The sequence below is a fragment of the Hirundo rustica genome, chromosome 3, assembly GCF_015227805.2.
Source record: "Hirundo rustica isolate bHirRus1 chromosome 3, bHirRus1.pri.v3, whole genome shotgun sequence".
In the NCBI taxonomy this organism is placed as follows: Eukaryota; Metazoa; Chordata; class Aves; order Passeriformes; family Hirundinidae; genus Hirundo; species Hirundo rustica.
Window position 1 is genome coordinate 107,182,598 of NC_053452.1, and position 121,120 is coordinate 107,303,717.

The following is a 121,120-nucleotide window of genomic DNA, read 5'->3' on the forward strand; positions in this document are numbered from 1 at the left end:
TGTTGAAAGACATGCAAAAAAAAGGATTTTAAAACCTAGAAATGTTACTTTACATGTGATATGGACGTGAGAGACAAAAGTATTGCAGGTTTTATTAATAAACCTCAATCTCATACAGAAAATATTATTTTTAGCTTTTCACTTCCCTGTTATAAAAAAATACATTTTTTACTGTTTTTAGTTTAATTTAAATAACTTGATCATTAGAGTGAACCCCATTTTCTTTTGTTTGTAGTTAAAAGTATTTAGGTGCTCTAGTAACTTTTAGCAGCATGTTCCAATACTGTTTTACCTTCTCAATTACTATACAGCCATTTATAGAAGAAAAAGAAGTAATGATAATTGGCTATAACTTTTAGTATTCATGTTCTGAAAAATTATTAGAAGCCTTGAAAAATGTTGACATACCTCACTGTTCTGTTTTGCTCTGGTTTAAATATCAGTGTATTTATTAAAGCTGGTTGGAAAATTTAATCACATATATTTTCTTTTTCATCAGATGTGAATTCTTTCCAGGTTTTTCAAGACTCTCATTTTTCTACACATCTCAGAAAAATCTGTATTAAATGAGGTAGGATTTATTCCAAGTTATCCAGTGCATATCTTCAAAGAAGTAAGTTATGCATATATCTTTTAAAATAACTCATTATGTAAATAGTCATTAATACAGAATAGTTGGGGAAAGATTATTTCACAAAATGTTGGTCTTTTAAAATGCTCTGTGAGAGAGATTTAACAAACATAATGAATATCCTGAGTTATAGTTCTGTAGTTATAGTTTGTGCAGTGTTTTATATTCATCAGATTTAACTCTTGAGGTTATTTTCTACAGGTTTTTTGTCATGGATATATGTTACCTGTTGTTTTCCTTAGCCAGAAACTAATTCCTGAGGGCAAAATTCTTGGTTTTTTGAACTTGCTGCATGATACATGATTCTCCACTGCAAACAACTCGTACGTGTAGTGGAGAACCCTCCATGTGTGGATGCTCAGACTCTGATCTCACAGCTCTGGGCACAGAGGACAGACGGCTGCAGCCACCCCCAGCTCCCTCACCTTCCACAGCCTGCTCAAGGTCGGGGGGAGTTTTGGGAACAAGGACTAGACAAACAACCTCACAGGTGGTTCTTGGACATTAAGAGCTGAGGGTACCCCCTCCTTCCCCCAGCTTTAGGGATCTAACTGAAGCTAGTTTGGAGTCCAGTCACAGTAAATTCCCAGTATGGTCCAGGGTTCCTCTCCACTTCCAGAGCAGAGCTAAGACTGGACACGATGTCTGGAGAAGCTGACCTCTGTCTATTGACTGCTGTGTTAGTGTGACCTGAGGAGATGCTTACTCAGGCACTTCAAGAAATATCCTACAGCTCGGCAAAAAGGATCCAGGAATAGAAGTACTGCAAGAAAAGTGGCACAGCTGGGTCATGGATTTTGCCAAAGATGCTTATTATAGGAGTGTTTATATAATATAAGCCTGGAATGAAATCCTGCTAGACATACACTCCGCTATTTTTTTACCCTCTGAGCAGATTTCCCATCAATCTCTGTCATGGTAACCCAAGGTAAAAACCTCGGTTTGTAAAAACACACAGAAGTTGAAGTACACGAGAAGTCCTTCTGAAGTCAATGGACTTGGCTTTTTAAAGTGGCATTACTTGGCACAAGTGTAACGAGCAGAACTTCAAATTGGTGATGCCCAAGAAAAGGCCAAAGGCTTTGAAAACATGGAGGCAGAAGGCAGTAGCAGTTCAGTTCCTCTAGATGAGAGGAGAGATGAATTAATGTAATTGCTTCTTGAAACTACTGTTCTTGCTACCCAGGAAGCTGCTAACTGCCTGACATTGCCTGAAACTATCCAAATTCAAGGAATTCAACATGGCCAGTCATTATAGTGGTTTCTCCCTTGCCAAGGGAACTGAACTGCTACAGCTTCATGTGGGCTCACACCAGAAGAGACAATATTCTCAAAATCCTCAAAAAATTGCTCTGAAATTTTGGGTTATGCTGGGTTTTGTTGGGCTTTGTTTTGTTTCAAATTTTTCAAATGTAAAGGAAAACAACCTCAAACAACAAAAGGTGAACTCCAGAAGTGTAGAGCAGAAAACAAGAGTCTCAAGTTCTCAGTCTGGCCAACACAGCTGAAACAGTTTTGATGCAGATCTTAGATTCAGTGTGATAGAGTCCAAGTGAGGACTTATCAAGTGTTAATTCCAGCTTTAGGCATGGCTGCTTCCACACGTTTTTCCCACATTTTGCTGCATCACTGATTTCTAGGGCTCATCCCAGTAAAGCCTGCACCCTTTTTTCCAAGTGTTTACCACTTAGATTACAGAGTACTGAATAGTCCCCTTAACCTCGCTTTATCGAGATGTTTTATTCTTCATATATGTCACTTTTGGCCTTTCAGTATCACAGCTGTCTGGGCCACAACAGCAAAATGAAGAACACTGCTGGTAAATTCCTGTTTTCATCTGAGCTTTAACATCAGTGCCACACAGGCTCTGAACTGTTCCATACAGCTCAGGAGCCCAATCCCTCTTCCCTCAGCAGGTATACTCCTTGCTCGAGGCAATATGAGAACACAATTCAGCACACCAAGAGTTGGCTTAACGACACCCCAAAGTGTTTCCCTGATTTTCAGCCCAAGGAAAACACCTTTACTGTTACAACATGGATCTGCCCACTAGTGTGGTCAGTCTGAAGTCAGTGGTAAAAATGAAGGCAAAATGAGGTCAGGAATCAGAAGAGCAAAGTAAGATCAGGACTGGAAAATACAGGGAAAGCTCATAAGTCAAGGAGATGATTTAACCATATTCAAAAGACAGGATGGGGAAATGCCAGGGATGAGGGGGAGTGGGATAAATGCAGAATATACTGGGCAGGAACACGCTGTGGAAGGGGAGCAGGCAAGGGTGAAACAAGCTGGTGAGAAGGTGCAGGTCAAGGAAGATGTGACCAAGGCTAAAAAGGAGGTCAAAGGCCCAGGGATGAGTAGCACTAGGAGCCAAGCACAGAAATACATTTACACCTGTAAACTTATACTTGCTCTGGTTATATTAATCTCATCAAACACTCTTGTCTCTGGCTGCAGATCTCTTGCCTGCCTGTGCTAACTCTCAGACTGTACTGTAAAAGTTTGCCCATGGCAGAAGCGTGCAAGTGACCTGTACCCATGCCCTAGATATCCAGATGGTTTAAGATATTAACACAAATGTGCCCAAAGACTCTTCACCCAGTTCACTAACCATTTGCTGTGTTACCTGACTGATTGAGCCTAGAGTCCATTTCTCATGGACGCAGGACCCCAAGTCCTCATTCATAATAATGAGAGGATGGAGTTACTGTTACATCAATGGGAGATTTGCTTTACACTTTTCATTACTGTTACATCAATTAAGTTTCACTTAATATTCTTCAAGTACAAAATACCATATAGAAATTATATCACCAATGCACTTTTCTGGCAACATGAAGATATGTTTGTCACTTCATTGCGTCTCCTTCATTAAATATGACTGGGGCCACGGCAGAGGAAGCCCATGAAGGGACAGATCCTATCTCAAGGCTACCATTATCTTTTTGCAGCAGTAAGAGCTTTCTAAACCCACCTTCCTCTAGCCTGAGGAACGAAACTCAGCTTGACAAGTATGTTCTTCATCAGGCCACTGAGGTGTTAAGTGACAAAACCAAACAATAGTGTTTCACAAGAGCTGTGCTGAAAAGCGACTGGGCCCAAGCCTCTCTGTCATGTCTGTTTTCTCTGTGTGACCATTGCAGGGGAGGGAGGGCAGTCAAAATGATTCAGCTCTTGGAGCCTCATCCAAGACTCTGCACAGCTTGGATCACTATCATGTTGGGAGGCAGGAGGATGACAGGACAATCTGCTAGCAGAATGCCTCAGATTGTTTGTCCTTGCACTTAATCCACTTTATACTTCCTCGCATGCCAACACTAGCAGCAACCAGCAGCTTTGAGACACTGGAGGTTTTGTGTAGCTCTTGAACATTGTTTTGCTTCAATTTTTCCTCTCAGTGTTGGACTTCTTTTTTCTCTTTTGTGATATATGTGGTGATTATGAAAGGTGTGCCTGTGAAAACAATACTGACAAAGCATCCTATTCAGTTCAACCAGGAATACAACAGGACTTGTGCGAAGGATATCCAGCTATTGTAAATTCATGGAATAAATTAGGTTGGAAGAGACCTCTGGAAGACTTCTGGTCAAAACTTGTACTTCAAAATTAGATCAGATTGCTCTGGGCTTTGTTCAGTCATGTTATGAAAATCTTCAGGGGTGGAGATTGCAGAGCCTCTCTGGACAATAATGCTGGCAGTTAACCACTGATTCTGAATGTTTTTTCCTTATATTCACTCAGGGTTTCCCTTGCTGCAGATTGTGACTCTTGCCTTCTGGTTTTTTGCTATGAATATCTGAGAAGAATTCAGTTCTCTGCAACCCTCCTTTAAGCAGCTGGACACAACAGTGAGTAGATGCTCCTCATACTGAGAGAACTCAGATCTCAGCCTCTCCTCCTATTTTATCACGTTTTGCAGCCCCCAGCCAGCTCAGTGGCCTTGGCTGAACTCATTTGAAGATGTCCATGTCATTTTTGTACCAAGCGGACAAACTGAGAGCAATATCCCAGCACACAACAGTCCGGAAGGAATCACCATTTTCCTCAGCCTGCAGGTTATGCTTTGGCTGATACAGCCTAGGGAACAGCAGCCTCACTGGCACAAGGGCCCCATTGGGGACTTCTGTCCCATTTGGTGTCCTCCAGGACCCCTACCTACATCCTTTGTTGCAAAGCTCCTTGCCAGCACTCAATCACTCCCCCGCCAGCACCGGTGCATGAGTTTGCCCCATCTGAGGTTCAGGACCTCACATTCCTTTTTGTTGAGCTTTCTGAGGTTCCTGTAGACCTGTTTCCCCAGCTTGTCAAATCTCTCTGGCCAGCAGTCAAATCTCCAGCATATTCAGTGCTCCCATCTGTTGGCATTATCCACAGAGGTGTCTGCCAGACCGTCATCCGGGGCAGTGGTGAAGGTGTTTGACACTATCCATCCCAGTAACACAGCTGAGAGCTGCCACTCATTACCCACCACCAGCCAGACCCCAGCTCATTAACCACTCACCTCCAGGCCCAGTCAGATTTTCAGCCATCTTGTGTTCCACATCTCCCAAGTCTGGCTACAGCACCTCTCTTGCCTGTGGACATTAGCGCTGTTCTGTGGTTGAGGAAGCATTGCAAAAATTCAAGTGCAGAGATCAGAGGCAGGAGAGCTGGGTTGTTTCCCAGTCTCTGCTGTGTGACCTTCAGTAAGTGGCCCAAGCCACAGAGACCAGATGCTACATGTTGTTTAAATAAGTCAGCCTATGCCACAAATTGTAGATGCAGCTGCATCTGGGGCAAAACTCTCTTTGTGAGACAGCTGAACTAACATCACTACCAACAGGAGCTCATGCCCAGAATTAATAAATAAATTAAAACCAAAATAAAATCTAAAAAATACTTCTGTAAAGATATTCCACTTCAGCATTTAAATCTTAATATTTTAGGCTGAAACTTAAGTCCTCCTCTCTACAAAATAGTGACAAAAAACCCTAAACTCATATGCTGCAGGAGTGCCAGTGATGGCACTTCAGTGCTCCATGTGAATAAAGAATAAAATATGCAATCAGCTATAAAACTTTTAGTGCCACACAAATCCCTTTGTAAGGTGATTTCAGATGAGGAGTAAGCCACGGCAGTGACTGGATGGTCTCTGTGAAGGCTGCAGCCTGCAGGGTGCTGTATTGCTGTTGCCTTCACAGCCTGCTGGATTTTGAGTACCAAATAACATTGGATCAGCAGAAATTCATGTCTAGTGTCAAGATGCACAAAATTTGAATAATTTTAGACAGCTCCATGGGATGTCACAAGTACTACACAAACTGATTAGGGTAGATGTAGGATCAGAAATCATCTGCAGAAAGAGAGGCAAAAGCCCCCCAGCCATCCCATTGCCAAAAAGGGCCTTTTTCTCTACCACAAAAAGTCTCTGGAACATGGTACCTTTGACTGGACAACAATCTCTCACAGCCTCCCTCTACCTTACTGGCCTGCTTTCCTGACACCAGGAAATCTGAGTTCAGCCTGAAACTCCATGTAGGTGTGTTGAATGGAGCTGCAAAGTAAGTTGTATGGACACAACATAGAGACAGCTGTGTATCAGTGGGGGCTCTGGTGGACGAAAGCTGGACACGACACAAGAGTGCCCTTGCAGCCCGGGAAGCCAATCATGTCCTGGGTACATCCAAAGCACTGGGGGCTCCAAGCCTAGGCAGGAAATTCTGCCCCATGATTCTGCTCTCATGAGACCTCACCTGCAGTGCTTCATCCAGCTCTGGGATCCCCAGCACAAGAAGGATATGGGTGTATTAGAGAGGGACCAGAGGGGGCCACATAGGTGATGAGAGAGCTAGAGCACCTCTCCTGTGTAGACAGGCTGAGAGACTCGGAGCAGGGAAGGCTTGGGTGAGATCTCTAAGCACAAAGATCTCCAGAGATGTCCTTGTAGCCTTCCAGTACTTAAAGGAGAAACTTAACTATTTAAACTACTAGGGGGAAAACAAAATTTACACTGGCAGATAGTAATAGTGGAAGGGAGGATGTTTTTAAACTAAAAGAGGAGAGTCTTAGATTAGATACTAGGAAGAAATACTTTACTTTGAGAGTGGCAAGGCACTGCAACAAGTTGCCCAGAGAAGCTGTGGACCCTTCCCCAGAGGTGTTTAAGGTTTTACAGGGCTTTGAGCAACCTGGTCTAGTGGAAGGTGTCCCAGCTCATGGCTGGGGGTGGAACATGATGATCTTTAAGGCCCTTCTAACCCAAACCATTCTGTGACACTCAGCGCTGTTTGTCCCTGCCTGCTGACACTCCTATCCCGAGCACGGATGCTGTCTGCCCCGAACAGACATGGACCAAGGAGCCCCAAGGCGCCCCAAGGATCACTGTGCGGCCCCTGAGAGGCTGGAAAAGGGTGCACACTGCCCTGACAGCGGTGCCGGCAGCAGGATCCGGCTCCCTTCCCTTGCCAAGGAGATTTCCTGAGCAAAAATCCCGTCACAACATCCATCAAAGCGCCCTGAGGCAGAAGCTGACGGCGGGACGATGGCTGGGGCTGCGGCGGGCACGGACCGCGCTCTCCCCGCGGAGGGGAAGGGAGACACGGAATGGGAACGGCGCTAAAAACCGGGGACAGCGGGGGCAGGCGGTGGGGGAACTACCACTCTGAACACTGCTTTAGGGAAGGCATCCACCCGGCTAGGCTGTTCTCCCACCCCCACACCAAAACCAAAAATAATCATGCCTGCAGGTGACAGCAGCATCGTGCACTAGATCAGCCTGGATACCTGGGGATAGTCGGCAGCAAAATCGTCTCCCTCAGGAGAACAAAAGGACACTGCACATTGCGCTCCCCTTCCCTGTGGGCCCTGAGCACCGGCTCCTGCTGAGGTGGGGGAGTCTGACAGGTCCCATGGAATACGAAGGCTCAATTCCTGTAGTGCGGCACTAATTTAATTCACCGATTTCTGACGGGAGAAAGAGCACATAAGGTAGCAGTGATATGAGGCAGCGACCCCATAGATCATCTTCCCAAACAGACCTCCACTCACAGGGAGGCTGAGCCTGGTGAGTTATAGATATTCTCGAGCTGCCCCACAAACATTCCCTACTAATTCCTTGCAAGACTCCCTGGGAGCAAGTACTGTTCCCATTTTACAGGCTTTACATCCCCAAGGGGATGAGAGGGGCTGCAGCTCATCAGACTGATGGAAACAGCATTCATGCCCCTGACAGCAACATGATGAGAAGAATTAGCCTGTGAGGCCAGGCAGTAGATCACCTCCACAGCCACACAAGCAAGCGTGGAGAGCTCACAGAGAAGAGAGCAGACATGCAAGGCACCGAGTGAAATCAGGGAAACCTCACAGATCACTGTTAATGACAGCTGCTCAGCAAGGAACAAAGTGCTTCACAGTGGTCATGGGCCGAAGCCCATGGTTGTCCACTCTGGCCATCATCTCAGACAGATGTACAGATTAGCTTGCCAGGGATTTTAAGCTTTTGTAGTCCTAACCCGTGTTGCGGTAACCCGAGATAGGAAATAAAAGCGAATCCTTGCCAGCATTCCTGGATGCGCTTCAGGGTGAAAGCTGTCTGCTCCTCTCTGGCCAAGCTGTGCCTATAACTGTGTGACTCTGGGGAAGCACATGAGTGTTTTTTCGTATTGAAAATGCGACTCAGCAAGTTCTGTGCTCAGCTGGATCCTGGAGGAAGCCATGGGTGTCTGAGATGGAGGTGAAATAACACCAACAGGCTGATGACAGCTCCTTGAGAGACGGCAGCCCACTGGTGCAGGAACCTGTGGGGAGCAGGACGGGGGATGCCACAGTGCATGGCAGAGACAGCAGAGATGCTGTAGAAAGACACGAAGATTAATAATATAGGTATTAGGGGTAGTCAGGGAAAAGGGTAAGAGAAAGAAAGGAGCACAGGGCTCCTCTACAAGAGAACAGGAGAGGGGAAGGATGTACTAACACATGTCCCCTAAGACGGAGCCAGGAAATTTTGCTGATAATAGGTCAATGCCTATTGTGGAACTGACTGCAATAAGCATATCAACAAAATATCTAATTCTTTACCACAGTCAAGCTATTTTCTTGGTTCCTGCCAGTGAAAGGCATGTCATCCTTAGCACAGGACACCAGATGTAGCAGTGAGGCGAGACACAGGTCTGAGCCTGGCATGCCCAGGGTCTGGGCAGGGTTTACTTGCATTTAAATCTTACAGAAGTAAAAGATATTTAAGCAACAGCTTAACTACTGCACTCAACAGAGATGTTTTCTTGAACTGGGCCCTTCTTCAAGAAATGCTAATTAGATGTATTTCCTTCTGAAGACATCTGCCTGTGAGGATTATTTCATCCTCTCCGAGATGGTCAAATACAATAGTAACAAGGCTCCACAGTCACCTGGGCAGTGAGAGTGCTGAACGTCTCAGATCCCAGTTATGCTACTGCAGATCATGACAAATAGTGTTGAGGTTTTTTTCTCTGAAATAACCTCCTAAATAGCTAGTTCCGTCCTGCTAAATGCAGGACTACTCCTCATGATTAAGATGACAGTCCAGTCTTGGGATTCCAACTCCTTCATACCAGAACTTAAGAGACAGCTCTGAAGACCACCACTGCGCTGGCGTCACAGGCACGACAGAAACATGCAGTGCATGGTCCACCTCCTCCACCTGTGCATAAAAAAATCATGTGCCTTCAGCAGAAAATAAACCCATGCAGTCAAATACCAGAGTGAAGTGGGGGAAAAGTCAGACAAATTAAATAGATGGGTCAGATTCCAGCATGCCCCAAAGGTCACTCCATACAGGGTCTGCAGGAGGGGAGGTGGGAGCAGCGTCGCTCGTCCAGGGAGGGTGCCAAGCTACCAGTCTCTTGATGATTAATCCTGGAGAGCAGGAGGCAGTGGAGAACACCCTGCCAATTGCAAATGTGGTGATGGGGCACTGGGGGCATATATATGCATCATTAGTCATCTGCAAGAATTTTGTTTTTGTAACCTCTGCATTTTTATCTGTCACTTCGAGCAATAAATATGCACTCCCGCCAGTGATTTGACATTACACTTGCTTTGGATGGTTGCCTTTCCCAAATATTAATAGTAACTCATTGTGGACACAGCATTGGTATTTAGTTAGATCAGACCAGTTTCTTTTAAAAAACAACTTTTCGTATAAAGAGAACAGATGTTTTTAATTTACACAAAGAACAAAAACAAAGTTCTATTGTTCAGCTATAGTGAACACAAACATTACAGACACAGAGAAATTAACACCAATTGCATGTTTAAAAAAAAAATTTAAAAGCCCATAAAGATACAGGTCTGCTTATTTGTGCTTTTTCCACCACTTTAATGATTTAGTGGCATGCAATGATAGCAACTGTTGCTTTTTGGAATTCATATGCATTCAAATATGGTATGTTTTAAAGATAAAAATGGCACAAACAGAAGGACAATTTCTAAACACACATTATACAGACAATAATAATAATTATAATACTTTAATAATAACAGATGAGGAATGTAAACTCCTACAGTCCAGAGCGTAAGGCAACTACTTGCTTATGGGGATAGGAAGAAATTGCCTCTTTGTGCTGGTTTTTCTATAGCTGTTACTTACATGTTTATTACCCTTGCACCGTCTGCACAGAGCAGTAAGGCCTCAACCCTCTGAAACATGACATGTGCATATGAGGACAGACAGAGCAGTGACATCAATGAGGTTATCTTGTGCCATGGTATGGAGTTCAACCAGAACATAAATTCAACCAGATCTCTGACACCTTTCTGTGCTCTTTTGCCCTGGGAATTCAATAATCTTTTGAATGTATTTACAAGCTCCTGGTGCATGTGGGTGGGAGCAGAGCTCAGGCTCACATTCCTGCCAAGGTGACCAACCTCACTCCAGAACAGTGTTACCCTGCAGGTGGAGCCCACTTGCACCTCTCTGTCTCACAGACGCCCTGAGAAAATATTTCTCAGAGATAAAGCTTTACACCATACCCATTTCTCACCTTCTGAACTGAGAACACGGTCATCTAATTCTCATCTTACTCCAAGGCATGTCTTTTCACATGGAGAAGCATCCCTTCTAGCGTCTCCTTGAAGATATATAAGTATAAGCAAATATTCTATTTAAGCAAAGACTGTTGCTCAGAGAAGTTGTGGATGCTCCATCCCTGGAATTGTTCAAGGCCAAGCTGGATGGAGCCCTGAGAAATCTGATCCAGGGGAAGGTGTCCCTGTCCATGGCAGAGGCATTGGAATTGGATGAACTTTAAGGCTCTTTCGAACCCAAATCATTCTGTGATTTTATGATTTTATTATTCTATGAATCTGCTTTCTATACATTAAAACAAGACTTTGCCCCATTCCTTCTCCCACTGCTGGCTATTTATTTTTTGTCCAATAATGGGTGCCCTTTTGCTAAATCCCAGACTCCGACTAAGTATCAAGCTATGAGGCTTACTCCAGATCAAGCCACAGGACTTAGTGGGGAAAAAAAAAATAACCAAACCAAACCAAACCAAACCAACCAAACAAAAAACATAAAACAAAAACCAAAAACCAAAAACAAATAAAAACAACAACAACAAAAAAACCCCAACACCCAAAACCACAACCTCCTTGCATTTTAACCAATTGTAGAAATAAAGTTACCATTATAAGACCTGCAACAGAAAAAATTAAAAATATTTTTCTGTAGTATTTATGTAACCTGAGGATTTCAGTGCCACAGAACAGACACAAACACCATGACTCAAAGGGCTGGAGCCTTTTTCCACCACTGAAAGCAAGCCTCACTGGGAGAGGTGCTGCTCCAAGTGGCTGGTTTCAAATCTTCAAACACATTATATAATGCAAAGCCCAGGTCCAGACCCCTGCAGGAAAAAAAGAGAAACCAAAACATTACATTTAAAAGGTACCTTTCAGCTCTAAAGAACCCAAGCCATGAATCATTTTATCCACCGCAGAATGCCATCACCTCTAAGCTGAAATGCAGCAGCTGTTTATTACCCTGCAAGAACACTAAGATGGGTGCTCTTTTGTAGCCAAAACAGCGAGGAAAACCAAGAAGACAAATATTGTAACCTGGAACACACAGGCTTATCCTCCCTACCTTTATAATGAGTACCAGAGGAACTTTAGGGACCACAAGCAGCTGTTGCTTCCAGACACCCAGTGCTAACAATGCTTTCCACAGCACTCAAGCGATCCTTGGAAGCCAAAAGCATTTGACCTGGACACGCTTTGCTTTCCTTGGTTGACAGTGAGGCCAAGAGCTGGCTATCACACACTGACCACAGTTTCTATGTCACATCCAAAGTCACTTCTGTCACACTAAGGTCTGCAATTAATACCAGAAACACAGTAATCACAATGGTCTGAGTTGTCCAAAGATGCAGAAATTTGTCTCATTGCTTGTGGCAGCTAATTGTAGTTGTGTACCTGCCCTGACAATTGGCTGTTAATTAATAAATTGCAATCACGCTCTCTCAAACACGGCTCCCTCAGACCCTGACTCACAGTATCTCGGGGAGATGCTCCATGTCTCTTGGAAGTGGCTTATCAAAGTTGGAACTGATTGTTATCCAAATATACTGAAGTTTTCACTCAAAATTCAAAATCTCGTTGTTACACCACACTCATCACTGTGGTATCTGACTACGGCCATTTCCAGCAGAATTCCAGCCCCAGCTGGATTCAATGAAGAGTCACTCGGACACAGAGGTAACAGGGGCCAGGATCATGCAGCGAGGATCATGGGCTCATGTGAAGTCGTGGCAGAAGCTGGACTTCAGCTCCCACTGAATGAGAAAGGGTCTTGTGGCCAAAGGACGTTAATTAGGAGATTGCTAAAGCACCGGGGCTCCGCTCCAGAGCACTCACACGAGATGTGTGCCACTGTTCCCTGCTGTGCAAAGTCAGCGTGTCTGGCAGGGCAGTGGTGGGGGCTCAGGTCCTCTGAAACATGAAGAAATCACACTGATTGCACTATGTCCTGGGAGGGGATGTGCCCACTGGCCTTTGTTTAGCCCACAGTGGTGTGAAGTGCACTGCAAAAACAATCTGTTCTACAGCAGAGGTCCGCTCATGCCTGTGAACCACAGTAAGGTAAGAACGCTTGGTCAATGGCCCAAAATGGGGACTAAAAGGAAACTGAGCTCTGGGTTGAAATGGCCAAAATGTTATCCTAACTCTCCTGTACTCCTCACCCTACCGTGGCTCGTCCATTCCACACAAGCTGTACTTTTAGCTCTCCAAGACTCTCAGTCCTTCTTTCCTGGGTCACTTGCAATCCCAGAGAAACAACTCCCATTATGAGCAAAGACTTTCCCAGGCAATATGCTTGGCCAATTACAGACCTGCCCATGGTCTGATTGATACAGAGATATTGCAGCACTTCTGAAAACAAGATGTTTTCACCAAAACACTCTCTGATAATCAAACAAATCAAAGGGCAACCTAACTGGATCCACAAAAGCAAAACGTGCAGCTGCCAAAGTACTGCTGTTATCTCTGGCACGGCTGGGTCACTGGGACATTTCACAGAAACAAAAATATATTTCCTGTGTACACCCAATTAAAATACCTCTCGGGAAATGTTTCATGTCTTCTGAAGCTCGAGCTACCCAGCTGGCTTGTAAGGAATGAGAATACTTCCCAGGGGTTGATGGAAAGCACCAAGCACACTCTGCTGAACTCCTTACAATTAAGCTCAGCAGCAGCCTCTGACCTTGCAAATGTCTGGCAGCAGGGTGCTGTGCCCTCCCAGACAGAGGGAGCTGCCTCCCCCTGCCGGGAGTGAGCTCTGATAACGTTGGAGAGCACTGCAGGATTCCACCCAGGTGTCCTTCCACAACAGACGCCACTGGCCTCTCCTGTTCTACACACAAGGTTTGGAGAAGGCTGCACAATCTGTGAGAGGTAACCTGTACCCCTCCTCCTGGGTCTGACCAAGTTCCATCTGCACACCCGGGTCTGCTTTACTTCACAGGGACGAGGACTTTGCTGCCCATGCGCAGGTCTCTGGGGACAGATGGAGGCTGTGGGTCACTTACTACAGAGGTAACAAGACTTTGGTTTCCACCTACCTAATTTTCCATTTTGATGATTTATTTTTTTTCTCTCTGTTCTCCCTATTATTAGTTCATGTGCTTATATTGCAGGATCTGGCTGTTTTTCTTACTGTTCTGGCTGGGACAAGGGAGGCGGATGGCTCCCCCAGGTTGGTGAAACATGATAAATGCAGAGTTGGGAGAGAGGCAAGGATGAGAACTCAATTATTTTGCTCGTAACACGATGTGCCTCTTCTCTGCCCTCCAGTCCCACTGACTTATCAGCTCTATATGTGTTCCCACTAGGTTTTGTAGAGAGCAGTTGCCGCTCCAGAATTTTTTGGATGAAACTGAATAAACTCTTGCTCCAGGGAAAGTTCTTCCAGCTGGAGATCTATGGTGAGTTACAAGTGGCAGCCCCAAATAACATGAAGGCTGGGGAATGACCTAAGTGATCACAGAGTCTGTGATCTGGATGCTGCTGCCATCTATTGATAATTGATAACTCACCCCAAGGAACCTGCAGCACATCCTTTTCACCCTGAGCCAGCCTCTCCCACCTCAATTAACTAACCACTAACCCTACAGAGGAGTAAAGCTGGTAACTACAGCCCCCTCTGCCCTTTGCAACCGTGGTGCTGGGAAAGGAGAAAGGATGGTCTGAGAAGGAAGTACTGACATTTGGCTTTCATTCTTTCCTCTGCTGAGCCCTTACACATGTCTAGCAAGGAAAACAAAGGTGACATTGGAGATTGGATATGTCCTGAACAGCATAATGACAACAGCAGTGTATGCTGGATAATACCCAGAAAACACACTATCAGTGAGGGCTGAGTGAGTGTGCAGCAATTAAAGGACTTTGGAGGGTATTTTTATTTTCTTTTTATTTAACACTGCAATGTCATTTAAATACCCTAATTCCAGTTGGACTAAGGGGTTCCATTTTCTGCAGAAAACAAAAATCTTTGGAACTAAAATGAAAACCAGAAAATGTTCACATCAGATTGTAAAAAGTATGTGATTTCACCCCAAATCTAATTAATTTTTCTTGAGATCAGTGCACTTTTTTTTTGGGGTTATGGTTTGTTTTTTTTATTTGATTTGGAGGCAGAACTGAAAAAATCAAGTACGGAAAGGGTGTGGGCAGAAGGGAGAGCATTTATGAGAGTAACTGATACTGCTGGAAAAAACAGACCAGCCTTCAGGCACAAAATGCTGTTTGTTTCTTCCAGCTCTATCAGCTGGTCTCATAAAAGCTATTCCTTCTTCTTCCAAAATTATTCCCACTTATCTCCTGAGTCTAACCCAGCTGCAGGCATACATTTACTAAAACAGCCGTTCTAGAACTGTCCAACATATAGGCATGACAGACAAATCTAGAAATTGCAGTGGCAGCTAGTTAAACCCTGTCTATTTGTACAGATTCTTGCGTCTAATCCAAGACTAAAATAGTTCCTTAATCAGAGGGCAGAAATTAACAAAATGTAATGTTATTAATTTTACCATCATCAGGAGCTGAGCACAGCCAGTCTCTGTCATGTCTCTTACTTGGCTCTCCCACAGCACGCAGAGAGCAGCAGTAAACCTGATCCATATGTACAAGTGCCCACCCAAAACAGGTCTTTGACCACATCCTTTGAGCAGAGTGAGGAGCAGATCATCCCAACCTGATGATTTTTAGAAAAGAATTTAATAATAAATGGGTTTAATAGCCCATAATTCTTTTCTAGAGAATGAAATTGGGGAGGGAGAAGTGAAGATGACGCTTCAGAAAAACTCTCCATAATAGCACTTCAAAGTGGCTATGGCAGAAGCTTCTGGATGGGAGGAAACAGGCATTGAAGTGCACATTATGTGTGTGAGCTTGAGTCATGCCAAAGTGTCTCATGCACTCCTACACATGCCAGCACAGTGTCACCAGCTCCTTAACAGCACACGTCACTGGAGAGCACCCAGCCCACATGGAGGGCCTCAGCACCACTCTGCCCCAGGACTTGCCTTAAGCTTTAAATCCCACATATCTTTCCCTTTTTCTGTAGATCCTTATTCTGGCCCAGTTCTGCTGGATGAGAAATTAGCATCTCGCTGTGGCTATGTCCTGTCAGAAGACGTGTGGGGCAATCCCGTCCTCCGCGCGTCGGTGCTCGGCTGTCATGTGGCCAATGAGGTAAGGCCCAGACACGGCTTGGAAGCAGCTCAGGCAGTACATCTTCTCCAAAAATTCAAGACTGAGATAGTATATGGCATTCTAATGGCGTGTTTTGAGAGTACTGAACTCAAGGAACTAGTGTTGGGAGTGTAGTGTAGAAATGAATAGGCAATGGCTCTCTGCTGTGAGGTTTGTTCAGTGTGACTGACATGGGATTTCCTCTCTCCATGGAATGACACTTATCCTAATGCTGCTGAGTAGCTGCCAGTTCTCAAGCATATCCTTGTAGCTGCTGATTTGCCAGAGAGTTTCTTGAAAGCCTCTCTGGAAAGAAGTAGGCATCTGCTTGAAAAAGCAATGTTTGCAGTGTGATTCTGGCAGATCATTTCCTGGCTTAATTTGTGTAGTAATGTGCCTGTTAACACATGCCTAGAAACGTAGATCACACACGTCTATTAGACCCAGATTTGCCTCACGTAACTTTAGCCATCTAAAAGATAATGTCTAGTCTAAACTAGTCGTTTACTCTTCCACAATAGTCAATGGAGAGAAGCAGGCATCTCCAGGAGGTGATTCACCCCTTCCAAAAATATGTGCAAAAGTGTAGCCTGGATTTCTAATTTCTAAATGGTAGTTGAGATGAAATGTACCCAAAACCAGAACAAATCAGAGTAGAAACTTCATTGCTTGTCCATGTTTAGTCTGGTTGGTCCTGGAAGCCCCACAGAAAAAATATGGTAAAACTTTATAGGCAGAAGTTAGCTAACAAGAACGGGAGTGTACAGTGTGCTGTGCAATGACCTGGATTTCCAGGCTGGAAATTTCTCTGTAAAGGTTTTGCCATCTTCCATAGAAAAATATACTTCTATGTCAGATAGGACAGTCCATGGCTTTGTGTGTGGCTCCTGGGTAGCTCAAGAGCCACAAGAACTTTTTAATTGGACTTAGTCTAGTGTTAAACACTAAACAGCATTTGTAGATTAGATCTGAACTACTTAAATCAAAATAAAAGTTCCAGTACTTTCTCCCCATGTGGAGACACACAGAGTCACAAAGAGGAGAAACATGAACCTCACAGTAAGGCAGGTCAGATCTGCCCTTGACCAGCTGCTCTTCCATAGTGTGGCAAGAACAGTGCTGAGATGGGGTCTGAGGCAAAGGCTGTGAGTGCTGAGGCAATGTCCCTGGCTCAGTTAGACCCTGCATACAAACCATTTCAGACAGGGTGGTATGCTTTAGGAGCTGTCATTGCAGTTCTCCCCCTGTCCTCATCATCATAAAACACTGTTGTCAGAAACAGAACACTGGGCTGCATGGTCCCATGCAGCCACTCCTGGAACCTTCCACACCATCTGCTGAACTGCCCGTTTTTCCTCCCAGGCAGATGAGCTGTTTTCACTGACGGTGAACATCAAGGTCTCCTCATTCTCAAGCATGAGGGCAGCTGTCACCTACGCCTACCCTATGTATTGCTCCCATGCATCCTGGGCTTCAAGAGAAATTGTGTGTGAAGAAAACTACATGGAGGTAAAAACCTTCCCACTGAAGGCAAGGTTACATCCAAGCTCCCTGCCAGGCACAGCAACCTCCACAAATTCCTGTCAGAAGCTGATAGTACCCCATGTACCAGGCATTATAGCAACCTGCTGATACTGAGCAGAGTGTGTGACTGTAGATCTGATTAATAATACGTTCATATGCCATAGATATTTTGTATGCAGCAAAACTCAGTTAACTGTACAGATGAAGTAAGGCAAGCCTCTGCAAGCAAATAAACAAAGAGGCTTAAGGCCAAGCTCTTAAGTCCATAAGAGTCCCTTTTGGTCATAAAGTGCTGGAGCATCTGTGAGAATGTCATCCTCATATCTGAAAAAATAAAACCTAGAGTTTACAGAGCTGCATCTCTGCTGCATCCCACAACTCACAGGACATGACTGTGAGACAGGAGCTGCCTCCTGCCAAGTGGTGCGATTGGGCTGCTCGGCTTGCTGCCATCACCTATACACCAGTGTAGAAATGAGGCAGCAAACAAACCAAATGTCATTGCTTTCTGTGCATGCCTGCAACAGGCAGGAAAAAGAAAGCACCCTTCTCCTCTTAGAACTCAAGGCTGTGCAGTCACGTCTGGGTGTTGCAAAAAAATTAAACCGTGATGCAACTGTCTTCAGACTGTTTTCTTTCCTTGCCTCACTGTGCAGCACATGTGGGTAAGATTTACACCACAGCGCCTATCTTAGGTACTGGGGATCGTGCATTTTTAGGTGTTCAGTCTGCATGGGAAGAGAGAACCCGTCCTGTTAATGCCAATAACCTGCTTTCCTACACCTCCAGTGGAGGTCTCTGAAGGTCTCCAGAGCTGAATCTAGTTTATAGTTTACCACAAGCTTAATCCAGTTTACAGCTTACTACAGATGATGCAGGGCTTTAGGTTTACCTGGTTATACACAAAGTATTCCCACCAATATAAATGCCATGGTTTTAACTTTCATTTCGTGGCCACAAAAATTACCATCAAGAACCTCCATGGAAACACTTTAATTACTCCAGTGAATGCAAACTGCTAAACTCTGATAGACACTGCTCCCCATGCCTGTAATAATACTGAAGATCTGTTCACCCCCATTGCTCCCAAAAATTCTCCTGTGTCCCCAGGTGTCAGTGAAGACTGATGTCCCAGCAGTTTCAAACGACTACACCGTAGCATGGATGTCAGCACTGCCAGAGGTATGAAGGGGAGTCTGTCCTAACAGTTCCTAGCCTGCTTCTTCTCTTTACTCTTATGAGTCATTCTTGGGGCATAGCTCCATCTCTGACAAAAAAAGGGAGATGACAAATCTGCCATCAAGTACTGAAAACCTCTCAAGTATTTTTAGACCGCTAGACTGCAAAAAGACGTTTAGGTGGGAGGACAGAGTCATATGCTTGTTCCATTAGTGGAAACTGAGTTCAAGACAAAAAAAGGTAGGTAGTTCTTCACACAATGGGTAGTGAAACTGTCAAACTCATCACCAAAAGATGTTGTGGCTGATAAAACCTTACTTGATCCCAAGGAGTCTGGAAAAGTTGACTGAAGAGAAATCCAATAAGACATACAAAATACAAAGAAGGTACAGATAGCTCAGGAGTCACTGAGATGAAAAATATTTGAGTCTGGAAAGAATGAGGGGGAAATGATGACAGGAGCATGTCTCTTATGAGGAAAAACTGAGGGAATTGGGCCTGTTTAGTCTGGGGAGGACTGGGAGAGTATTTAACCAGTGTACAAATATCTGAAGGAAGGGTGTCAAGAGGATGAAGCCAGGTTCTCCTCAGTGGTGCCCAACAGTAGGACAAGAGAGCAGACAGAAACTGATCCACTGGAATTTCCACCTGAACATGAGGAAAAATGGAACAGATTGTCCAGAGAAGATGTGGAGTCTCATCTGGAGAAATTCAAAAGCTGTGTGGACACAATCCCAAGTACCACACTCATGGGGACCCTGCTCAAGCAGGGAGGTTGGACTAGATGGCCTCCAGTGATTTCTTCCAGCCTTAGCTATTCTGTGATTCTGTCAAATGCATATGCTTGTCCCATGTTTCTCATGTCTTACTTGCTCCTGATGCCCATTTTCCTTTTGACTGTGCTCCCATATGGCCATCACTGCAGGGGACTCTGTTCTAGGCCACTACAGGCATTGCTCTCTTTGACACAGTATGGCTACGCACTATAAAATATAGTCTGGACTGCTCCAGCAATCAACAGATATGGAGATAATCAGTTTTTTTAACAGCATAGATATTTTATCCCCAGTGGATTTGTTCAAGGCCACCTGTCTACATTTCTTCCAGGGCTGCTAGAAGGCTGTCTCTAAAGATTCCTTAAAGAGCTCTAGTCTCAAGGGTATTTCTTGCCTAGGCTGAGCTAGTAGTATCATTCCTGTTACTCCCACTTCTAGCAGGAAAATAGGAACTACAATATCATAGCTTTTTAAGAGACTTTGGTAGACGGAGAACTGATATAGCTCATGTCTCTCTTGCAGACTCAAAATGTTGCATACCAGCAATGGCAACTGATGTTTGTTTCTCCATCAGGGAGAAAGAGAATAACAGTAAGTGATGCAGTAAAACTGGGCTACAGCTTCAATAACACCCTGTCCCGAGTGTACCTGCGAGCGCCCTACCACAGCAACGAGTCTGATGTCAGCCTGGTGAGTTGTTGATCCCAGGCAGACACAAAGCTCTGCTGTTCCCACTGCCTCTCCAGAACATCAGCTCTCTTTTTCTGCCTGGGTTCAAACAGGTCAGTGGTGTAAATATGAACATGATCACTTCCACTTCCATGTACAGGCAGCGGTGGCTGCTTTTGCTGATTGACACAACTGTCTCCTGCCCTGTTGGTAAGGATCTCTTCCTTCTTCACTAAAAATAACCACCAAAGGAGGTAGTAGAAAACACAGTCTCCCCATTCTCACTAAGAGAAGAGTTTTACAAGCTTCCCTCAGAGCAACATGAGCTAAGAGTCTGTGGTTTTAGTCCTGGACAAACATGGTCCCTGCTGTGACACTACATTACTTGTGTTCCCAGTGCAGTGTCATGCCTTGTCTCTGGTTTCTCAAATCCCCACATTAGATGCAGGGAACTGGAAACAAGCAAAATGGCTATAGAAGATCCAGGCAGCCTCCCCTGGACTAATCCCACAGCCTTGGCTCTTCTTTTTCATACAATTCCATGCAAGGCTTGCAATTCTGCACCCTTGAAACTCACATAATCCTTTTCTCTGGATAGGCAGGACTAGCCTGGCTTTTTGCAAAGAAGTGGTGTCTACACCTGGCTCTCACAGAAGAGTATTAATGTGAACAAGTGATGAGGAAGCACAAGGTTTTAAGTTGTCGAAACCTCAAAGCCAATATTTCAAGAAGGTCCAAACAGGTTCCTCTGCACCTTCTTCCTTCTGCCAGCAAGCCCTAGGACAACAGAGCAGTAGCTGGAAGCGCAGCTGCCAGTTCTTCTGAATAAATTAATGATTCACCTGAGACTGGTGATTCAGGTCTGCTTTGAGTGCCAGGGTCTCTGTGACAAAATAGACATCATTTGGCCAAAACCCTACAAGGTGTTGCATCAGTGAAAGCTGTAGAGATATCCTGGTGAAATGGAACCAGGGAATGGCAGAGACCGGACTGAGTGGTAACTCCAATTGCCCCTTCTCTGGAACTGTCTATCTAACTCCACAGATGGCATCAGCTTCACCGATACTACGCTGACATGGACTGTGCCAAGAGTTATCCCCACACTAGTGGTCCAGGAATCCACCTTTCTGTCTAAAAGCATTGTAATGGGAGTGGATGATCAAATCATAGTGAATCCAGAGGAGATGAACTACTTACTGGAGCACAATGAGACACACATCAGAATAACCATCCCTATTGGAGCAGAAGGAGGCAAGCTAGAGGTTAGTACAAATACATTCAAGGGCCTATACTACAGATGTTTCCAAATCATGATAATTCCAAATACTGATTGATTGCTGCTTAAAATTTGTAGATATGATAAATATTTGAAAAACAAGATGCTTCTTCTCTGTGTTTTGAAAGCACTAACTCAGAAACTAGGAATTTATAATGACAAAACATGGTAGAAGCAAGAGGCTACCTTTTGTTAATAATCTATAAGGCATATTGATAAATAAAGAGTGAAGGGATTTCTGGACACTGAAATTTAATTGTCTGTGTTGTTCAACAATGAAACTAGGCCTGGTAAACTTCTGGCCTGCCTCAATGAGTAATTTCCCTGCCAATTTCCAAGACTGCATGATTTAGCATGGACAGGTTCTTTGCATGTTGTTGGGGTGCAGCCACCTGTTTCGAACACAGTTTATTCCTCATCAATATATAATTTACTGATACAGAGGCAATGTCAAAAGGAATGCTCAGCAGAACAGAAGAGAACAGTTTGGGCTGGAAGGTACCTTTAAAGACAATATACTCCAGACTCCTCTACCATGGGCAGAAACGTCTTTCACTAGATCAGGTTGTTCAAAACTCCATCCAACTTGAACACCTAGAAAGGAGCTGGCAATATTCCTACAAAATGATATTGGTGTGATTTTGACTTATCCCCTTCAGGAGCTCCCTATTTGTGTAACAGACAGAGCAAGAGACATGACTGATAATCCAGGGATGGTAAAGCAAACAAACAAACAAACCAACCCAAAACCACCCAAACAAAAAAAACCCACCAAAGGTGGTGACATGCTAAACTTAATGAAGACACCCCTGAAAACCTGATATTTCCTTATTAAGGATCTCAGCAGTATCTGACCCACACATGGACCAGACAAATGGGCCAAGCTACCAAACAAACAAGCAGAATACCCTAGAAAATCCATCCCAAGCTGTATTAGAATGGCATTTGCTGTTCCCAGTGTAAGAATTTTTACCATATTCAGTCATCTCTTTATTAAGCTACTGAGAATTAATCACACATTTTACCTCCTAGAGCTCCATATCTGGTGGTGTATATGGAGTAATTTACTGTATTGACCTGTTCCTGGAGCACACGTGGACAGATGCAGGTGGGCAAACCACGAAGTATACAGTCATCAAATCCATCACCACACCTTTCATGCCACAAATACCAACAGTTATCAACAGTAAGTCATTCCTCTCATTGACTCTTACCAATCTTTTGCTGTGCTATACATTGCTCCACACATCTACATTCACCAGAATGTTCTCAACTCCCACTTAAAATTTTCTAGGCAAAGTCAAGATCCAAGTATTATATTAAAACAAACAAACAAACAAACAAACAAACAACAACAACAACAATAATAATAATTTTTAAACCCTTTAGCCTTAACTTATAAGTTGCTGATAAACTGGTAAACATTCTTTTCATGTTAATACCTAAATTTTTCCAGTAAGCTCTGGAATAAAGATGTTGTGAAGTGCAGCTGTCGCACTGGGAACAAGATCTGTCTGAGGACAGCATTCATTGATGGTATTTTCCCCCCCAGACTGCCTGCATTTGATACCTTAGGAACACACTGCAGTCATTGTGCCACCCAGTGTTGCAGTCATAGTTTTTAGATTTTATTTCCCCATTCATTAAGGCACTAACCATACTTGGAGTTGTCTAGATAAGTGATATAGAAAGAAAAAGAAGCCTCTTACCATACATTATGATAATTTTTTTCAAATTTTATGTGGCTGAACTAGATTCTAGATTTTGTTAAAGGTATTGCATGTCATAGTGCACCTCTAGAAAGTCACTGAACCCACTTTCTATAAAGCTCTATGTATTTGTTGCTAATCCCCTGCAGCTTGAAGCAATTCTCATGTACTCAGAGTATTTCAGATCTGACTAGAACACAAACACTCATTAATCAGAGCCATTAAAGAGATGGCTGTTGGCTAAGTTTCCTGGAATTTGAATGGGAGGCCACCCCAACTGTCTTCGTTATTTGATCCACATCAGCAGTAATTCGATGTTCTCTCCCTGCAGATACTGTGCCAGAGGAACGGCTATTTAATGTTGTGTTTGGACACTTTCTTCCCGATGTCTCTCTGGTGGCAATCACAGTAGGAAATATGCCATTTTCCCTGAGGGAAGCACAGCACCACAGCTTCAAGATTTATGAAACTCCCTTTTCTAATGGAACAAAAGCATTTTTCCTGGAAGTCTCTTTTGATGATCCATATGTTCTGAAAGAGGTAGGATACAGCAGCAGAGTGCAGGAGGTGGGGCAGTCCCGTTGTAGAACATGGTCCAGCTTTTATTAACCAACAATATTTCCTTGATCATAAAGGTGTCAATGAGTCTGAGATAATCTGAGTTAAGATTAGAGGCTTTTATGTCCCCACCTTGCTCTCCATAGACCTCTAGGACATCAGTATCAAGTGTAATTAGATGGGATGAAATATTACTTCCTTTAGTGCCTGTCAGCATGGCTAATGTCCGAGTGCACATCCAACAGGAAGAGGTTTGTCAAGCCTGTGTTAGATGCTGCCCTTTGAAACAGGCGTGTCTTGGAAAAATAAATCAATTATTGCAATGCTGGCAAACAGCAGTTTCAAAAATCCAGTTAACTCCTGAACCCACTGTTTGACTGGTGGCACAGGCCATGCCCTGTGCAAGCACACCAGGGGCAGGCTCAGGGTACTCTAAATGTAATTTTTTTAAGCTTCAGACTGTTTGTAATCTAAATATTTGTAAAAGGTATATACTCACAGAAGAATTTCAACCTCTCATTTCAGTGGGAGGATGCATAACTGCAAATCCTCTACCACTCTTTAAACAAACCACACAGCGCTATGATGCTGTTACAAGGAACAACATTGCAAATGCACAGATTTTGTGCAAATAGTTTTCAGGCTGCAGTCAAACCACAGTCAAATTGCATTAACGATCAAACCAAGAAAAAGAAATCCAGCATTTACTTCAGGTTGAACACCAGGTTTTACTTTGGGAGCACTTTCAATGAAGAAAAGGAGAATTTTGAGAGGGATGTCTCACAGCATCTCCTCACACCTTCTGTTCAACAAATTACTTACTCCCCTGGGTTCAGCCCACATTCCCAAGAAAGAAGAATAAGGATTTGGACCTGGATCTCCCTCTATGAGCTCTTTCACTTTCACTGGTGGGCTACAGAGGAACCACTACTGCATTCACTTCTGTTTTCATTTTCTGAAAAGGCACAACATTCTCCACATTTCTGTTTGTTTGGCTGAAAGAGCTGCTGAATCCAGGCCAGATTTATGAATAGCTTTAGGCCAGCTGAAGCAATGCTTTTGGAGCCTGAGCTATTTTCAGGGGAGAGGAGGGTATTGGAATAATTATTTAGTGTTGCTCAGAATATACATGCCTGCCTATTCTGAAAGCTGCTGCAGCCTTACCCTTCTCTCTCTTTCAGTATGTGAATAGAAATGAAACAAAATACACCCTCCTGGTCAACTACACCCTTAGCGTGGGTCTGGAGATGACACTCTACTACCACTCAGCAGAGGTGGAGTGTGTGATTGCTGATATTGGTAAGCTTTCCCCTGACATTAACTGGTTTGCATCAACAGCATGGCTGTCACTGAATTCAGCGAGAGCATCACAGCGAGGGTGAGAGCTTTGGGGAAAACCCCACCCCCCATAGCTCATTGTTGGTAGCAGCCAAGCTGCTGCTCCACTGATGGCAGCTCTTCTGCATACTGGCAGGACAGCCTGCCCTCGAGACACTGAGAGAAACAAAACAAGTGTGTAGAAGAAGATGGCTTGCAAACTCAGTGAACAAGATGCCTCAGAACATGAACATACATCTACTGGCAAAACTTTCAGACATTGCTACAAGTTTCAGTTTGTCCTCACAGTTCTGCCTCCTCATCTAGGGCAGAACATAACTGACTCAAAAAAATTGCTCCAATCTCCAAAGACAGCATTTCTGTAAGGAGAAATCATCCATTAAGAGCTGTTCATGGCAGTTTACTGAAACAGTCAGGAGGTCTGTTTGTGGCATGCAAAAATCTAATAAATTTGAGAAAATACCAAATATGTCAGTCCCCTCACTCTCCTATTTTATCTTTGAAATAGCTTTTGTTCAGCTCAAAGAAGGCTGGTCAAAAACTGTGTTGACATACATAGCGCAGCTTGCCTTACAGAAACAGGGAACAGTCCTAGAAGCAAGCTGGCCACTGCTGAAGCAGGACTCCCCATCCCACCAGGTGTGAGCTGCTACAAGCCCTGCAGACAATGCCAGCACACACATAACAGGCTGCTGGGGTTTCTTACCTGGGACAGAAATTCCTGTCTGGACCAAACCTCACCACTCAAACCTTCCTCCATTGCTAACTCTTCATCCCAACTTCTTCCCACAGAAGTACCAGAAGCAGTTGGCTCCTGTGATGAAGAAAACCTGTATCTAACCCTGCCCACTTTTGGCTTGCACCAGTACTGGGACCTGTATCTTGGTAACAAGCTCCTGACCCGGCACATTGCCCTCACCAATGGTTACCTTGCTGCTACCAACTCCACACACCTGATCTTGCAAATTCCTCTCTTTGCGGGGGGACTCATCTATGAGGTACAGGAGCTGTTCAGCAATGCCTTTTTAAAAGCCCATAGGACTGTTGACTCTCTCAGATTCCTGCAGTCACAGTCTGTAGTGCTGTGGTATTACCTATATTGGGAAAATTCCAGAGGGAAGGACTCTGAGCCAGAGCAAGTAGGATAAGAGGCATCAGACATGGACCCTTCTGACAATGCCATGTGTTATGCAATCTGAGGTCCCCACTTGTCTCTAAAAGATATGCACCAAGTCTTCAAAAACAAACTCCTCAGTGTTTTTAGTAAGATGAGGCAAAATGTCCCACCTGCACTGAGCCAGAAACAATATTTCAATATAGCTTTTATGAAAGAAGCACTTTTAAAGGAATTTTTTGTAGAAATGTTAAGACATGGCAGGGGAAAATTGATGCTGTAATAATTCGAACTATTCCACAATAATCAGCCCAGATTTCCATGACAGTGACTGATAAATGCATACAAGAAAACTTGTCCTTCTGCCCCCATGTTGCTTCAGGCTTGAGTCTTCACATTGACTTAACTCCTGTGGCTTGTTAGTATTCAAATGGTACAAGCTAAGGAGCAGAACTTTGTACGTGTGATGATGGACTATAACAGGAGACCTCTTACCTCTCCTCCTTCACAGGAAGTGTCCTTTCAGAAAATTAAAGCAAGGTTTGATGTTGCCCTAAGGAAAGTGAGAACTATGGAGACCTTACAGATGTTCTCTATTAGCTGCAGGTTTAATTCTTCAGCATTTATAAGTAAGTTATGCAACTGATCAATTAATAAAAAGATGTGTGATTCTTTCTTGAGCTCATAACCAACTCTGACTTTCTCAGTATGCCATCCAGATGGTACCATAATGGTATCTGCCCAAATGAAGACAGTTCCTGCCATTGACATGAGTAAAACCAAGCTAAGGCACAGCTCCTGCAAGCCTAGAGAGTATAATGAAGCCCATGCCTTCTTCAAGTTCCATGTCACTACCTGTGGCACTTCAGTAAGGGTAAGTCCAGCAGATATACCGGCTGGAAGTCTCTGCCTCTCCTGCATTTTCTCTTTCGCCCCCCTGCTCCAGCTCCTGAGAAGAGGCAATTTATCATGAGTTTCTATATGCACAGTTTGAAGGTGACCACATTATTTATGAGAATGAAATCTCTTATGAGAAAGAGACTCTTCCAGGACAGAGCACACCAATAATCACAAGAGATCCAGACTACAGGTAGGAGCTGCTGATCACTGACACTGCTCACTTTTGTACAACTGCTGGCAAATAGATGTGAACACAAAAATTGCTGTTTCTTCTATTCTAGACTAACAGTCTTGTGCTACTACCAAGCAAAAGAGACCCTGGTGCTCGGTGCCTTCTCCAGTGACCCAGCCACATCCCCTGCCTTTGGCTCTGGGACAATGTTTCCACGTTCAAATACTGCAGGTGGGTAATTCTCTTCCTCCATTTTTAAATCTCTCAGACTCTTTCAGTCTTAAGTTCCCTTGTTAAGACTTGCCTTACTTTCAGCTAAAGAACCTCACTAACATTTCTTTCTCTGCAGCTTACAGAAGGGTAAGACAAGCACTGAATGTAGTTTCAAGAGTGTCCAAAGGTAAATCTCCTCCTATGGAAATCAGAGAATTTCCAAGTATGTTTTAGTTTAAGTAATATTAAACAACAACAAAATCCCCTGACATTTTCTTGAGATGAATCCTTCACGGAGTTCTATGGGTCCAGCATGACAATACTCAAACAACCCACGGAGCCTGTGTTTCTTGAGGTGGAGCTGAAAGACGAGAGCCCCAACATCGAGTTATACCTGGAAAACTGCTGGGTAGCCAGATCTCCAGAATTCAACAACACCCCAAGATGGAACATCACTGTAGATGGGCAAGTAGTATTAAATGTCCAATGAACCAATCAGCAAAGCCCTAATTTCTACTTAGATCTGTTGATCTTTCCTCTCAAATAGGTGTGAGATTAATGGCAGTGAGTTTGCTGCAGAGTTCTGCCCGGTACCTGTTAGCCCCAGGGTGAGACACCCTTCTCACTTTAAAAGGCTGGCAATAAGGACCCTGGCACAGCAACTGGAACAGGTAGGATTGAGTGGAAGGCTCACTTCCCACTCATGGACCCTATCCTGGAAGTCTGGATGATGCTCTTAAGTCATGTGGTTTAGCTGTAAGTAGTCCTGCAAGGAGCAGGAAGCTGGACTTGTTGATCCATATGGGTCCCTTCTAACCTGAGACTTCATGCTTTGAGAAATAGATTTAGACACCTCATAGATTTAAATCCTAGCCAGCATTTAACTCAACTACCCTGACTGGTGTGCAGCTTCAATTCAGTTCTCTTCTTAAATCTCCTCTGCCACCTAGCTGACTTGAGATTGGACTGGCTGGAGTAAACAAAATAATATAGTATGTAAATATGATTTTTGTATGATGGTTCTGCCTTTGTATAGGATCAGATTCATATCACATCAGCTCAAAATGTCTAGAGCAGAAAAATCAACTTATATGTCCCAATATCCACACAAAGTTCAGCTCTGTTGTCTCCCCTCTGTCATAGACAGTCATCCATCTCATCAGGTGTCAGCCCAATGGGCAGAGCAGCAGAGGGTTTGGTCCTAAAGTTTGAGATCCCATTCTCCTCTAAGGACTAAGGAGAGCGAATAAAAACCCAGGACAGTCACCTGAGGGTGCTTTGCTCCTTGTGCACGCAGCTGAGTGAACTGCCTCTCCTGACATGTGCTGATACCAGCCATGGTGTGCTTACCCTGCCTGGGCAGCTCAAGTAACTGCATCATTATTTACTCAGTCTTTCATAGGCACCTCAACTCTTGAACTTGCTAGAAATGAACATGATACAATTCTGGCTTGTGCTGCTTCCTAAGTGTGCAGCTGCAGCAGGCACCAGATTGAGTTTCTGCCTAGCACTGATACACAGCAGCACGTGAGGTTTTAACTTGTCCTGTCTCGGCCTCTCAGTTACCAAACTGCCTGAGGGCTTCCTTGACACCAACTTTAAATTCAAGGCAGGTTCAGTTAGAAGGTGCCACATGGAACTGTTCAGAGAAATCTAAATCTAATCAGATGTGGTTTCTGCAAAAGGCAAAGACAAGATAATGCTCTGCAAAGTGGGATTTGATAAGGATCAAGTGGCATTTTTTCTTCCTCTCAGGTGTATGTGCACTGCTTGGTGGCAGCGTGCTCTCCTACCAACACACAACCTGGCAGCACCTGCAGAGGACAGTGCAGCTCAAGGGAGAGGAAGGGTAGGTTGTGGAGGAGAAAAAGAACCATTGAAATACACCCCTGACCTGATGTTTCTGAGATTTAGGAGCTCTGACTCTGGCATCCGAAATGCCTCGAGCATGGACTGTGAACACTGATGTCACCTTTAACATGCAGCATGTATGTATTCTTTAAAATCTACCCAAACACACTGTCTGTTGCTCTCAGGCTTTCTAGGTCACCCTTCTGACAGTCTCCGGGGCTATGTACTTGCTGGACCAGTATGGATTGTTGCTCCAGATCTAAGATGACACAAATAAACTGAGTTTGGTAAGAACACCAGGCCCTGTGTACTCACCCTGAGAGGTCACCATGCTTTGACAAGCAATGCAGAGCCTGTCCTTGAGGACCTCAAAAATAAAAGTTCTGGGACAAGACGTGGTTTGCAGTCCCATGGGCTCAGCTTGAGCCCATGAGAGAGGGAAGAAGGAGAGCTCCCTGCCAAGGCAAACACAGGTGGAGTGGCTGTGGAGCAGATGTCAGCAGCAGAGCAGGGCATGCTGGAGTTGGGCCAGAGCAGGCAGTTTTGGAGCCAGATATTATTTCAACAGGTTTTCAACAAGACTGCCCCCAGTCTGAGAGAAAGCAGATCCAAAATCTTAGAAACAAACACTAAGGCACTAAGGCACACTGCCATATTCCAAATGCTTTTGAACAGTTCAAATCCTCCAAAGAGCAGAGTTTCTCCTATAGCCTCATCCACCTTTGGACAACCTGAGGTGCTGAGCTGTCTGTTCCAGCAGCACTCCTCACTTCAGCCTCTGTGTGTGTCTCCAACAGCATCTGAAGGCTCTGCTGTGCTGGCTGCTTTCCAAATGGTGCCACTGGGCACACGAGATACTTCTTGCAGGAACCACCAGAACTATTTGCATGAAGTTTAAAGACCAGATGGTGGGACAGCACTGGAAAGTTCTTGAGTCTATTAACAGGATCAGTAAATCTTGCAACCTGTTGCCTCTCTGAAGTGGCTACAGGAGAAAACTTACCAGAAAATGACCCAAGGCTGCAAAATAACACTTTGTGTTTCTTCCAGCTGCTCACATGTGGACTTGCAGATCACTAAAATTATTCCAGCCCTGATTGTGGCTGCTTCTTGTAATACTTCATAAAGTGACTGCCAATCCTCCCATCTGAATGTAAAGTGAAAATCTGAAAAGTCAAATAAAAATGCACCAGAGCAATGTAAGCACAGAACATCTCCTTGCTAATGTGCAATCAACTGCTGCACCAACACCGGCTTCAAAGAGCCCAGCAACCACTGCCTGCGCCCCTCCAGCATGCAACACCAGGGCACACACTTCTCCCCACTAATGCAGAGTCTTGTCTAAATCATTACATCAACCTGACATTCCTGGAAACCTGTTAGTTCCTCATTTTCCTCTCACCTGCCCCTGCATGGAAAAGACTAACACTATAAAATGTGACTTAATGGATACTCTAGTATGAGCAAACATGACACCTGGGATTTTTTGTTACTATGTATACAGAAAGCTTTTTAAATTTTATATATATATATATATATATATATATATATATATATATATATATATATATATATATATATATATTTAGAGACAAAGTACAAGCCTGACACACGACCACCTGTAATCGCTCTCAGGGTGCGCCTACGTTGTCACTGCAGGTGTGGCTGCAGTACATGTGGAAGTTCAGCAGCAGTGCAGAGGAGGCAGATGGCACACCCGTGCTGATGGCACACTCATGGGCGGTCTCCAGAGCGTTTCCCAGCTCCTGCAGCCCCTGCCTTCCCAGGCTGCCCGGTCAGTGCACACACGTGGCCCATTTCCCAAAAAAGTGCAGCCCTTCCTGAGATGATTGCTGAACAAATGCCCTCGTAAAGCTGTACCTGCTGAAGGAGTAAGACCTGTAAAAAGGAATGGGAGGGTGCTGGGACCCCAGGACCCTGAGGAGCTGCCTGGGTGCTGCCTTCCTCTGCTGCACGAGCAGTGCACTCTGCTGTCCACAGCCCACACTGCAGAGCCCAGCGAGTTACTGCTCCATGTGCTCGCCAGGAGAGACACTCCCTGTTTTTAACAGCAGCAAACTCCTAAGTTTAGGTTAACTTTCTGTTAATATAAAAATAAGTCCTCTAGAAATCTGTAGACTGGGATGAAGGGAAAATAATAATGACCAAATGCTCTCTTCTCAGCACTCTTGGGCCACACAGGTGAGCATCAGGTCAGCTCTGGTGTCACTAAGGTTCACTTGTTTTGCAGCCTCACAGAGTATATCTAGATAAACTTGTCTGCAGTAAGTGGGATATCCCAGATCCTCCCCTTTTCCCCTGGAAAACCAGGAAGGGGTCCAGCAGCATTCCATACCCTTCACCCACCACCTGACAGCTGAGGAGATTTTTGTCTTCCACATACATTGGAAGGGAGATGGAAAGAGAGACAGACTTGCATTCCCATTTCAACAGGGATTTCATGTTTCCCCCTTTCCACAGACAAGCCAGAGCAATTAGACATCCTTGGTCTCTTTCTCCTACCTTGGTTGCTCTTCATGGTGTAGATGATGGTTTTCACACTGAATCTCATGGTGTGTTGGGGTTAGGCATTCTCTGTTTACCTTAGGGGGTGTCTTTCCCAAGGTATGATTCAACCATACTGTTGCATGGGTGTACTGCTCTGTACATGCATTCTCCTGGGATTATTCCTACATCTCAGGTGTTGCAGATGGAACTTTAGCACCTAAATCCTGTCCTAGATTGCAGTTTTCAGGCCTATGGGCTTAAATGGTTTCTTGGATTAGCTTTCAGGAACCACTCTGATCATATCACTATAGTCGAACAAGCCTTCACTAATCAGTCAATGTGGAGAAAAGGAATTGCCAAAGAAGTTCTTTTTAATGCACAGAGAGAGGCACACCAGAGCCAGAGTCCCCAGCCTGGAAAGCATTGATCAGTCTTTTCCACAGCAACAGGACTTAGGTTGAAAACTATTGTTGTGATGCCTGGGACACAGCTGGAGCAGCTGTTCCTTGCTGGGAGACAAGGATATCCTTCAGGCCCATTTCACATGCTCCTTGTACAAACACAAGTAATAAAAGAACTGATCACTATGAGCTGTAGGAAGCAATGCTCTGGACTGCATCCAATCCCTCCCTGCTCATGCACTAAAGGGATCCTACAAGTAGAATCTTGGAAATAATCTTAGTAAAGACACCAGGTGTTCAGCTCAAATGGTCACAACATGCTGGAAGTGGGGCCTCCTACTTGACCAGATCTCTCAGCAAACTATTTTCATAAAAAGCAACCAGACCTTCCATTCTGCATGAAAGCCAGTGGCTGGGGTCGAATCTGTTTCACTGATCCATCCCCTCCCTCTGTTAAAAGGATGAGGCAGGTGAATAGTCATCTGCTGACACAAAAGAATATTGGATATTGTCCTCCCACTAGCAATCTTCTGTTTTGAACCATTTTTTTGCTTTTCTGAATCCTTCTCCTCCTGACAGGCAAGAGAGCATGACCTGCATAGATGAGCTTGACTGAGATAGAGGTGTTCAATCCCCACAAAATTGGAATAGTGCATCTTTCCCTCCTCAGTCACTTTTTAACAAGGTTTCCTACTAGACAAGAAGTGCACAGTGCAGCCCTCACTTGGAACAGCCCAAGAGTTTCAGGTTTTTCATGCTGACTAACCCCCCTTGCAGAAGGCAGGCACATGGAAGAGCGACATATTCTAGGGACATATACTTGACAACCAAACTCTTGGTTTGTTGGCCTCACTGTGCTGCAGTTTTCCATTTGGAAAGGCTCTCCTTGTTCCCCATGCTGCACTCACATTAAACATGCATTAAACCCTTCCCACAGTGCTCAGTGCCCTGCTAACCTTGGCATGGTCAGCTTTTCCCACTTTTCTCCAAAAGCAAGGGAAAGGCCTTGCAACATGGGTAGATGTGTGACAACTCCTCCTCCCATGTTTCAGTAGGACAAATAGAATCCCAGGAAAAAGCACAGGGTGATGATGTTACTCTTTGCTGTGTTCTGTAAGGCAGTGATGTTTTCTTTGATATTCTGTAATTTCTTATGGAATTCACAGGGGTTTTTTTAAGTTTAGGGGTAAATCATCAGGTGAGAACAGTTACTCATTGCCAAATTAACCCTGGCTCCAGGGAACAAGCCAAACAGAGGGGCTGCCAGTGACGGCTGTGGAAGGAAAGTCAAGGGTTTGGGACAGCAGGTTTATAGGTAGGAAACCTTGGGAAAGCAGCTGAGAATTATTCACATATTAAATATTTCTGGCCAGAGTAAAGAGAGTCACAGTACATTAGCAGCAACCATCTGTTTGACTTACTGGTGCAAACCCATGACTTTGACAAGAGCAGTGGAAGAGGCAGGCGTGACCCAGCAGCTCCACAGAGGTGTGGAAGTCTCAAGCAGAGACAACCCCTAAAGCCCAGTGAAGGTATAAAGCTACAGCACCTCACATTGCAAAGCATCCAAAGCACACAACCCAGCTCCTTTTACAGGCTGAGAGGTTGCCTGAATTTCACAAAACGTTACATAAAAGAATTTTATTACTCTCCACTAGGCTTTTAAATCTTAAACTTTTGTAACAGGAAACTTTGCAGGACAAGGGAAGTTAGTAAATACATCCTCCCCTTCAAGTTTTGGGGGTTTGTTACATACTTTATATACGGAGCATTATGTCCTATGGTGTGGAACATCCCTTTGGTCAGTTTGGGTCACCTGTCTCAGCTGTGTCTCCTCCCACGCTCCCAGGCATCCCCAACTTCCTCCCCAGCATGGCAGCATGAAAAGCAGGAAAGGCCTTGGCTCTGTGCAAGCCCTGCTCAGCAATAACAAAAACATCTCTGTGTTATCAACCCTGTGTTCAGCACAAATCCAAAACACAGCCCCATACAGGACACTATGAAGAAAACTAACCCTACCCCAAGTGAAACCAGCAGGGCTATTCAATAATGTCAGGCTGAAAACCTGAAAGCCAGAGAACTGAGTGGCTCGTGTGCATGTGAAAGGGGAAAATGTGAAAACCCTGCTGGCCAAAATTACCTTGAAAGAATTCCAGATTATGCTGAAATGCCTGATGACAGTTCATCCTTTCACAGGAGAGACAAGGAAATACTGTGGAGAACTGGCGATTGCTCCCAGCCCTGTGCAGTATTTCTGTGCCAACGATTGAATAAGAAGTAATTAAGCAACATTCAAAAAACACAAGCTAGAATATTATCTCTAGCATCTTTGTTTTCTAAAATATTTATTCACTTCAATTAATTATTCAATTAATATTTTGATCTATATTCTGTCATTTTAACTGTTCTGTGCAGAACATCTGTGATCTCTCTTCTCACAGTAAAACTTTGTAAAAAAAGCAGTAATGAACAGCTGAATGTGATTTGTCTCAGAACTGACAGCCAGTAACATGTTTAGCTCTAGCTCACCTTCTCACCATCAGTCAAGAGTTGGTAGGATTTCTCAGTTAAGACTGAGGTGGCATGAAGTGTATCAAGTCACTGAATTACCTGTGTTATTTCAGAGACAGAACACCAAGACAAATGGTAGCAAAGCAGGTGCTTAATATATAAAGAAAATTACTAAGTACTTGCGAGGGGGGAAAAAATGGTCATTGCCTATTTCCCAAACTGTGAGTGGTCACATCTCATATTTCTGTAACTTCAAATGGCTGCAGTCAAGTGTCAAGAGCATGAGAGGTAAATGCAGCATTTTCTCAGCCCTGTTTCAAATTTACTCATTAAGGCTGTTGCAGTTTCCTCCCCACACTGAAACTGATCTCGGTGAGGTTGCTGGGAAGGATATCCAGAGGCTCCAGTTTGCTCTCCTGACTCACCCAAACAGTCCCACCATCTTCAGAGAGCCTTGTGCTTTTGTAGGCCCTGGGATCACTCACAGAGGAACTCACCAGGAGAAGCAGAAATGTCACTGTCATTAATTTTATTTAAAAAACAAAATCCTAGTGCTTGTGTGAACAATCAGAGAGTATTTCTTTTATTAGAACTTGTAAGGGTGTTTCTTGCTGATGATTTACAGATTTCAATAATGGTGCCTCTTACCATGTGAGAAATGAAGCTGCCTGGGTGCTCACAGCCAGCTCCATCAGATGCATTTCACACTGTATTTTCCAGGGAATTGATCTCTTTAATAAGAAAGAGAAAGCTACAATTCCTCCTATGAATATTTTCTACAGTAAACTCTGCACACAATCATGATTAAAAAGCACATGTTCATTTTTATTTTCAATTAATCTGGCCAACACATTTACTATAGAATTACAAAGTATTTCTGTACAAAATCTATACACGTGTCTCACAGAGATCAACGTTACACTTTCCCTCAAGAATAAAAATCCCAAATCCAGATCAATTTTTAACTTATTTATCTAAGAACTAAGTTCTTCAACAGGTCATTAACAGATGTAAATGATCTTGTGTTTCATCCATCAATGACAAAAATCACGTGTGTAGGGGAATATTTTCACATCACATCACCTGAATTCACATCATCACATCACCTGAACTGTCAATAACCCCGCTTCTGTTTTTCTTCTTTATCAAGAATAGCCTGTTTTAGACTCAATGCAGCATCTTCAAACTGGGGGTTTAACTCTAGTACTTTCCTGAAATCTTTCATGGCCTCATCAAAGTCTCCTGTCCCAAAGAAGAAAAAAAGGAAAAGTTAAATTATCTGTAAGTGCTCATGCTCACAAACCTCTCACAACTCAGGAGTACCTCCTAATACACCACAAAGTAGCAGTTATTTTGTGGATCCACTACATCTGGATTCTCCACGTGCACAACTGGGAGTCAAAGGGTTTCACAGCAAGAACCAGAATATGTATTTTTGAATCTCAGATGGACTTAAGGCTCAGTTCAGCCAGTTTATTCCCAAGAGGAGACAAAAGGCCCACACCAATGATGAGGCTGCCTTAAAGCTGGCACACAGGCACAGAGCATCCAGCTGGTGCCCACGGCCCGGTTCCATTCTCCAGTTCCTCGAGCTCTGACGTGACCAAGCCCTAACAAAAGGCACAGGGCTGTCATTTTGGGATGGCATCATCAAAAACCGGGCAGGAAATTACCCAGACGTGGCCGGCGGCCCACTGAAGTCAAGAAGGCTGTGCTCACTGCAGGTACAGCTGCTTGGGAGATGCTTTATCTCAGATTTAATGGTAGCGTTTGGAAGTGGCTTGTTTTACAAAATTTTCCACAAGGCAACTACACCTTTCCTCCTATTTTCCAGGGAATAGCATCGTTTCGAATGACCCCGCAGCAAGCTCGGGACAGAGGGGTGTGAGTGCCTGCGCGGGGCAGGCAGCAGCTGAAGGCGCAGCCAGCGCTGAGAGCGCGTGTCGCGCCTGTCGCGGAGCGACGCCCGCCCGTGTTCCGCCGTGCCAGGCAGGTGCCCCCGCCCGTGACCCGGCCCCGCCCCGCCGCGGCCCGTACCCAGCCGGTAGCGCACCAGCCCGCGGTTGTAGTAGGGCACCTCGAAGCCGGGCTGGCACTCGATGGCGGCCGTGAAGTCCCGCACGGCGGCGGCGAACTCCACGCGCAGATACCGCACCTGCCCGCGGTCGTTGAGCGCCGTGGCGAGGTCGCCGCGGGCACTGCGGGGACAGAGGGAGCGGCGTTAGCGGGGCCCCGCCCGGCGCGCCCGCCCCGCTCCCCGGCCCCGGCGTTACCCCGCGGGGCTGCGGGCGATGAAGAGGCTGAAGAGCTCCTCGGCCGCCGAGAGCCGCCGCGCCCGCAGCTCCGCCCGCGCCGCCGCCAGCAGCGCCGCCGCCTCCCCCGCCATCGCGCTGACGTCACGGGGCGGGCGGGCCGTGACGTCACGGGCACGCCGGCGCGGGAAGGAGCGGGGCGCTGCCGGCGGGACGGCGCGTGCACGAAATCCAGAGACTGGGCGGCGTGCTCCGGGATAACCGGCAGGGCCGGGGAGAGGTGTCCGCCTTCGCTCCATTCTCCTGAGACCCCCAGCTGCCACACAGCGTCCAGAGCGTCCACGGACCTGGCGGAGCGAGGCCAGAGGGGACCAAGATGATCAGAGAGCTGGAGCACCGCTCCTCGGGAGACTGGCTGGGAGAGATGGGGTTGTTCAGCCTGGAGAGGGCTTTGTGGAGGCCTCAGAGCACCTCCCAGTACCTAAAGGGGTTCTAAGAGAGCTGAAGAGGGACTGTTTACAAGAGCATAAAGGGATAGAACGAGGGAGAATGGCTTTAAGCTGAAGGAGGGAAGGTTTAGGTTAAACGTAAGGAAGAAATTCTTTACTGTGAGGGTGGTGAGACACTGGAACAGGTTGCCCAGAGAAGGTGTGGATACCCCCTCCCTGGAAACATTCAAGCAGGTTGGGTGGACTTTGTGCTACTGGTCTAGTGGAAGGTGTCACAGCCCATGGCAGAGGGCTTAAAACAAGATGGTCTTTAAGGTCCCTTCCAACCCAGGCCATTCTACTGCTCTCTGATTCTCTGGAGATGGGGTTTATCCTTACCTGGCCTAAGCTTCCATGAGAGACAGCACAAAAGAGGTGCTGTGCTCTCCTCTCAGAAACGTGCCAAGGCACAGTGTGAACATCACAGCTCACAGCTCTCGTCAGGCAGTCAAGTGCTGGTCCTGGGGACAGCTCATCCCGTGCATCCAGGCCCCTGCAGCACTGCCAGAGCACAGCCTAAATAAAACACTAAGGTAGGACAGTGAGACATCGTTCCTTGAGCTTTGTGTGTAACAAGGGTGACACTTCAGCTCCTGACACCTGTTCAACAGATGCAGGCTGCTCTCTCAAGCTACATGAAAAATGACAGGTTGCAGGTTGCGTGTTCATGGAGGTTTCCTTAACCTGTTGAAGATGACATCACCCAAGCTCAGGAACCCAACTGACACACTGACTGCTGCGTGTTTTCAAGCCCTTTATTGCTATGGTGGGTTTAAATACACTTGGCAAAGGAAACCAGCACTGACATATGTTATACTGGTATCATCACTCTAATAACTCTAAACTGTAGTACAAAAACATATATGGTAATACTATCAAAATTACTGTGACATTATTTCAACTCAGGAGTCACTTCCTTCAAAAAAACTGAATTCTGAGAAAATCCAGTAATTTCCTATGGAATTAGACAAAAAAAAAAAAAGAGACTGGTCAGAGTAGAACATACTGATATGAGACTACATTCAACCCACATGGTTTTGAAACTAGACTCAATCTACAATTCAAAAAGAATGTTTTAACCTTAAAACTTTTTTTTTAAAGTGTAGCAAAAAATGGGATCTATTTACATGGTAATTTCTTTGGATAAACAGAAGCAGTAAAGGTTTCTAATGTGGGTTTTCTGTTTTGGTTTTGTAGGGGTTTTTTAATGTTTCTCTAACATCAGCACTAACTGCTACAATACAGTACCTGAGTCGTATTTCAAAAGATAGTAACATTTTAGAGTCTGTTTTTAGCAGTCATAAATGCAGATACAGAGTCTTTATCCTCAGCTTACTGGGCTGTGGCACAGAGGGCAGGCGTTATAATGGCCCGCTTCTTTGGCTTTCATACAATGCTTACACACACTGCACATCCAGAATCGATACTCCAGGATAGGGGCTCCTGTTGCAACACATACAGGAAGTTTACCATCTCCACTGTGGAAAAAAAAAAAAAAAAAAAAAAGGAAATAAAGAGTAAAGCTGAAAGAACAAAAATGTGGTGTGCCAGTTGTTGATTAGAAGTTATTACCTCATGTAACACTTCACTAAAGATATAAATCTTCACATCAGAGAATGCCCACTCCTAGAACCATACAGTCAACAAATCAGGACCAGCAGATCCAAAAGATGGGGTGAAAAGAAGCCATGAAGGCTACATAAAGGTAAGGCCTGATTAGACATCTGCACTGCTATTATACTCCTTCCTCTGAAGGGTCAACTTGACAGCTGCTACTGAGATTCTGCATAGTAGAATCAATCAAGACAGGTTTAAATCCTGCTTGCTAAAAGAAGATTGATTCACAATCAATTTCCATATTTACAAGTTCCACGCTCTTAGCAGGAAACGTCCTACACACTGTTGTGGGTACAGCTACTCCAAGGATTACCCTTTAAATGTGCACTTCATACTAATTTTATCTTTACATGTTGCTCTTTTCACACCAAGTAGATTTAGATAATTCACAAAACACTGCTGGAGACCTTTTAGTTAATAATGGTTAAACAATCCCTTGTTGATATTTTCATCACCCCACCATGGTGATGCAAAGTAGTAACATTCTTACTTTAATGTCACACTACACAGTCTCAAAAGTCCTAAAACTCCTGTGCTTTGTCTACCTGCATTTCAAATTAAGATGAAGTTACATCTTTCTCTCCAGTTCCTCAAATGCAGTCAGTGTGTATTTTCCCAAACATAGTGCTGTATTACCTTCCTCCAAATTGGCTAACTCCTGCCTCATTCTTGCCCAATATTTGGTTTAAGCAGCAAAACAATTAATATGGTCACACACAAAACCTGCTAAAACCCAAAATACAGCAGAAAAAAGTGATAGTGTTATTATAGTATCATATAAAAAGTAAACCCACCTCTCAAGAACATCATCCAGATCAGGGGTTTTTTTATAGTTTGGACTATATCTTGTGAATATCTCTAGAGCAAGGTCTTCATACTGTTGCCTCTGCTCTGGCTTAAGAGTTTCCAAGGATTCTAACTTAACAAAGGCTTTTGAACAAGTATAAAATGCTCTGTTTGCACATGCACAGAGTGCCAAAAGGGAATAGATTTCAACTGCAGGGATAATGTCTTCATAATCTCGCAAATGAAGAGCTAAAAAAAGAAATCCACGGGTATTGTTACACATCTTCTGAGAAGTGCAAGCATCTGTATGAAATAGCTGCTACTAGACAGTATTAATTCTAAAAATCGGACAAAATGAACCACATTCTTTCTATTGACATGACTATGAAGCATTGCTCTAAAAAAATATCTAGGACATTTCACTTGGAAATTGGTGTCTCCTTGAAATGCTTTATTGGTTGGTTGGTTGGTTCATTTTAAAAATATTAGAAGGGTTTGAAATACTCATTACTTGGACAAAGTACAAGGCACTGGTTTTTTTCCTCTGATTCCCAGAGATTTTCTGTGAAACTCTGCAAGGAGGTCTAATGTAAATTCAAGTATGCCTTATAATTTAGGGAGAGAAACAAAACAGTCAGCAAACATCTACAGAGATTGACCAGTTTACCAGGTAGTATTTGGAAAGATTTGCATCTTCTTCAGCAAAGTCCTTTCCAGGTATTGTGACTGTAGCCATATTAGATTCATTATATGGTTTTGGTTTAAATTCCATGGACTTATTAAGAACTGAAAAATATGGCAGCTATAAATGAAGTTATGTGCTGCCTTAACAGGGTTGAAAATGAATTCTTACCTGTTTTAAGTGCTGCATCTGCATTGCCTTTATAGAGCTGTTTTTGTGCAAGTATGAAAAAGTGGTAAGCCTCAGCTCCTCGCCAAGCATTGTCTGCAAAGCGATTTGTTGAAGAAAGAACATCTTCTTCCAGCAAACCAGCCAAAGCTGAAGCACTCTGAAAACCAGTATCACAAGAAATTTTTATATGAAACAGATATAGCAGGAAATGGGGATATATTAAAAGAGCTTTTCTATACTTGGTGATTAAACCACTGTCCGTGCTAAGTAGGAAAAATACAAATGGACCTACAGTGAGCATTGTCAGGCATTCTGAACAGAGCACAGGCACGACATATGGTGCAGATTTTCAAAGATAAATATCATATACGTGTGGATACAAATATATTTTGTGTACAGCTGCAGACTGGTTCCTAGTTTGGATTAATACTGCATTTCAACTCCAAAGCTCTTAAAAATTTGTTTAAACTATTTCATTTGTGCATATGAACATGTGAGCAGAGAAAAAAAATATTTCCATTTGCTTCCCCTGTATCTGGAGCCATCTCCCTGCTAAATTACAAGCAGCATAGCTTAATTTAATCACAGATCACCCTTTGGTGATCTTACTCCTACTTACTCCTAAATGACACAAGAGTCTTGCAGGAAGAAAAAAGTCTGGAGTTTCTTAGTATGGTTTTCATTGTTAAAGTGAAAACATTAAGAAAAACATGGTAAACTTAGGAAGAAAACTATCTATTAATACATACATTTTGAATGTTTTAAAATAATACTTAAAACAATATATTTTCAAGGGGAACTAGCTTGGAGGAAAGCTTTGTTCTTAGCAGGGAAAAGGGTTATTAAAAAAACATTATAGGCTCCCACGAAGATGGCTTGCTTTATTCTAACTAGCAGATAACAGAATTCAGAAAGGAGAAAAAGAAAAAAAATACACTACCTCTGAACTTTTCTCTTTAACTTTTCCCCTTTGTGCATTTTGCATTTGTTCATGACACTGTTCCATAAGTAAGGCTGATAGCACATAAAGCTTTTTAACTCGCAAAGGCTTCGTCCTTTTCTTTGACTCTTCATCTGCAATCTTAAAAAAATAACAAAGGGATTTAATTCTCTTGGACATGCTGGTATGCTTGTACAAACCTAGGAAATCATGCCAAAAAATGATTCTGCCTTTAAATGTAATAATTTAGACTGCAAACAGAACTATAAATGAAAATGTCAAAGTGAAGTATGCACATTATTCTGTATTTAGCTAACATGTATATAAAGCCAGATTCTCAGGAAGGACAAATCAGTGTAACCATGTATAAGTCTAGTGATCTAGAATAAAAATAAACTAAAAAATAGCAATTTTTAAACACATGCATAGCTTTCAATAAGGTCTGGTAATTTTCCCAGAAAAGAAGAATGGCTTTTGATAGTTACATACATTACATATATACTGCTATAAATATTTGCTGTAAAAATTACGTATCACTCCTGTAAGACTTTAAGCTATGTAGAGAAATCTCTGCAGCCAAACTAAATCTAAGCAACATCTTTATCTTAAAAGCACACCAGAGCCGTTTCAATTGATGGAACTAATTGAAGAAATACCAGAATTTAACTTCTAGTTATTGGCATTGCTCTTCTTTTTATTTTTTAAAAAGGAGATAAAAATAACTCCCATGATATCTAAAATAATGTGGACATTGCATCCCAGGCCAGTCTGCCATACTTTTACTAGGCAATGCAGGGCATCGGGACTTTTTCTGAGGAGCAGTTCATCTCTTACTGGAGTGAAAGTCTCAAAATAAATAAGCAGCTGGCTTGTGTGACATCTGCTTATTGCCTAGACATTGTTAAAACTAAAATAACCCCAAGAGAATAAAAGTAGCACAGAAATAGTAAGAGCTAGTCCAAAAAACCCAGTCATTTGACATAAAAATAAAACCTCCGATACCTTGAACATGAGCTTAGCAGCTTCAAAGAAATAATTGGCTTTACGATAGAGTTCTACAGCATCAAGGATTTTATTCTTTTCCAGTAAATGACTTGCATATCTGGCTAACAAGGATCCAATCTCTTTCATATTGTGATTTTTAGCCAGCTCCACAGCTTTATTCCACTAGAAATTAAAGCAGACAATTATTAATCTCATTTTTTCAAATACACTCTCAGAACAAACCGGTTATCCATGAAAAGACTGCAACATTTGTGTGGAATACTTCATCAGGATTTTGAACTAGACTGCTATAAATTTGCTATAAAAAGCAAGAGAATACAAATGCTTACATCATTGTAAATCATGTGATGCAGCAGTACTGAAAAAAATGCTAGACCTCTGTCCAAAACCACATATAAAACAGTTCCTTCTACTTTCATAAAATCTATGCAAAATCATTTCACTGCAGCTCATAGCTGGACACGTGGATTTCAACACTTCTGATATTACTTAAACCAGACTCTCAAAAGCATGTTTGAAAGAGGACCTCAGCCCAGAAGCTTAAAGCACACAATAACACTTTACTTATCCTTCTATACGCGCTCATTTTGTCTGTGAATTTTCCTGATCTTCACTGGTTTGGCTACTGTGTTTGCCCCAAATGAAAAGTTTGGCAGGACTGAGATCTTAACTGAATCTCACACCTAATAGCTCTTCAGATCCATAAACTATGAAATTGTTCACATAAAGCCAGCCCTAGTCAGTCCTGCTATTCCCATCCATCGAGTTCCTCATAGCCACCCTCAGTTTTTCCCTTATTTGTGTTGACACAGACATTTGCACAGGTTAAGTCATACCAGGAAACAGCTCTAGTTATAAACATGCACATCAGCTTCTAGCTCAGCTTTTTCCAGCTACATCCACACGCAGTCACAAATCCATTTGCATCTATACAAAGAAGGAGGGGGATGTGGAAAATATCCAGAATGGACATCTACTCTTATCCAGTCTTCTCCAATTCCATCAGGAGACAGCACAGCCTAGCTCCACTGAGGCTACAAATGTCTGTATGCTGAGCATGCTGCCCACATACTGTGCATGTAGTTTGCACTGCCTCTCCAGTGGTCTAATCTTAATCTTAGAACTGGTTTAAGCCCTGAAGTATGAATTTTCCAGAAACTATGACAAATCTTCTGATACCTAACAAGGACTTGTATTCCACTGGGCATTAGGATAGAAATCTCACTGTTAAACTGGTATTACTACAGATTATCTCCTGCTGTTTTACCTGGTTGAGATGCACACAAGTATCCACAGCATCCTTTGGTCGATTACATTTCAGAAAGGCTGACACAGCTTGTTCACACATCCCCACTCTCACAAACATATAACCTATATCCTGCAAAAAGCATCAGCACTGTATTAAATTCACTTCAGCATTTTTAGTACATTGTGCAACAGCAGTACTCTTGGTTGGTTAATTTAAGTCTGAGAGGGTGGGGAATGGGTTGTTTGCTTCATGGATCCTGTGAAGGCACCAGGCATTGTTGAAAATTTTTAGAACATCTCACACACTGCTTCTAAATTCCAGAAAGCTATTACAGTGAGGTTAAAAGAAAATGCTATGTATTGGTTTACAGGAAAAGGCATTAAAAGAGCATGTTTTGCATTTTTCAAGCATTTTGGATTAAGTTAATAACAGCGTAGTTTTAAATTAGCAATTATTTAAAAGGTAATTTCCTGCTACATATACACATCTATGCTTCCTATATATACTACATCTATATATCCTACACACCCTACCCCATCTATTTCCCCTCCTTTTAGAGTATTGTCAGTCAGGTCTTTCTGGGGAACTGGGACAATGCGGGAAAGGAAGAGTGATGGACTATGAAAATAACAGTAATACTAGAGCTCAATACCACAGTAAATAACTCCATTGCACTTGAGTGAGTAGGTCATACACTGCATTCTTTCTCTTGTTCTTAACCCTCCCAGGATGGGAAATTTTAAATAAATAGTTGGCTATAAGACAATGAACAATAAAGATTATTTTTGCTTACAGGGAGCAATTTATGATTCTCTGGAAGTGAGTTGGCCAAATTCTCCAGTCCTTGGTAGTCTTCTAGCATGTAGTAACATTCAGCTAAACGTTCCTGGTTTTGTCCTTGGACATAGTACTGCACAGCATTCAACCTAATAAGACAAAAAAAAAGTGGTGGCTTCTGATGTATAAACACAAGAGAAGTTTTATTTCTGTAAGCCTTCTGCATTTGTAAATTTAAAATCACATTATTTTAAATAGATAACTTTGCTTGAAAAGCTTTCATAGCTAGAATTTAACTTTTTCCAAAATGCACTAAAACCTTTAACTTTCACATATCATGATATTAAAAGTGTAGCAGTATTGATTCTCTGACTAGCATAAGATTAGGAAGTCAAGGAATTCCTAAAGTTACATTCCCACACCTGTAGAGATGAGGCCAGACAATGGAAAACTTACAGCTAAACTTTCAGGAAAGGGCTTTACTGTTGTGCTTCCATATTTTGAAATGCAAACACCAAGAACTCTAAGACCATTCTCCAAAGTTACCTAAAGCATCTAAAACTCAGCTTGCAAAATCTAATCACAAGTTTTCGGCTGCATTGTAGCAATACAGTTTAGATAATAGCAATACATACTGGAGCTGTGGAACTCTAAGACATGGGTTTAGAAGGCAACAAGAAACATTCATGAAAATATTCCCTGCAAGTTATTAGCTATGAAGACATTACCTCTGGCTCAGTAAGCACCTGACTACAAAATGTGTTCTGGAGAAATACCATTACAGGTCTGCACTGCCCTTAAAATCTTCCTTGGGTGCCCAGTTTGGGCAACAGCTGGAGACAGATCCGGGTCAGAGAACTTTGGACTGTCTCAAATATGTGTGGTTTGAAGTATTTTAGAAAATTCACTGATGGTGAATAGTGAATTACAGTAGTAATTCTGAATTACTTTTAATCCCTTTTGGGTTTTTTATTACTTTATATATCCAGCCTAATATAACTGTATAGATATTTTTCTTTCCTTGCCTTCCTTTGAAGCAGACAGACTTCTGGCAAAGCAGAGATTTATATCATCTTCACCCTCTAGGTAGCTGATCAACAGCTCTCTGTTTTTTGCATCATGGAACCATAAAGGTGTGAGCTAAATCTCATTATTCCAAAATTATCCAACGTATTGCATCCTGACTTTCCTGATATCTGTCTCTCCTCATAAATTAAGTCTTATCATCAGTTTAATAATTTCCTCTGTAAGTTCCTTACTCCTGGTTCCTCTACAGACCATACCATTTCTGCCTGTCTGCAAAATAGTCTCCAATGGCATTGTGTGCCTGTTCCAGGAGGGCATCATCCGAGTGCCCCGAGCCCGTTTTCAGCAGCTGCAGCACCCGGAACCAATCGCCCAGTTTGATCCGCAGCCCAATGGCAAGATCCCTGAACAGGAAACAGCAGGGAAAAGTCAGACACAACAAAAGAGGTAACAAAAATCTCGAGAAAAGCATCCAAAAGTGTTTGCATGTTCCTAACCTGCAATGCAGTTATCAGAGTGATCCCAGATAACTCGTTTACAATTCAAACACTATTCCATTAGAGCAAATACTCAAGGGAGCTCACAGGTTATATCACATGTATGCACTTCCTTATCAGCCACACTCCTGTGTGAGGAGTTAAACAAGTGAGACAGTTGGGCTGTGTTACTTCAGGTTCCCTCTTACTCTGTTCTTTATCTTTCACTGCTGACCACTACAAAAGATGGCAGCAGCTGCAAAAGGCTAGAAGCAGAAGGAAAGTGAGGGGAAAGACTAAGAAGCAACAAATGTGAATAATGGAGGCTAAAGCTGAGATGTAATAAAATGGGTTTCAGAGACTTCCAGACTCTGGGGGATTTTGGAGAAAGGAGAAAGGACTCAGCAGTAGTTTTTCTTTTTTATTATTCATGCATACATATGACTCACTTTGTGTCTGTCTGGCATGGTTTTTTTACCAAACAGAATAATTCTATATTACCTCATATAAAAGTAATTCTGCAGGTGCATAGAAAATAAATGGGAGAGAGTTATGCCATTCTTTAAAAAATACCCTCAACTTACAAGTAAATTAAGGAAGGCACTAAAAATTCAATGCAGTTAGCTGAGTGAGGGCATCTATCTAAAAACGTTAAAATTTTATTTGAAAAATAGATTTATTTCATTGTGATTTATGGTAGATCCTTATCAGGATTTTTCTAATTGTGAAAGTTGAAGCCAGTAAACAAAAAAGTATGCTTTTGTCTTCTGCAATTCTATGTCAAATTTTCTCTTCAGCAATGTGAACAGGAATATGCCATATCTAAAACTGGGTGTTGCAGTGTGACTGAAGTGCTTAGGAGGCAACCCACATCCCCAAACCATCAAACTGCCATCAACTAATTAACAACATGCAAGGAAGTTTTCAATACTGGGTGCTCTTGGGCATCTCTCCCCAGTTCCTGCCTTCTCCCTCTGCCCTGCCACCCTGTTCCCCTTACTTTCATTCTCACAGCATGAAATAATAACTACTTTTTTTTTTTTTTCCTCCATCATTCCCTACTGTTTTTCATGGCTAAATTAATCAAAGCTTAAAAATTTCACATGTGCATAAGTGATTCATGTTTCTCCATGTTTGACCACCATCTACAGGCTACACTGCACAACTGCTGCTGCTGATTTCTCATTATCCTTTTTCAGTAAAGACAGTGCTCTAGATAATTACTTAGTGTTAATTTATATTTCCAGCAATACTAAAATTTTGCTTTGTTTGTTTTCATTCCTAAGCAAAAATTGCACTGATTGATTTCAATGTTTCACAGTTTCATCCAGATTCCTTCTGTCTCTCCAAAGATTACAGTTCATTAAAAACTCTCTTGTTTGTATATGTAATTGAGAAGAATGCATACTTGGCTACTAGTGCAGAGCAACACCACATAAATTAAACATTATTTAAGATTGTTTGTATTTTTGGAATCCCAGTTGAAATACCGACAAAATACTTGTGAAAAAAACATCTATAAAACACAGCACTACCTAGAGCAGCCAAGGTTTTGTAAACAGTTTGGAATGCACTGGTTTACACACAGAACTAGTTATCTATGGACAAAACAAAATTCTCTCCATCTGATCCTTTTATGTTTTTGCAGAGACTGGTAAAGAGAAAACAGACATTCCTGATTAAGGAATGCTTTCCCCTCGCCCCAGAATTTTCTTTCTTTATTTACTTCTGAGATGTTTACATGGAATTACCTTCTGTCCATATCCAGATACATTCTTTCAGCTTCTTCAAATCTGCTAAAATAAGCTGCCACTTCTGCTTGCTTCATGGACTCGCTCTGCAGATTGCCCAGGCGCTTCACAAACTTAATGCCTTGATAATCTTTGCAACGCACAAAGGCTTGTTCAGCTGTTTGCAGATCCAGCTTCTGAAGAGCAGCTTCAGCCAGGAGTCGCCTGTGTGAAAAACAAACACAGCAGATGGAAAAGCAGCTATAGAATAATAAACTAAATGATGATACCTTTATTTAAATAATTATTAAATAAATTATTATATTAAATAAAGTAATTATTTAAATAAGACATACGAGTTGTTTCAATTTATTGTTTACTAGCTGATCTTAATACAGTCATGTGTTTATTCCTAATACATTCTGTGATCTATCTGGTTGCTCAGGGAGAGGTGTTCAAATAATTGCTAATATTCTTTTGTTCAGCTGTTCAGATGGACACTGGCTTGGGAGGAATGGGCAAGATTTGAGTGTTACGCTTATGTGAAATGTGTTGCTGGTCTCAGTGCAGTTCCATTAATTTATTTCTCCCTATGCATTTGTCGAAACTTTAAGCTTTGATGGCAACCTCAGTCTAAGTGCCCCCAGCTACACTGGCCACAACAAATAAATTATCCTTCTGATCCATCTGGATGTTCCTGTTAGGACAGCAGTCTGGGAGAGCAGGGAAAACCTTTGGGGGACCTTATAACAGGTACTGCCCCATTGGTTAGTTCTGCAAATAGGGAGTTTAGGCCAACCTGTGTGCATCAGGTGCTTGAATGAGTTCTAGAATTTTCTGAAAAAATAAGGCTATTTAAAATTTAGACTGCCTGATTGACATTGTGAAACAAATTCAGTGCAGTAAGGCACTGACAAAACCACTAATATTACTGCTGTATTCAATGACCCAAGCCATGCTTAGGCAGTGTCAGCTCTGTATTTTTTAATCAATTGAGAATGTTGGTATCACTTAAACTCAAGTGTTCATCACTGACATCAAAGAAACCAATTGATCTGCTACACATCACCCCATTTTTACATTCTAGAAGCAAGGTCACTGTTTTTGTTCTGATCTGGACTATATTGGCTTTATACTGGCTTTATATCCAGCACTTCTAATCCATCTCTTCTTCATAAGCATGTGATGTGTTTTCTCTCATAATAAAAATAAAATTCATGGCAGTTTCAGAGCAAGTTGAACATCATTTGACATATATTTTGTAATTTTATGATATAGAACTTTTACTGAGACATGGACTTGCAAAACTAATAGTCATTTTCTATTAAGTGAACAGATGATACTAGCAAAAAAAGCATGAACAATTTCAAAGCTCCAAAAATCTTCAGCTAGTTCAAGACATTTTTAAAAATGAAGACTCTAAACATTTTACCCTACACACTGTATAGTATTACAGAAACTTTCACTATGTAACTAGCAAATCCTGTTTCTCAAAATGAACATTCTGGAGACAAAGGCACAAGTAGATAGAAAGGAATGGTTTTTGGGACAAAGTTTTAAAGCAAGGTGTCTTGTCCAGTCTTTCAGCAACTCTGAACCATCGTAATTAACAGTGACCTCTCCAACCCCCTTGATGCAAGCTAAGCATCCAGTCCTGCAAGAGACCATTTAGCTTCAACGGAGCCAAAGTTAGTAAAGAAGGGTACAGATAGGTAAACAGTCCCCAGAGATTTAAAGAGAATTGGTCTCCTTCATCAAGGAGTTTGTCAATGAAGTTTTAGGTTCTGCACTGACTTTTCATTAAATTATCTACTGAGGCCTTTACTCTTCCAACCCTTACAAGTTGGGATATTAAAGAGATTTCCAGCACTCCTGTTTTCACAGGTTTACTCTCACACGTTTGCTTGGCTGGCTTTTCAACTTTAGTTTAATAGCTGAGCCATGTTTAGTTTAAGCATGTCACTATCTCCGATTACTTTCTCAGATTACTTCTGAGATGCTGCATGGGAACACAGCAAACCCAGCCCTTCTCATTTCTGTCCTTCATGGCCTGTCCAAAGGCTACAGGGTTACTCAAACTACTGGTATCCTGCTATCGGTCTGATGTGTTCCTTTACTGGGTTTGGAGCTCTTTTATGTTCCATATCAAATACATAAATTTTATTTTTAATTTAACCAACATGGTTGTCTTTCTGTCAGCTTTTCATTTCCTTTAAATTACCTCCAAAACACAAGGAACACTATGTTCTGGGGCCCATGTAGCACAGAGCAAAAAGGTGTCCTGAGCCTACACCGCATACCCACTATCATGATACAACACATGCCTGACATTCTAGGTACTCCAACATTCATTAAATCTTGAGTGATTGTGTGTAAAATGTATACTGCTTTGCCTGGTTTTAATTTGAGGCTTTTTATTTTCATACTAGATCTGTCTGAACAGGAGAAGAACAGAAAAGAAGACAAAATTAAACAAATTTGGCTTATAGGAGACTTTACCAAAGTCTGGGATGGGGATTGTCTTCTATGAATTGGGAAGATTCCTCAATGCCAACTTTTTCAATCAATGCTCGACTGTCTCGTAATGACCGAATCTCAAAATTGATGATGTAATCTTTGTTAGGATGTTCAGGATTCTAACATAATGGATAAAGAAACATATTTTTATTCCTGGTGACTTTTATTTTCACCCAACAAAACAGATATTTATCAGTAAGACAGACACACACTGTTCCTACAAAATAAAATTAATTATACTGACCTTTAATATTTCATCCAGAAGAACAGACTTGATTTCTAAATCTTCAAAGTTGCAAATATATCCAGATGTTTGTATGGGTTCCTTAAAGTTAAATAAGTTATAAAGGAATGAACTTGTATCCTATCTGTGTAAACCCTAATCAAATCTGTTAAGTATACATATAGATACATTCTTCTCCATACTAGGATATACTTGCACTTCCAATAAGAAACAAACCTTAAATCATTAACATTATTGACAATTCTGTAAACATGGACACCACTAAAAATTCTCCTGTTTTCTGCAACTAAATTTTGAGAAAGAGAATAACACCTGCCAATATTTAGATTCAACAAAACTGTTTTACAAGTTTCTCTGATAAAATTGCATTTATATATTCCAAAGCATACAAAAAAATACCCTCCTGAAAATCTCATACATTTAAGAAAAATATGATACCATTTTTATGTTTCTAGGACTGACCACTCATTTTACCTATTTGGTCCAAAACAACATTCCCACGTGAGAGTTGAGAAGATTTTGAGGTTTCCTGAAGCAAGTTTATATAAACACAGACTTGCAGAACTGAATGGTAAGCATAAGAATAATACTATTCAAGGAAGAGCCATTAACTTAAGAGTGAATTTTTTAAAACTAGCAGCTTATCTATGCCAATCTTTACCTCCGGATCCAGATTTCTGAAAACATACATCCTTGTTTTCTCCATCATGGCAAACAAATCTGGGTTGTCCTTGGCCCATTTCATATCCCAGACATCTTTGCGTTCCAGTTTCAGCTGCTCGCCCGTGCTGTCCGCAGCCCGCGCGTCCAGGTCAAGGAAAGTCAGAACCCCCGAAAGGTCTATGATAGCAAGACGGCTACAGGAAAACAGAGAAAAAATAAGGCAGCTAAATTACACTAAGGTCATAAATCTGCAATAGTTCTGCAACCTGGCACAGTATAATTCTAGTATAGATTCCATGAGATGCTGTCGTGTGCCAGAACCAACACAGATCCATATGATTTTCATTTATATGCACAGCAGAGACCAGACACATGGAAAGATGTTCATCTGCTCACACAGGATCTGGTCCTGAAAAGGTTCTGAAATATGCCCATTTTTATGTCCAGCATTTTGAAGATACATCAGAAACCAAGTTGAATGAATTACAGGTCTGTCCCTCACCAAACTTTTCTTAACAAAGACTCAACAACGAACAGAATGGCTTTTCCTTGTTTACTAGGAGGCAATGAAGCAGATTATTAAATAAAAAAGTCAGTGTGGTAAAAAAGAAGTCAGATGCAGACTGTTAATTCCTAAAATGGAATTTCTTGCATTTCTACAAAGGGTATTCTTCACTTTTTCCCAAGGCAATATTAAGTAAAATCCAATTAATCTTTGAAGTCATGTAAAATATGGGAAAAATAAAATTTCTAAAAGGCTACATTTGAAAATTTACAGTTGCATAGGTCTTCAGTGAATCATAGTAGCCTGTATTTACTATGAGGCCATTTTAAAAGCATTTCTAGATATTGACAGGAAGACAGCCTTAATCCCTATTAAAATTTCAAGTGCATTTTAGAAAATTAACTTCAAAATGCTTATGGATCTGAGTTATTTCCCTAGAACAAAGTCATTTAAGAAGAAAACAGCTTGGGTTCAAAACAAAATTAATATGACTCTGACTAGATCACACTGCCTTTTAAGCAAAGGCAAGAGATCTACACATGCACCATGAATTCTGTTTGAAATTATAAACTTATTTTGAAGTGATTAAAATTGCCTTGCGAATTCTTGTGTATTTCTGCCTTTTCTGCCAACACTCTCATGCAATCTCTTGCAAAAAAAATAGCTGTTAAGTAGAAAGCAACTTCAGTATTGGCACAGATGAAGCTCAGGAGAACCAGACTTACTAGAAACATCACCACTACTTACAGCCTGTAACAATGGAAAAATAAATGGGATCAACAAAGTTTCCAGGCTTCAGAAGGACACAGAAACAGAAAGAAGTCAGATATAAAATTTCAGGTTATGACATAATTTTAACAATTCATGTCATGATCAAAGGAAGGTTATGTTTGGTTCATCTAATAAAACAAAGGTGTACATTTTCATGTACACAGGGTGTAAAGCATAGGAGACCTCTACTAACAGTCTCTCAGAGCAATGACTATCTAGATGGAAATAATTAGTAATTAATAAATAGTTAATTAATGGTTAACCATTAATAATTAAAATTATTAAATGGCTTATACTAAATTAAAATTAGTACAAAATTATTATAGAATTATAAATTTCACAGAATTAATATTTTCACAGATTTTAGTGCTTCATTTTGAAACTGGATATCTGTGTTAGAAGCAGATCTGTAACTTACCTGGAGTTGCAGTTCAAAGACAGCTGATAGGCACGACAGTCCAGGGTATAGCTCTGCACCAAAGCCACAGTAGGGAGGCTGTACCTCTGAATAGTGCCAGATTCTCTTCCCTAGAGGAAAGCAACGCTGCCTTAGTGAGAGAATTTGTCCATCAGTAAACCCTCTAAAATGGTCTTATTTATATGCTGTTTTAGACAAAGGAGCTTTGGGATAAGTGACAGGGCATGAGTGAAAAGAGGGAATCATCACCCTAAAAGTTCTGAATTCTGGTATTTAAACAAGATACTCTAAGACGCTACAACTGACAGATCTGATTAAATCAGGGATGTTAAACCAAACAGCTACAGTCCATATCTAGCCAACAGAATTTTAGAAGCCATGAACCTCCAGACATGGTCTACATAATAAAAAAGGAGAGGTGAGAAAAGATCCTTGTCCTGCACTGGTAAATCCCCTCAAAGAGTTCCATATGGCAGCACCAGCCCAGGTCTAAAAGCAAGACAGCTCTGCTCACGTGGAGCTGTCTGCATACCAACAAGTCTCATCAGTTACTGCAAGACCAGAGCTAGATTTAAAAGGAAATGATATAAAATACAATGGTTATTCACAGGCCTAAGTAACAGGAAACAAATTTAAGTACCAGTGTGGTTTATCTTTATTTTGCTGAATGAAACACCCAAGATATCATCAGGCCATCAGGCTGAAAGGAGTGACATCTCTGAACTGAAATGATCACTGCCACTTTTTTCTCATGGTGTTTCTGTAAAATGAACTATATATCCAGCTTGGTTGCCTCCTGATCCACTCTTGTGTTGGAAATGAGTCAACCTTAAATTTCAAAGGAAAGAAAACTTTATTCCTTCTTTTTCTTTTTTCTTTCCCCAAAGCCGTCTCTAAGATTGTCAACATAAATCACCATTTTTGACTTTTTCACATATGTATACCCTATAGACTAGAAAGCAGATTAGCTCAGAAGTGTTAGAAAATTGAACCACTATCATATGCATTCAGCTTCAGCACATTTATCCAGGGCTGGTCTCAAAGGCATTTCCTCTCATTCCTTTTCTTTTAATAAAAGTCACAGATTAATTATTGTCAGAAGTTCATTTTCTTATTCTTCAGGCAGCAACAATCCCATAGTCACCTATTAACCATCACACTTCTTTTGTTCATGCTTTCTCTCATGACCCTCTGATTTTGTAAAATCCAGTCAAAGGATATAACAAAAAAAAACCAAACAAGAATACACACTGGAATCAGAACATGAGAAAACATGAGGATCTTTCCTGGAAGGTGGATAACAGGAAGAAGCACTGTTTCTTTTCTCTTTGCTCTGTTCAGTTAGTTTGCTTTAAAGCCCAGAGAATTTGTTCATCTAATGAGATCACTTTCCAGCTTGGAACAAAAAAAATGCAGCAGCTCTTTGGCATGATTCAGTACCTCATCTGTATAATTCATAATTGTATTCATCTGTATATAGAACAGTACCATGCATTATACCATTAATATGTAATCAGACAAACTTTGTAAATCTTTGTGTCCAGAACATACTGTCTCAAAGAGACCTCTCAGGACTCAGATTACAGAATTAAGTCCTGACCTAGACTTTATAAAATCCTATGTGTAAGTATTAACTCAGGCAAATAGTCTGTAATTAAATTGTAAGTACTTAGTGAATTAGCCCTCCTAAAGAAAGAATCCAGGTTAACAGAAGAAACTGTTAAAGTTATCTTTGAGGAAGTTCAGAAAGAGATTTTGTCTGTGTAAATTCTAAATTCAGAAATGCTTTGAAACTATGACTGCTTATGAATATAGAGAAGAATCTTAGGCCTACAAGCACAAGTGGCAATTAGGAGCTGTTAATCGTGTAGTTAATCATGTAGCTTACCACAAGCAGTATCTTATCGGATGCTGTTATTGCACAAATTGGATCTCTTGTTCCCTGAAAGTAAACAAGTGATATCAGTATCAGTTCTACTGCAAAGGTAAGAATGTCCTGCTAAAGAAGGAAGGTTACTTAAATAAACAAGAGTGTTGCCAAGTAGCCACATGAAAAGGGGCTATCAAACCTTGTCAGCATACAGCCTGTGGATAGTTTATGGTATCAGTAGCCCTTCCTATTGGAATCATGACAATAATATTAACAGCTTCCTTTCTTGTCCTGCCCCTTCCTCTAGAAAAACAAGAAACCCAAATTGTAACAGATATTTAACAGAAAACACAAGAAAGCAACAACCCCTGACTTGGGAGGTCTGTTAATTGATTTATTAGTGTATTAGTAAGGACAGCCAGCACTTGCATACACACATGAAGTGAAAATGGCCAAAAATACTAGAAAAGATCACAAAGGTTATGGAGTTTCAACAAAGTTATATTTTGTTGAAGTAAGGGGAGCTGCTTCAGACCAGGAAGGCAGCAGGTGGCTACATACTGTATACACCCAGAATATACTGTTTCCATGTTCCCTATAGTTTGCTGTATATTTCCAGTAATACATAATGACACGGTACCAGCACCAACCAGAGGGAAGAAACATAACACTTATGTATAAAAGGCAGAAGTAAAAGAAATTTTAAGTACAACTACTTCTACTAATGAAAATCTATAAAATAAATAAATTAAACACTAATTACTGCTCTTTCAAGCTACCAGTGACACCACAATAAACTAGTTCAAAACATCACTCACTTCAAAAGCTCTGCTGTAATCAAGGCGTCCATCTCCAGACCCTGACGAGGTGTCATCAATATGATAGATCCTGTAGAGAAGAAAAGTTAGAAGAAAAAGTGAGTCCAGAGAAATGTATCAGTATGTTTGATCCTTGGAGAAGAAACCATTGGAATTGGAGAAGAAAATAAAAGCTATGCCTGTTCTTATGTTCGAAAGCATCCCCTTTGATAAACCTGCTTTGTATTGACATAAAGATAGCCCCTGATGGTCTGTTCCCCTATGATGTGTAGATTTTCATCCTGTAACAGTAAGTTCCTGCTGTTACAGTTAAGTGTCCTGCTGAAAACCATCCATCACTGTTGTCCTTTTCAAACATGCACTTCCATATTTCTTCAGGCTCTTCTCCATAATTATGAAGAACTTCACTTTCACAATCACAAAACCTTATGTATTACTGTATTATTCAACACTTATAACTTCTCTTTTGTCTTAAAAAGTAGCATTAGGAAAGATTTTAGAATGCTAAAATCATCATTAATGCTAAATTCCAACTATTTACATTTTTCAATATTTGTATCAATTTATAATCTTGTCCAAGGCTAGGACATCCAGGTCCTACAACAATGTAAGTTATTACACCATGTACAAATAGTTACTCATTATTAGGGATATATGGTGACAAGAGATGGTAGATTTACAGAAAGATGGTATAGCTTAGAGATGATATGGAAGAACACACAAAATAACTAAAAAGAAAACCATAACAAAGTTGCAAGTTTTGTGGAGGTGACAGAAAAGTTAATGCCACAAATGAGCACCTGGGAAGGAAATATTTTGGAAGCAAAACAATGTTGACTTTGGCTTGTTTAGTTTGAGAGGATAAAAGTCCATACAGGATTAGTCATCAAAGCCACAAGCAGACACAAGTGTATTAGAGAAGAGCCAGCTGGACAGACTATATTCTTACAGGCAATGACAGACGAGAAGCAGTTATCAGAGGGAATAGAGCTGCCTGGAATCTAAGAGCATGGAGGAGAAACAGGAGAGGGCTAAAAAGGCATCAAGACACACAGCTCCGTAAGGAAAACATGCCTCAAGCAAATGGAGACACTGAACAGGAACTAATCCAAAAATGTCTGAGGGGTCTGGATAACAAACACATGGTTGTTATACAAAACTAGTATTTCATCTTACAGGCCTACAAGTCAACAAACGTGATTAGAAAAATGAGAAGACAAGGCTTTGCATTTTAGACATGGCAGAATCCACCTTATCAATGACACCAAAGTAGAGAAGAAAAATGACAAAGACTGAAGACAAACCTTTCCCTGCCTTCTTTCCTGGTCCGTGCCAACTGATTGATTTCCATGGCTGTGAGCTTCTTGGCCACCCGATACTGCCAGATGTAAAACGCTTCTTTGGAAGCCGCGATCACGTGCGTTTTGGTCATTGTGACAAACAATGGCTCTGTTACAAAACCCAAAGAGTTACAAAATTAGAGCAGCAAGCATTGGAGTAGATGCTGATTCGTACATTTTTTCCAAGATGGATGAAAACATACATTAAAAGCAAAAAAACAACAACCAAAAAATCCACCCACACACAATATAATAGCAGTTTTCATTAGCTGTTAAATTTCACAGGGGCCTTCTGGCCTTGTCCAGAAGAACACAGAAATTCTTTACAAGTTCTGATTTTACCATTAACATTTTACTCCCTGTTATTTCAGGAAATCTTCATGTGCTGATGCAGAAAATATCAAATACATATAGGCAAACTTCCGGGTTAATGACCAGGTCAGGAGCATCTCGAATCTCCTTAACAAGATCTATTTAATACTTCCATATCTGATGTATTCAAGGCTATTCAAAAGTTGACAATCTAGAAGAGAGTCTTTTTCTTAAAAATAATTCATAAATTTTAAGTTAGCCAAGACCTACAAATGCTGTTTGTACTTAGTTAATAGTTGGGCCAAATTATTTATCTGAATGGCAACAAATTAAATATTTAGCAGACTGTACACTTAATTTTACTTTCTTATACCAAAAAATCACACTGTAGAAATGCAGGATATTTTCTTCACTTCAGCCCTTATCCCACTTAGAATATGTGCACAAATTGAGTATCTCATTCCTGCTGTCCATGCTCAGTTAAAAAAAAAAAAAAAAAAAGCAACCACAAAAGTGAAGGCATAGAGGAATAAAGAAACCTAGTATGCAAATCAGCCAATGTCTTTAAGTTCTACAAGTAAATCATGGTGATACAAAAAAAACCCCAAGATGAATTCAAAAGAATTGCTGTGCAAACCAGCCTGGTAGTGGAACACTGAGTCATGCAGATAACATGATGTGAGCAGAAAATACAATTATTTTACAGTGAATCTCTTCTTTTTTCCCCCCTCTGTATTTCAGCACAGAACAGAACTCTGGAGGGAGCTATAAGCCTGCCACATGGAAGAACAGTGCTACAAGAGACAGATGGGGGAAGATTGGTTGAACAGATTTCATTTCTTTGAAACCAAGAGGATTATATAAGCTATCCAATGGCTGCAGAATACTTTTTAGTAAAAATGTCAGTACTGGACAAGAAGGCTTAGTGATGATGCTTAACGTGAGCAGCACAGTTGTTTACATTATATGCAATTCAGTGTATTTCATGCACTTGTAACACATTCTTTTCAATGATTAATCACATCCAAACTGAAGGATACAGTCTCCTGCTTCACCAAAAATATTAATAAATTCTATGTATTTGCTCTGGTTTTTATTAACTTCCAGCTTGTTATGTGCCATAACAACCAATGCTTTTATCCTTTAAAAATGAAATATGAGAATCTCTTAATCTGTGAGGGAATAAGGTTTGCTCAAATAACAATATTTTTGCACTAAGCATCATATTTGGACTCAGCTTAGTCAACATTTGAGTACTTGTGGTCCAAGACAATGTTAAACCACATTGCCATGCCAACATCTGAAGCCATGGGCATTCCTCACACTCACAAGGTGGCTCCCCCTTTGACTTACAGTTTCCATGGAGCCTAAACTTACTCATTTGTGCACACCTTGAAATACCTGAGTCTGGGGGAAAAAAAAAAAAAAAAAAAAAAAAAAAGTTGTTCACATAAGGTCAGTTGTGATCCAGAGACAAGATGGCAAAGCATTCATGCTTTATCCAGGGGAATACAATCAATTAGGCATTTTATGAACATGCCTAAGCCTAAAGTGATTGTTACTGCCAAAAAGCACATACACACCAATTCCTGACACATTTTCCTGCCACTTCTTTCATATCAGCTCTAGCAGCAGCTGGACAACAGAATAAGTTGGATCAGTTCATTCATTTAACTGACCTCAAAATTAAATAAATAAAAGATTACATTAAGTTGGATTAAAGAGAAAATCACAAACACTGGAGCAGGCAGGAATGAGCAGCCAGCATGGAGGGCAGAGACCTCCCTTCTTTGCAACAGCAGGCTCAGCAATGACTGGATTTAAGCCAAATGTGAAATTGCAGGGCATAGCACACAGACACAATCATCAGGATCAGATCCATGCAAAGCCACGTCTGGAAGAGCAGCATCTCTATGTGGGAATTGATGCTTTTACAGAATTGCCTGTATAACTTCAACAATTGCATAACAGTAGGACACATGGTATTTTTTCTAGAACTGCTTTAGCTTTTTATATTGGTCAGTCATTGAACAAGAAATAATAAACAGAAAAATCTGTGGGAAAAAGAAACTCAAATCCAAGTCTGGACTGACACTATGAAACATTTCTTTACAGAGGGGGTAGTCTCACACTGGAACAGCTTCCTGGAGAGGTGATCAGTGCCCCAAGCCTATCAGTGTTTGAGAGGCATTTGGACAATGCCTTTAGCAACATGCTTTTAGTTAGCCCTGGAGAGATCCTGGACTGGCTGATCCTTGTCAGTCCCTTCCAACTGAAAGTATTCCATTCCACCTTCTCACCTCAGAGCCTTCCACACTGGCCTATGCTCTGCTCCTAAAAGATTTTCCTTCTTGACTGCATAATAGCATAAAGTCAACATGAGGGAAGGATGTCCCAGCCACTCCAAGTTTGGGTTGTTGCTGGGCAGAGAACGAAAGAATGGAATTTGTCATTTCCTAGGAAAGACAATATGCTCATTTCAATCCCTTCAGGCTGAGGAAAATCTAGAATCCCTTTCTAGGCAGCTGGTTTAGCTACTTAAGTTTCCTTTAGTATAGGGAAATACTATCTTATACAGCAGCATTGATTTACCAGCAGGTGCTGCTCCACCTGAGCATCAGTGCCCTGCACAGACCCTATGCTCTGACTGTTAAGCAGACAGAAATGCAAGCACCTAAAGTCTGAAGGAGGCAAGAGATTTGGACATTCCTCTGCTCAGCATTTTCACTGCACAGCAGCTTTCCATGCTCAACATGTAAACTTCTTAGACTGTTGAGTTCTTCCTGCTGATTTTGCAGATGCCCAATTTCAGTATTAATGTCTTAATATTTAATTTTCAGACATTGACAATATATGGGGAAAACATTTAAACAGGTGCTTTACTTTTCAGGTGCTGACCAAATACTGAAAAGGACTCAAACAAACCATCTCCATCAAAACAACTCCAACATGTGAAACAACTGCCCTTTAAATTCTTTCTGGCCCTCCCTTCTCTTCTCACCTCATTTTTCTTCACTATTCTTTCGTAAAGCCTCCTCCCTGAAGCAAAGAAACTTTCTTTCCTATATACCCAGAAATCTCAAATAACCTTCTACAATGTCTGCATTTCATCCACACACACTCCATCTCACATCAAAGCTGTTAGAAAACACCTGCTTCAGGGTCTAGTCTTCTTGTAAAAATATAGGCAGAAATCAAACAATGCATGACTACATTACTTCACCACATGAAAAGGCTGAGGCACTTTCTAGTCTATGAGATAGGATACACAAACAAGAAAGACAAGTAATCCCACCTAAATCTGATGGAAAGGAAGCAATCTGACAGACACAATACCAAACTGCTATTTTCATACAAGTCTGTTACAGGCTGTTCCTGCGAAACTGGAAGGAACTTAGTCTAATCAATAAATCTACCTAATTTTAGAGCTTGATTCAAATATCTGTACAAGTGTTGGCTCACAAATGGAAGAAAGTGTCAGGCAACAGCAGGGACAACTGAACATGTTGGGACATATGGGACAACTCATGAACAACTACAGTTTACGGAACATAAATTTCAAAATCCATTACAATTTACATTAAAAGGATCAACTAAGTAACAGCAATTCAAGTGCTTTTCAGATGTAGTTCAGTCATCCCTGTTAAGGCATCCAGGAGGGAGGCAAGACCAGTGGGCATGACTCCAGCTCTGCCTTTAATCCACCTGTATGTTGGTCAGGCTGTTGTATTAATTTCACTGGGTGCTAACACACACTTGAAAGATAACTCAACACTTCACTATGTCGGCGCTCCTAAGCACATGTAAGAAGATGATATAATCCAGCCTGAGTGACCTTTTCTTAGCAGATACCATCTGTTGTGTTTCCATTAAAAAGATATTACATAACAAGATATTTAACCTTCTGTAGTTTATATTTAGTTTTTCATCAAAGGACTTTGACAGAAAGCCTATGAGCCTCTAAAACGAGTACAGAAGACACTGTGTTGGTTAATTTTTGTACCAGAGTAGGATGGAATGCAATAATGTTAGACAATGAAGAAAAAAGTAATTTATGGGCTAGCAAACACAAGCTATTGTGAAGGGCTTCAAACACAAGGCACAGGAAGCAGGGGAAGCAAAATGCCTTTGGACAAAATAAAAAGCAGTATGAGGAACAGCTGAAAGTGTAACCACCCATCAATGTCTAAAGAAAGCTGAAGTGATGGCCCTTCATCAGATAATGACTGATTAATCCTTTGTTGCCACCATTAACACAGACAAGCATTAGAAAGCTAATGACATAATTAAAAATTCAACAGAATAAAGGAAATAAGCACTTCTTTTTTTTTGAACCTTACTTGAGCTACTGGCTTAGAGCCCAACAACATAAGATTTACATCTCCTGAGGGCGAATCAAACATTGCATAACGTCACAATTACTTTGTCATTAGGAGATTAATAACACTTTGTTGAAACAGTATTACAAAATATTATAAATTGACAATTCAGACAAATTGTGTCTTAACACACATTCTCAAATGCATTATTTAAATGCTCTGTCAGCTACTTAGCATGCCTACATGAGCAGTCTTTTTTCTTTACTACCCATCTCCAACCAGGACAAAGTCCAAGAGGCTTTGCCCAAGAGGCCTGCAAGGTACCCAAATCTCAAGGAGGGGCAAACCCTTTATGTTCGGTAGAGCTCCAGGTGATTCTTGTTCCAACAAGGGGCAGTCTGCTAGAAACCACAGACAGTGCCTGTTCAATTTGCAGTAATTACAGCCAATCAAAAAATATAGTTTAGACTCATGGTAGTGAAGAGCACACACTCAAGAAAAGGCAGGAGCACACACATACCAAGTGGTGTGTTGAGGATGTTCTACAACATAAGAAGTCATTTTTCACCAGCATTTATGGAAATTAAATAATGTAACAACCCAAGCGTATTTAAGCTACTCTGAAAGATGGTACTTAGAAGTCTGAAACAAGTACAAGAGTTCAAAACAAAAACTAACTTTTTATGGACAGAACTTTATTCAACAATTTATTAGTTTACTTAAAGAAAATAACCTGAAAATTTGTATTAGTAGAAAGAAGAGGGGAAAAAAGAATTTTACAAATAGATAATAGCATTTTTCATAAATAATATCATTTTTCATAAGTCAGTAATACCCATCCAATTATCTTGAGTATGAGATAAGTTAGTTTTACTTTTTAACTGCTTATTTCTTAAACTATTGGTTTAATGCTGATTTTCCTCATTTATAAACAGAACAAAAGGACAATGATTTTGTTAGAAATCATGTATCAACTGGAATCTTAGAAGAACGTTCAGAAAGATCTTCTGCCCTTAAGGTTTTACAAGGTCTTCTCTCTCTATTGACTTCTGCAAGGCCAGACAGCTGCTTAAGTTCAGCATGCTGTCAAACTGGAACAATTACAGTTCCTACTGCCAAGAAGCTCCAACTGCGATAAACAGCATGATATATTGTACAATAGGACCTTGACTGTGTTCAGTTGTCAACCTCTCACACCAATTGACCTTATGCTGTAAATATTTCTAGTTGTTCTATAAAGTTGCATTTTCAAATGTTACAAAAAGAGTAAAGTAACTATGATGAAATCAGCACAATGTGTACCAAAAGAGTTGCATTCATAGGCATTTACTTTTTACTTGTACCATCAATCCCTTCTGCAACTTGGGAGAGCAAATTTTAAAGTTTTACAGGATGCATATATTAAAAAAAAAAAAGGGCTGAATCTTTGGCTGTGTTTACCATACAGCAATGAAAGACTAGCTTGTAATGTTTTAACTACTGAGGCTACAGAAATTTTTCAGGACTCAAAAATGTAAATATTCCTAACCTCAGGTATTTGTCCATCTATGAGGCTGAAAGCTATAATGCCCAGCATTTTCACAAGTGAACTCCCTTTGGGAAGACCATTGCAAATCTATACACAAAACTGGTCCTCCAGTACTGGAGAGAATAGCAGCAGACTGCAGAAAGCTTCATTATGCTAAAGGAAGAAATTGTTTCATCTCTTCAGCACAATTCAAGTACAGTTGGAATAACAACAGCATTTTTCAATTAAATAGCCCTTCTTTTTAAGTGTTCCCAGTAACTGCAAAAGATTCTTTTCTTGTGTACAGGCAGCTGTAGGAGATGGGTCATACTGGCAAAATCATAAAGAAACCTTGTTTATAATGTAAATAAAATTCTCACAGATTCAGAAAGTTCACATAAACAGAACACTACAAAAACGCAAAGCAAAGAGTTTAAATGCAGAGTTAGAGGTGTACAGGCAAAGCTAATTTTAACAGTGAGTGGGATTCATCTCACCTAATTTTAGACATCTCTGACAGAGATGAGCTGGCTGCCCTGGGCTTCTTCATACCAAATGGAGAGCAAAACGACCCCCTTCATGAATGATTCACTCAACTAATTTTAGATGTCAGCTGCAGAAATGAGAAGAACTACTCCTTCTAAGTCCCTGAACCCTCCTCCCACCACCCCAATCCCACCTGCCAAGTAAGTCCAGGAAACCAGTGGGCATGTAGAGTGTAGACATCTGATCAGCAGAGACGGGACAGGGACAGAACAGGCACAACTCACACCGCTATCACCCATTGCATCATCTAACTTCATGGGATTCTGTTTTGGGGTTAGTTTTTTTTGGTTTGGGTTGTTGTTTTTTGGCAGGGGGGCATTGTTTGGTTGTTTTGTTGATGTTTTTTCTTCCAGTCTTGGTAAAATTTTCGGTATTGAACCTCCTGGACATGTTATTCCTTAAGATTCTGATATGGCCCTCCTATTGCAAAAGGTGGCAGGAGGGCATCAAAGGGACAGAAAGAGAAATTGCAAGACCAAAACTACCACAATATTTCATAAACTTTCCACAGGACAAAGTACTCAAACTCATTCATCAGAGCATACTCTTCATTTTAATTACAATCTACAATATAAGGCATGAATTTCAAAATATATGTATGCCTCACAGCTGATTTCCTCCTGGTGTCACTGAAAAACTGAACATTAGAAAATCATACTAAGAACTTAGTTAATATATAATAAAGAATAAAACCATTTAGAAGCACTGGTAGAGGAAAATAATCATTTATGAATCTCAATTATTTCTAGTCTTTGGTTGATTTTTTCCCACCTATAATATTCTGTGAATTGTTGTTACTTCCTTGTTCAATAGTTCTTCACCTTACTTTCCTCATCATTTCTATCTCACCAAAACTTTGCTACACACTTTACCCATCAATTTTATCAAAGAGAATGGCTGTTTGTTGTTTAATATTAACATGAAGTATGAGCACTATGGCTTAACACTAACTTCTCTACTGAGACTAATTTAGCCAGAAAAGTTTCTTTTTGCAGAGAAACTGAAACAATGGCTCTAGAAGGCAATTTACATCAAAAAATATTCATCAGGTTTCTTGTCATAATAGAGTCTTCCCTCTCATTCAAAAGCAAATAAATATTTTTATAAATTTAAATAAGCTATTTAGCCTTTCAACAAAACATAGTTAATTAAAGACTCAAGGTTCGAAAAGAAAACTGCAAACGGGGTTCACAGTGTCTACTCTGAATCCAAATTCAGATCTACTTTGGTAACAAACCAAAAATAAAGCAAAAACCAGAAAAAATAAAAGTGGATTCATTTGTCAAAAAACTGATTAATTTGTCAGTCTGCCTAGAATTCCCTCATCCGTTTAAAGGGAAAATAATCAATGATTGTTATTCTCAAGCAAAAAAAATCACAGAAAGCAGTGGCTTGCAATTACTTGGCAATGTTCTGTACCACACCTGTAGCAAACAAGCGGTAGGGAAAGCCTGGAATTCAGCACTAGTTAGGATTTTGGGGTGAGCAGACAAATGAATGATGCCCATTGCAGACACCTTGCAATCCTGTAGACTCTGCAATCCTCTCGGATTCACTGCTCCAGTGGATACAGGAGGCTGCACGAGCTGGCAGGGGTGTTTTCATGCTTGTGTTATAATACACTGATTTTTTTTAAAATTAATTTATAAGCTGAAACTACTTAGTTAAAACAATTCTAAGGAAGATAAGGAAAAGATATTATCAACACTGAAACACAAGAAATTGATGCTTAAGTTACTTGGGAAGCAGCAAAAAGTGATTTTTAAATTAAAGTCCAAATCAAATTTATTAACTTCCTCTGATACAACTGGACTCTTTTCAAAGTACATTTTCTTAAAAAGAAGTTGAATTACTACTGTTGTGAATGAAAACCTGAATTGCCAAAAGACATCAATTAAAAAAAAAAAAAGAAAGAAAAGCAGCAATTTTTAAAAATTCTATTATCCACAGTTTGCATTAACTGGAAAAATCAGTTTAAGTTTAGCCAATTTGACAAGGAATGTTACTGGTTTGATAAGCCATTATTTTTATTAACAGATAACTAATGGGTCAATTCCAAGGCAAATTACAGAATAAGACTATTGCAAGTTGCTTACCAATATCAACGTATTTTGGGTCCAAAGGCGTGCCAATAGAATTGCAGAGAACCAGCACATACTGTATGGAAATGAAAACAAGTGTCATTACTACCACACTTTCTGTAGATCAGTAAGCTGTTCATGGTTTTCTGTGAAGGTGCATCTCATACATTCTAACGTTCATCAGCAACAGAAAACACAGAGACCACGACTGCAGCAAATATAAAGCAGCATAAGCATGAAAGTAATGAGCTATTTGCCAGTTAGTACTATAAATTAAGAACAAGCACAAAACAGGCAAGTAACCAGCTGTTTTATGCATGGGAGCAAATCTACTAGACAAAATCCAACAAGTAGGATGTACCACCAGCATGTCCACAGACAGCACATGAACAAGACAGGCAGCATCTCCCCTGCTGCTGTGGGAGGCACTGTGAGTATTTTCAGGCATGATACACCACTGACTCAGGGACTTTACTCTCACCAGCCGCTCATGCAAAAGATAATCTAATCACCTCCCAGCAGTTAGGATCTTTGTTCTAGCCTTTGCAGATCTCTATCTCCTTGAACCTCCAAGAGGGTAACAGTGTGAGGAGAATTGTCAGTAAGGCTCTCCCTCTGCCCTGCAGTATCACAGGTACTACAGAAGTGATGAGGGGTTTTTTTTAAGATTCACCCTTCTTGTAATCTCAGTCAGGAAGTCTTTAATAGCACAGCTACCTCAGCGACTGTGCTATTAAACTCAGTAAGATGAAAATACGTAACAATTCACTAGACACCAATGCTTCGTTGTTGTAGTTTATGTATTTATTTCTCCAGCTCTAAATCAAAGATTAAATATCTTAATGATTATTGAATAGGGAAATACCTTGAATGAGAAGAGTGGAAATTAAGGAGCAACTTTTACCGTCAAGTCTTTAAACTTAAAATAAAATAAATAAAATATACAGGGCTACCAAAATATGAATTACCCAAGAGCTGTTACCCTGACTCTCCAGGAAATGAAAGATAATTAGTTTTTCATGGCTCTTTCACCTCCTGAACAATCCATGTAATTGTGATAGCAGACTACAGTAACTGTACAGCTACCCTTTTAAACTGATAGACTGACATCTTATTCATCACATGAGAGCAGCTCAATTTAGCTTTTCATCTACCATATGTACTTCATTCTTTCAATGAAAAGGAGCCAAACATGGATTTCTTTTCTTTTTTTTTTTTTTCTGGTTTGGCCACCAGTAAGTACAAAATAGTATTTTTATTTCTTTGTTCATGAGTTAAATTTTCTGCCAGCATTCTCAAATTTCTATTTTCAAAAAAAAAAAAAAAAAGAAGTTGTGCTTCTGCCTTTGTAGGAACACACACATAGCTTTTTTAGCTCTCTGTTTTTTATTTCCATCATGTTTGCATTAATTCTTCTCTGGTAAATTATCCCCACATTCAGTCTACAATAAATTTCTTTTATGCTCTTTCTAGTCATTTCTAAGACTCCAAGTCAGCAGATCAGAGCCTGCTAAGGAGTAATGGAGTAACAGTATCCAAGACAGGCTGCATGACCCACACAGGGTGGTGCCAGGGCGGGGAGTCTCCATTGTCTGATTTATCCAGCCTTGTTATGGATATCAACATAAAGTTCTTCTTAACTTACTGACACATCTACTTGCAATATCTTTGAACAGATCCTGCCAAAATTAAGTCTTTTTTTCTCCCATTATATATTGCTGTAAATTCTGCCCTTTTGAAATCACAATTCTAATGACCAAAATATCTTGTAAACCAAATCAGTTTTTTCAGACAACTCTAATGAACTGCTACCCATCAGCCTATGCACTTCATTTCCTAAAACTTGGCATCTCACAGTGTTAATAATTACACTGGAGTCATTTCAAAACAAAAGAAAGGTCCTTACTATCTGTAATTTTCAGATGCTAAAATTAAATCTCTCATTTATGCTCAATAGTCACATTAAGTCTCTCTACTGTTTGTTTCCTCCTTTAAAATTCAGAAAAAAAATACTTTATTTCATTCAGCTTCACCAAATGTTTATGGCCTATGTTTTCAGTCCATATGACGGTATGCCATTTATAGCACAATGAAGCAAAGCAGCACTAAAGCATGTTTGGGGTTTTTTACCATGGCACCAAATGACTCTGTCTCATGCTCCTCCTTTGTAAGCAATATATAAGTGATACAGAAAATAATTCTGAAGTGATTACAAAAGAAAAATCATGTAATAGTATCACACTAACCAAACACTGATTGACCAAAGGATACATTTATCAATTGTGATTATATATAAAATAAATGAATAAACAAAGCAGTTTGCAGTAAAATATAATTTATATCACCTGAAAAATTGCCCCTTTTTGTCCATCTCTGACTGATGAAATATTCATTAGCATTCTGATGCTTTTACCTTGTCTCTGGAGAACTGTTCCAAATACTTCTAAAGAAACATTAATCTGGAAGGCTGCAGTTTTTATTAGATAACTGATGGCTACAAGGTGTTGATCTGTAGATGCAGTTAATCAGCTACTTTATTGTTTGTTGGGATTCTGGTTTTAAACACTGAGCCCATTCATGCCATCCTGTCAAATAACAACTGATACAACTCTAAGGCAGATTCAGACTTTTACATTTCATCTTATTCTGGCTGTAATGAACTGACATGTGGAACAGAGCATTTCAAGTGAAAAATAAGAAAGATTTTACCTGAGGCTGATTTTCATCTGCTTTCGTTGCTAAAACACAGAAGTCCCCATAAGTTGTTATGGAAATGAGGCTCTTGACATATTTCACATATTTCTCATTGTTTTTTGTGTCCCAAAAGACTACACAGCACTCTGGGCGATCCGCTCGGGTATAGGCATAAACAACAGTATTGGAACAGTAACCCCACTGCCAAGAAAGACAATGTTGATAAAACCAATCAGAAATGACAAGAATTCAATAATGAATTGTTCCAGCCATGAAAGAAAGAGTTTATTTCCTTTACACAATTAGTATTCGATATTTCTTACCTGTAAAGTGACAAACTGATTTATTATGAGAACACAGCTCACATAACATGTTGGAATAACATAAAACTGGCAAAAGAAGGTTTTCTATCACAGCATAACTTCGGAACTGAAGGATCAACCTCAAAATGTGACAAGATCTCATTTTACCTTGTTTCTTCCATGTTCAGTAGTTATATAGGTATACTTATATAGTTCAGCAGGTATTCAGCCACTTTGATGATGGTTTTTGCCATCAAAATGTTTGGTTTGTGTCTACTGATTTGGAAACCCAAAGTTCATTTCCCAAAGGAAATATAATAAATACCTAAAACAGTGCAACTCTCAAAGCAGACAAAAATAAGCAATTATATAGGAGCACTGCAGTAACTCACACCACCCTTCCATATTAGTACCATGAGAAAACCCCTGCCTCCCAGAAGAATGTAATAATTCCTGTAACAAGTAGGAGAAAGGCAAAAATGCAAAAGAAAGGAAACATACAAGAATGCATTTTATTGCATTTGACTGATTTAAAGCACAGAATTTAATAATTAAAATAATTTCTAATCCAGCAGAATCAGAAAATATCTCAGAAAGGAGGTGAAGCTGTCAAATAAATGAGACATAAAGCAAAACACTTAAATATGATGATGCAATTGTAGAAAAACTAATAGAATTCTCTGCATCAGCATCTACTAGAGAGAGAGAAGAGAAAGGTTATTACTGTTGGCAAAAGTGGTTCCCACACTCCTCAGGAAATGAAACCAAGATGATAAACTACAGCGTCAAAAGAAGAACTTCTAGAATAGACCTGTAGACTCTAAATTAGTGTTACAACTCCATGCAAACTACGAAAGGTTTAAAAAAAGATCAGCTCAATTCATAGTTTTTACTGTCATGTAAATTTTAAATCCCCTTTCTCTTATTATGGTTTATTGAAAAGTGAAGGAAAATAGATTATTCAGTAGGTCAGTAATGTGATATTAACTCTTCATCTCCAGGTCATTAACCCCATACCAGCCTAAGGAAATCACAGCTTTGAATCACTCCCATTTAATGACTGTCATCTTCTAGAAGACGTAGTTCCTAGAAGGGAGTTACCTATATTATCAAAATGCAACAGAAGTATTCATTGAAGGAAAAGATGTATCATTCACCATAAAAATATTTAACATTGCAATTGAGTACACTACCAACATATTAAGATTTTATTTGCTGCAGAAATAAATTAACTTGAACATCTCTTTCCTTTTCAACTATGCAAAATGGAAAAAAAAATGAGCTTACTCATGTAGTTTCAAAAACTAAAGCTTCAAAGTATTTGTAATTTGCAAACTGTGCCAGATCTTGAAATACACCTGGTCTCCCAGATACTGAGGAGTTTAAGAAAAAGCAACAGGCCTGTGTTCCAGCTGTTGCACATTGCCAGAATAAATATTAAGTAGCATTTCCTGCAAGACTAATTTCCAGCTCAGATTTCCAAAGTCTTTTCCACAAGACTTACAACAAACTATTTGAAATTGTTTCCTAGCAGATTTGTGTTTACAACTCCCTGGCCAATGGTTTTTCACAACCAAGTGGAAGAATACATTTCAATATAGCTGCAAGATGTTCCTCACATTCTACTCTCTCTCTCTCTTTAATTACAGTGGTTACACACTGATAATTAAAGAACACATCCTGTGCTGTGAAAAAAAAAGTAAATAATACTCTGTACTGGACAGTAATTGCTATTATTTGTTAAACTGTTAATTTCAGTGAAATAGTTCTAACTCCTTAAAAAAAAAAAAGAAAAAACTCAGGTGGTAGACAAGATAGAACATTATTTAGAATTAGATGAATACACACTTGAAAGAAATATATTGGGAACTGAAATGTAAGCAGGAAGTACAGCTATCAGGTTGCTTTCATTCCTACTGTTCAGGTGTCTACTCAACTTTCCTGGCTCAAATGAATAATTCGCTACTAAAAAACATGACAGTAAAGTAAGGCTCAAATAATCCCCATCGTATGACTCAGCCCAACCTCGTTAACCAAACAGCAGTGAAAACACAGGAGCCTTCCTAATGGCATCCTCAGCTCCTACCAAATTTAGATTTGTGCACAGTTCTGCTTCCTTATCGTGCAAATGAAACTCCAAATATATTGTAAAGGCAATGGCTAAGTCACTGCATCACCAAGATAGACCCTCATATCCCACTAAAACTTCAAGTCAGTGATGTTGATCAAGGTGCAATTGTAAATTAAGCACTTATTTCATATATATACACATATTGTATGTATATTAGAGCAAGTTACTTTTTCAACCTGATCAGAAAGAGAATAAGAAGAAACTTATTAATACAATTAAGTATCACATTACTACATACCTTGTAATGTGGACGAATGTTTGCAAAATATATGTAATGATCAACAGCCAGTGCAATTTTCAGTCCACCTCCCTCCCAGGACAAGGAAGATATCTGCTTGCCAGGAACTTTCAGTGTACGTAAGTGCTTGGTTAGAACAAGGAAAAGAAAAATTCAAATTTATCACAGGAAAACCACTCTAAAATACATAAATGACAGTTTTGATAGTTGATGAAAAAAACCCTATAGATGTTCTTTACACTACCCTATAACAATTCTCAAATTGCAATACATATGCAAAGAAAGAGAGATATTTAAGGTGTACACCATAATGTGTTCCTTCACCTCATGCTTTGTTTGCTTTTTTTGTTTGTGTTTTATTTCTCTAGAGAGAAAGAAACAACAGGTCAGTGATAGTTCAAGATTAAAGAAATAAATAGTAGATGGAGAGTGACAGTATAAACATTATTTCCTTTGGCTGGTAATTTGAATCACCTTTATGATTTCAGTGGCAATTAAAACCCAGCAGTAATACTGATCCTGACAAGCCTCAGAAGTTTCCCTGACACTGGAAGTGTGTTAGTCAGTTCATGTACAACACCCTTAACTACAGCTGATAGCTTAAAAAAATAAAAACATATCCCTACTCTATGTCAAGAGCATTCAATTAATTAGCTGCAGAGGTACACAATTATCAGTGAGGACATTTTCTTCTTCTCTAACCCCTTGCCAAAAGAATCCAAGAAAGGCAGCTGGTACACTTTCCATCTTTTTTCAAATGTCTTTATTTTCCTGAAGAATTTTAAATTGAATGAAGGAAACAATTGAGAAAAAAAAAATAAGGTTTTCAAAAGCTATAACCTTAGTCCCACAGAACACTTATTTGTGGGTACCCTTTTAGTTGCAAATAATATAGATGTATGTAATAAAAGACAAACTTATCTACTATTTACTGTACATTTTTGAACAATCTTAGGCTTTAAAAAATGCATTTTACTGAGTAGAATTCTGATACTCATAGTCAGATTTAACTTTCCTTTTGATGGCATAACTTTGTGCCTAAGGAAACTGCTACCAGTGAATTTACACCATTCAGTATCTATTTCATGCCTTTGATCAGATGCAAATACCGAGTCAAAATACTGCTCACACATTATTCACGGAAAATACCATCTTCCAAAAAGTTAAGTCCACATCTGGGTATCAGAACTAGTACAAAACAATTCTAAGTCACGAAGAATTTACTTTTAAACACTAAATACAAAATCTGGAACACCGGTTCCAGTTAATCCAAGGACATCAGCAACCATAGATGCAACATTATTGCCAATACCTTTGGTTCTGTTAAATACTTTCAACTAAGGCAACTCCTACAAATGATGTTGGATCTTAACCCCTTTCACAGCACAGCCCAGAGCTGGCCAGCCCTTCCTCTGTACAAGGGACAAACTTCATCACAATCTGACACATAACACCAACTTACTTATTTTCAGGTATATTAACTTAAGAGGGAAAGGGATATTATCCGGCAAGGCAAAAATAGCACAACAAAAATATATTGACCAGTTGTCTCTCAAATATCAAACATTTAATCTACTATAAAAAGACAGGGTGGACAAAAAACATTTACAAAACAATAGTCCAAACAGCCAAATAAAGAAGTTCAGAAAAAAATTCTCTTTTCTGAGGTTTCTGAGCCATTGCTTTTACTGATACAGGATGCCTTTTTGTCAGTTTTACTGATTCCACAAAAAAGAGCAAATACCAAGTATTTAATACCAATACTCATTCACTTCTGTATTTTCAGCTTCTAATCTAGAGATGCTCAGGTCTCTTACACAGCCAGTGTAGAAAGACAAGTACCTCTGGATTTGATACACAGATTTTGACATCTTGACTGCTGCCTAAGCCCCAGACTGCTTATCCTCTATAGTCTCATCTCAGGGATCTGGTGTGCAGAGTTAGACACCACACTTATCCTATCATTAGTGTTTTGAGAGGCACCTGGATTTTTGTCCTGGTCACTATGCCACTGCTCTAAAAGGGAATGTGGTCCTGTTTCCAGATCCATGTGGATATCCCAGATGGATACCTCAGAGCAGTAAACACTACTCCTTGGCATCCAAATCCCACCCGTAATGACCCTGTAGCAAAACATAATAAATTTTACAAAAAAACCCCAAACAAACAAACAAAAAACAAAAAAAAAAAAAACAAAACAAAAAAAACACACAAAAAAACCCCACACAAACATTTACACTATATATCAAATATTTTTACCTCACCAAAGGGAGTGTAGAACTGCACAACATTGAGATCTTTATCTTGAGAAGCTGCTTTGAGGGAGCCTGCCACCGCCAGGACGCTTCCGTTGGGGTTCCACTGAATACACACTACATTGATACCAGTGTCAAGCAAAACAGGATCTAGTTTTTAAGGAATAAACATTAAGAATATCAACACAAATAGATATTTTGGGCCAAGAGAAGCTCAGTAACTTGCATCCCACAATTTGTACCTACTGTAGTCATTTTCATCTCTCATTATCTGGCATCTCCCATTGTCATAACAGACAGCAAGGCAAGGGCAGTTGGGTTCAATGTAGCCTTGGGTACCATGGTACCAGTGTATCCCAGCAATGCTGAAGGCTCCAGTTAAGTTCACCAGACAGCTCATCTTCATTTTCACCTGCACAAGAATGGTTAATTAAAGTCATATACAACATGTTATTTAAAGAATAATTTATATCTCTACTGACACTTGCAAAAGACAAGACGTCTAAGCAAAATTGTTTTCCTGTTCCAGGAAAAATTTTCAAGTTCTCAGAATTTTATGGGTTTAAAAAAGTCCCTTTTATATCAAAGTCAGATTATACATATGAGAACATATACTTTTTTAACTACAAAGAAGTGCTCTAATGTCAGCATTTTCATCCTTTGAAGGTAACTTAAAAACAAAGAAAACAAACAACATTAAAAAGGCCACCACCCACACATGTGCATAGAGACAAGAAAAACCCCCGGAATGCTGCAAAAAAAATTTTTTATTTCAAACCATTCCTGTGCACAATATTTAAAAAAAACAACAATAAAAAAACAAACAAACAACAACAACAATAACTAACAATAACAAAACAAAAAACTTCTGTTTGCTTTCTCTTAACTAAAGTTTGCTGAATGACATATAAAAATAACCGGAAAAAAATAGTGTCCAAATGAGAACACAAATTAAGACAACTTTTGCAATAATTAGCCCAGAATACACAAGTAAGGGTTTGTCTGAAAGATAAGAGTGTTCCTGGATCAATTCAAAGAGGAATGCCAGGAAAGTTAAGGGAGAGAGAGGAAGAGGGAGAAAAAGAGCACAGCCATACATATTGTTGATATGGTGGGGGAAATGACAGCAAATTACTTAAAGAATTTCAGTAATTTGTACCAGTTGGAAATACCATGACTCACACAGTGGGAAGAAAGATAGCTATAGTGGGAGGATACAGAAAAGAAAATGAGAAGGGTAGCAGATACTTTCTTAGAAAGGTAATGGAAAGAAGAAGAAAATTCGCCATATTAAACATTTTAAAGTTAAGAACACGGTCTCAAATACACTGGTTTTAAAGTCAGTGTTTTACTTAGCACTTTGTTGTAGTCATATTCCAATACTTTATGTAAGTTGATAAAAATAAATAAATCTAGGTTACAGGAATTCAACAATATACTATAGCTATTTCCTTTTATTTTTCCGCTCACTACCAGGTTTTCTCTAAAGACTAATAGGAGCAGTAGGAAAATAAACTACTTTTTCTAAAAGCATTCTAATACTTTAAGAAGCAGAAGCTGTAAGAAGTCAGTATCCTTTAAGCCAGCATTAGTTCCTCCAAATAATGAAAGGAGGAAAAAAAACAACAGCTGAAAAATATTAAATGTGACCTGTCATCACAAACATCTTTGAAAGTAAACATTTTCAGATGTCCTAAAGAGTTTCACTTAATTTCACCAGTCTGACCATACCTACTTTTACATTTTCAGTAACTATTGCAAGGCTGAAAGGCATTAGTTGATGCAATAATTATTTAGCTACCAAAAAAGAAATAATATTAATAAAAAGCTGCAGAGCTCTTGAATAAAAGCTCTGTGCAGAAGGTTGTACAGTTCTCAGTACTGAAGTCCACCGATTAAACAAACATGAAATAAATAATAAATTATTTCCTCTACAAATAATAAGAGGAAGTGAGCTTTTATGTCTGTTGAAGTCAATTATATATAATTATTATTATATCCTGATATTATAATTATAATCCTTAATTATACCACAGTGAACTTACAATAAAGTTTCCCTGATTGTCATAAATGTGAATCTCTCCATTTGCCATTCCAAAGAGTAAAATTTTGCTATCAGAGGACCAGGCCACGTGGCACAGGTGGGTACCTTTCAAGTCTTTTCCCCAAATGCGATTGCCTGGAACAAAACATTGACTGCACTTAATAAATATATCACAAAATTAAAAACAGGATGCAAGTTACTAGTGTAAAAACTAAAACAGCTTAAGTCAAAGCAATTATTAGTAAGTAACAATTAATTGTATTTTCCTAGAGAAACAGAGTCACTGTGTATATAATACCACAAATTTGTGTAATAGCACAACAATTAGTAGGGCTTAAAAATCTTACCATCCACTGATCCAACAATCACAGCTCCATCTTCATATACAATACAAATCTTCTGTCCATCAGCATTCCAGCTCATACTTCGAACCACTGATTTATTTCTGTTGTTAATCATCTCTTCATACCAAGAACCTATTGGAAGTGGAAGAAAAACTGAGTTACATTTGCCATTTGATAAACCTCTAGAGGACTCTAGGTACATGGTCATCACTGGACTGCCCTTTCAGTAAAAGTCAAGCAAGACTACAGCACAGTGTCCCCAGAAGACACAGACACCGTTACTGTGAAATCCAGGAGCTACTCATTTCCAAAGCCAACGGTGACAAATGAGGACTTGGAAAGGGGAGCCAAAGTCCAAGAGGGGGCCTACAGAAAGAGCTCTGTGCTTAAGTAATTTTAGAACTGACAGTACAACAGGAAACAAACAGAGAGAAAAACTGGCTTTGGTAGGAATAGGTAATAAGTAATTCACTGATTATTCTCCAAAACCGAAAGACTATTTATGTGTCAGTAGCCACCATATATCAGCCAGAAAGACTTTTATTCTTTACTCCTGAAATGAGAAGATTTTATTTGTTTCCATTTTTCATTAAGCTAAAATTCCCAAGAGAATAGGAAAACCCTTTACTTTCTTTTTCTTTCCCACGTGTTGCAAAGTGTTAACCTTAACTGTGAGGTTTGCTGGCTTTCAAATGAATTCCAGTGAACCAGTCTACATGTGGGTGAAAGGATCAAGAGCAGTAAGAGGTAATTAGAGTCATACACTGGTTAGTCACAATGCTTCACTACCTTAAACATTTCTAGAGATTGTTTTTATGAGAGTCTTTAATTGATGCTTTATGCAGTGTTGATAAGTTCTTCTAGTCTACTAACATGCTTGTGCTCACTGCACAATATATTTTTCATATTGTATTCCAAGCAACAAAGGTAAAAGATTCAGAACAGTTTATCAAGCACATGTACTGATAAGTACTGATACCATCTTCTACAGTAGCTCTGAGGATAAATGCTTTGTCACATGTGACTACACTACAAAAAATACAGACAAGTATTACAATAAAACTTGAAAATTATTTTTAAACTATTTGATCTATACAATCTGCAAAATAAAAACTTAGAAAAAGAACTGTAAAAGATGCAGGTGAGGAAGAAAATATTTCTCATGACACAGACTATAATCCCATCTCAAGCTTATCCTGCAGAATACCTCTGTACAGCATCCACACAATGATGAGGCCATTTTGATCGCTGGTAGTCAATTTTTGATACTGTTCATTCCATGTCACAACCTGCACAAAACCTAGAAAGTGATAAAAAGTTTTTTATTGGCATTATTTAAGTAGTTAATAAAAAATACAACATCGAACTTAATCAACCTGGAGCTTTTCAGAAATCTGCATTGCTGACTTTGATTTAGTTGTACGCTTCTTTCTCTGTCACTTATTTCCTCTTTCAAAATTTTGATCAAGAGCTCCTTTTGCTCCTGTATTCACTCACTGGAGTAACATCCTCTCTAAATTCTGCTCAGTGTTGATCCCACATCCAAAACCCAAATCATGGTTTTGGAGTTTCTGACGACCTCTGGGACGCTGACAAAACTTTACCGTTTCAGGGAGTTTGGTGGTTTTGTTCCTTTTAGTCATCTGATCCTCCCTATGGCTGCACTTTTAAAACATAATCTCCCTGACAATTACCCAAAAGAGCACTCTACACACAAACCCTTCATACCCTCAAGCTTCATATGGAATTCCACTCATAAATATTTGAAACATCTTTCAACTTTTATCAGTTCCATACTGTTGATCAACTCGTATCACACTTTTTCCTGCCCTCATTGCTGGGTGCCCATTTTCTCTGTATCCTTTCCATTTTTAGTGTTTCAGTCATGAACTTTACCAACAGATGCAATCAAAGATATTCTGAATGCCAGGGATTTTTAAAGTAATAGTAATCTATTTCAGAATTGAAGACATTCATTCGAAGTATCCACTAAATCAATTCCTCACAATTAATTTGTTCCAATCCTATTTAATTAAGCCCTTAAAATGACCTGACGTTTGGCAGATTTCTATTGCAAGTCCTCATAAAGAAGTCCACTTCTTCAAATAATGCAAGGATTTTAGCATCTTCTTCATATCCCACTGTCCGTGGGTGATGACCATTCAACATTTCTCATGTGAGAATTTAAGTCCTCTCCAATTTTGCTGCATTCAACTTTTACTTTCACACATTATCACTCACCAGCTTGCTTTCTAGCCTCTCTAAACTTTGTCTGTACACTGCAGTCTATGCATATACACATTTTGTAATTTGTCAATAAAGGGAAAAATGAGAATAATTTTAACACAGAAATCAGGTTTACTGAACCAATTTTCATTTCTTCAGAAGAAAATGGAAAGCTAACACGTAAGCAAATCTCACTGACATTATTAAAAAGAAAACCCAAACAGCCTAATCCAATATACCATGATAAAAACATACAGCCAAGATGTTACATACCATGCTGAATAGTCACAACTTTTATTTCAGATTTACAATAAAAAGTTATACCAAAATTACTCTATCACCTTCACAAAATCTTGTATTTCTATTCTAACTAAAAGTAGACCAAATTCCCAAATACACTTACCACTATGACCTTCAAGAGTCTGAGTCACAGAAATGTTGTTAGAAGCTGCTAGTCCCTTTATTTTTGCTTCATCTAAAAAACAACAAAATTCACTATGAAAATAAACCTAACAAAGCATAAATGTTACCACATTTCTATGAGTACTGAAGCTCTAATCAATATTTACAAAGATAAACTGAACCACTTAAAAGGAAGTACAGAGTAACTGCAGGATGGAATTTCCACCCCTCAGTTCCATGTGTTTGCTATTCACATTTGTCATCCAAATTGCTATGTGCCTTAAGGTCTAGCAGGTTTTCAGGACAAAAAGGCAACAAAATAAACAAAGAAACAAACAAAAACCCAAACCCCACAACAACAGCTATGGTTATCACATTTTGTTACACTCTGAAAAAAAAAAGAAGTTTAAAAATTTTTGAAAATGTGTTTTTCTTCTCCTGGAACATATTTATTTAAAAGAAAGTACATGGCTTTCTCATTAAATAATTAAGACAATAGAAAACATTCAAGCAAAATCAAGAAATAATAAAGTAAGTTCCAAAATAAAGAGGAAGCCTACATAAAAATAATGAATTATATGCCCTGGAAAAAAAAAGGAAGCAGCACTGAGGAAAACTTCAGTAGATATAATGGGTAGACAAATTACTTGTGTGCCAAATAAGACCAGAGAAAAACTGTATTCACAAGACAGTGAAAATTTTGATGCTAGAAGAAATGCGTAACTAGCTATGTACAGATTTAAAACATATGCAATATTGTCAAGTAACTCTGGGAAGAAGTTATGCTTTCTTAAATGTGGAGGGATTTGTTCTTAAAATTAAAAAAAAAAGGAAACAAAAACCAACCAAACAAAAAACCCCCACACCCCACCCTGCTCATTTACCTGTTTGTGTTTCTAATTTTAGAACTTTCAGTAATCCATCCTCTCCACCACAGGCTATGAAACCTTGGTTCTTATTCCAGGAAATACATTTTAATCGAATATTACTCGGAATTGCAATCTGAAAAAGAATTTGTTTGTATCTCTACACAGTTGCAATAATCATGTTTTATTTTACAAATAAATTCTATTTTAACACCTCAGAGACACCTACAATAGCACAAGAGATAAGTTTATTTCTATTAACAGATCCGTACATGCAAAAAAAGAGAGAAGACAGAACTGTAAGCACTAGTGAAACTGTGACACCCTCAAGCAATTGAACTCATGCAGTAAATAATAATAACAGGACACCTTCAAAGGTGTGCTGAGAAACAAAAACAAGCGACAGGGGTCACACAGTGCACAGGGCTTCGGTCTGCAGCGGGAAATCCGCGTCCAAAGCCTATCGGGACAAAAACTGCGGAGCTGCTGGAGAAACGGGAGACCAAAGAAGCCCAAGCCAGGCCGAGGGAACCGGCGGGACGGAGCAGGGCAGCGCTCCGGGAGAGCCGCACCATTTCCAGCCGCCTCGCAGCGGCCGCAGGCGACGGGAGGGACCCGAGGGTGCCCTCAGCCCCCGCGGGTCCGCTCTCCCGATCCCCGGAGCTCCCCAGAGCAGCTCCTCCTGGCCGAGATCAGCCTGCCCTCCGCCGCCCCGCCCGGCCCCAGCTGCACCTTCTTGCACAGGTAGATGAACATCCCGGCGGAGCGCGGGGAGCCGCCCGGGCCGGCCCTCACGGCAGCGCGGCCAACCCGGCCCCGCGTCGCCCCGGCAACCGCCGGCGGAAATGGCGCCGCTTCCGGGGGAGCGGCCGGCGCCATGGGCGGCCGTGCCCGCCCCGGGGAGCGGCCGTGCCCGCCCCGGGGAGCGGCCGTGCCCGCCCCGGGGAGCGGCCGTGCCCGCCCCGGGGAGCGGCCGTGCCCGCCCCGGGGAGCGGCCGTGCCCGCCCCGGGGAGCGGCCGTGCCCGCCCCGGCGCCGGGCCGCGGGCCGCGGGGCTGAGCCGTGAGCGAAACTGCCGGCCCGGCAGGCTGGGGCTCCGTGCCCGGGAGTGGGAGTGCTCAGGTTGGTTAGAAAGCGCTGCCAGTTCGGTAATAAAGGTCACTCTGCTGTTACACGAAGAAAAATCCCAAAGTTTCTGAACCCCAGGTTGTCTGCGCAGTGTTTGTAGTGTAATTTACATCAACATAGATTCATAGAATGGTTTGGGTTCGAAGGGACTTTAAAGACCGTCTAGATGCCATCGCCCTGCCAAGGGCAGGGACACCGTCCCCTTGACCAGGCTGCTCAAAGCCCCGTTCAGCCTGGCCTTGAACACTTCCAGGGATGGGGCAGGCGCAGCTTCTCTGTGCCAGAGCCGCACCACCACCACAGTAACGAATTTCTTCCTAATATATATAACCTAAAGCTGCCCTCTTGCAGTTTAAAGGCATTCCTAATCATAAAGGAAGGAGACTTGATCCATGAAACAGAGAGCAACTATCAAGCTCTCAGTGATGTTGAGGTATTAGAACGATATATTACTTGTCAGTAATACTGTCATGTTAAAATTTACAGCTGGGCAAGTTTTGATGATCTCAGACCTAGAGGGAAGTTAATAAGACTTGGGAAGAAGGATTTCACACTGATAATGGACACAAAGAATGCAGAATTTATGGGCCACAAGGCTCACATTTGGCAGAACTCCCAAGATAAGAAAGAAATGAATAAAATCCGCTGAGCAACTGTGTGGAAATCAGCTCTGACTGGATAAAGGATAATTCCGGCAGGGGCAGATTGCGACCACCAAACCTAAGAAACCCACCAAACCGAAAGAAAAGAAAGATTAAGCACATGGACTAATTAGAATTAGAAGCAAGAGAAACATTAACCAACAGAAGTAAAATTATTAATTAGAAAGCTGTGTAACTTGTAGCACTATGTATCTTCATCACCCATTGGCCTTTTGGTCAGAGACTCTGCAAGTATCTCCCCATCCAGGAGCAGGTAAGAGACTCAAAGATGCAACATACAAAAAGAGACTGTATAAAATAAGAAGAGGGATTGATATAGTATTGTGGAATTGGTATTGTGTAGTAGAATTTTTGAAAACTCATACCTACTTTACAGTTACAAGTGGAGTATATGAAGTCATGGTTAAAAAAAACATTCTTTTTTGGGTAGTAATGTGGAATGGGACAATCAGTTAAACTTTCTCCTTGATCTCCATTACGATGTTTTTTGTATCATTGGAACAAGTTTGGCGGAGAACTTCTTACAAAGCGGAAGTTAAAGTAATACTGTACTCCGTGATGGCCAAAATATAAATTGAATGGTGATGAAAAGTGGCCAGAAATTGGAGCATTGAATTATAATAATGTGCTACAACTTTTGTTTTGCAGAAGATTGGATAAGAGATGAAATCCTGTGTGTGTATTTATTTTTCTCATTGAGAAATGGTCATAAAACAAGAAAGAAATGCAGGTTATTGGTGTCTGATTCAAAAGTGTTAATGATGATGGAAGAGAAAAAGAAATTATCTTGTTGCTGTTCTGCTTGTAGTATATAGAAAAGGTGTCTGAAAGTGGATAGTGAGGAAGAGAGTGTACAATTGTTGGTTTCTCTGAGAAAGAATCAAGATAGTGATAATTTGGACCAGGAAAGTACTGATGGTCAGACTGAAGGAAGTGATGCATTTAGTCCAATTGCAGGTATAATTTGGGCACACCAAAACCCTGTATATGTACAAGTTCCTTTTTGGAACCAACCGCTGGTTTGATACTTTGGAAGGAGTCTGCCAGGTTGTAGTGAGAAATCCAGAAAATTTTGAAATTCTGCATGGTACACCACATAATGTGAATCTCACAGGAAAAACTGACCAGATGATGTGGTAGGAGAAAAAACTTTAACAGATTATCTCTTGTCTTTTAATAAAACCCTGAGATTATTTCACAGGTACAAAACAAGTCACCAGTATATTCTTTCAAGTGTGTAGATTAAATCTACCTGAAAACCTGGGAAGATACTCCAGTAGCTGAGAGGTGGAAAGGACCTTGTCAAATACTGCTAACCACACACAGAGCCATGGAATTGAAAGGACTGGACTCATGAATTCATTGCACTCAGGCCAAAGGTATTCCTCCAACTTTGTGGTGGTCTTAACAGATGAAGCTGAAACTGACTCGGGACTCATGAACTGCACATGGACAAAAATGGAATCTGTACTGCAATTTTATTGTATTCAGGGAGATATTTTACTGCATTTTTGTGTTTTACTAAGTTTAAAAAGTTTTTATAGGCAATGTGCTTGATTTTTGGAACACCACTGAGCACCCAGGCCTGGGTAACAAACAATCAAGTCTCTTTTGATTGTGTAATTATTGGCTTGTAGCACACTGCATAATAAATCCAATTTTTCTGAACAACAATATGTCCTATTTTAAAGAAATAATTTCTATCATCTTGGAATTTTACGTGGTACTTACAAAGTGAGGCAGGTAATTGTTCAGAGGAATTGAATGTAAATATTATAATTTGTAATACAAAATGAAGTTATGAATACTAGTGTATGAATCAAAGCCTGCTCAACTGACAGCTTGCAAGATACATCTGGCCTCCAGGACAGTTTTCCACTCTCTTATAAAATTTTACATCTCATCTGACAACTCGCCTTAGTGTAAAGAGGACTGATGTCATCCCCTCCCAATTGCCAAGAAGTTGTAAAGTCTTGCATCAGATTTACAACTTGTTTATTCTCACCAATTACAGAGGCCAAGGCATAGTTCTGGCCCTATAAATGCCTGTATAATACCCATGCCTAAGCAGAGGACATGAAAGTAAGCAAAGTAAAGTGCTAAACATAAAACATCATGACTTGGAGAAATAAATAAAAAAAAATGCATGCACAGCACTTTGTGGAAGCAAGTGTAGCATAGCCAGGACATCCCACGCTAACTTTAATTGTACTACAGCAAATTAATATCAGTACAGGGACACACAACAAAATACCAAGCCTAGCCAAATCCAGCATTCTTGGAGGGTTTATAGTCTCATTTTTAGCCCTTGCAGCTGAAGCTGTGTCCCATGTTCACTCATGCTATTTAGTATTTTATTCCAGCTTAACATTAGTGTGTAGGCATACCTGAAGTCACACTCCCATGTGCAGTGAAGTGAACATAACTGAACGTGCTTGAATGTGGTATGTGCAGGGTGTGAAACAAGTACAGATGTTGTTTAATACCTCCTTGGCAAACTAGTTACCAGATACAATATTTTGTGTAATTATATTACAAGTGTCTACAAAATGTGTGTGATTTTTCAACCAAAAAAACCCTATTGTTTTGACTCCTAATTTAAGTATAATTTCTAAAGTATTTGGATGATTATAAATGCCAAGTGTATAAAATGAATGGATTCCTTTAATGACTAATTTTTGTTTTTAATTGTTAGCTTGTGTGTTTTATCTTAAAAGCCTGATTGACACAAGTGTCAGTAAAGTGTGTAATGACAACAGGAATGACTGACTAATAACATAAGTCAATCTTGCAGAATAGAAATATTAAATTGGAGGATGTCTTTCATTCTTCTACATTTTAAACCTTATTAATACTTGAAATTACTATTCAATCCTTTATCTATATTTACAGTGATGTCTGAGTTTTAAAATCAAATACTTCTTTTTCCAAACATGACTCGGGGCAGTATTCTGTTTATTTCTTCCATTTATGTCTCCTTTATCTTTGAAGTTTTGTTTCCTTGGGGTTTTTAAACCCTTTATTTCATGACACATGTCCTTTAGGTTGAATACAAAATAACTTGCAACATCAATGTGCATATCATATTGTATTTTATTAAAATAAGTTACAAGATCCCAACTTACTTTCTCATTTACTTGAAATAAGACAGGCACATTTTTTCATTCTGCCTTGCCATTTCAAAGTTTTATATAAAGTAATTTATATATTTTTTTCTGCATTTACTTTGAAGTAAGAGAATAAAATATGCAGTTACTTCAGAAAAGCAGTATCTCCAGTACAAACTGAATCACAGCAGGTATGAGTAGCTTCATGGCAATAAAGTGACTGTACATGAAGATCCTCAGGGATCTTGTATTTTCAAGACTCTCATCTTCCTGAAGTCTTCTTGACGTTTGTAGATAATAATAAGCCAACTGCTGTTTTGTAATCTGTGCAATGAAATAAAGCTTCCTGAAAATAATAAAAAGACTTGATTCTGAAAAATTACTTTACAGTCCAGCAAAATGATAGCTCAGACAATTTGCTGTCTGTCTTGATATGCCTGCAGCTTCTCAGACACTTCCTCTAGTGGTCAGTTGTTAAGGGCAATATAATAGGTGGCTATAAATTTTATTTACAGTCTTTCTCACTGCTGCATTTTCAAAACACAGTCTGTTTTCTAGATGAGGTCAATACACGCTTTAAACAGAGATTTCCAAACATATTAGAGCTCTGTCAAGATCTGGCATCTTCCCAAATAATCTCAACAACCCTAACTTCTTAGAAAGGATTGGATCAGGTGATACTCAGGGATGAGGAGCGGAAGGAGATGGTCTCTGCTATGTTTTCCAGGTTGCCTTGAAAGGATGCTAGGGAGAGAAATGGCCCATCAAAGAATAACTTTGAAATAAAGCCTCAGTTCTTTGTAATAAAGTCTGTTCTTAACTTAAACCCACAACATTTTCTTGCTTAACATGAGTTCTTGGGGCAGAAACACTGATCTCTGAAGGACGTGCTACTGGTGAGGTGACATTACAGGTTTAAATATCTTGGTGTTCAGTTTTAACTAATTAGATTCTCTAGAATTATGCATTGTAATCCAAGAGAATCAGAGTTCTTCCTCTCACTTTTCCCAGGCAGATAAACTGAACTCCAAGCACACTGCAAGAAGAAGGATGTGCAGTTAGATCTCATAAAAATAACTTTGAATTTACTCAAAAACTGAGAAAGTCTTGTGTCCTTGGCAGAAGTGTTTATTAGACTTTCAGAAACTTTGGCAAACTGAAAAATTCTTGTATCTATCTAAATGATGAGTTCATGTATAAAACTCACAGCTTTGCTCTTCTTTTTTCAATCTTAAATAGTCCACTCTTCCTTGATTCTGAGGCCCCAGGAATGGGGATGATAACCACAGACATAATGCTCCTTTAAATCAATTCCTATTTGAATAAGAGCACCTTTGACAGAAAAAAGCATTTAGTCTCAAAAATCTTCAGCAAAGAAAATCTGCAACAGTCCTTGGTAAAGGGTTGCAGTGATCAACCAATCTCACTTCTAAAATCTATGCCTTCTGAAGTCCCACAGCTTGTCCAACTTCAGCTTCCAGTTATTGGTTCCTGCCCTGTCATCTGAGGGCATTTATTTCAGCATTACTACGGTATGACAGAATTCACCACTTTCTCTTTGTTTATCGGCTGGGGTTCTTTTTGTCTCCCACATGTTTGTGGGATGTCTAATCCAGGGGCAGACCACATTTCTCTTCACGGCTGCAGACACAGCACTTGCAGCAAACTAAGCTGGCAAATTCCACACCAGCCGGCACCTCGGATCTCCTACAGGCACAAGGCTTGCCCAGAGCCTGCAGCCTCAGCACCCCGCCTTGCAGCTCTCTCCTGCTCCTGTTCCCCAGGATACTAATAGGCTCACACATTTTCAGAGAAAAGAAACTCACTTGGGACAGTGCCTGCCTATGGAGGTGGGATGCAGAGGAGTACCACAGCTAATGGGACTGTTGTCACACTGCCCGTGAAGTTGTCTCTGAAGTTTAGAGATGTAAGAGGAGGGCTCAAACTGAGGGTTTGATGTAACAGTAAAAGCCAACCAGAAGAATTATGAGTAGAGCAGTTCTTGATGTTCAACATGGCACATATAATCTAGAGGATATGGGCATATGCATTTATTTTATCTGTCTTGTTGCTCTTCAATGAAATGTGAAAACATAGTGGTGTATGTAACAACCTATCTTTTTTTCCATAACATTTCTAAAATCACCCTGAAAATACTTTCTCTTTTGAGGGGTATTTCTTCCCTGGTTTATATCAAAACAGCTACCTCTAAAATACCAGGAAAGTGCTGAATGCAGGTGATCATATAAGAAAAAGGATATATTTTGTCGACAGAGCTTCAAGGCGTGAGGTCACCGAGTCCTGGAGGGCAACTATGGCTTCACATTTGCAGGACTCTTCAGCTGTTACCAGTCTGTTCGTTACGGCTCCTAAGAGAGAAAACAGCATTTAGTATATTTATTACAATTATTGAACATTTAAGTCCCAAGAAAATGCTTGATCCTGTGGAAGGAGCCAAACCCATGCTGTGAGACTACAGCAAGGATTGCAGCCCAGGGCAGTTCGGAAGGAGGGGCAGCAGTGAACAGGGGCTGGTGTGTAGCCAGAGACCTGAGTGTCATAGTCCAGGACAGGCAAGAGAGAGCTCAACTCTATCCAAGAAGGAAGCAGAGCAGGGTGTTCCTCACCTGCCTATCTGAATCCTCTACGCTCTTTAAATGAGACCACTACTGAGGGGAAAAAAAAAAAAAAAGAAAAGAAAAGAAAAGAAAAGAAAAAAAAAAAAAAAAAAAAAAAAAAAAAAAAAAAAAAAAAAGAAGAAGAAAAAAAAAAAGGCCTGGCTGCAGAGACCAACCAGCCTCCCCATCAACTTTAATTGTGTCACCCCATAAGTCCTCTTGGTTTCTAACATTTCCAATATGCATGCATAGGGAGTATCTTTCTTGATTCAATAGGGTGGACACAAATCCATTCAAATATTACATGAATATAGATGGAGGGAATGACATCATTCAAACAGGCCCAAGTGAATTTAAAATCTAGCAGAAAGTCACAGCAAGCTAACAGGAGGAGCCAGTTAGTGTGACAGAGGACTCACCAGTCTCTTCAGAGAGAGAAAGCAAGCACTGCTATACGCCACAGTGCTTCCACTGAATCTGTCTCTAGGTCTCTTGTAGTCTTCCAGACTTACAGGGGACCAGCCTCAGCTGACGTCAAGGATGCCTTTTTCTTCATTAATTCACAAAAAATACCCCCAGCAATGATGACAAAGGGTTCAGAGAGATGACAATTTCACCGTAGTATAACAATGTCAAGCATCAATAGACGGCTGTGAGTTCTTAGCTACATGAAAGGCAATTTAACCTCACCAACTCCATAAAATAAATAAGTTAAGGCTGCACCACTTGCTGAAGGCTGAGAACAAATGTATCAACAGCTACTGCAACACAGGTACTGTAGTGACATCACCAGCCACATCTGAGACTGGAATAATAAGCTTCCAAAAGCAGAGCTTTCTTAAAAGAGAGCCTACAAGCACATTTTCAATAAGTTATCAAGAGGTATTACCTGTATAGAATAACCATCTCTTAATAAATGGGTTATTAATACTACTTGCAAAGGCAACAATAGCATATTAATAAATCTTGTTTTCTCTAGATATATAAATACATAGCTGATCAATGTCAAATAATGTGTGAGCATTGTAACAGTAAAAAAGTAGAAATATTTTACACAAGTACATTTCCCTTTTTTCCTGGACTGTTTTGGCTTCTTTTTTTTGTTTGTTGGTTTGGTTTAGGTTTTTTTGGTTTATCAGTCATGCCATTAATACTCCCATTTTGCAAGGAAACTGCAAAATCTATGAGGCTGCATATCTGGCAGTGCAGAAACTCATGTCTTAAAGCCAATGTTGAAATTAGTGTCTCCTTGATTCCACTGAGCCTGTATTTGTTCAGCTCCCCTCTTTGGAATATTCCCCTGGCTCTATGGTCAATGTACAAAGAAGAGCTGTTCAAGAGTCACCTGGAGGAAAGCTAGTTCAAAACATCACACTAACATGGTTGGTTTCCAACCAACTGCCAGTAAACTTTTTATGTCTGCATTTAAAGTCTCCAGTGACAGATACCGATACTCCTTGGAATTCGTCTGTTTTAACAAAATTATTTTTCCAACCAACTCAGGCAATTGTCCAAGGGTACTCTGAATTCTTCTACAGTCCTTCTGTGAAACTGAGTCTTCCAATATTTGATATTCAGAATCTGGGGCATTCCTGTTGCCACTGGGATGCACAGCAAGTCATACAAAACATGCTAAAGCTGTGTTTTTACGCTGCCTTTGTGTTCAAGTCCAGACCAACAAGAAACTATTTTTCAGGTGATGTTTTTCTATATCCATCTGTTTTATAACTGTGTTCTTACACAATGTCTTCAGCCACTTGGTGTGATGGCAGGTTATTCCTGCTCTGAACCAGGGCTGGGCTAGGTACCTCTAGAGGTCCCTTCCAACCCAACTTAGCTTTGGATTCTACATCAAACTGCAGAGAGGTTCTGCCAACATTTGATCCCGGTATTGAAGAGAATACTGGGATCTGAAGAGAAGACCGTTGGTGAGTTCACACTTGCTGCACTCAGTTTGGAGGAGAGGCCAAGAGTACAAGGTTTAGCATTGCAGCAGTTCTAACCTGAGTATTGTTCCCCTTGGGACCCCCCAGCCATTCTCCAAACGCTGGTACGCAATGGAGACTCACATCTTAGAGACAGGTGCCCCAGAACCCTGCTTTGCCAAGACCCCCAATTATTCTCCTTTCATAAGGAATGCAGATTGTGACAGATCGTATTTTTAAATACAGTGAGTCCTTAAATGTGTGATGATAGATAAGAGTCAACATTAAACTAGTTTTAAATACAATAACTGTTATAACTAAGCAAGAAAGACCAAACTAGCTTAAAATATTTGTGGAAAAAGGCATAAAATAATTAAAAGGGATTATACTTCCTGGGAGCTTGTGAGCTGATAGAACATTTCTCAAACAGATTAAAATATGTTTAACACATAAAAAAGAGGTGCCTCAATAAATAAACATATTCAGAAAAAAAAACCCCGAACATCAAGTTATTACTTGAGCATGTTTTGTCATCTGAATTTAAGATAAAGCCTTCAAAGCAGTCACAGGTCTGTGATCCACTCTCACAGACCTGCTGCCAGTCATAGGTTCCTGGTGCACACACCAGTTCACACAGGATGTGTTTGGGAGAAGCAGTTATTCAAAAGCAAGGTAACATTTTTAATGCTTCCCAGTGGCAATGCTTTTCCATGCTGGAAGCCTATCCCCTATGAATCTTAGCAGGAACTACTGGGATGTGTAACTGATCTGGCCTTGGAGCAGCAATTGTCATACTGGGGATTAATAAAATGCAATGTTAATTAATGCAAAGGATACCTCAGACCTTGCTCCCTCTGACACAGCTGTGTAACCCCACTGGATGTGAAATGCCACTTCTGCTCCAAAGGCACACTAGGAAAGTTTCCAGTACATAAAAATTTACAGTAAGAAGACTGGGAAGGAAAGAAACACTTCTGAAATTGTTACATTTTTACTGTAACACAAAGTCACTGAGAAGCTAAAGAAAGGAACAGCAAGATGAAATTCAGCCTGGAGGGGAGGATATCACCTCAAACTGTCTTGCATGGTGGTACACACATTCCACAGTACTGCAAAGTGTGTGACTAACCCCAGCTCTTCTCTCTTCACCAATTTCTCAGTTCTGGGTTTGTTGAATATTACACAACTTAGAGAAGGCCTTATTTATAAGTTGACAAAGACAGCATGGTGAGTATTTACTAACATTGTTACATATCAAAATCTTTGTATCTCTGAATTTTGCTCAAAGTGGGCTAGGCAGAGTGACATACAAGTGTCTTTTAACACCTGAGTGGGCCTGAAAGTTCCTCAGAGAGCTGCCAATCCCTTGACGCGCTAACAAGAGCTGTTTCAATACGTGGGCCCGGCCGGGAGGGCCGGCAGCCTGCTCTCGGCGGAGCCCGTCTCCCTGCGCGGGTCGCGGTGTCACGGGGGCGGGAGCGCTCGGCCCTCACGGAGCTGCTCGCCGCGGCGCCTGCCAGGAGCACGCCCGGCAGCCGCTGAGGGACGCAGTTCAGAGGAGGAGAATGTTAATCCGCGTCAAACCTCGGCTTTAGAGCTGCTCGCAGGGATTCCCGTTCGCAAATGGACCTTCACTGCGTTTCAAACCTGGATGTTTTTACTGAATGTCAGTGTGCTGTTAACCGGGGCAGGGTGCACAGAGTGTGGTTTTATCCGGCTATCGACGTCACAAAATTAGTACAAAATTCTGGAATACTGGCAATGCTTTTTTTGCGGCCGTAACAGATGGGAAAAGGAATGTAACTACAAGTGATGAAGTTACAAAACAATTATCCAACAGAATTTCAGAGAACAAGTATCTTGATTTTAAAAGACTATTTGGCATTACTTCCGCACTAATTGAGTTGGGGAAGACACTGTTTTATGGAGTGAAAAGACCATAAACAGAAAAAGTATATGTGGCTGCTAAAAAAGATGTGACAACCACTGCCAGTTACAAAGTGGGCGCTTTACGCGTGAGGCTGCTGTTTTCTGCCAAATTTAACACGTCAATTCTGAAAGGGCAAGCTGAGAAGGAGTTCCTATATTTGGATATCTTTGCAGTAAGAAGGCCCAGTAAAGCAGAAGAAAAAATAAAGGATGGAGAAGGAAAGGAACAGAGGAAGAGAGAGAGAAAAGATAGTGACAAAGAGAGAAAGAAAGGAGAAGGGAAAATAAGCAAAGAAGAAAAAAGGGAAAAAAATACCCTCTCCCAGACCTAAAGTATTTTTTCATCATTTTTTGCACATCTTTGTGATATAATTGTCACAAAGACCTGAATGATTTGGAAATCATTAGCAGGATACAGCAAAATTAGATTCAAAAGAAAAAAAAAAATTAAAGTTTGAGTATGCAGAAGGAGAATCGGTGCTATGAAATGATGTTTGGGATTGGACTCCCAAAGGGAAGGCCTAATTGAATTTGCATTCCCTCACATATTTATTGCCTGTCTGTAATGCCAGCTAAGAGCTAATCCTAGGCACCATATTTACAAAATCAGCTCCTAGCATAGGCAGGAAGAAATACTGAAGCCCTCTGGCTTCACCTCTTTCAGATGTGAGACCTGTGACTTAACTTGAGGGATTCACCTAAGAACTTCCTGGAATTGGAAGCCTAAGTTCAATAGTTTGTCACACAAAATGTAGTAAGGAAAGGAATTATAGTGGAAGTGGGGGAGAAAAAAAAAAATCCCTAAATAAATCACCAAATCACCAACAAGACATCCAGAGAAATTCAGAGTGAAGATCAAACCCTAATCAAGTGAAGATAATATAGAATAGATATTACTTTGTAGATAATATATACTTATGTGATGTGTACATCCCTGAGTACCAGCAGCTACATCTCTGCTCTTGTTCTCCACAAGGGACCAGCACTGAGAAGGAACATTTCCCTCCATCCTCTAGAGCTCTAAGGCTGGAATATTTTTTAAGGTCCAAGCACATCCATCAGAAAGAGCAATAGCACTCATGATGATACAGACTGCAATCTCTCTTCCAGCACAACTCATGCTCTCCCTCATCTCATTCCTTTGTGCTGCTTTACTGAAGAGTTTTCTGACAGAAGTGGTCCACATCACATATTTGATATGGTAATTCATGCCCCATGGCTGTGAAAATACTGTGAAAACCTCAAGGAAATGCTGAATGGCATTTTAATCTTAACAAATACAAGCTTCACACAACTGCAGAAGAACCAAGGATCTCAAATTACTACTGAACATATCAGAAACAAAATTGTCTGGAGTTTTCAGGAGTTGTACAGAAATTCTGGGATAATATATCAGAAAAATAACATAAATTAGCCAGATTTTTAAAAGCTGCTTGCTTTTAGTGGAACACATTTTTTCCCTAATCAGATCTTACCTGAGCAAGTCTTCTTGTCTGGATTCAGAGTGTATCCTTCATAGCAGCCACAGCTGTAGGATTCATCGTTACTCAGACAGACTTGGGCACAGTCATGCCTTCCAGGTGCACACATGTCCCTGGCTGTGGTGAGCCGTGGTTTAGAAAAGAAACCTATTAATCCCTCCCAGATGCATCACTGTTTTAAATGCTCAACATTTGCAATTACAATTTAATTACAATTTAACCAGTGTCCTACTACATTATTATATTATGTATAATTATTACATTATGTCAGCAGATAACAGAATTCAGTTATTAATTATTTAATGGAGGAGGCAGATACTGCAAGACATGACTACACCACATCTCATGCATCTTTCATCAGCAATTCCAACAGTCTCGTACATCCCCAATAAGGATGAAGCTAAAAACCCACATGAGATAAGCAATAACCTGCCCCATGTCAGACTAAGCAGCTAAACAATGTTTATGGAATCCTGTGAAGACAATAAAAAGGTAGATAAGTCCCAAACTGCATTTTTTAATCCACAGATTTAAATAAATTGCAATGTTATTGTTATTGGAACCAAGAAGAAAACCACAGCTGAATTCTCATTTTAGGATAACTCACAGAAAATGTGTCCATATCTCCATAAGTTTCATATATTCAATTGTTACCTGAGCAAGTCTTCTTGTCTGGATTCAAGGTGTAGCCTTCATAGCAGTCACAGACATAGGATCCATTGTTACTCACACAGATCTGGTCACACTCGTGCCTCCCAGGTGCACACAGGTCCACAGCTTGTTAGGCATGTTAGAGAAACATCTCATTGTTAATAACAAGCAGTTTGGGATGAAGTGCATATTCCCATTTTTTTAATATATTTTGATTTGGAATCAGCTCAGAAATGGCAATAATAATTGAAGGAATTAGAACAAGTGATAGGAGAAAATATCTATAGTGTCTACATTTGAAGACTTTGTTTTGGCATCTGGCCCTAATGAATGGATCTGTAGGCACAATAAAGAGAACAGTGATAGAATCGAACTACATCTCACCATTACAGATGAGTTGCAGATGAGTTTTATTTATTATTAATTTCTAGAAAGAAATTTAATTAATGAAAAAGATACAGATGTTTGTTGTTTCAACAGAAGTACACAAGTATCATCTCAAATCCAAGTATAGTGGGTTTGTTGGTTTTTTTCCCTAGTTGAACTCATTATCCAAAGGAGTAATACCTGAGCAGGTTCTCTTATCTGGATTCAGGGTGTATCCTTCATAGCAGTCACAGAGGTGGGCTGCCCCGTTACTCACACAGACCTGCTGGCAGCCGTGGCTCCCCAGGGCACACACGTCCACAGCTACAAAGGGCATGGACAGAGAGGTGCTTCAGTCATCCCAGAGGAAAGGAAAAGGCATTAATCATTCATGCTTACAGAAATACATCTTGCACTGTTTGCTGGATTAGTGGCAGTAAATGTCAGTGCTGTGTTGCTGTCACAAGTTACAGGCCTCCTTTGCACCACTCTGTAGCCAGGAGAGAGAGGTCGTAAATGGCACAGAAATAACTCATTACCTGAAGACGCAGGAGAAAAGATGAATTGAAAAGGGTTCAACAAGGAGAGATTTTAAGCATTCAGTAACATGACACTGGAAAAGAGAACTCAGCAATGAAAAGGATCTTCTGGCTCTTTGTATCCAGTCCCTTTCTATTACAGATGACCAGATAAGGAAGGAAGGAAGGAAGGAAGGAAGGAAGGAAGGAAGGAAGGAAGGAAGGAAGGAAGGAAGGAAGGAAGGAAGGAAGGAAGGAAGGAAGGAAGGAAGGAAGGAAGGAAGGAAGGAAGGAAGGAAGGAAGGAAGGAAGAGAAATTAGAGAGAGAAATGGGAAGACGGGTCTGGTTTTGCCTGAGATTTTTACTTAGATAAGTAGTTACTAATTCATATTGTTGTGGGTATGGACTACTGGTAAAATCAATTTCCAAAGCAATACTGGTGAGATAAAAAATCAGAAGCAAGAGTGCTTGAACCTTCTCATGTATTTCTGAAAACAAGGCAATTTTGTGGCAACAAAATGGCAACATTTCCCATTTTCTAAAACAAGGAAGATTTAGAAGTCCACTAAAAAGGCTGATAAGAGTTGTCTTTACATTTTGAAACACAGATAGCACCTTTTCATTGTGCTACACACTTGGGAATAAGAAAATTAATCTCCATGTCCCATGAAAAAAATCTCTGGGTGATATTTTCAAGCATAAGGGAGAAGCTCAGACTCAAACAGTCAAATTTTTGTGGTGGGAAAGTCCAACGTCCCCTGGCTTGGATAGCTATTCAAGGCTAAAATTTTTCCATCTCTCTGATGGCCTCATGCTGAATAATGCTCTCAATGCATCAAGAACTTGATCTTAGCCAACTATTTTTCCCCTGAACATTAGTTTTCCTGTTTTCAGCTCACCCTACAAACAAATTATTTGCCTTGGTCAACGTGAAAGAAAATCCTAATTGCCACTGGTGTGTCCAGATTTCTGACCACAAAGCACTCTGGAGCTGGAAAGAGACCCAATTTACCACACTGTCTTACAAGACCCTCTTAGATTCATTCAGTTTATAGAGTCTTTAAAAAGACTTCACCCTGTTTTTTTCATGAATCCCACAGACTCTGGCAAACTGCACGCAGGCAGCTTAGAGTTACCCTGGAAGTGTACATGTGTGAGCTCTCTGATTTACCCTCCAGCCTCACAGGGGAAACATTTCTATGCTTCAGCATAATAAACAGTACGTTTATTCTTAAGAACAACAGATTTTTTCTTTGCTGCTAGAAAGGACTTGTCAGAAAGTTGTCATTTGATTTTTGTGAGTAGGGCTGTGTCACAGCTATCTATAGACAGTTCTAAATACTCCAGATGACCGTTTTTCTTGTAAATGACAGTAAGAGCTCACTCTGGCCTAGCATTGTTAGTGGAGTTCTAGCCTAAATCAAATACATGCAGCATTTTCATAAGATCAGCCCTGAAAAAGCGAAGCTAATTCATTGCATCCCACAGTTCCTTGTCTAAATCAAGTCGCAGAGAAACAGAAGATGTGAGCCTGGCACACTTGAAAAGCCCAGCAGTGCCTAAGGAGTGAAAGCCTGTCCAGATATGACCTGCTGCTGCATTTGGGCACTTTATCCTGTGCCAGATTGCTCAAGCCAGTGCGGTGGTTTACCTGCTATGCTGATTTTCCTACTCTTAACCTATAGGGAATCCCTTTAACTCTACATTCCCACCCTCCTTGCTTCCCAGTGAGATGGGAATGAGCAGCCTGCACAGCTCTGGTGTGTACCTTCAGTAAAGCAGTAAATATGTGCAGTCAAATCTTGTCCAGATTGCTGTGATTTCTCTTTCTCTCTAAATCTGACCAACTGCACAAGGAGGTCCACTCAAGTCAGGTCTGTTACCCACACTAAGGTCACTATTCAAAATGAAAGGCCATTACTTGGCCTCCACTGAAAAAGAGGGTTGGCTTGTTTGCCCAGTGGGTGGTAAAGGAAATATTTAGATGCTATACGTAACACTTCTGAAAAACTTCTTTCTTAAGGAGTGGAACTGCAGCAGAAGTCAAAAGAAGCCAAGTTACACTATTCTCTTGGACTGATCCCCTTACCACAGAAAGTCTCCCTGAACCTGGATGTCAGCTTTTCGATCACACCATAGGTCTCCACATAGAAGACGTGTTCATCCAGAGGCTCACTGGCCATTATCCTCAGGGACTGCATGTCTGCCCGGTCTACCCCGACAGCGTAGATCTCGATGCCAACTCTCCGGGCGCTCGCCGCCACATCTTGAACCTGGTCTTGTGGCCGTCCATCTGTCACAACAATGACCACCTTGGGGATGTTGAAGGTCGCTGGCCGAGTGCCCATTTCCTCGGTGAAGACTTCATCCATGGCAGTTTGGATGGCAAGGCCGGTCATGGTGCCAGCAGACAAGGGCTCAATGCGAGACACAGCCTCCTTCATAGAGGCTTTGTCAAAGTAGGTCCGGAGGGGAAACTCCACCTTGACAGTGCTCGCGTAGTTCATGACCGCCACGCGCGTTGTTCTTTCACCAACATCCAGGGTATCGATCATTTCTGACAAGAAGACTTTCACTTTCTCAAACTCCTCGGGTCGGACGCTACGGGAGCTGTCTACGATGAAGACGAGGTCTAGAGGCCGGTTCTTACAGGCAGTGGCTGCTGAGAAGGAAGGAAAATGCTTCAGTCATCTCCTACACAGGACAGGAGCTCTCACCCAAGGGCAGTGAGTGCTGTCATGGCAAACTACTCCTGCCAGATAAAGTTGGTTGATTCTTTATGGAAAGGCTTCAAATTATATATTAGAGAGTCTTAAATATTAATTTTGACAGGTAATAAATAACTGAATTTTTCAGATAGGCACACATGTGAGCCCTCAAAATTTCTAACTATCCTTGAAACAAAGGGTTGTGGTTTTCATGTAACAGCCAACAAAGACATGGAACAATTGTATATAAATGAACATCCTGCTTATTTTCATAAAGCCTAAATTCCAGTTTTTATAAGATAAAGAGATAAAATGGCAAAGCATCTGCATAGATTACATAGGGAACAGATCCTAATATTTTTTTGGATAGTAACAATATAAACTGCTAATTAAGAATTATTTATTGTTTGTAAATCACAATCCAAAATACACAACAAGAAGAAATAAAGGCCAACAAGGAAAAAGATACAAATGATGTTGTAAAAAGGCTTTTTTGGAAATTGTTACTGTTTTAAGGCTTGTAGAGCAGGGAGAAAAGGGAAATTACTTTGAAGTAATTTTACATGTAAAAATTAACATTCACACACATACTTCCAAAATTCCTCACTGCCATAGAAATCTAGACAGAAGCAGAAAAGCCATAGCTCAGATCAGAGAAAAGCATCCCTTCTAGGAAGACAAAAACCAATCAAAGCAGTGACAGCAGGCGACCAAATTGCCCCCTCCTTGTCCTGATACCACGTCCTGACACTGATGGTACCATGTACTTAGTTTATACCATCAAAGTTCAATTTGCAGCTGAAAAATGGACAACCCTAAACAAGAGTATTTCTGTAAAAGAGACATTCTGGCTCACTAACACATTAAATAGCAAAATATGAGGTGTCCAGTTTGAATTCACACCTTGAGGGATGTTTTGGGAACCGGACACACCTCTCTTGGCTACTGTCAAGTTCACTTTTATTATTCCATTCCAGCTTAAATTAAAAAAAAATCTTCACAAGTATCTTAAAAGTAGAGGCGAAAACATAATTCCTTTTTTTTCCCCCCCAAGGCATAGAAATCTTCTTTCTCTGATTCAAGTGAAAGCAGAGGGCAAACATGAAATTGCACAAATTCCCTCAGGAAGCACAGCAGCATAGTTGATTTTGCCCTTCGATGGAGTAATAGACCAGACGAATCTAGGATCCCATACAGGTATCTTCTATATAATTCTATATTCATCCTGTAACTCAGTTTAGCCCTTGAGCGGCTGAGAAAACATGAAGAAATGTTAGTGCATGCATAGGTAGTTTAAGACATGGGGAAAAAAAAAAAAAAAAAAAAAAAGGTTTGTCGAAAAGAAAAGAAAAGAGGCACAGTGCAGTGTTTGTAGGTAGAAGAATTCTCTTTTTTTAGATTGAGAAGGAAAAAAAGCTTTTCTGCAACCTGGTCTTTCCGCGAGTCCGAAATAAAGATGTTTCGAGCAATGAGCACAGGTCGGGAAGAGCTACGCGGGGTTTAGAGGCGTGGAGCGGCGGCGGGGCAGCAGCGAGCGGAGCGTGGAGCGGGCGGAGCGGGGCCCCGGCTGCGGTACCTGCGAAGGGTGCGGTACCTGCCCCGGCTGCGGTACCTGCCGAGGCTGCGGTACCTGCCCCGGCTGCGGTACCTGCCGAGCGTGCGGTACCTGCGGAGGGTGCGGTACCTGCCCCGGCTGCGGTACCTGCGGAGGGTGCGGTTCCTGCCCCGGCTGCGGTACCTGCCGAGGGTGCGGTACCTGCCCCGGCTGCGGTACCTGCCGAGGGTGCGGTACCTGCGGAGGGTGCGGTACCTGCCCCGGCTGCGGTACCTGCCGAGGGTGCGGTACCTGCGGAGGGTGCGGTACCTGCCCCGGCTGCGGTACCTGCCGAGCGTGCGGTACCTGCGGAGGGCGCGGTACCTGCCGAGGGTGCGGTACCTGCCGAGCGTGCGGTACCTGCCCCGGCTGCGGTACCTGCGGAGGGTGCGGTACCTGCTCCGGCTGCGGTACCTGCCCCGGCTGCGGTACCTGCTGAGGGTGCGGTACCTGCCCCGGCTGCGGTACCTGCGGAGGGTGCGGTACCTGCGGAGGGTGCGGTACCTGCCCCGGCTGCGGTACCTGCGGAGGGGCCGCCCGGGCGCGGCTGCCGGCGCGGGCGGGGCGCGGAGCCCCGCGGGGCCGCGGGCAGCGGCAGCAGCGCCAGCGCCAGGCAGCAGCTCAGGATGCCGAGCGCCCGCCCCATGGTGCCGCCGCCGGGCCCGGGCCCGCCGCGCCGCCTTTAAAGCTGCCGGGACGGGGAAGGGGGACGGGACACCGAGGGGGCATCGGCCGCAGCCGCCGCCTACTCCCCAGGGCGGGCCGGTGGCCCTCGCTCCCCCGCCCCGACGGGCGCTCAGCCGCGGGGAGAGGGAAGGAGGCGAGGATTAGAGCTTCTCGTTGGGATCTTGCGGCAGGGCCAGGGCAGGGCTCAAACCTGGGCGAGGGGGGAACTGAAACACCATTCTTCCTTCAGCAGGAGTGGTTGGTCCAGGCTAATTTGGCATTTTAGTCTCTGGAATAGTCGTTGCAGAGAGTGAGAAAAAACTCCCAGTATAAACAAGGAACTGCCCGCTCTGTTGCAAAAACTGGACAAAGGAATTTTAGCTGGTTCCCGTCACTGGAACTCCTGCCAGTTCCTGCAGGAAGCTGCAGTGAGCTTTAACAGAAAGCACGGCTTAGGACACAAATGCACCCTGATCTCCAGCACAGGGCTTTAGAAGACACCTTTGCCAAATTTGCATCCTGTTGTGCTGCAGGATCATCTTCTCTCACCTCAACTCCGCCGGAGGAACAGGAAGCCTTGATTTAGAAGAGGAACCACCAATCCCCCAGCTGTACCGTATCAGGCAGGCACTCACTCACTTCAGCAAGTTCTACTGCAGAGGCACAGTAGGAGAGGCCACCCTCACATTCACAAAGGCTGTAAACGGTATCAGGGAAGACGGACCACCACCCTTCAAGCAGGAGAAAGCCACAGGACAGGGCTTCCAGGGGAGCACAATAGCTTTTCTCTCTCAGAAGACACTGCAGCTTTTTCAGCACACGCACACACACCCTGGACAAGCTTCAGGCAGTGCCTGCTGCTAATAGCTACTGCTCACACACATGGTCAGCCACCCACTTGGACAGGCTGAAGAGACAGCCCTTGGCAGGAGCTCTTAGCCAGACACACACACACACACTCCCTTACTGCAGAGGGACCCAGAGCAGAGTGTGCTGGAATCCATGTTTGAGCAGCACCTAACACTTTCAGCTACATTTCTTACAGCACATGAAACCAGAGTGGTCTTTCACATCCCCCCTCCTCCCTCCAGAGTCACACTGCAGCAGGCTGTGGCAGCATCTAACACTGCCCTGGAGTCTCTCTGGGGATCCTGATCCAATGCAGCTCCTCAGAATCTGGAAGTAAGAGTGCAGCTGCCATCAGCACCGGGCCCACCCTGGGAACCCCCCAGGGTAAGTGGGAGGGATGGACTGGCAGACCAGAGGCAGATAGGGTCTGAGACTAAAGTGCACTTTAAAGTGCTCTCACAGAAGGCACCTGAATTAACAGGGAAACCACTGCTGATAGCACAGCCCTAACAGAGCCTTTTTAAATGTGTACAGAGGTGCATACTGAAAATACAGGAATAACCACACAAATTATTTGCTGTAGCAATTTTAATCCCTTTTTCAGAATTTAACACCAGGCAAATCTTCTCTTCCAAAGCACACAAGTGCTTTATTTCTTCAGATAAACTAAATTACTAAGTAGTCCTTTACCTCTTTACAGCTCTTGCTACAAAAGAGGAAGAGTTGTTTATAAGCTTGATTTTTTTGTTTGGGGTTTTTTAGTTGATAGAAGAACATCATCACTAAGTTTATGGCATAATTCCAGCAACTCTGGACATTTTCCAAAGTAAATTGTTGTAGTCCTACTGGATTTCTGTCCTACTGTTAATGCCTGAGCTGACCAGACATCAGATCTCCCCGAGGGCTCAAAGCCTCCAGTAAAACTCCCTTTTCCCAGCTCATGGCTAAGTACCAATCAGACAAGGGGAAGTCGACCAAGTACTTGAACTGCAAAGGCTTTAACACAGGACTGTGTTGGAGAGAATCCAGGTTCTCCAGCCACTAAAGACTTCTACTGAAGAATGCATCAACGACTAAACCTGTACCTAAGTATGTTGGGACTGTCTGCAGCACACTGAAGCACTTAAACAAAAAAGCCACCAAAAAAGATCAACCAACACTACTGGTAAACATTTTGTAAAAGATTTATTTAAGTATCATTTATCACAAAGAGGAAAATACATAGAGAATTAGAAGCATGCAACCATCTTCGACATTTCTATTTGTTTTTCTTGCATTCTCAGCTTGTTGTAATAGAACTCCTGTGCCACCCTCACTTGTTCCTCAAAAATACTGTTTCAAGACACAGGATAAAAAACCAAAATAAAAAAAAAAAAAAAAAAAAAAAAAAAAAAAAAAAAAAAAAAACACCGAAAACCACCAACCAATAAAAGATAACATATGAGAAAAGTGCAAAGTAAAAAAGTCACATATATACCACATTCAAACCCTTCCCCTTCCAAAAAATGGATAAAGGCAAACTGTCATTTTGCTGCACGATCAGATTGTCTTTATGAGCTACTTTACAAAAAAATTAATATAAATTAGGGGCATAATCCTGCAGACACTTATAATCACAGCTAACTTCAATCAGAGTGGCTCAGTTGGTATTATTAAAAGCCACAAGTTAGTCACATGCATAAGTTCTTGCAGGTGTAAGGCCCTAAGGCAATAAAATGTTTAAGAGCATTAAGGAGAACAAAAAGCAAATGAAATCACCCTCAGATGTGTTTTGCTTAGTAAGTTTATATCAAACATATTTTAAACAGAACAGTTTGCTCCTAAAGCCCTGAATATTTCTATTACTTAAGCAGTTTTGAAAGATTAAAAGACAAAAACCCCAGGAAGCTGGTACAGATGTTAATGAACATAAAAATTGCTTCAGGCAGGTATGTAGGGAGGTGGAGGTTCCTTCTCAGGCATCTTCACTGCCATTTCATAGGTTGGAAGAACATACTAAGGAGAAGACATTTTGAAATGATTAATGAAAAGGACTTGAAAAAAAAAAAAAAGAACAAAAGCACACATGCCCCATCAGCAACTTAATCCTCTGTTGCAGGCAAAGTTATTTTAAGAATTTACTGCTGTTCCTAGTAAGCAAATGAGGAAGTGAAAGAAGGTACAGGAGCAGTTTACTGCTCTGCCAAGCCTGGGTCATTCATTCTACACCCCACTGCATATTGACTTTGCAAAGCAGCAAGGAAGGTTTGGACTGGTGCAATCAAAGCTTCCTTCTACCACAAAAAAAATTTAAAGACTTCTCTCTAAAGACACTCCTTTTAGGCACTGTCAGAATTTAGCTAAGAAATAACCCACCACAAAATTAGCTGCTTTAAATCTTTTTATCTTTCCAGTCTTTCTTTAGAAAGCTGGACAAGGTTTGGAAACATCCATGGATGTGGTGATTTTCTACTTCAAAATTAATGATACTGCTTCCTTGTATCTCAAAGAGGTTTTACCTGTGGAGGAGCTTCAAAAGCAGGGTACACAGCAATCTCTGTCAAACTTCTGCTGCTGATGTATTTATAGCAGTTCCATACACAGTTAATTAGATATGCCTGAAAGAGAGATTTTTCTTTTTAAACACCTCATAAGCATTGGTTGATTCAGAATTTAGATGTTGGATTACATTCCTATGATAAAAAGGAGCATAAATCAACTTAGGCAATACATATCTGAAGAATGGTTGCTATTTCACAGACCTGGCCACATACCTACACTGCTCTCCATTAAGCTTTGCTATCACAGTGACTTAGAGAGGATGTACCACACAGGTTTTAGCAAAAGAATTCACAGGTCCATTCAACTAATCTCTATCTGCCTCAGCAGTGCTAATCAAATTAATCCCCAACTGGCTTATGGTTCTGTGGATCTCAGTCCAAACCTGCCAGGAGGAAGAGAAGAGGGCAACACTACAAACTCACTCATCCTCCAGTTAGCACTATTTCTCCAGCTAACTGCCAGTATGAAGGCGAGGCCTCAAACACACAACAGAGGCAGCAGAGAGAGGGTAGAGCAATGAACCTTGAACTTCGAGTCAACACTGACTGCTGCAGAAAGAAACACTATCATGATATGATGAGGATTAGGGGTTTGTTAACTAATAATTTGTGTAACATTAACCTCTCCAAATCTCTCACTTGCAAGTTAGCACTGTTGTAACAAAAGGTACCAAATTTCCCAATCAATACACCAGTGTTATCCACTGTATTAGGCTTCCACTCTCCCCAATCAAACATTTCTCTTGGAAAAAAGTACAGAAAACCTGTGAAATTATTTTTCATTATTTCATTTTTTCTTAAATGCAACCTGAATGGCCACGATACTGTTCCTTTATTGCAATGTATATTATCAATTCATTTCTCTAATATGCTTTGTCTACACCAGAGTTTTTTATAATTCAAATGAATGCCTCACTATTTAGATCTTCAGACAGAAAGTAACTGATAATATCACCTTTCAGTAGGGAGGAAGATGCAGGTCTAGAATTAACTTACACTTCCTCATTCCATCATCTTTCTTGCATCCTGGTTTCTCAGGCACAGTGAAAGATTTTAAATGTTTTGTTTAGAAACTTGTATGTATTAACTCCATCTTATTTCACTATAAGCTTAATTACAAACACTAAAATTACCTCCACATAGAAAAAAGTCTTTTTTCATTCCTCCTTCCTACTCAGGAAGGGCAGAGCTGCATAAGCACACCCCACTGCAGACATACAAGTTAGCTGAAGACACCAGTACACAACATATTAGACTTAAGTCATAGCAGAACTGAACACCCTAACAATTGTGCTCAAAGTTCTTACTTGTGCATTAAGAAGGCATCTGGGTTCTAAATTCAGCATTGAGAATTAACTCAGACTGACAGCACCTTAATAGATATTAACACTTACAACAGACACATGATTAAGTTTTAACTTACCTTTAAAATGATAAATAAAACAAAGAACACCAGAACAATGAACAAGAGACAGCTGGAGTCCAAAGAAAGGAGATCATCTTTGTAAGGGAAAGTCGGCTAGTGAAAAAAAATGGGGGAAGGGAGAGAAAGGGAAGAGATAAGAATGAATACTGCACAATCAAATATGATACAAAAACATCCAAACCTCACACCAAATGAAACAAACCTTTTGTGTAAACTACTCCCCTGAAACAAAAAGTTCATTTCTAACAAGTTTCCTCTTTATCCTCCCACAAAGCACAGTATTTATCTTGCCTTTGTCCCACAAGAACAGATCACTACAGTACAGTCTGTGTCCCTAGTCATTTCATCAGTCTCATGCTGACACAGATTCTTCTTCACAGTTGCAGGACAGTATTTGTACTTATGGTCCTCTAGAACTCATTAATGACTTACTGTGAATTACATCCTGTCAGTCCCACCTGTAACACACAGGTATGCAGCATAAGAACTCCCCCAAACTTGAAGGAGCCGAAACAGAGCTGCTGCAAACCTGTCTCTTTTCCTTCCCTGATCACAGTAACAAAGCCCCTCTCAAACACCAATCTAACATTTTATGTTTTAAAAAGGACTTGTTTTTAAACATCTACTTGAACAGATCAAAACACCTCCCAACCAGAGCTTGTGGTCCCCACTGATGGCACATTCTATGCATTGATCCTTCCTGCAGTTAAAACACAGGAAGCGTTAGTGAGAACTCCATTACAGTTTCCTTAGAAAGTGTTGTTGCAACTTGAGAAGAGACACACAGAACGTAGAAAGAAAAACTTGGAATCTCAAATCCCATGTGTAATGCTGTAGGAATCCTCACCTACACTTCTACAGTCCTTACCTACACTTCTCTTCCCCTTCCCTAAGTAAGGGTCAACACATTTTTAATCTGCAGTAGCAAAATTGCCACTGAGACACATTGCTTAAAGGACTACAAACACATTTCCAAGTCCACTTGTAGTCAACACAGTTTAAACCAGTAGTTCCCATCACAATTCTTTCCTTATTTTCCCTTGCTCTCCTTTTTAGAGAGCAATGACACCTTTAACGTCCACCTCTTATAAGCTACCATTCTCACCATAACCACTTTCAGCTGCTGCAGGCTGAATTCCTTTTTCTTATGCACAGGAAGGGAAGTGTAGCTCAGTCACTGATCTAATTAAAACAAACTTTAATTTCAAATGTAAAATATCATCTTGAGCTGAATGCTTACCAACTGATCCAGGTAATCCTTGATTCTGGGCAAGTAGGTTAGAGAGCTGATGGCAACCAAACAACTGAGCACAAAGTCAAAGAGTTGGTAACAGAAAAATGGGATCAGCCAGCCTACACGATGCTAAGAAGAAATAGAAAAAAAGAGCAGCCTGTAAATTATTTAATTAAAAAATCAAGTAGCAACTTTAAACCCATGAATTATAAATATACTTACAGCAATGGCACCATACACCATCATTGCGCTTATTGTGAACATGAGGAGGGAGATAGCAAACAGAACACAGGCATTTTCTGCAGTAAAAGAAAAACAGTAAGAATCAGTCATTTCCTGGAGCTGTCACACTGCAGCTGACAGGTACCCAAGCTTTGTCCATTACTATGATCTGTTCTCAATTGACTCATCTGTGCCAACTACCAGCAGCAGAATACAGTAGGTCAGATCCTTCCTAACAAAAAAAGATCTGGTTCAAGAAAACCTACAACTACTTGGAAAAATCCTTCTGCCTTAACCAAAAGCCTGACTAAAGGCCAGGAACACCAATTAGAAGCTTGACATAGTTTGACAGTAATGCACCATAATGATGCTGATTTGCAATGTGTCAGTGTTGACAAGTATGTGAGTGATTAACTTTACAACTGGACAGAATCTTAGGTGATGCTAACACAGCATCAACCTTTACACTTGAAAGTGGTTTGGTTACGTAATTTGGTCATTGGCAGTGGAAGCAGCACTGCTCCTTCAGTAACACTAAGGAAAACAGGAAATCACTGCGTGGAAGGTATCCCACTATTTACAAGAAAAAGCAGTTGAACAGAAACCAACTTGTAGCAAAATCCAGGACACTCATGGAAGCTGCATGATAAAGATTCTCCTTGTGCATCACAGTTACTGATGACAGAAGCACAGCTGCTTTCCACCAGTTAGATTATACTTGTTCTTTTTTAAACACAAAGAAACCAGCTTGAGAGTCTATAGATGTGGTAAATTAATGGGTTTTAGCAATATTGAAGCCAAAATTTTGTGGTTCCCCTGCTTGAAAAAGATTAATTCAGAACCCTTTCCACTCTGCAATTAATCTGAAAAGACACACTGTGGAAGCACTTACATACCCAGTACAGTGCAAGGTAATAATAACTACATAACACAGATGGCATCAAGAAAGAAGCCCCCCAATGTCTGAAATACACTGTGTTGATCAGACCCGTCCCAGCATCACCAGTAAGTGTGGCTGTCTTCTGAGGAGTTACTACTCACAATATACACAAGTACAATGATACCTGTAACATTCTTTCACGCACAAAAAACCATCTAGCCCAGATCCCAACATAAGGAGTAAAAATTCTTAAGTCAAAAGCATGTGATAGATTTTACACTAGAGTGAAGAAAGCACCTTGAGCTTCAGAAGCATCTTTCACCTATATAAGCTTAAGGCTACCAAGTATACCACCAGCCTTTACAGCTCATTTGACATTTTACCGACATCCGCTGTGATTTTAATTAATATCTTAGCCTCATGAAGGATTTGGTCCTCACTCCTGCTCTTATTTCATTCAATAAGAGTTAGAGTCACAGTTCAGAACTGACAGATCCTCAACTCAGGTCATGAAAAAAAAATCCAAAATGCTCAAAACCCAGTTTTGTACTGTACTATTTAACTTCACTGAATTTGACTCTCCCTAAATTTTCATGTAATACAACAGACTGAGGTAGATTAGAAGTGCCACACTACACGTATTACAGTTGTATACATCATGCACTCAGTAACAGAGTGAAAAGTGGGCTCAATTCTGCTCATGGTACTTTCTCTTTCAATTATTTTGCAGGTGAAACTTGGAGACACACTTTGTTTTCACTCAGGTACTTGGCATCCCAATTCTTCCACTTTTCTACAAAAGATATCACTGTTTTCTTCTTAGTAAATTCATACACAGGAGCTCTAAGGTATTTCCCGATCTGCGAAGACGATCAAAAATTCTGAAGAAAAGTCTCTAAACATGTTTTCTGCTGCTTGTTTTATTGAGACAGCAAAGACAGTGTTTATGGAGAAAGTGAATCCGATGTCCCACACACACTTCAACACTTGAAGCATCAGAAGGTCAAGAAATCTCACCACTTAAGATACTTGGGCATAAAATGAAGGTAAAATAACAGTCCATACAGTTTTCTTTTTATTCTTGTAGAAGAATTCAATCCCAGAATAATTGAAGAGAAATTTCAGAAAACAAGATAACTATATTTATTAGAAGGTGTATGCATATATTACAACCTAGTGTAAGACAAATCTATGATACTGCATGCTTTATATTCCAATCAGCCAGCAGAGTTCTAGACCTACCAGCCATTCTCTCAGAAGCATAGTAATTCCCAATGACTTCATACTGGATATCAACAGTTGACACCATATTTGGATGAGTCACTTCTACCGTCAGCAAGATGCCCATCAGCAAGTTCACCACCTGAGAGAGATCACAGTTACAAGCTTAATTACACTGCAACAGCTAACATCTTTTTAATGACCACTAATAATCCTTTAATTCAGTTAAAAATAAACTCTTCCCTTTGCCTGTATGTGGAAGGAAAAAGGAAGCCTAACTTACAGTTAAACTACAAGCAGATATAGTTAAACTGCTACCAAATAAACCCAAAGAGCATGGAGCACTAGCTAGGTTCAATGAATCACAACTAAGTAACTTTATAAATTGAGGGGATAGTAAGGTTCCTAGGGATTCAAATAACATAATTAAACTGATTATGCTCAATGAATGTATAGATTTGTGAACTGGAAAACTAGAAGCAATTAAAAAAAGGTCAGGAAGATAAAGGTACAGAATGAGGAATATATGGAAAGAATTTCTTTCTACAACAAATTGAGTTAATTTAACACAAAAATAAATTACTGGGTTTCTGCCTTGTTTCTATTAAAGGTAGAGAGAACATCTTCCTCTGCTTTCCAGATCATTTATTAACACCTCACCAGCCCTTATCAGAAAGGTGTACATAACCACTAGGGAAGTTAAAAAGTTTCACACAAAGATCAACCCTAAAATATGCAGGCATTCAGCACAGGCTGTGTGCTCACCAGTCCTTCTTCTCCCTCACGCTGCCACTTAAGACTCCTTCTGTTGCCCCATTTTGGTACACACCAGAAATGTCTCCAGTAAGAGCTCAAGGAATCAAAAGTAGCTTAAGCCTCTGTAAAATTGCTTTGACAGCATTTGTAACGTATTCAAGGTTTACAGGGACAGTTTCTGCTACTAATATCTGGAAACACATGCCAAAGGTTGCATAACACAAAAAAACCTCATGATGGTATTTTCGAGCTGCAGACATTTTCCAATCAGTATTCAGCACTGTCACCACCACCAGCAGGATCCCTTCCAATTAGCCTCAAAAAAACCCCACAAAAAAACAAAACAAAAAAAAACACAAAAAAACCAAAAAAAACACAAAAAACCGCCAAAAAAAAAACAACACACCAAAAAACCCCACAAAACAGCAACAACAACAATAAACCCCGAACTGGTTTGCAGTTTCTCACAACTTAATACTTGCCAGGTATTTCTTCTTCTACTGGCATGGTTCCAGGAGTCAACAATGGTAGCAAGTCTGTGTAAAATTACTGACGATTTCAGTGCAGAAAAAAACCAATTTTGAATCTTTTAAGTGCTTGCACTTTCTGCTAAAAAGAACCCTTTAGTGGAATCAAAGTTGGTCACTTTGTAGAAATGCAATCATCACATCATGTGTTATACAAACTAAAATTTCCAGCTATTTTAAGCCACTTGTATTTTTATAAGGCATTTTATGCCTTGGAACATAAAGCATAGTAGGCAAAACAGCTGGCAGTAAAGAACTCTGTTTAATCACCAGTATCTTTAGCCTCAAAGTGCACTTATTTTCACTCTCACAGAACACTTCTTAAAGGGCAAACTGTCTAGTTGCTCACCTGCCTGTTGTCTTTAAACCTTATTTTGCTTCACCACTGGTCACACATATAGAACTTTTTAATCTCCCACCTGGTTCATCCTTCTGTACTCTGCCTTCTGCTCTCAATGCATTTTCAACCTTTCTATTTCCTCCTCTCTGTGAGTGAACTGGGGATACTGGAAAATACCTTTCTACATTGTACTTGTTTCAGAAAGCCCATGTCAAGGTTCAGGTCTGTGGCAGTTGATCTCTATTTTATAAAGCATGAAAGTACAAGTTCAAATACTACTAAATCATTTATCCTTTATATACAGTCATGAATGTGACTGCCATGATAGGCTATCTGCCTCAGGATAAAGAGCAAGCAGCACTTGAATTACAACAGAAGTACTGAACAACTTAAATTCCTCAGAATTTCTAGACTGTAACTCCCCATTAGTCATTTTTTTTATTTTCATCCTATCTGTGGTCCTAATTCAGCATACCAAAGTCCTTAGTAATTTCACTAGTTACTGAGTGCAGTTGCAAGTATTAAAGGTTTATTTTCTCAACATGAAATAGCATGCAAGTAGAACAGAAAACAGTAATTTAAAATCCAATCTATTAGAATTAATGAGACTATCTAATCAATGTTATTATAAAAATAGTAGCAAACCAAAACAAGCGTAAACAAAAACGAACAACAAACCCAAACCTCTGCCAATTTACACCTCAGGGTTTCCAGCACTCCATTACTGCTGTTTACAAATCCGTCACAACACTGCACAATTCATCACATTTAACATATGGATTTCAATTATCATCTACAGAGCCAGAGAGAGCTTCTATTTTAACTACTTCCATTCTTTCCCAGAAACTTGATAACAGCAAGACCACAAGGCTTGTTTCAAAACAATCAGTGTAAAGGGCAGAAAGAGTATGGTTTGGACCACAGAACATCATTAGAGACTTTAAGTATATACTCACAGCAAATCAAATGTATGTTCACAAATGTCTACATAGTGAAGTCAGAAAAAAACTAACTCATAGATGCCTCAGTGTAATATGAGAGTTAAAACCATTACCACCGTTCCCTCCAAAAAAAAGCAAACTCAAAAAAACACCCAAATTGGACAAGACAGCAGTCAGTGAATACTGCAGCACCCTAAAGTAACACCACAGAAATCTCAGGAGCCTCATTCTGGTCTTTTTGCTAGGAAATCAAAAATAGTAACAAAAATGTGTAACATGCATGTTCAAGTTATTATTCAAAAAATAATTCCATTAAGATGAAAATTACCTTAATTTAGTTTTGTAGTAGTTTAAGGAGTATATTTTATATTTTCATTTCTTGGATAGCTAAGTTCAACAGTTTGGTGTAGTTTGTATCAAAATTCAAATAGCTGAAATTTCAAATTTTCAAAAAGTCAGCATTTATTACACACTGGTAACAGAAATATTAGCTCCCCATCTGATTAGAACTCAAAAGACTGTGGAACTATTAACAAGCATCAGCTTTTTAATTAGTGAGTTTTATCTCCAGAGCACAGACCTTATGCCTCATCATGTAAGTGCTCCATCTCTCTGGAGGCCTGAACATGAAGTCTAGCTTTCCCCAAGCACGTTGAGTGACTTGGGGAAAACCAAGAATTCCTACTTATACTTCGCTTACATCCTTTTATGAGGGGAAAGAGGGAAATTGCCTTGCACTACTACACTCATTTCCCTTTCACTTCTCCAGTATTTTTTCCCTAGACATGTTTCCAAACAAAACCAGAACCAACAACAACAACAAAAAAACCACCCAACCCCCCCCCCCCCAAAAAACAAAACAAAAAACAAACAAACAAACAAAAAAACCCACACAAAACAAGATGGAGATTCTGATTTGGTCTGGTTTGTTAACATATTGAAAAAATGAAAATGAAAACTGAAGAACAATATTTTTAATTAGGGTACTGCAGAGCCTCTAACACTACCAGTATGACACTGAGACCAGTGATATTGGCTTGTTTCTGTCAATCTGGTTCAGTGAACAAACAATTCCAGAGATTCACCCCTCAGCTCTTGCTAACCAGCAGCAATTTCATCACTGACTCCAGCCCTGAAGTTTGCTGCCAGAATGCACCAGCCCCTCCCTCCAAAACAATGCTACTGGCTTTTAGGCTGTTTACTGAACTCTGATCCCATTTCTGCCAGTGCAGTGTTTGTGCTTCCGGTTTCTGGAAAGCACAGTGCCCAAAATGAAAGTTTACAGGAAGAAACAAACTTCAAAGCAACACGAGTGCAATCATGGAGAGAGGAACAGGAGGCTTCTTTTTCCTTCCTACACAGAACAGCAGTGGGTGTTGCAGAGCTAACCAAGCTTTACCAGGCCTGGAACTCAAGTACAATTCCGCCAGAAACGTTCCTGTCTTTTGGTAAATACACTTTTACTTCTTGATCACGAACAGCAGCAGCACACAGACAGAACTGTGTTTGAGACACACTCTGATCACACAGCATCAGCAGCAGACATTTCAGAAGGTAGTCCTTGTTCTCTCTGGACTTACAGAAGCACACAGCAATGAAAGTGATAAATAAAACTGTTCTAGTGATGAGAAAAGTTAATTACATGCGTGATTTAAGAGAATACAAATAAGCAAGGAATAGGAAAATGCCTAAAGAAATGGTTACATAAGAACAACACGTATTAAGTAGACAGAAGTCTTATCTTACTAAAACATCTGGAGTAGATTGCTATGAGACTCCATTTTAAGTTTGATAGCAAATTCTTTCAGGACTGCACTGCACACAATTTATACACTAAATAGCAAGATTTTTCAGTAACATAAAACTGTTATTGAAATAAACATTCTCCTCCTCCAAAAATCTATGCCCTTCAGAAAAAAAAAAAGCAGCACCCAACAAAACCAAAACATACAAAATACAAACAAAACCCCCCACCAAACCCACAAACCAAAAAACACACAAAACACCACTCTACACAGAAAGTTATTACTATTTGTCCCACAGTAACATAGAAGCAGAGATTATTTGATTTAGAAATACTTCTCGTAAGGACATGAAAGACTAAGTTAGAACTATACTTAAATGGTGCATTAATTAACTTGTTTAAAAAAACTGACATATTCTGGACCATTTTTTTTTTTAAAGCTTGGCAGCAGGCAATTAAGTTTAACTTTCACTGTCCAAACTGTATTTTGCCTTCAAAAAAGTATAATTTATAGGTGAATTCTGATTTAAAGCACTAGACAAGACCACCTAAAGCCTCATGTTACAACCTTATTTCAGCTCAAATAGCCAACTATTGCCAGACTTAGAAGTTCTCTCACCCCTTCCCAGAGGTGACAGCTGAGAACTGACTAAAAATATTCAACGCACAGTTTAACCAAGTGTTCGATATACAGGGGTTTTTTTAATAAAAACCCACACCTCTGAAGCACTCTGCATGCCCCCTGCAACCTTGAACTCAGCTCTCCTTTTCCCTCCAGTAGACCGAGTGGCTGCGGTACACAAGATCAAAGCCACACTCCGCCCCTGGAGCCGCAGCCGCACGGGTGCCCGCTGCAGCTTCCACCGGCCCCAGCACCCATTCAGAAAGAAGAAAGAGGTGCCGCATCCAGGCAACAGGAGGAAACATAAGCACAGCAGAAGAGGTAGAAACTGGAAGTGCTACCAGGTCTGTGGCCACGGAAACGTGTCCCTGACCCCCTCCACAGCATGTTCCTGGGTTTACAGACACTCCCGTGAACAGGAATCGCAGTGCAGAAGACAACGAGGTGCTTTTGTTCTGTACCAAGGATCACTGTCCCCCTTACTGTTAACGATTTGTGATCCCTTTTACCTGAGGGACCAGAAGCATATTCTTGAACTCCATCCATTAGCACAGGGTGGTTTGCAGGTTTCCAAAAGAAGTTCGATTCTCAATACTAGAATAGACCTTTTCCATTGAAATGAGCTAATTACAGAACTTAACCAAAGCATCAAGACTTTTGTCCAATTTCTTTTTCCTAAAGTTTTGTTACACTTCCAACTCCCTACCCTGCCTTTTCCTCAGGTCCTCATTCTCCAGTGACTTTCTTTGTATGTTTTTTTTTTTTTTGCCAACTGATGGAACAAGCTGCATAAAAAATAAAGATCTCTGCAGATTTACTGAAAATAAACAATGAACTCCGCAAAATCAAACCCCCATGCCTCTAAGGGCAGTTTCTATGCATGGCTGTTTCACATCAGCACAAAAACTCAGCATTGTTTGTTTCTTATAACCTGGAGAAAGGCAAAGAAGAATACAGGTTTTGATTATAGCTTCAATAGAACAAAAAAGCTGTGATACAACTTTTGTAAACTATCCTCTCATTTTTACTGCCCACGAGGGTAAGGGGAAGGAAAGATGAGGAAATTACTTCAATAAAGGGGAGCTCAGGACCCCTTTAAGGGAACCACAGGAAGTTAAGGCTCCAGGCCTTTAACTTGCTGGTACTGTTCCACATTTCTATTTTACCCTAGTTCAGAACTTTATCTCTAATATTTCATCTTCGCTACCACAGCTCTTTCACGGAGAGCAATCACTCACTAGTCAAAAAAAGGAGGTGTTTTGGGAGCCAAATTTGTTTCCACTGCTCTACAATCCCTGTGTCGAGAACAGAGGTACAGAACAACCAGGAACTTCTCTCGCCACAAAACTCTTGCTCATTCTGGAGACACTCATCTTCCCCTCAGAGGTTACACACCACTCACGGGTACCTCATCTTATTACTATTACACACCTCAAAGTCCAGTCTCCCCCAACTCTCCTCCCTTACCAAGGCCACGCTCAGTATTGTATTGAGGGCTCAATCCCTTCAAACCAAAACAGAGAAGAGTAATACAGTCTCTCTGAGATGCAGAAAAAAACATTCTGAACTTTCTCTTCGCTTTCTTTTTCCATCCACAACAGGGAGGCTGCCGAGGAACAGCAGGGCTTGGTTAGCCCGAAGCAGACCCCGGAAAGAAGGACCCGAGCCCCGCCGGGTGACTCCAGGACATCCCCTCGTGCAGCTTGCCCGGACCGCCTTGGGAAAGGAAGCAACCGCCCGGCCGAGGGGAGCGCGACCCCGCGGGAGAGGGAGCGACCGCCCGGCCGAGGGGAGCGCGACCCCGCGGGAGAGGGAGCGACCGCCCGGCCGAGGGGAGCGCGACCCCGCGGGAGAGGGAGCGACCGCCCGGCCGAGGGGAGCGCGACCCCGCGGGAGAGGGAGCGACCGCCCGGCCGAGGGGAGCGCGACCCCGCGGGAGAGGGAGCGACCGCCCGGCCGAGGGGAGCGCGACCCCGCGGCCCCTCAGAGCGGCCGCTCCTCCCCCGCCCCACCGAACATCTCGCGCACGCGCGCTGAGCACAGCCCCCACCACCACCCCTTCAGCCGCCCCCGCCTCTCACCATGTACCAGGTGCCCAGGATGATGGTGCCGGTGCGCACATGGCAGCAGCCGCAGCAGCGGGTGCTGTAGAAGCGGTCACGACTCCGCTTGAACGTCATGGCGGCAGCGCAGACCCACGGCAGCGCAGACCTCCAACCGCCAGACCCTCCGCCCACCCTCTCCAGGCGGTTCTCGACACCGAGGGCCGTAAAACCCCCGGCGCGCGCGTCACCGCCCTACTGACCAATCCACCGCCGGGAGAGGTTCGCGGGGCGGGCCCGTGTTGCCGCGGCGACAAGTGACTGACAACTCCCCGGACCAATCACGACAGCCCTGGGCTGACGCCCCCTCGTTCACCTGCGGCGGCGGGGGCAGCACCTGAGGTGGGGGCGATGCCTTTTCCGCCATGTTGGGTTTTCCCCGCCTCTGTAGCCGGCTCTCTGGCGGGGGAAGGCCTTTCCTTGCTCGCCTGGAGCATGGGGAGTAGCTCGCCGGAGGTTTGAAGAGCCGGAACTTGGCAGCCGAGGAGGCAGCGAAAACCTTTGCGGAACTCTGTGTCGTCTAGAGACGTTCCCCTGTATTTAGCGCGCGTCAGGGGCGGCTCGAGTTCTGCAGCCAGTTTTGAGCCCCTCAGTTCAGGAGGAACATGGAAGTTCTAGAGAATGTCCAGGGAAAGGCGACAGAGCTGGTAAAGCGTGTGGAGGAGAAGTCTGATGAGGAGCAGCTGAGGGTGTCTTGCCTGGAGGAAAGAAAGCTCAGAGAGAACTTTATCGCTCTCTACAACTCCCTGAAAGGACGTTGTAGCCGGGTGGGGATCGGCCTCTGCTCCCAGGCGGCTGGTAACAGCTTGAGAGGACAGGGCCTCGACCTGCAGCAGGGAGGTTTAGTCTGGTTCATTGAAAGGGTGAAAGACATTGGAACAGAAGTCACTATCCCTAGAGGTGTTAAAAGAAAGACTGGACATGGCATTTAGTGCCATGGTCTGGTTAACATGGTGTTAGGTCATGGTTTGGATTCGATGATCTCACACGTCTTTTCCAATCTAATTGATATTGTGACAGCCATAATTGATATTATGGACAGCCCTTAATTTCAAAACAGTAGTGAGTAAGTAATGTCTCCTGATGTCCTTATTCCAGCTGGGGCAGTGTTAATTTTTGCAGGTGCCGGGAGGGAGCATGGCTCAGCTGTGGAGGTTATTCTCACCCACCTCACGTCATTGGTCATTGCCAGTAGCTGGGGGAAAAGGGGTTCTTCCGATGGAGAAAACATGGAGGAGGGAGCCGACTGCTATAGTGCATTGGGAGCGGGGGCAGGGGCAGGTTTCTTATCTCCTTGATGTTTCCAGTGTATTGTTGTGCCTCCAATTCTCAGCTCCATCCCAATGTAACAGGCTCCATCCCAATGTAACTTCCTGCTGCCATGAGTGGAAGGGGAAGTGAAAGGGAGCAGTCTGGGATTTCAGAAAGTCTCAGTGAAGGTCCTGAACTGCGGAGTACCATTCCTAAACCACGACACCTTGGCAGAGCCTGAAGAGGTCTGCTTTGAGGTACTGCCGACGCCCCTCGGCTTTCGCTGAAATTCACCCAGTGCTGCGGAAGGTTTAGTTCACATGAACTGTTTTGCTGTTCTTTTGAGTTAATTCCTTGGATTAAAGAATAATATTAAGATTGTGTTACATGCTAAGAGGATATGCCATCAGGGCAAAAACAAAAGAGGTGAAATTTAGTCCACAGAAGTGCTTTACTTTGTGACTCCAAGCCCTACTCAAGCCCCTGTTGATGAGTGGGTAGTGGAAATGCTTCATTAGTTGCACCAAAACCTGCAAAACCTGCGGGTGCTGCACTTTTTAATATGTTAATTAGAAATAACGTCTGTAAATCCGAGTGCTGTCTTCATTTGTGTATATGATAGTTTCACCACCACTTAGACACAAGGTCTCCTGTTCCCACATGGAGCAGGACCTGTAAACTTCCCCTGACCCAATGATTTCTGGAGACCTGAGCTGTTGATGCAGAAATGCTTACAGTTTATTTTAACCTTCTACTTGCAGCTGCAAATATTTCCTTCTTGGCAGTGCATAATCTGAGACACAGAGCCATAAATATTTGCTGTGCATATATACACCAAGATGTATGTCAGTATTAATACTGATTCTTTTCACTTTGAACAATGAGAAGGTAATGAGGGTGACAGTGCTTGTCTTTTTGATACATTTCAGATTATACAATTAACACATTGTTATAGCTGCTTAGTCTGTTTTTAATGTGAGCTGTTGCTGAGTTGTTTGAAATTATTTACTTAAGGGCTTTAAAAGTGACCTTTTTATTTTAAATCCCCAGAGTTCCATAGTTGCTGTTTTTACTTCCTTAGGGCATATTTCATTTTTGAATAAACATGTTGTAAGTGCTGCTAAAATGGCTGTAATGATCCTATTATAAACTATTGTTTGTTTCTTTAGTACTCCTAATGTTCTCAGCCCTGTGCACAGATGCTGAATTATCAACACACTGATTTAATGTAACAAGAAGGAACTGATTTTAATCAATATACATGTGTTCACGTAAAAAAAAAAAAAAAAAAAAAAAAAGGTTATAAACAAAAAGTCATTTTAAAAACCGGTTTTCTCACAGATGGCACTTTGGGAAGCCTAAGCCAACTATTCCTGCTTCATGCATGCCTGAATTGATTACATTGTTCTGCGGCGCTGAGCGATTCTCCTTCCTGTTGGTCTGTGCCTGTGAGAAACAGGGAATCGTGTGAATTAGAATGATCAGAAATGAAAGCAGCAGCCTCTCCCTCAAAGTTTGGACATCCACTTGGAAACCTCTAGATCTCACTCCCAGTTCAAATAATTTGTGAGGGGACACTTTGCCTTCGCTAAGATCAAGCTCTCGTCAGGCTCAGATTTTCAGGGCTATTTTCATAAGATGAAAGAAATCTTAATTAAGTGTTCATATCTTCATCAGCCAGACTCAGAATAAAAATTGATGCGATTCCCTTGAGCTTCATTGCTTGTTATACTCTGCAAACAACAAAAATACTGTGAAGAATAATGTGAATCTCATTTGACATCACAAAGAAACTTTCAACAGCAGGATAGGCTGATGATTAAATTTGCATAAAAAACCCTCTCCACTTTCTCCTCCCTTAAAAAAATAAAAAGGAAAAGAAAGATTTAAAGAGTATTTTGAGAATGATTGCATTGTTTCTTGTACTTAGGGGAAGAGGTAATAGGTTAATGGTTTTAGTCCTACCCTCTGTGAAAAATTCCAGTTGTTCCATGCCACAAGCAGCCCAGATGACCTCAGGCAAGACCCTTCTTGCTGAGACTTAATTCTCTCCTTTTTGCTAGTTCAAAGAGGGTTTGTGAGGCTAAATATATTAAAATCTCTGGGCTCAGCTTACAGTCGTGACAGACTGAGCAAAATCTCAGAGTCACCGAGTACTAGTGATAAAACTTCTTCACAAATAGCAGAAAGACCATGGCATGCAGGACCAAAGCATCCACCACAGTAAGAGCAGGAAGCCTACACAGATCTGCAAGTCAGAAGCAGCTGCAAAAGAATGATTTGGATTCCTTTACCAGCATGACATTTTAACTCCTTCCCTCTCAGCAGGTAGGGAGGGTTTGATATTGAGGTGTTCCTCATTAGCCAAACTAGTCAGGGCTCTCAAAAGCCGTGTCTAGACAGAAGATTTGCACTTCAGTCTTGAGAGAGCCTGGCAGTGTTTTACCAAACACAAATTAGTTTTGGATAATTATATTTAATTAGGTGACAGCAAAACAACCAGGATCAGATAAATGAGAGACCAGGCTTCAACTTCTTCAAAAATTTGAAGTCCTACACTTAAGATGTCAAAACAATGCAGCACTATTTTCTGCTAATTTTTGTAATACCATTGTTTTTCCCTTTTATGCTGTTCTTCAGTCTATCCTTGGCTAGAAGATGGTGATTTAATGCTGTAACCACACACTGAACTATTCCCAGGATGGCAATATTTTGAAGAATAAGGTGCTGTTCTGCATTTGCTGTGTTGTGTGAAGGGAAATCTATAGACTGAACTGATAATCATATGTAACCTCGGGCAGAGTTCATATCACTTTGTAGTGAAAATATTTTCCTTATGGGGTTTAAGAAACGAAGGCACAGTGAGATGAACTGATCTGACCAACAATACTACAGGTCAGTCAAAGCTCTAGGAACATCTTGTCCATTGGCTTCTTTGCCAGGAAATAAAAGGTATAGTGCTGGACATGTTGGAGCTCCTCCATCCCAAATGGAAGGCACTTGAATATGAGGGCAGGAACAAGCTACTGCTATTTTTAAATTTTTTTTCCTGTAAGTTTATGCACGTGCCTGCTACTCTCCATTCTAAAACTAAAAACAAATAACAACAAAAAGACAAGGTTAGTTAGCTCCTCAGGCTTGGTTATTTTCCATGCTGAACAACATTTTTAGATTTAAAAAACCAAAGTTTTTCAACATCACTGAGAAAGTAATATTTTTACATAGAAACTGCAATATATAACATTGTATCCCCTTAACAGAATTTAGAAAAAATGCACAGAACTGGTGCAGAAGGTGTGAAAAATACCCATGTTGAAAGCATGGATTGACTTCTTGCTTCCTTAAAAAAGATAAGAATGTACTACAGTAAAAGCAAGCCATTAACATATCAATGAGGGGAAAAAAACCCTCATGTAAATTAGTGCAAAACTTTCCTGTTGGTGACTCATACAGCAAAATCATAGATATCCTGAAGTCAGCATTAACGAGTTTTACCATCCTTTTTCTCCAAGATTAATTTTGTAGGAAAACAATCAAATTTGGATGGTCAGTGGTTTCTTGTAAAAAGAGTTAGAAAGTAATAAGAATGTATCACAATGAGTTTTATGATTGTTGAAATTTACTAGTTTACTGAATTAATCAACTTCATTTTGAGATTCCTAATGTAATGTTCCAAGCTTCTGTACTATTTGTTCTAGTTGGTTGCTGTTAACAATATGAATTATCTCTTACCAGTATGAGTCAGTTTAACTCAGTTCCAAAACTTTTAAGCTCATAACAAATGGGTCAGAAAGTCAGGATTAGTAAATAAGCTAAAATATGACAGCATGACATAAAATTTCTCTAAGCCCAGGACCATTTCTGGGTTATTCATTGCATGCTCAGATTTTTTAAATCTCAAACACTGAATAAAAATTCTTGTCTTCATTTAAGAGAATCAAAATCTGCTAAATTAAAAGAGCTATGGTTCATTTATAGCAGCCTCCACACAGCTGAGGAGCTATGAAAATATCTAAAAATAACATGATCTAAAATGGTACTTGCAATTTCAGATATCTCAGTGCTTTCACATGAACAACAGTGAGCACTGGAAATGGAAAATCTCCTTTACTCACTGGCAGTCTCCTCCTTCCAGCCCTCAGCCTGGACTTGCCCCTCCATAAATCTTGGCAGGGTGAACAGGAGCCTGAGTACCTGGACACTACTTTATCAGGGAAACAGGGAAGCAGTTCTTTCTTTATGTGTTGGCTCCTTGACTGGGTTTGCAGTTTGGGATTCCAGCAGGTTTCCAGGAGGAACATTGTGGCAGGTGGTTATTGCTGCCAGAAGAGCTCGATAAAAGCCATTTATCATGAGTCCCTGTATTGTGCACTGCACAGAACCACAACCAAAGGAAAACTGTGTGTCCAAAGTCAAATCAAAGTTTGATGGAAAATAATGTTTACCAATTTTCTGATATTCTCTTGGTGGGATGGCACAGGGGTCAATAACTCTAACAGTGGCCTTCTCCCCCGAAGACAGGGGAGTTTTTTTCTGAGATCAATGCATTACAGTGTCTGTTCAGTCAGTACAGGAGGACCTTTCCTTTGCAGAAACACCTGCAGGGCTGAATGTCAGGGATGGCATGTACTGGAAAGTTCATTTGACCTTGAAAAGATCCCTGGGTCTGATTCAGTACAATCAAAGAAGGACAAGGTTTCCTATATCTGATTTTTGTGACCCATGACTTGAAAATTGTCTCTCACAGCATCCAGCTACCCTTAGAAAGAAATACTCAGTGTTACAGAGTAGGCCTATGTTGTAAGCATAGTAAAGAAATTCTTTCCTGCCAGGGAATTAGCATGTCTACCTGCTAGTCAGCTTGTGCACATGTTGGCTGTGCCACCGATCTGCACATTGGGTGGGACCTTGATAATCATAGGCAATTACAGTGATCAGTTATGGATAACTACGGAACAGCAGGCCAAATTCCTCTCTCTAGTTGCCTGTCTTTCCCCTGGCAGTGTGACACCATGGTTTGAATGTGAAGCAAAGCTTCAGCCTCTGCATCTGCATCCTGCTGTCTGCCTGCAAGTAAACACAACTTTGTAGGTCAGGTGCTTGTCAGTTACATAATCAGCCACATCCTAATGCCTGTGATACTATGGATTCATCACATATGGTTATGGCTCTTTTATTAGGGATATAGTCTATCTTCCACCTTTAAGAGGCTGCCCACAAGAAAGAGCATCATTACAAAAGTAGAGCAGACAGAGTTTAAGAGAAAGTGGAAACTTAAAGCAGTGTATTTCATCATTTACAGCTGTGGCTGTAACAATTAATTGCTCGTCCCTAACAAGATCATAGATGTTTGCCAGCCACACTTCATCCCACCTCCCACACTGTGGCTGCACCAGAGGCTTGATTTCCAGCCACTGGGCCATTTGCAGGCATGTGGAGAGCTTTTGGCTGTTCCTAAGGCAAGTGCCTCTCAAGCAGCTAATAAATTGCTTACGGAAAAGGCAAGGGGTGCCAGCTGGACCTGGCCCATGAACTGGCAATTAGACTGCACTGGGTTATTGAATGACCAGAGAGCTGCTCTCGATTTACACATCTAAGGGATAACATTCAGTTACAGCTCAAGCAATGCCTCAGCATGTTGGGGGGATGTTGAATCTTCTGTCTGAGGATGTACAATAGTCTCCAGCTAGCAAAGATCAGGAACTGGGAGAATGCACATATCCAATGCACCCATTTAACCCTCCCTGAGCCAGGAGCAGCAGAGTAGGCTGATGATCTGCACAGCCTCAGTCCTAAAAGCACAGAAACCAGGGAATAACCTGAACATGTGGTGATGAAGGGGAGATTCTTAAGGAACTCAAAGGTCTGATTTTCAAAGCATCTGCAGAGACCATTTATTAAGCTGTGTGATAGTTTTTCAGCCTCTGACAACTGGGAAGTGGAAGAATGGAAGTTGACAG

General features: G+C 41.0%; 5 protein-coding genes across 7 annotated transcripts; 1 reads left to right on the plus strand and 4 right to left on the minus strand.

The window, feature by feature from the left end:
* The first annotated feature begins 13,786 nt into the window (after positions 1-13,786).
* LOC120750054 (uncharacterized) lies at positions 13,787-23,128 on the plus strand. The gene is made up of 10 exons (XM_058419696.1): positions 13,787-13,844; positions 13,981-14,073; positions 15,714-15,841; positions 17,204-17,350; positions 18,476-18,547; positions 19,843-20,010; positions 20,103-20,199; positions 21,034-21,251; positions 22,298-22,451; positions 23,124-23,128. Exons 1-10 carry the CDS (start codon positions 13,832-13,834, stop codon positions 23,126-23,128), a joined length of 1,095 nt encoding a protein of 364 aa, XP_058275679.1. The 5' UTR covers positions 13,787-13,831.
* A 12,216-nt stretch (positions 23,129-35,344) lies between these two features.
* On the minus strand, positions 35,345-36,934 carry TTC32 (tetratricopeptide repeat domain 32). Its single transcript, XM_040059204.1, has 3 exons — positions 36,814-36,934; positions 36,578-36,738; positions 35,345-35,782 (listed from the first exon to the last, which is right to left on the minus strand). Exons 1-3 carry the CDS (start codon positions 36,924-36,926, stop codon positions 35,655-35,657), a joined length of 402 nt encoding a protein of 133 aa, XP_039915138.1. The 5' UTR covers positions 36,927-36,934; the 3' UTR covers positions 35,345-35,654.
* A 1,088-nt stretch (positions 36,935-38,022) lies between these two features.
* On the minus strand, positions 38,023-79,969 carry WDR35 (WD repeat domain 35). 2 transcript variants are annotated; one of them, XM_040059690.2, is made up of 28 exons: positions 79,885-79,969; positions 79,171-79,288; positions 78,288-78,359; positions 76,866-76,958; positions 75,662-75,790; positions 75,316-75,449; positions 73,517-73,682; positions 73,275-73,420; positions 71,016-71,141; positions 68,360-68,545; positions 67,781-67,813; positions 65,666-65,726; positions 56,850-56,994; positions 55,546-55,615; positions 54,746-54,799; positions 52,858-52,967; positions 51,162-51,357; positions 50,501-50,581; positions 50,239-50,375; positions 47,761-47,964; positions 45,791-45,937; positions 44,524-44,656; positions 43,749-43,859; positions 42,479-42,643; positions 41,477-41,617; positions 40,537-40,693; positions 39,692-39,932; positions 38,023-38,758 (listed from the first exon to the last, which is right to left on the minus strand). In XM_040059690.2, the coding sequence occupies exons 1-28, from the start codon at positions 79,906-79,908 to the stop codon at positions 38,608-38,610; spliced, it is 3,531 nt and encodes a 1,176-aa protein (XP_039915624.1). In that variant the 5' UTR covers positions 79,909-79,969; the 3' UTR covers positions 38,023-38,607. The 2 variants fall into 2 exon arrangements, with proteins under 2 accessions (XP_039915624.1, XP_039915625.1); XM_040059691.2 differs by lacking the exon at positions 67,781-67,813.
* A 4,147-nt stretch (positions 79,970-84,116) lies between these two features.
* On the minus strand, positions 84,117-98,485 carry MATN3 (matrilin 3). Its single transcript, XM_040058180.2, has 9 exons — positions 98,435-98,485; positions 98,236-98,386; positions 95,627-96,199; positions 93,220-93,342; positions 92,656-92,778; positions 91,996-92,118; positions 89,108-89,245; positions 86,310-86,417; positions 84,117-84,511 (listed from the first exon to the last, which is right to left on the minus strand). Exons 1-9 carry the CDS (start codon positions 98,483-98,485, stop codon positions 84,456-84,458), a joined length of 1,446 nt encoding a protein of 481 aa, XP_039914114.1. The 3' UTR covers positions 84,117-84,455.
* Positions 98,486-100,520: 2,035 nt separating this feature from the next.
* On the minus strand, positions 100,521-114,083 carry LAPTM4A (lysosomal protein transmembrane 4 alpha). 2 transcript variants are annotated; one of them, XM_040059312.2, is made up of 7 exons: positions 113,889-114,083; positions 106,899-107,019; positions 104,777-104,853; positions 104,561-104,683; positions 103,318-103,413; positions 101,853-101,951; positions 100,521-101,349 (listed from the first exon to the last, which is right to left on the minus strand). In XM_040059312.2, the coding sequence occupies exons 1-7, from the start codon at positions 113,985-113,987 to the stop codon at positions 101,275-101,277; spliced, it is 690 nt and encodes a 229-aa protein (XP_039915246.1). In that variant the 5' UTR covers positions 113,988-114,083; the 3' UTR covers positions 100,521-101,274. The 2 variants fall into 2 exon arrangements, with proteins under 2 accessions (XP_039915246.1, XP_039915247.1); XM_040059313.2 differs by lacking the exon at positions 113,889-114,083 and adding an exon at positions 112,317-112,364.
* Between the last annotated feature and the right edge of the window lie 7,037 nt (positions 114,084-121,120).

Coding starts and splice junctions, on each gene's coding strand:
- LOC120750054 (XM_058419696.1), top strand. Junction 15,842..17,203: donor GCTGTCATGTGGCCAATGAG/GTAAGGCCCAGA, acceptor TTTTCCTCCCAG/GCAGATGAGCTGTTTTCACT. Junction 17,351..18,475: donor GTGAAGAAAACTACATGGAG/GTAAAAACCTTC, acceptor CTGTGTCCCCAG/GTGTCAGTGAAGACTGATGT.
- TTC32 (XM_040059204.1), bottom strand. CDS start 36,926: ATGGCGGGGGAGGCGGCGGCGCTGCTGGCGGCGGCGCGGGCGGAGCTG. Junction 36,739..36,813: donor ATCGCCCGCAGCCCCGCGGG/GTAACGCCGGGG, acceptor CTGTCCCCGCAG/TGCCCGCGGCGACCTCGCCA. Junction 35,783..36,577: donor GCTGGTGCGCTACCGGCTGG/GTACGGGCCGCG, acceptor TCTTTGGGACAG/GAGACTTTGATGAGGCCATG.
- WDR35 (XM_040059690.2), bottom strand. CDS start 79,908: ATGTTCATCTACCTGTGCAAGAAG. Junction 75,791..76,865: donor TGTGTGGATGCTGTACAGAG/GTATTCTGCAGG, acceptor CACTTCCAATAG/GTTCTTGGTATGAAGAGATG. Junction 40,694..41,476: donor TTAAAGAGAAAAGTTCAGAG/GTAGTGTATTTT, acceptor ACTGGTTTTCAG/AGTGCTTCAGCTTTGGCTGG.
- MATN3 (XM_040058180.2), bottom strand. CDS start 98,485: ATGGGGCGGGCGCTCGGCATCCTGAGCTGCTGCCTGGCGCTGGCGCTG. Junction 93,343..95,626: donor GTTCAGGGAGACTTTCTGTG/GTAAGGGGATCA, acceptor TGCCCTTTGTAG/CTGTGGACGTGTGTGCCCTG. Junction 86,418..89,107: donor AGATGACAAAACATGCTCAA/GTAATAACTTGA, acceptor TTTCTCTCTTAG/GAGCCGTAACGAACAGACTG.
- LAPTM4A (XM_040059312.2), bottom strand. CDS start 113,987: ATGACGTTCAAGCGGAGTCGTGACCGCTTCTACAGCACCCGCTGCTGC. Junction 107,020..113,888: donor TCCTGGGCACCTGGTACATG/GTGAGAGGCGGG, acceptor GATCTCTCTCAG/GTGGTGAACTTGCTGATGGG. Junction 101,952..103,317: donor TTTTATTTATCATTTTAAAG/GTAAGTTAAAAC, acceptor TCTCTCTTTCAG/GCATATCTAATTAACTGTGT.